The following is a 144179-nucleotide window of genomic DNA, read 5'->3' as shown; positions in this document are numbered from 1 at the left end:
GGGAAAAAACAACAGCATATAACTGACATTGATTCGTAAAATAGAAATATACATAAAATAAAAAAAAAAATCCAGGCGCAACAAGTGCGTGGTACTTAAAACGCATGCTAGAAAGACAAGAAAATACAATAAAGAAACAGAATTGAACTCGCGACAGTAAGATTCGAATATAAATTTTAAAGTTAAAATAGAAATAAGAAACGGATAAAAAGCAGTTCAATATACAGACAGCATTGAAAAGGAGAAAAAGCAAAAAGTGAAGTAAATACAATATTTTAGGCTGAAAGTGTGAGATACATGTGATAAAGTAGTATTTAGAATACAACGCTGGCGTACGTCCGACCTACAACCTTGTTGCGAAACAATCTTTTAAAAAAATTAGCAGGCACCACAGAAAGCTCTTCTGACAAGGTTACAACCCACCCCAGGTTAATGTTAACCTTCTGCTGGGTGTTAGGTGGTGCGGCATCGTCGCGAAGATTCATCTTCACGGGGTACAGATTCGTAAACCCATCCACGCCGTGGAGGAAAGCGACAGCCGTTAGTCAGGAAAACTGTCGCACAGCCGTCATTCAGTTCGACAAGACCAAGCATGATAGCCACTACTTCTCGAGCAACAGCGAAAGGTGACTGTTCGAAATACCTTCGTAGTATTGGAATTAGTCGTTCCTCACTAACACCAGCACACTGGTCCGTGGTAGCAGCATTACGTCGTCTTCGACAATACGCATAACGTTGACGCTTGGGTCTTCTGTGTCACTGTGCGATACGGCTTGCTTTCTCGAAAATCGGACTAGCGTCTCGTGTAGGTCGATCACAGCACTGTTTGCCAGCAGAAATTCGAGGCCCAGGATTAAATCTCTCGAATACTTGCGCAAGACGAATTCACCGCCGCACACGAAACCGCGAGGGCCGATTCGGTCTGTGCACATTCCGGCCGGGCTATTGAGGTGAGCTCCAACCGAGCGAATGCTAGTTGACAACCAAAGGTGTCAAAACTGTGCTCAAATCCTGGGAGTGGGTGTGGCTCATCCACGAATAATCTGCACCAGCATCAGATAAAGCGATAGCGTCAGTATCATCAATTGTCATATACAAATCAAAGGTAGCATTTCGATGCTGTCGCTACCCTGCCCTGTGATAAATCAGCATTTCAGCGTATCGCCGGCGCAAGACCTTCACCTTTCCTCACAGCAGCAGCATCCGGATACCGGTGGAATTTGTTTTCCCGATGTGGACTGGGACAACGCCGCTCAGGATAGCACGTGTCCCGGCGAGGGCTTGGGGAACAGTAACGCTGGGGAGCCGACGATCGAGGGGAATAGAAGCCGTATGTCCCAGGCCTACTGAAGGGCCGACAGTTGAGCTTCAAATTCAAATGGTCTTTTGATGTTTCGTGGGTAAGCGTCGGGCGCGAAACCACGCAGGCCCCCAATCGGCGGTATGGGCTGGTCCTATAAAGATGATCCACCTCACCTCATTCATAGCAGAGGGGCCGCCGGTGTGGTGCACGCCACACTTTACATTTCCGTGGCCGCTGATAGGCTGGCCGGGCAGGAACACAGGCAAAACTAGACTGCTGCACTGCTTGAATCGCGATATTGACGTAGTAACCAGGTGCTGGCGCCCGGCAGAGAAAAGATGCATAGGTAGGTCTGACCTCAGTCTGGCTAGGACCCGCAGGGAGTTGTTGCTGCGCTGCTAGGCACACCTCGTCCCGGACGACTTCCAACAGCGATGCAATAGAAGGCGCGCTGGAAGGAAGCAGTGGGGCTTGTTCCTCCCTGACGATCGACCTGATTAGGTCACGTAACACGGCCATATCGTTCTCTAGCGACATCGAAGAAACAGCGGACCCAAGCGTGCTCTCATATAGATTGTATTGCCGCGTTCGTTGCAGGGGCGTTATCTCCATGGTGGTCACCTGAGTGAGGAATTCGGCAACAGTACATGGTGGACTGCGCAGAAGACCGACAAAAAGCTCCTGCCGGACCCCACCCATGGGTTGGCGAAGCTTCTGCTCCGCCATAGAGAGGCGGGTACGCTTGAAGAGGCGCGTAATGTCCTGCACATACATGCGGACGCTTTCATTAGTGCGCTGGTTTCGGGAGTGAAACGCAGCTTCCGCTTTCTACCGGCGGTCTGCGTTGGGGAATGTAGATAGAAGAATTCGGCGAAATGTCTCCCAGGTGAACAGATTGTCCTCGTTGATCTCGAACCATGATCTAAGGGAGTCCTCAAGGGAAAAAAACGTTATCGAGCTTACGGTCGTCACTACAGTCATTGTAGCGGCCGCCCCGCTCAAAGGTGTCCTAGTATTCCACATATTCGTACACTTCGCCGTGAAACGATGACAGTGTTCGGGACGGGTGGTAGAAGCTGGGCGCTGGGAACCTACTATCTGTGACTATTCCCGGTGGAACCATCGGTGGTTGCGTCGTCCTCGTCGGGGTGGCAAAAGGTCCCAATTCAGGTGACTGGCCGTGGAGGAGGCAGCTTCGGCGCTGATGGACCGGTGTGAGCTCCTTGTTTTTATCTCGTAGGCGTACGCAGGTCGGGAAGCGTACCCCGCACGACTCCCCCAAATGTGTAGCAGTTGTTACACTGAAGGACTACTGTAGCCGCTGAGCCAGGGCACCGAGACAGCTGAACCAGGGAAAGAGGGCACCAGGAACGGGCCTGCACTTGAACGTCTACTTCTTCCGATTACGGTCGTCCTTCTTCTGCTTCTAATGCAAGTGGTAATATTTGCGCTTCGAGACATCATTATGAGGATCAACTGTAGTCATTTAGGGTGTAATATTCAATCTCTTCGGATTTTATCAAGTTTCAACTGTTAGTCTCTTAAGGATCATCTGCAAGGAGCAACCGTTACTTCTACAGTTTGTTCTTTGGAGACTAAGTGTTTATAGCCTTACCGTTTTACCCCAAAAAGATGAATGGTTGTGACAAGGCTCGCAGTTCCAAAACAGACTAACTTCTCTACCGCAATTTGTCCTTTTTTCCTTCGAGTGTACGCTAGCTAATTCCAAGCCGTCTTGCAAGACTAGACGATGGAAAGCAACGCAAAAACTAGCATGAAAAACAAACTACAATCTATGATCAGAAAGATAGAAGGATTCATTACTTCCACAAATTTATCACAGATCGCGAAAGAGATGACGGTTCACAAATATGCTAACATGATGAAACTCTACAATCACCGAGCCACAAGATGCGTACGGTGCTCGACGATGACTAGGATAATAATCCTGCAGCCCCAAATCTCCGTTCGGAATAACAACAATATGACGGCACAACAAGATCGGACGAACTAAAGAGAATCCCATAATGTTAATGTTACACGGTGTAATTCTGAGGCTTGATATCGAGAACTAAGAAAGCGGACCTTGCGATGCACCTGTCAGCGGAAGGGTACACTCTGGCAGTGGTGGCGGTACAGATACCGGGCGGCAGCGCTAGCCTCTTGTTATTCCTGTCAGCGCCGAAGGTGCAAAACATCTTTAACTGATCATATAGCGCTAAACTTGTCGCTAACGACGAAAGTTGAGCGAGCTCATGCATTTGATCCTAGCGGGGTAAAGCGGAACCTCTACAAAAATAACAACACGATAACGAGTTCTAGTCGTTTTGAATGTCCGGCCTCTTTCCGCGGATAAAGAATGTTTATCCGACAGTCACGTCAAGCACGTTCGAGGTTTCTTGATGAACAACAATTGGTGACCCGTTTAGCTGTGGCACGTGGCAACTACCTAGACGGGAATATGTTACGAGTTCACCTAATCAGAACTGTGTCACCGCCGCAAACCTGTGTCAATCAGTATTGTGCGCTGCTTTTCGGCTTTGTACCTTACGCCAAATACACCGAGGAAGGCTCGTGTATCCCTGTAATAACTGCTTTGGACAAGACCGCTGTATGCGTCTGTGAGCGTCTGACAGAGTCAGAAATCTTGGTGCCAGGAAAGCTCTGCTTTGTAGCAATTCTGAATTATTTTTGTTCAACAGATTGTTTTAATTGACGCTGCATATGCAACATAAGTAAGCCGCTGCTTGCCCAACATTTTTATGAAATGTTTTCACCAACACCCCCCCCCCCCCACTATAATGGAGTGACACGGTGCGCTTCTGTGAGAAAATTGTGTACGTGCTGAAACTGTATGCTTCTGTCCCTGTAACTATGTACACTGTGTTTACGTCCCTAACATTCCTTTCTGCCAGAGGATGTATTCGTGACTCTATTTCGAAAGCCAGTGTTTTCTCTATAGTGGCAACAGGAAATGTGGCGTTGCAAGACTTTTGGTTACTGCCTTGTGACGTTGTGCGGCACGGTTAGGGGCAGCAAACACAAACTAGTGTTTTGGCCGAAGGGTTTCTCGTTCCGAGCAGGGACAGCCAGCGTGAGCCCAGCGTGGAAAAGAGATATCAGGTCAGATTTAGCTAGTTGTCAGATGATACCGGAATAGTTGCATTTTCTTTTGTATTCTTAAGACGTACAAAAGTGTTTTATTTTTTGGGTGGGAGGCTTACGAAGAATGCTTGATGGCTCGCGGAAATTTCCTGCATTAACTAAATTCTTTTCTATGCACCACATCTTAGAATAGCGTCTCAATATTGTTAATACTGCTTTAAAAGAACTTAAAAGTGGTCGACGCTATGGCTTGTGCGGTATGGTTGCTTTTGTGTTCAATGTCTAGCAGGTTCATGGCTCTAGCCTCGCATATGGGTGCTGTGTTAAGAGCATCAGGCTGCTCTTGGTGCGCGTTTGTCGTTCCAGGAATGCGAATGATGAGCGACATTGTCCATGTCGGTTTCATCATTACCGCCGCGCCGCGGTGGATACAACGCAGGCGCCATCAATGAGGACGGTTTCACAGGCGTAGTTCAGTACTGTAGTCTTTAGGTGTAGACCTTCCTACCTTCTTGCCTTCAATTGCGCGGCTGAGGGGTTCATTTTGAATTTAGACAGTTAATGCGGCCCTCGGTTTTTGAAAATAAATTTTAACTTGGAGAAACCTACAAAGATATCGCAAAGCATTGAGGCGCGAGCTTGTGCATGCTGGAGTGGACGAGTTCATGGGCGCCTAAAGTTGACAGCACAATCGTACAAGGCGAGTGCTTAGAACCTTGGTTATATTAAGTAGTATTGCAGTTCGAACAGTGTTCTCGATAACAGCGCACCTGAGTTTCATTTCTATAAGCATACCGAGGTGAAGTGTGGACAGCAGGTTAGCAGCAGTCTACCAGATTTAACACTGATTATGTTTTGATTGGCACACAGTTCATAGAATATACTCTCATTTTCCAAACACAAAAACAAGGAAGAAGAACAGATAATTAAGAAAGGAATCATCAAGACTGATATGGGATTACACGCAGCATCTTGTCAGAATTTCGCATACTCTAGACCAATAATTTTTATCCGTCGCAAATGCTGTGAGTTTATCGGGCCATTTACCATGTTTGTTAGCCATTCATGTCCGAACTGGTTTCTCATGGCAACAGCAGACTATAGAAAAAAAAATCTCCGTCTGTCTTAACACTGTCGAATGCACACCATGAGGATATCATTTCATATATTCTGCCTGTATGCTTCCTGCGGCCAATCGTTAAAAGGTACGAGTATCAAGAAATCTCAGTGCACTCAAAACCTACAATGCCCTCAAAAGCAACTACAAGTACAATCCAAAAACTCCTTAATGACGGCTACAGGCAGACAACTACAGCCATATTTACGCCCTGCACACACAACCAACGATTGCATGCGGTAGCACCTGATTACACGTTAGTGATTCTATACGCCTTCCTAGGCGCCAGCGCAGAGAGGATTGCTAAGTGAAGTAATGATTTTGGTCCTAGAGAATGTTCACGCTACTTCAATTCTTGACAGCAGCCAAGCTTTTGCCTGCGAGTAATGGTGATTGAGGCATCGAGGCGGCGAAGACTCCACTCCCACTTCGTGGAGGCCATCAACCACCTCACCGGGTCGGAAAGATTCAACCGATTCGTGTCCGCTTGCTCCTCCTGCTATGGGCGGCACCTCGAAATTTGGCATGCGACAGTCTGAGATGAGCGCTATTTCCACAGCTAAAGAACTGGGTGGGAACAAATCGTGTTTAAGAGGTTGAACTGTGTCCACCAACAGCCCATTTCACTTCTCTCGGCTGTTACACCCTCCTTTATGTAAATTTTGTGCAGAAACAATTCTCCTTGCTTCTCCTTCCCAACTTTTACCTCAGTGTCTCCTCTCCTTCTGGACACTTTGCGGGGAAGCTTTGGACCACGAGCCCTCATCATATCCCTCACCAATAAAACCGTCTATTCGGAGAATGTACCTAACTTCTCATCACTCTGTCCGACGTTCACCGTGAAGAAAAAGAACTTGCCTAAGAAGATTCTAATTTTTCAACGTAATGCCCACGGCTATCTACTGAGTAATAAGCGGTCTCTTAAGTGTCAGCACGTCCCATGTCGATTTAAGCAGCCACACTCCATGATTACCAGTTTGTGGAATTGGTAATATTAAATTGCCACCGCATACGTAAGGTCATTCGGTCGTTTTTTTTAATACATGTTTAGTACACTATGTAATTTTTGCACTACCTAATAGCGAATTTACCCAATCCCTGTCTGCGCTTAAAAGCCTGCAAAACATGTGCAGAAATTCAGTTTGGATAGGTGGTGAAGTATATTGAAAAAGCAGGTGAAATCAGCTAAAAGAATTTCAGTTGATTAGGTATTTTTAACATTAAGCCACGCTGAAAGCTCTTTTAACCAAAGGAACAAACAGCGCTAAATATTAGACAGAACACACAGAAAGACCAACGGGACAGGCGTTGACTCCAACTAGTTTATTGAAAGACACATGTCTAAAAATATATAGCCCGAAGACGGCGAACGCCCGCGCATGTCCTGAAATGTGGGACGAAAAAAAAAAAGAGAATATCAGACCAACTAGCCAAGCAAGATATACTGTTGGCTGAAAGCTCTGTGCCCTCCCATGAAGGCTCACCCTATTCCTTTGAAGGGCTTATGCACCGACTCATCGAAGACGGACATTTTAGTAGCTACAGGAATAAAAATAGCAGTTGCCATGAGCCAGGCAAGCGTCACCGCGTGTCTGAGGCTCGATCGATATAGAGAGCGCTATATTTATTTTGTCACTAGTGTCAGTACCTCACATCCCAAGAGAGTCTTTCAGTATGAAACAGAAGCTGTCTTTTGCCAGGCAGACATCGCCACCTGTCTGGGACTTGATCAATATAGAGATAGTTGGATCTATTTTTTCCTTGATGATCGCTATACTCCTGAGTAAAGTGATAAGGATTGCGCATTGTCTCCAGGTACCCGAATATAGTTTCGCGCCTTTATAGGCGCTCATGGCCACAAGGTCCCCGCCTCTAACACGTACGCCTGAAGGCATTCAAAAACAAGCACGATATACTAGAAGCCATCTCGACTTGGAAAAGTCGCTGAATGTGTAAGCGTAGGCTTGCGAAATAGAGCTTGACAATACACCGCGCACTTGCCGACTTTTGCCAGTGTTCAATCACCTTCACGTCATTTTTGTTCGCATGCTTTCTCAAAGACGGAATAGAGAGGCAGGCTGAGCATCAATCATTTTGTTCCCGCAAAAGTTATCATAGGACTGTTCAGTGGCCGGCTTTCCTTAACTTCGAAACTTGTGTCTATAAGCTAGTATCTATCCCTTATATATTACTCCATTTTTGGGCCTCTCCATGACCGCCGATTCCTTAAAGGCGAGCAAGAAACAAAGGCGGTCCAATATTGCGCTCCTTTCTTTTTATCATCGGGGTATCGCGAATCATCTTGCCTGTAGTAGCATGCCTGTTTTGGCAAGCTTTATATTTCAGCGGGTCCTCACGCACAGAAGGAAAACAAGTTTTATAACGCAGGGTGTAATGTGGGCGGCTAAAGGAAGCCCACAGTCGTAATGACTCATGCCGCAATAATTCGTTTTCCCTTTTAAAATTGCACGGTTGCTATAACCTATCGAATGAAGAAAAATTTGTGGCAGCTGCAGCTCATGAAATTTTACTGATCAAAGTCAGAAATTAAAGATTTAGTCAGGAAGTAGCCTTTATGATCTGCATAATATAAAAATATCTTGCAAAGAACTAGAACGGAATATAAAAATTAGTGCTAATTCCCATAAATGCTAACCTGAACTGTTCCGCTCGCACACAGAACCCTTCTTGTTGTTATCTTGTGTTTTTTTTCTAAATAAAATCCACAATAGTCTTTTTGTTTTACATTTCGTAAGATTTCTTTCTAAGAAATGTTTTGTCCTACCCTCTTTAACGTCAGCGACCCCCCCTATTACTAAATCAGTGTCAATGCACGTCTCAGAAACAGCCCCCCTTGGCTCTACACTTTTGACGAAGGCTGTACGTGTCTCAGATTATCTAAATTTCATTTCAGGCGTCATTTCTTCATTCTGTGGAATTTATTTAGTGAAAAGATTTGGCGCGAAATGTTATTGTTATTTCTGCAGCAATATCAAGACTATGTGGTAGTTACTGGACACATTACTTATAGTTTATTATTGGTAGTTACACTATTAGTAATCAATCGATCAATCTTTATTTAAGGTGGTCAGGAACAACCATGTGGTATTCGTGCTGCAGCACGAAAGAAAACGCACATACAAGGTTTACACACACACATAGAACACGAAAGAAGTAACAAATATCGCACGAAATGAAACAGACGAAATGAGTCAAGGAGAGCAAGACCTCAATTAATAGCATATCTTGTATTCAAGGCGAGATAATTGTAGAGCACATCATGAAAAAAAAAAACAATGATAGAGAAAAAAACAAAGAACTGTCATTGTCTATTGCAATAAAGAAGTAAACATAAAATAAACAACACCTCAAAGCGTAACAAGTGTTTGGTATCTAAACCATAAACTATAAATAGAAGGAAATACATTAACGAAATAGAGTTGAACGCGGGACAGTAAGACAGGAATATAAAGTGTATAGTTAAAATATAAATAAGAAACGCATAAAAAGCAGTTCATGACACAGACAGCATTGAACAGGAGAAAAAGCTAAAAGTGAAGTAAATACAATATTTTCGGCTAGAAAGTGTGAGATATATGTGATAAAGTGGTATTTAGAATACAACTCTACGGACATCCAATATAAATGAACAGAGCGAGTTTTGGAAGATGTCAAGGGTAGGACAAAGTGACAAAGAGACATAAAGAGCCACTGCATTCTGTCCAGAGGAAAATGGGTACGAAGAGACGGAGAAATTTTAAATGCTCTTAATAATAATATTAATATTAATAATAATCACTCTTTATTCAATGTACGCAGGAGCAGCCATGTGGTCCTTGTGCTACAGTACAAATAAAAAAAATAAAAATGCACACAGAAGTTTTACACACAAATATAGAACACAAAAGAAGAAACAAATAACACACGGAATGAAACTGAGACGAAAAGCGTTATGGAAAGAAAGAAATCAATGAGTAGCATGTCTTATATACACGGTGAGAGAATTGCTGGGCACATCTCGAAAGAAAAAAACGATAGATAGAGAGAAAAAACAACAGCATATAACTGACATTGATTAGCAATATAGAAATATACAAAAAATAAACAAACATTCCAGGCGCAACAAGTGCGTGGTACTTAAAACGCAGGCTAGAAAGACAAGACAATACAATAAAGAAACAGATTTGAACTCGGGACAGTAAGATTCGAATATAAATTTTAAAGTTAAAATAGAAATAAGAAACGGATAAAAAGCAGTTCAGGATACAGACAGCATTGAACAGGGGAAAAAGCAAAAAGTGAAGTAAATACAATATTTTAGCTGAAAGTGTGAGATATATGTGATAAAGTAGTATTTAAAATACAACGCTACGGACATCCAATACAAATGAACAGAGCTAGTTTTGGAAGAGGTCAAGGTGAGGACAAAAGAGTTAAATAACCCCTGCATTCTGTCAAGAGGGGAATGGGTTTGAAGAAACGAAGAAACTTGAAATGGTCTCAATTCCCTCATGCGCTTTCGCGGAACCCTCAGAAGGATGTACTCTAAGAGCTGAGGGCACATAATGTGGCCATGAAGGAGCTTGTACAGAAAAAGTATATCTACTCTGACACGACGGCAGTTAAGAGAAGGAATATTCAGTGGGGTACTATTAGTGGAGCGAGAGGAGGAAGTTGAGCAAGAAAAGCGATTTCGAAATATCCGTAAACATTTTTGCTTTACTCTGTCAACCTTGTTCCAGTTCGATTTACAAGTGCCACTCCAAAGAACCGACGCGTACTCCAAAACCAGCAAGCATATGGACAGGTAGAATTTTAAGAACGGAAGTGGAGTACGGAACTCTCTCGAAAGTCTGCAAATGAATTCGAGTGTGCGCATATCCCGCTGAGCAATGCGTTTAGTATGAGAGGAGAAGCTGAGGGTGCGGTCAAAAAGTACTCTAAGGTCACTATTTCATCAACCCTGTCCAAAAGCACAGAATTCACAGAATAATAGTAGGAAAACCGTGCGTTTTACGAGTAAATGAGACAACCCTAGTTTTGGAAGAATTGAGGGTAAGTCACTTTTTCGCACATCAATCAGGAAAAGCAGATATGTACGATTGCAACAACAAGCAGTCTTGTAAAGAATGCATGACCTTGAATATTTTTATATTATCAGCATAAAAAAGAAACGAGGAGTTCTTGATGATGGAGGAAACGTCATTAATAAAAACGGAGAAGAAAAGCGGGCCTAATACAGAACTTTGAGGAACTCCACTTGTTGCAGCATGATCGAAGGAAGTCTATCCATTGACACTGACAAAGCAGGAGCGATCAAGGATATAGTTACGTAGAAGGGCTGCGATTGAGACTTCGACACCAGAGAGTAGAAGCTTTTCAAGTAGTAATGAGTAAAAACGTGAAAGCTTTGCTCAAATCACAGTACACAGTGTCAACGTGACCTCTCTGAAGGACTGCTGCAGAGGCATATGTCATAAATGTGACTAGGTTGGTTGAAGTAGAGGGAACCAATATGAAGCCATGTTGATTCGGTATGATGACATGTTTGAGATTGAAGGAAAGTCCAATATACACAGCTAATTCGGAAAGCTTAGGGCTTGCACATATAAGAGAAATTGGAAGATAATTAGAAACATGAGATTTGTTTCCTAACTTGAAGACAGGAAACACGCGTGCTATTTTCCACTCATCTTGCACTCTCAATACATGGTCTATCTTGCCCATTTCCTTTTTTGTTTTGGCTAGAAGGTTCATAGCTCGCCTTTCTTTCCTGACTTATTTTGTCCGCGTCCTATCCTTTACGTTGCACAAACCGTTGTTTGTTCCAAAGCTCTCTGCGTTGTTCTCAATTTATACATAGCCCTCTTCCTTAGTGAGCGACCGCTGTTACGTACTTTCCTCTATGGAGATACTAGTAAGCTGGCATTTGCGACCTGAGACTACCTCTTATTGCTCTGAACTCCTGCTGCACTCGTTATTGCCATTATTACTTCGGCTGCCTTATAGGACCGTCTAAACCTATGCAGCTGCTTTAATTGTCTTACTTATATTGGCAATTACACTGTCCACTTTGTTGCTTAAAGTATGTATCTGATTTTCCCCAATCCCTTGTTTTATTTTCACCACTTTTGGGCCACCACCGTTCTTTGGAGCACTTTGAAATCTCTCCGTATAATATGTACATACGCTGGATATTTTATTCTTAATGATTAGCTTTGATAACTCCACTGACTGTAGCGCCTCTTGCCGGTTCGGGTTTCCATTCTTTCGTATCTTTGGCTCTTTCGCTTTCCGGTGTCCTGTCTACCTAAGCTGTTATTTGCTTCTACTGCGTTCTCTTCATTATCTCGAAAATTACCTTCCACTGCTTTCTAAACAAGGTCCTATTCATGGCATAAAACCAAACACCTGTTCTGCTTATACATACTAGATTCGTGTGCTTCCTTTCTTACCGCTAATGGAATGAAAAGTTCACCTTTACCACTTTCTTAGGACAACTTTATTTAAAGACACTTTAATCATATTATACTATCGCCACTGCATTCCATGCTATCACCCCCAAATCTAAGATTAGAGCAGAAATTGAAAAGTATTCTAGTTTTTATTTCCCCTATTTGCGCTTTTCCGAGCCCACTTCTGGTTTGTTCGCCTGCTGAAGAAGGTACTTACTACTTGGAAGGTATTTCATTCTGCAAATTCTGTTAAATACTATCTCCAGCTCTTTGTAGAGCCAGTGTCATAGTCACTTCTGCCTAGTCTCTAGTTTGCGTCTTGCCAACTTTGGCATTAATTCCCATCGGTATATTACACTGCGGTTTGGCTTTCCCCATTGTGAGTCGGGGCCTATAAATACGCTTTCGACTACCTGCTCGTGCGGATAAGACGTGCGTAGGACTGAATAGAATTCAGTCTTATTAGGCTTAATTGTGGTACTTGCCACGCTCGTCAATGCCAGAGACCTGCCATACGTTGCCTAATATAGAACACGTGCCATAGTCACTCCTGCCTAGCTAGTCTCTAGTTTGCGTCTTGCCCACTTTGGCATGAATTCCCATCGGTATATTACACTGCGCTTTGGCTTTGCCCATTGTGAGTCAGGGTCTATAAATACGCTTTCGGCTACCTGCTCGTGCCGATAAGACGTGCGTAGGACTTAATAGAATTCAGTCTTATTAGGCTTAATTGTGGTACTTGCCACGCTCGTCAATGCCAGAGAGCTGCCATACTTTGCCTAATATAGAACACGTGCCATAGTCACTCCTGCCTAGCTAGTCTCTAGCTTGTGCCTTGCCAACTTTGGCATTAATTCCCATCGGTATATTACACTGCGGTTTGGCTTTCCCCATTGTGAGTCGGGGCCTATAAATACGCTTTCGACTACCTGCTCGTGCGGATAAGACGTGCGTAGGACTGAATAGAATTCAGTCTTATTAGGCTTAATTGTGGTACTTGCCACGCTCGTCAATGCCAGAGAGCTGTCATACGTTGCCTAATATAAAACACGTGCCATAGTCACTCCTGCCTAGCTAGTCTCTAGCTTGCGCCTTGCCAACTTTGGCATGAATTTCCATCGGTATATTACACTGCGCTTTGGCTTTCCCCATTGTGAGTCAGGGTCTATAAATGCGCTTTCGGCTACCTGCTCGTGCCGATAAGACGTGTGTAGGACTGAATAGAATTCTGTCTTATTAGGCTTAGTTGTGGTACTTGCCACGCTCGTCAATGCCAGAGAGCTGCCATACGTTGCCTAATATATGGTGATCTGCAAGGATTGTCACATTTACTTCACGCCTCGCCTCCAAAATTTAACTGCAACAGATGTCTCGCCAATCAGCAAGGTATGTGATTAATTCGTCGTTCTGTTGTTTTCTTTCCTTATTTATTTACCTATATCACGAATTGACGAAGCCGAAGTAAAAAGTTGCATGCAAGCAGCTTGAGGAGCCCTGGACTCCCCTGCAAACAACAGCAGGGAAAGGCAAACGCACAATTTCTAGACTTTGTTCACAGAGTACCAAAACTTAATAGATACAATACAATGAAAGGAAAACGTATATAAACACAAAGACAAAAAAATATTTGCTTCGAAAAAAAATTGTAGATATTGGTGAAACATAATGATTAGGGTGGACATTTCATGACCAATTTATATTCTGACGTGGTTAGGTTAATATGTATATATTCGTATCTATTATGAAAATTATTTTGAAGTCTAAGTAGCCGAAACTGAAGCACTTGATCGCCATAATTATACGGCACTTGGGAAATTTACAAATATCTGTATGACGACTTAGTCGCGCTGGTTCAGACATATATGTTTGCAATTTCAGTGTAATCTTGCATTGGCCCCCTAGAAGTGACACAAAATTGTTATAAAGGCCTTTGCTTGTACACTAGCTGAATTGTTGGGAGACAATTTTTCAAAGACAAGTTGGTGTGTTCGGTATATGGTAGGTTCTCAACGATACACACAATCGTTTTTTGGAATAATAAATGTTTGTAATATAGCGTTCTGTTGTCGAGGCACTTAACAAATGACAGTACCTAATATGAGAGGCAAATATTGCATTAAAAAATAAAATCTTCACTGCCGCAGGAAAGGCTTATCTATTCTTGCTAAATAGGCCTACAATGCGACAAACATTTTCAGCAACGACATTAACTTAACAGTCACTCCGTAGACGGCACGAAAAAAAAACACCAAGAATCTTGATAATAATTACATTTTCAATCAGTCTCGAGTTAAATGCTATATTAACATCTTTTGGAATGTGTGCACCTTAAGTGTGAAACATAGGTGTTTTTGTTTCCTTGATATTCACTTGAAGGATTGCAGAACTGCCTCCTCCAACTTCCAGTTCTGCAAGTACTAGGTACTCAATTCATGAAGATATAAACTTTTGTCTCCTGCACTAACTTGGCAAGGAAGGAAGCAGATATAAATATGATAGTGTCGCCAGCATACGTTATGATCTTTGCTTCTTTATGTATATAGGCTACATCATTTGCGTGAAAGTTAAAAAGCAATGGACCGAAAATGCTCCCTTGAGGGACGCCCTAATCCATTTCCTTCCCATCCCATTTAAATTCATTTATTGAATCAAATTGGCATACGTTCGTGAGGTAGAGCTTGGAAACTTTTGATTCGAGGCCCCTTACACCATCTTTTTAACAGTTTCTGCTGTGATTTATAGTTAATGTATTTTTATGTTTGCGTATTGGGAAGTGTTACCCATATTGATTGTCATTAAAAGACATCTTTTCTTTACTGTTGCCAAACACATTCGGGACCTTATGTTATGTGCTGAGCGTATTCTTTTCATACTGTGGCCCTTTGAAAAATCACCTGAACTACGCACTTACTCTAAACAACTCTGTGGTATTCTGTCTCTAAGTTCGAAACAGTGTCACAACCCTGTAACACAATACTCATGCATACTGAATGTAATACAATACAGGAGGCCAACACTCCGTTTCATAGCTAGATTTAGACAACATCTGGTTTGAATAGGATCCCTCCTGCATCAAAGATCACGAAGACACACAGAAAGCTGAGCCTGCTGGAGACCGAAGAAAATTGTATAAGAGGGAAAGTAGAGCAAGAAGCAAAGAGTATTCTTCAAAAACAAAGCCGCGTGTATAATTAAACTTCTTCAAGATGGACAAGGCAAAGGCAGCCAAAATAACATGTTACTAAGACAACAGCCGCAGTAGCAATATACCTCACAGTATGATCGTAATATGAAGCCTAGCTAATTGGCTGGGAAGCTTGCAAATGTCTGCACATCGTCATCCCCTATCCATCTGCTTCCTATATTGAAATTTGGTTTCTCTATAGGAGTAAACTTTCACCGAGATCGATAAGGAATAGAGTATAGTGATTCAGCTTTATTTTGGGCATTGCTTCCAATTACCCATCTTTTCATCCTCATTTTTTGAATCAGCTGGCGTTATAAATAGCGGTTCCAGCCTACTTAAATTTCACAAATCCTTGTTTAACAAAAAAAAAAAACCCTCAAAGACGCAAGATGTCGGTAGACTTTGGATATAAACGTTTCTGTACTAATTATAATATAAACGCCTCTCGCTCATCAAGCATTAAGGTTGCTTACCAAATTTATCTTGAGTAGCGCACTCCCAAGCAAGGACGCTAGATAAAGCAAGACAGGATGGCGGCATCTGCAACAGAAAGACACATAACGCCTGAACAATGTCGTGTGTCCTGGCTTAACACTGCCGCGATAGAAGGTTTAAGTGCAGTTGGGCCGAGTGATTGACATTTTGGAGGGTGTAAAGCAACCGCACCATTTAATTTTCTTCCACATGCGAAAATAGTGTGAGGCTTCAAACAAAACAATAAAAAGTGGCACCCAACTTCTAGGCCGGGTGTAATAAAGAACGGTCATCTGCTCTCAAGAAAGACTTTCTTCGGGAATTTAGCAAGCCGGGTATAAAATAACCACTGCTGTATTTTATGACCATAAAGTATTCCACAGGCAGCAACAGTCAAAAGTCCGAAATATTTTGATTCCATTTCATATAGTTACTCAAGAAATGTAGTCTTAAACTTGATTATTCGTCTTATTCATCTATGTTCCTCAGAATGTCGGCTAAGCGCTGAAGGAAAACCATCCCTTAGTTTTCGATTTCCCGTTCATTCTTAATCTGGAACAGACCTTTGCAGGTTTAGGCACACAATAGGAGCGGCAGAATGCTAGATTATAAATATCCGCGAACATTCGAACGAGCGTTGGTTTTCACGTGCTCCGTGCAAAGTAAGGTGGACGGGGCGAGCGCATTGTGGTATTTTCCTCTAACAAAACTCATCGAGTTTGTTTTTCATTGAAGTTTCCAAACGCAGATTTGGAAACAGTTTTATTTCCCTCCGTAACGTAAGCTCGAGGATAGCTTTTTAAAAATTTTGCGCATTGTTTCTTTTTTTCTTAGTGCGGCTGCTCTCCTTTCCTAGGCGCTTTCCGTCATCCATGTGACAATAGCATCGGACTTGGAACATGTTTGTAAATTGTGATGAAATATATCTACCGCTTGCTAAGCTAATCGTGAATGTGCATAGCGAAGTGACTGTTTGTTCACTTCCATGTCCACAGCCGTTAGACCTGTCGAATATTCGCCCAAAACATGCCTTCCTCTGCGGTAGTGGTCCCTCTGCCGGTATTTTGCAAGCCCATAGGGTAGTTCCTCCTCAGGCGGGGTTCTCATGCTTGGTCATCACTGCTATCGCTGAGGCCCTCCGACGAAAAATGAAATGAGCTATGTTCTAAAAGTCGTCTGAGGCAGGAAAGCACACCGTGAAATCAGAAGTGGTACAGTACTTGCATGGGGTAGTGCATGATGTGAAAAACGTAACGAATCGACATATAGCGTGTAGGTCGGGTTTCCGGCTCCACGAAATCTTGCAAAGCTATGCGTGCGCTTTGCGAGATATAAAAACAAGAGCTTTTGAAACAAAAACTATGGAAAGCAGTCCGTGTGCTGTGCGATGTCAGCGCACGTTAAATATCACCAGGTGGTCGAAATTACTCCGTAGCCCTCCACTACGGCTCCTCTTTCTCTCTTTCCGCTTTCATTCCCACCTTCCTCCCTTCCCTTACGGCGCGGTTCGGGTGTCCACAGAGCAAGTGTGACAGTTACTGCGCCTTTCCCTTCCTGTGAACCAATTTAATTTATTTTTAAGCAGTACGGGAAGTGCCGCACTGGTGTAGTATACGAGACACCACCGGCATGCAGAAAAACCTATGTGGGCCAAACTGGGCAGTGCTTAATGACCGTGCTGCTGAACATGCACTATCGTTAAAAAAAACTGGGAAGTGCGCATCTTTCTCAACGTTATGCAAAAGTTTCGTATGTAACCGAGCGGCAGAAAATGTGCCGTTGAATAAAACATTATTGCACTACAAGAAGTGTGATCCCCAACGTAAGGAGATACAACAGAGATACAGCAACAGGGATACAAATTTACGGGAGGTTTTGGAAGCGTGTTATACAAAAAAAGAACGAAAACAGTTGTGTGACGACACTTTAGTGCACCTTTTCAGAAACAAGATGTCATATCTTGCCTTGGCGTTTTCCTTAATTTATGCCTTGGCAGTAAATAAATCTAAATGATGAAATTAGCGCTTGTCCTGCATCAGTCGTACTTGTGTTTTTGTCAGGTTGACCCTAATATGTTGCCTTCAAGCAGTATGCTCCAACTAGCCAAAAATAAACCTTGTTTTAGTATTATTTTGCATCTATGGGAACATAATTTGTCATTACGGAAAGGTACTGGGTCTCACCTTCTGGCGCACAATAATGAATACGTAAAGAAAATAAGGCAAGCACTCGCAGATTATGACTAGCAGCTTACCGGTATCGCTCAAGGGGAAAGTATACAACAGTTGCGTCTTGCCTGTACTCACCTATGGGGCTGAAACGTGGAGGCTAACCAAGAGAGTTCTACTTAAGTTGAGAACAACCCAGAGGGCTATGGAACAAAAAATGGTAGGGGTAACGTTAAGAGATAGAAAGCGTGCAGAGTGGGTAAGAGAAATATCTCAAGTTACCGACATTCTAGTGGAAATTAAGAAGATGAAATGGGCATGGGAAGGACATGTAGTGCGAAGAGAGGATAACCGATGGTCGCTGAGAGTAACGAACTGGATTCCAAGGGAAGGAAAGCGTAGCAGGGGGCGGCAGAAAGTTAGGTGGGCGGATGAGATTAAGAAGTTCGCAGGGGCCAAGTGGATGCAGCTAGCACAGAACCGGGCTAAGTGGAGAAGTATGGGAGAGGCCTTCGCCCTGCAGTGGGTATAATCAGGCTGCTGCTGCTGCTGCTGCTGATGATGATGACGACGACGACGACGACGACGACGATGATGATGATGATGATGATGATGATGAAAGAAAATAAGAATAAAAAGGGCAACCTGCCACCAACGGTAAAAAAAATCGATTTGCAATGCTAGGCCCCGAAGGCACTATAGTCGCCTGTGCAGAGCTCTGACATGCTTGCTCGGAAGTTCATTGAGACTTATCACGTCAGGAAGTATGGAAATAATTGCGTTAGTGCGTCGTCCGGGCCAATATATAAGTAGATTTCTTTTTTTTATATTAAGAAGACAAGATGCCTCATGTGCCTTTTTGTCATGAATTCTTGCCCGTCCACGTGCCGCTAATATAATCATGTTTGCACATTTCCTCATAGAGGTCGCCTTCCTTGTTCCAAACTAATCAGTTTCAGGTTATCCCCCGCCCTGTCGTCCACTGCTGTGCCGTCTTTTTTGTTGTGCCATTAACCAACTACGAATAGTTAGCGTCGGCAGGATAGAGCCATCGACGCCGCCCTCTAGCCGCCGGTCCCACCTTAGTCTTGTTACTAGATTGCTTCCCTATTTAGCAATTTTTTCTGGAAATCTTTCGGGTGCCTTTGAACCTACTTGCACAGTGACCTTAACAGGCTGCGTCCCCATTTGCAATACATTTTACGTTTCTTAACTCCTCAAAGTACTCTGAGGTATCAGCTTTCTAAAAATATAAGACCTGCATCATTAGTATCCTCGTTATACACTTTTGTTCACTAAAGAGCGCTGAATTAGTCGGCGGCACTAACTCTTGCCATCGCAGGCAATGAGATTGCTCTGTCGTGATTTCTTTCTCTTTCTACTGTCATGCAGCGCAGATTGCCCCCAATTATAAAATCAAAATCGCCAATTAATGTAGTCGAATGGGTCATGCTAGTCGAATACTTTTGCTGCGTTCCTTTACATTATTTGCCGCTTAACAAATGTCATTCGCTAAAGAAGCCACGCATAAGGCACACGCCATAAAATTATAAGTTACATTGATGAAACTGTTTCCGCCGTAAGATGCTACCTGTGGTGTAACGCAAATGAAAGTGACAACTCCTATATTCGCGATATTTCCTATTATTCTTACTCGAGAAACAAGGAAATCTCCTGCTTTCTTTTCAAAATCAGCATGAAAGCTCATTTATTGCAAGGCCGCCATATACCTTAAGGCCACAGAATTTCATGTAATGGCCTGTGTGGTCAAATGACGAAAACCTCTTTTTTTAACGTAACTACATTTAAATACTATAGCAACTGCGCCTTGCTGGCGACACTTCATTCACATAATATGTTTGCTGTTCATGAATGTACTTTTTAAAACATCAAAAAGCTTTAGAGTGGAGTGGCTGGTATGGGTTGCATGTTTAAGTATGCGGAAGATTCAACTCGGTTGGCAGATATTCTAGCTTATCTGTAGATTCAAAACAACTACCTGGCAGAGTATTGACATGCAACATTGTAGACTGTCAGAACAGTAGCTAACAAAGCGCCATGGGTAGTATTTAGTGTGCATTAAATAAGGACGATCATCGGCACCATCGCGTTTCCGAGAGTACCGCTCATGAAGATCAAATGAAAGCACTACAGGGCAGAACAATAGCGCAGCTATTATAAAATTTGGCGGAGTGTCTAAACCTTATTAGGCGGAGTGTCTAAACCTGAGGACATCATACATTAGGGGACCTTGAATTATCATCGCGAGTCACATGAACATATATCTACTCATTAACCGCCAGTGTGCGCGTCAAAGCGAACTGTTCTCATGTGTGGACCCCGAATGTCCTTCCTGTTATCTTGGTAGCAAGCCTAATTCAATACTGAAATATCCATTTATAAATTAGACATAATTTTCATAACTGGTTGTATTCCCAAGCGGACGCCTGTTTCCTTCTTGCGTCTGCCCTCTTTACCTTCATATTTGTCACCACGCCGAAGAGCAACTGTTACAGAAACAAGTGCAAATTTCGTTTATCTGAAAAATTCAGTTATTTCACTCCAAGTCGGCAAAAAGGGCAGTGCTTTCCGTGTTCTCTTACCTTCGAAAAAGGCCCATGGTTAATAGGTTTTTGTCTAACTTGGTAGACGAGTGTGTCTGACAGAACGGAAGAGACGTCTGCATACAAAAACGTAGACTGGTAAATCTCAATCGAATGCGCTAGGCAGCTTGCCATAATAACTTATTTCAGGGTAAAAATGTGGCAGTTAATTAGGAGCATGCTGCCAGTGACTGGAACGGCCTTCCCAGAGAACTTGCTACTATCACATGCTAATCTTTATTTTTTGAAAGAATCGCGTGTTTACTTGCTTAGTGAAGTTGTTGTATTTTTATAACTTACTTACACATATATGTTACCTAGTACTTTGTTTTTCATTTCTGTGTACCCCACCCCTTATCTAATACCTTCTTTAGAGGGCCTTTAAGGTATTAAAGTGAAGTGCATCCACGTGCTGTAATTCACAGGCGCGGGGGCTCATTGTTGCATGGCAGCGGCATTTCTCTTTCGAGCCAGGACGGGTTACGAGTTGGTAGGACGATGCATTCATGAGACTATATATGACAACTTTCTCTGGGTTTTTGACGGAAGCCCGGTACGAAGTGCTGCGGACCCAGCTGTGGCGCTGGAAGCGCGCTTCACTAGCGATCCCTGCACAATTTGCGCCGTTCGTGGACAGTTACAAAAAACGATCAGCCACGTGATTTTGGACTGTGATGCCCAGCAAGCCACCGCTGCTAGTAAAAACGCCAGCTATTCGGGGTCCGGGCACCTACGAAGAGTTACGAGCTACCGCAATCGATCTAACGGCGAAATGGAGCTTCTATGTGGATGGCGACACATAAGCCAACAACCCGCACCAGTGACAGAGAGTGCTCGGCAAAAAACGTCTTCTGCAGCAATGTAACCAGTCCTGTTTAATATGTTAAGAGACATGTCTTATCATGTAATAATTATTAAACCCACAGAACGGCAAGACATTTCATCGTTCCCATTTGACCGACTACCAGCCTTACTCAACCAGGAAGCTGTAGACCCCAGCATTGCCAAACTTGAGAGCACCGACCTGGTATTCGCAGCAATACAATAACGGCAGTTCTGAAAGAATTGCAGCATGCGGTTAACATAACCAGTTATCTTCAGACGCTTTCCGACCTAAATAGGTCTCGGTTGCAGTCAGCAGCTACATGATACCGCCTAAAACACTGTACGCGTTGTGTTCAATTCCATCGAGCCCAGCAGCTCCAACAAAGATTTCATTGCTAATTTGTTTTCGCCGCATGGAACTATATACTATCTGTGTGCATCCAACACTGCCGTTATTACAATGGAAGCGACGAGCATACCGAAATGTGTTTACTATTACAACTGTCCAGTAAAGGCATGCTCATTCCAACATCACCCTGTTGTGCATGCTCATATTCCCGAAACAGGGCGCATGCAAGCGATTAGTCCGAACACCGCAGTATATGGGCGTTGTGGAACTGCACATACTGGAGACGCGGCCTGCATCTTTACATACTGAGTTAGGTGTAAAGTACAGAGCCATCTTGGTACAAGCATAATACGGCCCTCTTAGAAACCGTCAGCGGCGCCACCAGCGCAGGCCCGCTCACACAGCAAAAACCTCAGCTATGACACCTGCTCATCTGAGATAACCTGTTCTACATCGCAACCACAACTCGAATGTCTCACTCAGACACCTCGCAACGAGTCACATAACAGTCATAAAGCTAGCGCAGAATCTCCCTCGAGTAACTTGGAGAAGACATTACACCCATCAAATTTGCTGGCTGCGTCTGATTAAGACAAGGCCCTCGCCAAAGCGCCAGCGGATTTTGAACGATTGCGTTCCCTCATGTCCGACAAGCATTTAGCGTTCTACCAGCTTCACGAGACCAAACAGCTGAAAGAGAACGAGGCGAAACTTCATGCCTCCGTATGGTCTAAAAACCCCACTCTTTGGAATTGCACATCCCCGCCTTCTCAGCTTTCTTTTTCAATAGCCTGTCCACCGCCAAACACCGCAAAATCAGACAGCGCGTGCCCGCGCACCGAAAGAGAAGACCCACCAATACATCAGGCGGCACAGTATCCGCAGCACTTATCGCTCTCACGAAATGAGTTGAGGCTTATGAATCACAACAAGCCACAAAAAAAAAATTAACACAACTAGCAATTATCATGACGCTGATTACCGTCCTCGATACTATCAGCAGTCAACTCAAGCAACTCAATAAGGCTCAATCACAGCTCACAATCGAAGAACATTTCATACGCATTGATCATGCATGCTACACTCTCACAAGCCTTGACGCTCTAGAAAACGACCCTCCTCCAAAGCGTCCCAACATACCTGAGGTCGATAGACATCTGCCTTGCACCACCGGCTAACATGTTCATCACCTCAATCGAAACCGTACCTGATGTTCTTCATTGGAACTGCCGATACCTACCAACCTGTGAGCACGAATTCAACCTCTTGTTTGATTGCAAAGGCCGCCAAAATTCTCCTTTGAAAAACAAACAGAACCACCCCTGGACTACGTCCCTACAAGGTCCTTTATTCTCCAAGTATTACGCTTATTCCTCTTTACCAAATCGTCACTCTAATCCACGCTCAGGCTACTATAATTATTCACACACATAATCCCCACGCACAACTTGACACCTCCGCGTTCTGCTCACCACACCAAGGAATTGTCGCAGCGCGAGTGTGATACAACCGCAAACATCTTGTCAGCGCGTACGTTCGATCCCACGCAAGCCTCACGAAGTCAGTATTGTGGATACGGAGACTTCGCGATGCTCATCCTATAGACGAGATGCGCAATGGCGTGGACTTCGACGCGCGGGCTCAAATATGGGGTTAGAGCTGCTCCAGTCTTCTCAGAACACATCTGCACATCACATCCACAGAGGTAGCGGCACTCCAGTTTGGCGATGCCACTGATTATCCGACAGGATGAGGCATGCGTCCTGGTCAACATGACACGAAGCCTGATCTGATCTGGCACTCGAACAACATTATCCAAGATCCGCAATGTGGGCCTAAAATAATGGCAGTGAATATTACCCTATATGGATACAGCTCCAGTCTCATATCCGCCGCCGCAAATGACTACCCGCACTGTCAATTGGAAAAATTTCTGACAAGCTTTAGACTATCATGTCGCCGAGCTGCCAGTCGAATCACGCACCAGTGATCCAGCTACTGCAATCCCACATATAACAGAAGACGTTGCTGTACCTGACCCTCACCTCCTTAACATGTTGGAAAGCAGAAAACAAGATGAACACGACTACCATCTATCTATAATATAATAATTATAATAATAATTGGTTCACAGGAAGGGAAATCTGTGACACGTTTCGTATATGGACACCTGAATCGCGCCGTAAGGGAAAGGATGAAAGTGGGAGAAAAAGTGGAAAGCGAAAAAAAGGAGCCGTAGTGTAGGGTTACGAGGTCATTTTGATAACCTGGGGGTCTTCAACGTGCGCTGACATCGCAAAGCACACGGACGCCTCTTCGTTTCGAAACGCAGCCGCCGCGAACGGGATTGAACCCGGATACTCCTGCACAGTAGTCGGGTGCCTTACCACTGCATCTCTATAGAAGAGAATACAAAAAAAAATAGAATACAAAAATCTTCTAAAACACCGTCGCCTGACTGCTGAGGCGCCGCGCATTACAGCAATCGCCTCAGCAGAAGCGAATGCTTCACTTGTGTAGCACTTTATTCTTAGGACCAGTACCAGTCAGCTGTGGAGAGTATTCCAGGCCATGAACGGCAAGAGCAAATCCGCAACAGCGAAGAAACCCTACTACTCTGCACCAGTCATATTTGCTACTGAGCTAGAACAGGCGGCAGCCCGCACTTTCTTTCCACAACCCGCTTCACCACCTCCACCATATACCTATGCCCCTGTTTCATCCACAGATTCTATAGGCATTAGCGCCCCGTTTACCACATACGAATTCGAGTGTGCTCTTTCACAAGTGAAAACGAACAGCGCTCCCGGAAAAGATGGCATAACTTGCAGCATGTTCAGAAACTCCAGCACACCTACTAAGGAAAAAGTGCTTGACGTCATCGACCAGGACTGGCATGCGGGCTCCCTGCAATCACATGGGAAGCACTCAATAGTCGTCCTCGTTCCCAACCCTGGAAAACATCCCACGCAGCATATGCCAAATTGCGACTGATCTCTCTAACCTCAATCGTCTGCAAGCTAGTGGAACACGTGGTCACCAATAAACTCACACGTTACCTTGAGACCTCAAATTATTTTCGACCGTTCCAGACTGGCTTCCGCGCTCAGCTAGGAACCTAAGACTGCTTTATCTTCTCCACACCAACCTGAACAGCACGCGCCAGTGATGCAAAGCCCATCCCGACATACCCGCAGCTGTCGATTTACGCAACTCGTTCGGCACCATCAGCCATCAAGCCATTGATGACGCTCTCATCCACACTGGAGTAGGAGCCCGCTTCATCGACTTTGTGAAATCCTTCCCACATAATCGAACCTATGAAATTGAAACTGATACAAATCACATAGCGCAACATCTAGAAAACCGCACTGGTATGCCTCAAGACTCCGTCATTACCCTCCTCTTTATTTAAAATCGACATGGCAACAAACGCAGGGCAAGCAGACAAAATCGATGTTCTCTGGTTCGCAATATACGCGGACGACAACACGCTTTGGTCTCCGTGCCGTAATACGGCTCGAGAGCAAACGTAGATGCTGTACTGGCACTAGATACAGTTGATAAGAAGGTTCATTCTACAGGCATGCATCGATACACTGAAAAAAAACAAAATTTCTCGTCGTACATCCACCGCCTGGCGGCGTGGACGTCAACCTTCACTTCTGCAGTCAAAGCATCGACCAACCCAGGAAAGTCATCTGCGGATACTTGTCGTTCCCATCAATCAACATGATAGAGCTAAGGATTGGATCCAAGAGCTGAAATTTCAATGGAAGCCAACGTTCCAATGATCCCCTTACTTTTACTTGACCGCAGCAAACTACAAGACATTCGATTTACTTTATAACTCTGTCTCGAGGGTTATAACCCGTCTACCCGTACACACACGCATCACAGAGCTTTACAGATTGCCTCAGCTCCCACTAGTGGATGCACTTATTGCTACGTATCGACGCAATCATGAAATTCGCCTGCAATACACATGCAACAGGCACCGCGTCCTTACACGAATCTTTGACAAAATAAATTTTCATTTGCCATATTGAACCACCTTACAGCACCATGGACAGAGCCATTGGTGACGGATCCAAAACCCCTTCCAACTAACATCAAAAGGCCAGGAACAGATCACCGGCGATGCCAGGTAAGTGATGTACAAGGCCAGCACACCGTTCTCCGCGTTTACACCGACATCCCCTATACCTTGACGATGACACCGGCATTACGTTTGCAACCACCGCTTACTATCAGGAAGGTTCACAACTGCGCGCCGCTAGCCGCTGTGGCTGCAGGTACTCGTACGCAAATGAACTCGATTTTGTGGCCTTCGACAAGGCCATTGAACACTGCACCAAAGGAACCGAATCGTATCATCACAATCTGCACCGACAGTGAAGAGGCTTCACAAACTCTAAAAACCCGTTCTCACCAGACCTCAGTGCAACACCGCATCAAACAGCACTACCTCTACCTGGAAGAGACCTCACAAGTCTCGGTACGAATTCAATGAGAACCTGGACTTTACGCACAAGAAACCGCAACCAGAACTGCCCGCGAGGCTGCTGGAGCGCAGCTAGAGAAGGACCGTCGGTTAGCTTTAAAATGGGTCCGTCCAAATCGGAATACCCTCGCGGTTCTCCAGTCTTCATCATCATACGGGAGTCTGTCATCACATGGCTTAAGCATGAGCGGAGGGGTTTGTTGCGGGACCTTGTCCCCGACATTTTTCCTCCAATTCCTTCCGGCCTTACTCATCCCGCCCACGTTCTCACTGACAAGACGCGAGCCGGTGAAGAGGACATACCAAACATCCTGCGTCGATGGCGCTGAACAGGATCAGCTGCCCTAAATGCCTTGCTGACTCCGTTGACCTGCAGCACTTGAACTGGACCTACGCTGGCAGCGTATTTGGGTTTGCTCGGTACGGTGGCTCCGCAAGGGACAAAGCAACAGAAGAGACGAAGAAAACAGGCTGTTCCGACTAGCATCTACCGCCCCCAGGAGCCGAGCAGCCTAGCGATTAGCGGCGCATGCTTTTTCAATGGGCGTCATGTTGGACGCGGCACTAGCTTGAGAAAGCCTATAATACTATTATTATTATTACTATTATTATTATTATTATTATTATTATTATTATTATTATTATTATTATTAGTAGTAGTAGTAGTAGTAGTAGTAGTAGTAGTATAGAGGAAGACTCGTTTCACTAAGTTGGCACTGAATTGTCTGTAGGTAACGCCCAAATTAACTGGCTAAATATTATCTTCACAGTTTTAATTAATAATAATAATAATATTATTAATAATAATAATAATAATAATAATAATAATTGGTTCACAGGAAGGGAAAGGCGCAGTATCTGTCACACTTTGGCTGTGGACACCTGAACTACTCCGTAGCCCCGTGCTACGGCTCCTCTTTCTCTCTTCCTCCCTTGTGTCTGTGGACACCTTTTTCCCTTGATGTCCACAGACACGTGTGACAGATACTGCGCCTTTCCCTTCCTGCGAACCAATTAATATTATTATCATTAATAATTAAAACTGTGAAGATATTTAGCCAGTTAATTTGGCCGTTACCTACAGACAATTCAGTGCCAACTTAGTGAAACGAGTCTTCCTCTATACTACTACTACTACTACTACTACTACTACTACTACTACTACTACTACTACTAATAATAATAATAATAATAATATTAATAATAATAATAATAATAATATTAGTACTATAGGCTTTCTCAAGCTAGTGCCGCGTCCAACATGACGCCCATTGAAAAAGCATGCGCCGCTAACCGCTAGGCTGCTCGGCTCCTGGGGGCGGTAGATGCTAGTCGGAACAGCCCGCTTTCTTCGTCTCTTCAGTCATTTTGTCCCTTGCGGGGCCACCGTACCGAGCAAACCCAAATACGCGTCCTGGCACGACGAGCCTCCGCGCCTGGCACCGCCGGGGTGCCGCAGTGGTTACGGCGCTCGACTAATGTGCCCAAGGAAGAGGGATCGAATCCCGGCCTCAGCGGCTGCGTTTCGATGGAGGTGACACGGAGTGGCGTCCGTGTGCTGTGCGATGTCAGTGCACACTAAAGAACCCCGGGTGGTCGAAATTTCAGGAGTGCTCCACTACGGCGTCTCTTATAGCCTGAGTCGCTTTGGGGCATTAAACCCCACAAACCAGACCAAACCAAACATCAGCGCCCGCTACATATCTGCTCATCAAATTCAGGCCTGCGAAGAGTGGACAGTCCCCAAAACCCACGCCAAGCGCGAGCTTAATAGCCTGCTAGACTTCATGTTGGCGTCTGGCTCCCGAAATCGCACTTAACTCTCTCCCCCCCCCCCCCATTTCCCAGCTAGGCTTCAGGTCATCCTTCATTCATAAGGTTTATGAATGGACGAATTGGACTGTCCAGTGATGTTGCCTACCTCCGAGATCCGAATGTTGTCAGCTGCCTTGGGATTTGAGGAGCCTGCGGTAGTAGAGCTATCTCTAATGCACTTCAAGTACACACGCGAATCTAAAACACATTTTATTTGTTTTATGTATAGTAACTTGATGAACATGTGATTTTAAAATCCAAAGCGCGTTCTCAACCAATCAGCGGAGAAGCGCCCAAGCGAGAAAGAAACGTCATATTCGCTAACAAACTTCACCGCCGTTTGCCGTTCACGTCTGTCCCCAAACACCGGTTACTGAAACAGTTGTGTGCTGTGCGATGTCAGCGCACGTTAAAGATCCTCAGGTGGTCGAAATTACTCCGTAGCCCTCCACTACGGCTCCCCTTTCGCTCCTTCCCCTTTCAGCCCCACCTTCATCCCTTCCCTTACGGCGCGGTTCAGGTGTCCACATAGCAAGTGTGTCAGATACTGCGCCTTTCCCTTCCTGTGAACCAATTATTATTATTATTATTATTATTTAGAATATTAGGCGCTACATTTTTTTTATTTATAGGAAGGGAAGGTTGGTTGGTTGGTTTGTGGGGTTTAACGTCCCAAAGCAACTCAGGCTATGAGAGACGCCGTAGTGAAGGACTCCGGAAATTTCGACCACCTGGGGTTCTTTAACGTGCGCTGACATCGCACAGCACACGGACGCCACTTCGTTTCGCCTCCATCGAAACGCAGCCGCCGTAGTCGGGATTCGATCCCGGGAACTCCGGCACAGTAGTCGGGCGTCTTACCACTGCACCACCCCGGCGGGGCTTTATAGGAAGGGAAGGGCGCAGTAACTGTCACACTTGTTTTCTGTGGATACCTCAACCGCGCGGTAAGGTAAGGGAGAAAGATGGGAGTGAAAGTGGAAAGAGAGAAAGAGGAGCCGTAGTGGAGGGCTACGAAAAAATTTCGATCACCTGGCGTTTGTTAACGTGCGCTGACATCGCACAGCACACGGACGCCTCTTCGTTTCGCCTTCATCGAAACGCAACCGCCGAGGTCGGGTTCAAACCCAGGTACTCAGGCACAGTAGTCGGGCGTCTTACCACTGCACCATCCCGGCGGGCGCTACCATTTCGCCGACAATATGAGTGGGCATTGCGGCATCGGGAAGGTGTGAAGAACCTAGAGGCCGTCTGGAATGAGCGGTCTAGCGATGGTCACGACGCCCCTTTATTGGAAAGGAATTATGACATTCAATAACAGCATCCTAAATGACAGAACTCAAAATATAATTTAGCGTACATGAAAGCAAAGGCGATGTATCTGTCACCTCAACCGCACTATAAGGGAAGGAAAGAAGGGGGAGTGAAAGGAAACACAAAAGGGCCATTTGTTTAACCTACGTCAGCTACACCTCTGCAGCAAAACTCTATTGTAGGTATAGGAGATTTCCTACACTGGTGTAGCTGGTGTAGGTTAAACAAATGACCTTAAACAGGAGACGTAGTGGAGGGCTTCACAGGGAAACGAAACTGTGCTGGCGTAGTGTGAAAACATAGACGTAAGCGAGAGAAGGATATGAAAAGGCTCCAGCTATAGTGTTCTACCGTTCTGAGAAAAGTTGCAGCTGCGCAATGCTGACGTAACATGACGTACCTCGTTATGCAGCCCCACTTGCATGCGTAACCGTAACAGACACAGTCGATACATGACCATAGCGGCGGTAGATGGGGGAGGCACCCTCATCACGGTAGCTACCATACTAGGGAAAGAAACCGAGATAGCGGAGGAAGCTGCGATAGCGATCGCTTGCGTTGGCACCAAAGCTAGATATATTATTAGCGACAGTAAAACTGCAATCCAAAATATCAGTAGGGGGAGGGTAAACCCCCTCACCACCAAAATTTTAACACAAGGAGTGATTGATAGGACGATCAACATCATCTGGACCCCGGCGCACGAATCTGTCAGCGGTAACGAGGCGGCCCACAGTGCAGCTCGAGATCTCTACCTCCGAGCTGTACAGGATGGCTCGGCTCAGGTAGAACATAATAGAGAAGGGCGATTAATTTCGTATCAAGACATTACAGAACACTACAGGCAATGCCGGAGGCGTTTCCCCCCACCAAACACGGCGTTAAATAGAGGTCAGGCAATGGCGTGGAGACGCCTGCAGACTGGAGTATACCCAAACCCAGTACTAAATAAACATATCCGATCGGACTGCGAGGACGATAAATGTAAAAAGTGTGGGGCGAGAGGAACCCTCGACCATATAATTTGGGAGTGCGCTTACTCCCCAGGCAGGGCGCAAAACATTAGCAGTAGGGAAGCCTGGGAAACCTTATTGCGAAGCTCGGACCCTGAGCTCCAACTCACCGCCGTCCAACTGGCAGCAGAGGCCGCCGGCGAAACCAAACCGGCCAGCATCTAATGCGACCATCCCGTGCGGCTGGGCCGCTAAGTCCCCTCCCCCTTACAGGGGGGTGAGACAGAGCGGCCCAGGCGGTGTGGTCCTTCTCTGTTGGACAATAAAAGTTTTCAACAACAACAACAACAACCACACCACACCACCGTCTCCTTCATCGCGTCCGACTCGGCATTATCACTTAACTGCGCACCTGAACATATAAAGATGAGCGTGTGCTCTGCTATCATAAATTTTGATGAGCACTCCTAGAAGGAAAATGAACAGTGTGCACTTACAAATATCAGCAATATTTTGCTTACATGAAGTCACATGGGGTAATACAGTGAAATAGGGTTTCTCCGCTAGATGGCACATCAGTTGTTTTATAATTTTCAATGGCAAATTAAAATTATATAGCCTCTTTTTGGTGGCTGCGTTTTGATGGAGGCGAAACGAAGTGGCGTCCGTGTGCTGTGCGATGTCAGCTCACGTTGAAGATCCACCTATTACCCCATAGCCTTCCACTACGACTACACTTACTGTGTTTCCACTGTCACTCCCACCTTCCTCCCTTCCCTTACGACGCGGTTCAGGTGTCCACAGAGCAAGTGTGACAAATACTGCGCGTTACCCTTCCTCTGAGGGTGGTGGTGGTGGTAAGAACATTTATTTACACAAGGATGTTTGGATCGGCCCATAAGGGACCGGTCCTTACAAGCACTAGGTGGAGGTCCCTAGTTGGGGACCCCAGTGGCTGTTGCCGCCGCTCGGGCGCGTCCGACTAAGGCTTGTTGGGCCTGTAAGTCGTGGCAGCCAAGCAGGACCGCCTCCCAGCTCTCCCGGGTTGGGTTGGGGATGGGGGGAATAGCCGGGTTGGAGGGGCAGGCCCACACCATGTGATAGACGTCAGTAGACACCGCTCCACAGTGTGGGCAGCTGCCACTAAAGGAGGGGTCAAAATGTTTTAGGGCTGCCGGGCACAGCAATGTATTGGTGAAAAGGCGGAGAAGGAGCCACTCATCCACCTTTTTGAGACCTTTACATGGGCTGGGGTAAAGACGATGACAATTTTGTTAGTACGTCGTGATATCTTTGAAGGTAAAAAAATGTTCAATCATGGCGAGACACCTTAGTCAAAGGCGCTCTTCTACCTCCAATTCGGTCATCTCAACATTAATAACACAATGGAACGGTAGAGGCTTTAAGGACCGCACTAAGCGGGCCAATTTCCGCCTCTACCTTGAAACATTCGAGTCTGTACCAGCCGTGGTTGCCCTCCAGGAGCCAGGCCTGGGCGCCACACTTTCAAATTACACGACGTTCCAACAGGATCCCGCGTCTTGTCTTCTCGTACACAAAGCATGCACAGCCAACTTAATGGATCTCGATCTCCAACTAGATTATTCCTATGTAATGGTGACAATCCTACCACTCCGCCGCAGGGATCCGCCATTGCATGTACTCAACGTGTACTGCCCTCCCAAACTCAAGCGAGTGACATTCGCGGACCTCTTCAGCCGCGCGCTAAGAGTAGCGGGTCGCGATCCCTTCCTGATCGTGGGCGACTTTAACCCCAGTCAGCTGTGGAGGTATCGCAAGGAGGAGTCGCGCGGACGTAAGTTGACGGAACTTGCGTCCACGTTGGGCCTCACCCTCCACACTGACCCGGTCTGCCCAACACGATTACGAAGCTCCGTGACACGAGATACGTGTCCAGACTTACCTTCACTCGCAACATAAGACCCGCAGACTGGCTCAACACCGAGGAAACCCTCGGCAGTGACCACTGCATCCTTAACATTGCAATACACACACGCCCACTCAAACGTCCCACAACACAAGCCCGTATCCCAGATTGGACAAAATTCAAAAATCAAATTGGTTCACAGGAAGGGAAAGGCGCAGTAACTGTCACACTTGCTCTGTGGACACCCGAACCAGGCAAAATTTTGACTCACTTGATAAGTTAAATTGGTTCACAGGAAGGGAAAGGCGCAGTAACTGTCACACTTGCTCTGTGGACACCCGAACCGCGCCGTAAGGGAAGGGAGCAAGGTGGGAATGAAAGTGGAAAGAGAGAAAGAGGAGCCGTAGTGGAGGGCTGCGGATTAATTTCGACCACCTGGGGATCTGCGCTGACATCGCACAGCACACGGACGCCACTTCGTTTCGCCTCCATCGAAACGCAGCCGCCGCGGTCGGGTTCGAACCCGGGAACTCCGGCACAGTATTCGGGCGTCTTACCAGCTGCTGACACACCTTCGCTCGCATGAAACACAGATCCAGCTCTCAGAGGCGGGTACGGATGTGGATAACCACCTCCTACACCTCTGGGAAGCCCGTTGCAGCCTCGGCCGCCGTTGGCGACGCCAGAAACACAACAGAAAGCTTAAAGCTCGAATTGCCGAGCTCACCCAGAAAGCGGCTGAGTACGCGGCCCATCTCGCCGAACTTCAACTGGGTGGATAGATGCAACACGGCCGCGCGACAAATGTCTAGCCGCAACACATAGCGCCTCTTTCGAGGCCTCATCGACGCAACCCAAACACGAGCCGAAACACAGAAACATTTGCAGAGAGCCATGCATGCTTTCTCTGGCCACACGACTCAACTGGCACAGAAACTCCGGGACCAGTATCTGTGTACAGCCCAAGACCCCCGTGAATCATCATACTCTTATGCAGGCAGAGAGAACAGAGAGCTGGATCAACTTTTCCAGCTCCATGATCTGCGGGCGGCTCTTGCCAAAATGAAACGGGGCACTGCCCCGGGAAGGGATAAGGTCACCGTCAAGCTTTTGACGAACCTGCCCGACTCGGCATACCAGTCCCTCCTCGACTACATCAATGCGATTTGGCGCGGGGACACCCCCCTGCCAAGTGACTGGAAAACGGCTCTGGTAACCTTTATTCCTAAATCAGGGAAATCAATTGACACAGATAACCTCCGTCCCATCTCTCTCACCTCCTGTGTGGACAAACTAATGGAGACGATAGTGCGGGACCGGCTATCTGAATATCTTGAACAAAAACATGTATTCGCAGGCACCATGTTCCGATTCCGCCCACACAGATCCGCTCAAGATGTCCTCCTGCAACTCAATCGGGAAGTCCTTGACCCACTCGAATGCCCCCATAATGACCTGGTAGTCATAATCATCATCATCATCAGCCTGATTATACCCACTGCAGGGCGAAGGCCTCTCCCACCGGGTAGTACTCGCCTTAGATCTCAAAGGGGCATTTGATAATGTAACACACGAGTTTATACTCACCCACCTAAGCCAGACCGACTGTGGTCTCAACACATTCCAATACATCAAGCAATTTCTTACGGATCGTCAATCCTACATTCGCATCCAAGATAATGAGCATGGTCCTTACCTACTCGGCACGCGGGGAACCCCCCAAGGCGCAGTACTTTCCCCGCTGCTCTTCAGTTTGGCTATGATGCACCTGCCTGCCCAGCTCGATGGTGTCACTGGCGCGCAGCACGCCCTGTATGCCGATGACATCACCTTGTGGGCCACGCATGGCAGTATCGGGGACATTGAAACCAGCCGGCAAACAGCAGCGACGATAGTAGACTGCTACGCCCGCTGCTGTGGTCTTTAGTCTTCCCCACAAAAATCAGAATTTGTGCACCTCCGCCCCTCGCGAAAGTGCACAACTCAAATCACTCTCTCTTTAGACAGTGGTCCCATACACGAAGCTGACGAGATACGGGTACTCGGACTCTACATACACAAACACAGACGGTCAGACACTACATAGGCCAAACTCCGTAAGGTGGGGGACCAAGTGGGCTGCATGGTCCTCCGGGTTTCAAACAAGCGCGGGGGGTTGCAAAGTAAGGATGCCTTGCGGCTGGCAAACGCCTTCGTGACCAGTCGGATTCTATATTCGAAACCTTATCTCCACCTACGGAAACAAGAGGAGGATGCCCTTGAGGTTATCATTCGCAAAATTTGCAAGCGTGCCCTGGACCTCCCCATCACTACTTCAAACAGCAGTCTTATGGCCCTTGGGGTGGTAAATACTTTCCGGGAGCTCCGGGAGGCCCACATTACAAATCAGTACACGCGTTTGTCGCAAACGGAGTCGGGTCGCCACCTTCTTGCTCGACTCCATATCCAACACACCACACTCATGGAAGACAGGTTTCGCATCCCAGAATTGTGGAGACGCGCCCTCTGAGTGCGACCTCTGCCATCGAATATGTAACACGAAGATCATAATGGTCGGCGCCTGGCACGAGCGGAAGCCCTAGCCCGACATTATGGCAACAAAACAGGTGTATACTACGTGGACGCCTCCGGCCCTCACCACGGGGGATGGTACACGGCCGCTGTAGACAGCAAAACGGTTAACGGTGTCACCTTCAGAGCCCACTGTACAACACACGCAGAAGAGATGGTGATTGCTCTCGCGGTCTCTCATTCCGACTCAAAATACATAATTACAGACTCGCGAGGAGCCTGTCGGAACGTCAGACAAGGCTGGACTCCCTTACTAGCCTATAAAATTTACTTAAATTGCATACGGGATACGGACCCCGCACACCGCTACCTTATATGGGCCCCTGCTCATCAGGGTTTGGCAGGAAACGAGGCAGCAGACGCAGCCGCCCGCGCGCTCTCTCACCGGGCTGTTTTCTCCTCCCTACCCGATCAGGAACCCGATTTTAATCCTGGGAGCCAATTTATATAAATCTTTACCCTGATATTGTACAGCTCGATCTGCACTATATGAAGCAAGGTATTATCATCTACATCATCTCATGACATATTTTGGCCAGTGTTCTGTCCCTTTAATAAATACGGGGCTGGGACGGTAGGTCAACGCCGCTCGCGGCGGGGGCTAGCCAGCCACCGAATTTTTATTTGTTGTAGGCCATCATTGCACCCGCCACCGCTTTGGTGGTGGACGACGGCTGCTGTGGCGGCGTGCGTCTTTCTCTCCCTCTTCGTTTTCTTTCTTTTCTATTTTCTCTTCTGTCCGTCCGAGGCAGCGGAGGTGGCTCAGCTACAGAGCCAGTAGCAGGCCCGTGCATTTTCTTTTCCTTCTTCCTACAGCCACAACAACATAGTAATATGCGACATGTATAAGAAGCGGATGGTGAGCGCGCGTACATACCACAGCATCTTCGGATATTGCGAGAAGCTGCTCGGACGGCCTGGAAAGCATTATTTGTCGTGAGGACGCCCGGCAGCGTACAAACTGAAACACCTCACGCGCTAAGCATGCGCGTGAGGTGCCGGAAGAGCGGAAAGAACGCCTCGCCAAGCTGCAGCATCAAGACGCGGAGCGGCAATAAAACGGGTTTTTTCCTGTGTATACCCTGTCGTAGCTAAAGTAACCCAGTGCTGAATTTTCTTGCTGCACTAGGAAGGATTCATGCTCTTCACACCGACCCGCATTGCGAGCATAGCTGTCGATATGGCATCTGGCAAACTGGACAACTTGTGCTGAGGCCTCTTCAGTTGAGATGGGATGCTGTTTATATTTATATTGCTGCTGTTCTATTAACTGATGTTACATTCGACGTGAATTTGTTTAGGCGCCATCTTTATCATTTCTGGTACAGGAAATTTATGAAAGCCTGAAGGCTGCAGCCCATATTACTAAAATCGCCTTCTTCATCGATCCCAGGTCTGTTTTACGTGATTTTCAAAAATTTAATGCTTAGATTGCTGTTTCTACTTATTTCAAGACGCACCGACCGAATTATTGCAGATTTGGCAAGAAGAAGAGGAAGCACAATGACAAGGTTTGGAAAGGCCAAGAAGAAGAAGAAACATGACGTGCAAGCGGATAGAATATGATCACTTAGGTACAGAAACGTCAAGACGCTCGTAGTTGATTTCGACCCAGCAATTTGGGTGCAGCCCGTGTCTGAAGGTAGACAGCTTACTTGAGAAAGCACGTTTTTTGGGTACAGAGTGAGCTGCCGATGTTTAACGGCGCTGAAACCGGAGGCGGGAATCCCGACCTTCCTTCGATGCCCTTCCAACCTTTCATTCCTGCTTCAGTTTCAAGAACACTCAATGAACCAGGTGAGCCCATGCATCCTGATGGAGGCTCCAGGAATTCTCCTGGACTACGTACGCAGCTGGGGTACAGTTCAAGAGAACCGTCACCAAACCCTCATCTTCAAACGGCCCTGCTTCCTATGTCATCACGACTACAGATTGGACGAGACTTCAACCAAGACTTCAGAGGCCGGCTTCCCTACAGTCAAGGTAGGCAAGCTTACTTTCATCGGGCCCATGAAGACCGAGCTGAAACCTTGCCAGATCGCCGCTGCAAACCAATGAACCACAGTGCATCCTCAACAATCCTCAAACCAATTTATCAAAAGGTGAGGGAACCCAACCGCGACGGAAATCAGTCACAAGCTAAAAGAAGGAAGAGGGTCGCTCAAGTTGAGAGGAAGACCGACATTTCCGAACCGCAGCTGCTGCGCAGTCCCGCAAGGCCGTTTTTAGCTGGCACCGGAAGGCACAATAGCTTGTCTAGGTCTCCCGACCCACGCAGAGCAACGAAACGTACGCGAAGGTCATCACGTGAGTCCAAAGAGAGAGCATCAAAGTCTAGCAGAGTTTCTGGCGAAGGCCTTACCTCGCCTGAACCATTCGCGCGCTCAAGAACGCCAAAAGTGACCCAATCAAAAACAGGTGGCGCGTCAGACAGAGCAGGATTACAGAAGCCGCTTTTCTACGAGGTACAAGCTCAAGCAAACAAAGAGCCCACTGCGCCAATTAAAGTCAAGAGGAGCGCCAAATGTTCTACGCACAAGATTTCGTCGGCGGTATGCTTGCCTACCAAAGAGACTCTGAGTATTGACCAGCCTTCGAGCAAAGAAATGCAACCTGTAAGCAAGCATTTAAACACCACATCGAATGCTCAGATATCAAGGATATTGCTCGCCGGTAATCCCACAACCAGCGATATGCGCTCTCAAGTGCCGGGCCTTACCTTATTGGCTCCTAAAATATCAACAGTGAATAATCAAGAAGTGATGTTTCCTGCTAAAAACATGGAATGTTTAGACACCACCCTCTGCACTGACGAGCGCCACCAGACGGAAGTCACAGAGCGAAAGAAACCAGTAATAGCCCTTAGTCCTTATGAATCCAGTCTACGTGATGATGGTCAGCATGGTGGTACTGCGGCCTTCGCTGATTGGAACGAGCAGACGTCTTCACATACACCGACTATGTCTGATTGTGAGGACGGAAACGCTATTGAGTTGCAGAACTGGTACGAAAAAACAACTTGTTTGCCCCTCGACAATCGTGAAGGCTTTCTTGGCAACCACAGCCGTTCCTTGCAAAAGAGAGACTCAATTATATACACACCAGTGAACGCTACTCCGGGTATACAAACTTTGGACTGTGATAGCTCATCTGTAAAAGAGTTCTCGACCACCTCACCTGAAGAACAAAGGTTAAGCGAGCAGTTCGCCAGCGGATTCACCAACTCCAACATTTGCTCTCACTTGAGAGTAACTGAAATTTGGTCGCGCCAAGTAGAAGCCCTTAATAGAGAAGAACCGAGGTTCCCTATTCAGGAGAGCGGACCTGAATTGCTCCAGCAGGAAGATATTGTCTCTGAACAAGACAGCGTCGCAATCTCATTTGTCAAGTGTGAGGGGTATTCCACTGCTTCTTCTGACAGCAAGAGCAGGAATATTTGTGATATGTCTACACGTTCTAAGACCCATGAGGAAAATTATCACGAAAAGATAACTTTCCTGAGCTCGTTAAATCTACAAGCAGTGCAACCTGTCATCACCGAGTCCAATACCACTAATGATTTTTCAAAAGGGTCACTTGTGCTAAGCAGGTCCAGCCACAGAGCAAATATGGGTATTAAAAATTCGAATTTGCCTGCATTTGACATTGAATGTCCTGGTGCTGCGTCATTCACTCGTGAGGATCAAAAAGACAAAAACATCTTTGGGCAACATGAAGCGATCTTTTCACTGAGTGTTCTTCATTCCAAAATACCTGACAAATCGAAAGTCTTTTCGAATGCTGTCTACAACAGGAAACAAGAGAATATTTCCAAAAAGCCAACTTCTCTTCACAGGAATAAGAAACCCGATGCAACATTATCAGACAAGCAGCTTGATCGAAGGAGTTTGCCACCACACGTTGACTCCGGAGGCATTGTTAGAACAATGGAAGCCCACGATAGTTGCTCGTGTAAGCCTCGATCACCGGTGTGCCTTCCTATCATAGAAACCCCGAAGTATCAGAACTGTGTGAAGGAAGAGACTATATGTGAGACGATTGCTCTCTGCAGTTCTCCTATTAATCAAATATCACAGGAGTGGGTCGCTCAAGAGCACACGACAACCAACACGGGCTCTAAAACCTCAGTGGCTGATGTTACGTCCTGCAAAGTAACAATCATGAGCAGGGAAGAACCGAAGTCCCCATTTCATTGCTCGAAACTTACTGACACTGATTCTTCCACTGAGGACGGCGAGAAGGAAAACTTCACTGATGAAGAGGACGCGATTTTATTCAGTGACTGTAATTCCAGCGCATCTGGTGAAAATATTGACATTTCATCAAACTCTAGTTCTGAATATGAAAAGAGCGATCCCATGAGGTCATCTGTTCTCGAGACTGATGATGAAGACATCGTTGCGTCACCACGGGCTTCCGCGAGCACAAATTATTTTTCCCGAGAAGTCTACTTCGAGGACTTCAGTGGTATTCAAAGTGGTATCCCTTGCAAAAATAATGTTTCAGAATGGTTTTCTACCAAAGAGATGTCGAGCAACTCGGGGCTCGTTAAGGAAGGGAACTCACTTTATGTAGAATTTCCGGGGCATTCATCGAGTATACAAACATCAGATAAAGCGCTCCCAAGGATGTCCAATATCACCATGTGCTCTGAAGTGTCCGGAGTTGAAGTCAAGTCTCCAAATATATCGACAAATGACAGGGAAGAGCCAAAGTCCCCTACTCTTTGCAGAGAAATTGTCGACACCGCAGCCTTCGGCAAAGAGCATGAAAAGAAAACCAGCGTCACTGAAATATACGAAGGCGCCATTGTGCTCAGCGAGATTGATGCCAATGTGTCTGAGGATTGTAATGACACTCGTTCAAGTGTTTACTCTGACTTTGAAAAAGACACAGAATCTATTACGTCATCTTTGCCTGAGGTTTGTGATAAAAACGCCGTTCTATTGCCCTACCATTCCCCTATCCCAAGTGAGTTCTCATCACAGCACTGCATCGAGCACTTCGCTGTCAGCAAAAATAGTACCCCTCGCGAGATTCACTTACCGCAATCCTGCTCTATTACGAAAGTGTCAGACACCCAGAACTGCTTGAAGAAAGAATGGCTTCATGAGAAACTTCCCGATAAATCGACGAGTCCCCGAACATCAAAGAAACAGATGACCGACGTGTCTGATGGTGAAGTTATTCCCTGCCAAAAAGAAAGCGCGCCTTGTGAAGATGCAATGTCTCCGGTTCTTTACATGGAATATGCTGACAATGCTTGCTCCAACAAAGCATGCGAACAGAAAAATTGCGCCAGAGATCATTGTAAAGGCGTCACCTTCATCAGCTCGTTTGACACTCACGAATGCCTCAACTTTACCAACCCGTCTGATTCGAATGAAGGTGTCATTATTATCAGCTCACCTGCTTCAAACGTATCTAATGAATCTGATGACACAGGTTCAAGTGATAACTGTGACTGGGAAATAGAGACCGTTTCTATTGCAGCGTCTAATCACGACAGCGAAGATGAAGACGCCTCTGCGCTGCCACATATACCGCCTTGCGAGAACAGTTTTCAACCAAAATACTATGCCATTGAAGAGATGCCTGGTACCTATACAATTGTCATGCGCGGTGCCCCATCAGATGTATGGTTCCCAAGCAAGAAAATTGCAAAGATTGGGAATTTCCGTAATGTAGAAAATTCCCCTGGGGAAGAACTGTTCGGCATGTCGTCGAATACCCAAACTTCACCAAGCACGGATGCCGGTAGCTTCAGCACAACTTTCATTCCTGCAGTGGCTGTCCTTGATGATACGTCCTGCCAGATTTCAAGTCTGAAGGGTCAAGATTTAAAGTACCCTCTTCGTGATAAAGGATACGCGGAACTTTCCGAATCTTTGGAAGTACGCCAACTGCAAATTAACGCGACAATGCGAGAGAAAGCTCTTCCTTCATCCAAACGTTTTGACTGCAGTGCACATTTGAACTCTCCTAGCTCCATTGATGTGTGTAAACTGCAGAAAAACACAAAATCTGTTACGTCGGCTGTGCAAGAGAATGGTGAAAACGACGACGCTGCTTTCGGGCCACACAAACCAGAAGGCAGTGGTTTCCGACCTCACATTTCTTTTAAGGACTTCACTGAGAACTCTGTGCTTAGTTCAGCTGTCACAATGAGCAATACCGGGCAGGAAGAGACGCCACCGGTCACAGACGAGCTTCAGAGAACAGCCACCTCACAACATTACAGGGTAATGGAGCATGTGTTGTTCGAACTGAATGCCTACACGGCAGGGTTTCTCCTTGACAAGTGTCAAAACCTTGGAGCGAAAAACCAAGTTTTTAGGTTGATCACAAAGGGCAGGCAGACAAATACAAGAGCGGCTTGTACTTCTCAGATACGGGAGGTCCTCAAGGATGCCGTACAAAAAAGAGCGAAAAATGAAGAACCCTTGAATGGGTTAAGGGCACTTGCGAATCTTCCAGCGGCATTGCCCGTGATGGCATTTTGCACTAATGAAAAGGACACCGAGAACAACTTGTATTGTCAAGAAAACCAGTAGATGACAAATATCAAAACATGTGTCGAATGTACATGCATTACCGCATGAAGATCTAGAGTCGAAAGCTGCTACCATTTTATAGGATCTGGTTTGTGGTGTCTTCGCCATCTCGTTGTGATTGAAATAATAAAATTCATTCTGCTTGTCAAACTCTGCTGCGTAAAAGTGCATCAGTAGTTGTAGCCGTGGAGGTGACCTTTGGTACCACCTTGGCAAGCCTGGCGTTTTTGTATCGTACAGTGATATGAGAAATTTATCAGCACTGAAAATAATATAGAAGGAAAGACGCAATTAAATTTATTGAATAAATTTTCTCTTTTCACCTATTCTTCGCGACAGTAGTCCGCTACTTTCATGAATAGGGTGTTCGGTAGTCCTATAGAATGCTGAAACAATGAACCAGGTGCAGAATTATTACAAAGCCCTAAGCGGTGCATTCCTTAACCGTTATCTTCATTCACATCATTTTGTATTCGTCACAAGTAGAGAGAGAGAGAGAGAAAACTTTTAATGAGCATATAATCAGTAAAAATTCGCAGGAGCTGGGTGGTCGGTGCCCCTAGTCCAGGGCTCCGCTGGCAGCAGCTGACTTGCGGACTAGCTGGATAATCCAGGCTTGCTGGTCCAGGTAAATACAAGTAAATGTTTTAGTTCGATGGAATCGTTTGATGATTATGTCAAATTTGCTGTGGGTGAAGCAGGCCCGCGATACCGTTTTCATGACCCTTACTAATGACAAAAAAAAATGAGACTAAAGAGCTGGTTATACCGTCATTTGAATTAAGGGTATAGGCCGAGCTCTTACTAAGAAATCAGAGATATTTTCTTTAATATAGCTTGAGAATTTCAAGAAAGCACTTTCCACCTTACACGCAGCAAGGCAGAAGTATTTTTTCCATCCTGTTGTGATCCTTGGAATGCCCATAATTCCTTGAGAAATAGAAGGACACAAAGAGAGAAAACAGAGAGAGGAAGAGAGTCTTTATCGGAAGAAATAGAAAGAAAGAGACTTCCTGCCCCCCTAATCTTTCCTCCATCTCTGAAAAAAATGAGTAGAGAAGGAGAAAAAAGGATCCAGCCTGTTCCTCTGGAAAGAGTCTCTCCATCTCTAGAGATAGATAGACAGACGGATAGATGCGTTGAGAAGTGAGAGAAACGTAAAGGAGAGAGAGAGAGACCTCTCAATAAAATAGAGGTCTTCCTCTTTCTTTAGAGCAAGAGCATAGAGAGAGCAAGACTCTCGCTCTCTTTCTCATCATTGCCAATATCTATCTCTAACTGCTATCAGCAGTCGCCATATACCTAAACCCATCGATATCCCACGGAATCTCGCGCGCACATCACGCGCACATTTCCTACGCCCTTTCTGCAGACGTCACTCATGGCCTCTTAAAGGAGGTCGCCTTAATAAATGCAGTGGCAGCTAGTATACCAGCTACGAAGCCACATCGCGTTTTGATCATCGAAGAAGTTAGGTTGGTCGCGTATTAGAAAATTAGCTCCAATGCGCATAATGCAGGCTTATAAGGCAGAATTTGGCTTACCTAAACGCACTCCAACCTCTCGAATCTTAAGCGTGGAAGTTCACAGCACCTTCAGTGAGACTGCAGAAGCCCTCCGCATCGCCCAACTAGGACGGCTCTCCACTACCCCAAGTGGTTGGCACATTCTCTCCTCTCTCTAATTTAAGCCATTCGGTGCCCCTCCAGCAGCAATTTATGCAGTTCCAAAGACTGTCCGCTATCACCTTACTGTCCACTCGCTTCCTAAAAATATGCCCCCTTTTAACCTGGCCAGACGGGAGGCGAGAGCACGTGCCCTACACAGAGCACACGACGACGAACCCGACACAGTTTACGTGGGCGCCGCAGAATATCCACACCGCTCAGCCTATGTGATATGCGCGGTATCCAGTGGCTTCGAACATGTCACATCAGGTTCTCTCATTGCCCGAAAGTCTTAGAAACGTGAGAATCTGCTTTAGCCATTGCGATAGTCTCTCACTACCATCCTTATCCTCACCGATTCTAAAACTGCCATACAAAATTTTGCGCAGGACCAAGTACATACTGCCTATTACAAAATTCTAACGACAAACTTTCAACCACCCCGACCCAAAGAACTTCTTGTCTTGGTACCAGCCTATTTGGGCAACCCCGCTCTCCCCAGCACTACTTGCATTCTTCTTGTCGCGTAAGCATCAACCCGAATGGTACCTTTGGGGGCCGCGAGGGCTGCGTTCTAATATGTTTATGTCCATGTGTCCAGAAAGTCTACCACTGGTCGAATGGGCCCTCACGGGCAACGAGAGTTGGGAGATCGTGGTGTCCGTCTAAGAAGCAGCCTCACAAAGCAGGCTGTTCGACTGGGCTGAAACAGTATCCTATCCGCCAGGCATAGCCTGCCTGCCACCACCCGTGATAAGAGCTGGCCCAGCCCTTGTAACAAATAATTCACAGCTCCACCAATTGAAGTGTTTAACCACCAGTATTGTAAAAGTACCATAAAGAGAAAAATTGGAGAGTAGTTGATAGGATGCCTCGATGCGCTGTGCTCTGCTGAGAGTGAAGGCACTCGCGTCGTCTGCTATGACGACTGTCATTGCATGCCTACTTCAAGGGCGCGGAGCGTGCGCCAACATGCTTTGCGCCCTTCCCGCTGCAAAACGTTTGCTCGCCTTCGCGACAAAAGCACGCCCAACTGCAGTTCATGCTTTATAGAATGACGTATCAGCAGCGAAGGCTTGTAACGGTATACTGTCGAAATATGTTAAGATTGGTTAGGTCGTTCTCGCACACAGCGACTGGGGTGCTAGATTAGCAAGAAGTTGATAGATCAGCTCACTAGAACATTAGCTGCGGATCAAAATGAATTAATATTTACAATATGACGAGCAAGTAGATTGCATTCAGTCATTCACTAGTGCAAAAAATATCACTCGAATGTCAGAAGAGAAGCAGGCTTAATCATTTTGAAGCAGCTCATAGGAAAGTAATAAACCTATTTTAGAGCCAGCTTTAGAGAAATAAAATTAGTGTTGGAGCACCTAAATTATGTTTTAGAGCATGCTTCTGGGCTAACGCTTTTATGAGTGGCAATTGTCACATAAAGACCTCCTATTTAAAAGCTGCGATTCAAAATTCAATGCATTGGTGACTATGCGCGCACATGTACAGTTCCTTAAAGTTACAGAACTGACCTGAGCAACAATTTGGAAGAGACTACCAGTAAATGGAATGCCACATTCCTAAACTTCAAAACTGAACATCAATTTTGAATAGCGGCTCACTATTTTGACTTGACAGATTCAAAGGTGGACTCTACTACTTAGATGCACTCAAGAACTGACACTAGATCAATGAGCAGGATATTTAGGCTTTCTACTTCGTGCATATCCTCTTTTATCCTAAATCTGTCCTGATAATGTTCTGCGCAATGGTCAGTAGTGGCTTCTGGGAAGATAAACGGCACTTAACCATAGCCTTTTCCTCCTTCGGATGTTTTACTTCACGGCCTTCTGTCAGCAGCTGCTCACATTATCACTTAAGGTATGCTTGGGATTCCTTAATCTCAGTATGCTGGCTATACGCCATGTGCAGCTTACCGACACTCTTCAGAATACGTTTAGTGATTGCCACCTAAGTAACGTCCCCTTCATAATAGTTCATGTATGCTTTGATCTTAAGCATGATCTTGTATAGCCTTGATAGCCTCGATGATAAAGTACCTGGTGATTTACAAAGCAGAACCATTATTATAACTCGTGCGCTTCTTTGGATAGCCGTTTAACCAGTCGTAGTAGTTAGCAGTGTCCGCTTCACTCACTGCTATCGCTTCTTTCAGTACCAGTGATTCAAAAGGCTGGGAGAAAGTGCGATGTCGTGTACGCAGAGCATATTTTTTGTAGGTGAAGCTACACCGTGATAGGTTTTCAAGGCGTCGGCGTGGCACCGTGTTACCGTTGCACCGTGGAAGGAAAAAGAACAAAAAGAAGAAAAGTTAGAATAAAAAGGAAAGGAGGAAGAAGTAAAAGAATAAAAAGAAATAAAAGAAGAAGAAAAAAAGAAGAAAAAGCAGATGTAGAAAGGGAAGAAGAAGAAGGAGATAGGGCGATAACTCAGTAACTGGCAGAGGCGAACGACAAAAGAGAGTTGCTAGGACAGAAGGTTCGTTGGAACGTTGTGACGGTGGTGTGGCTCGGAGTTAGACGTAGAGATGATGACATAGCACTGCAAGTCTTCTACACCCGAATGAGAATGATCAACGACGAGAGGCAAGAGGTGCTCATACGTGAAGTAATTCTCCTATAAAGCTGAAACCACAGAGTGAACTACTATGCGCAAAAGCCATCTCTTTACTTTCAAGCGGAACCTCAGAGTAGCCATACAAATTGCTCTCCAGGTTTAACCACAAGCTAACCTCAGCTAATTTTTTTTGCGATCAACTCCAATCACTTGTGAGTCGTTTTAAATTTACTGCGAACCCACAATTTATTATGCTCCATGCTCATGTAGTTTACGAATATTTTATATATAATACGTTCAGCATCAGAAGTACTACACCCCTGCCACAGATGTGCTGCCCATAGTTTTTGCTATGCAGCCCTTATACCGTGTACTCGAAACATGTCGTCATCCTGCCGCTCTTCTTACAGTCATTTAATTAAATTGCATCGGGTAAGACGTTTTGAGCGCAACATCATCAATGGTAGCTAAATTTGACGAAAAAACGCTGCGGCAGCCCATTTGAAGCAGTTTTGGAGCAATATCGCATTTTGGAGCAGAATGAAGCAGGCAAAACAGTTTGGAGCCGAATGGAGTAAATGAAGCAGCACTTCTCACCCCTAGAATTTCTTTATTCACAATAATTGTCAACCGCAATAATATAAATAACATTTTCTTTAAAGAACGAGGAAGATTCATGTTCTTCACGTGTTTTCCCTAAGAAATGAAAACCATCGCATTCATGCCATGTTCATAAACCAAATATCGCAGTACCCGTACCGCGCATGCATTTATTGTGCACTGAAAACAAAACATCCGAGTATTTATCCAGGGCAAATACAGCTCGTTCGGTCGCAGTGCCATCGGCGTCGTAGTTGCACAGCGTGTAGGAAACAATCCGGGCAGCGTAAAATATCATGACTGGGCAATTTGCGGCTCCAGTCATTGACGATTGATTTATGTGTGGTAGGCAATGTCGAGCGTATAAAACCACTGTAATTAACTGTTGAAGAAAAAAATGAAGCAAAAATGGAAAAGTTCAAAGGTGCCAACCCTTTTAGAATTAAAGAGCGAATTCTTGATAATGTTAATTAAGATATGTTTGAGTGTAAGTTTTCAATTAAGTATTACAAAAATTAAACTTATACGCTCAAACATGTAAACCTACTGCGAGTAGAAATGCAATGTTTGCTTATTGAGAATATTGTTGTATAACGTATATAAAAAGAAAAGATATAGCGAGACAGTATCGTCCGTGTGTGTGAAATGTTCTTGCATCATACCTTTAACGGAGTAGCCGAAATGTCTCTGTATTTTTTAATACGTGTGTAGTCTGCCAATCCGCACCCAGTGGGAGCCCTGAATATTTGTTAAAGGAAGAGGAAGCTTAATAGTTGTTGCAAAAAACATCCGTGTGTATTCAAATGGAATCAACATACTGGCAGCTTTCATAGGTTAAACCACTGAGAGTCGAATAATTCAGCGCATACAGAAGAAAGCGTTTCTAGAAAAAGTTCTAACGAACTGCTGCACTCGGAGATTAGTTAAAATCAAGAACGAAATAATAGTGCTTGTAAGCATGAAAGTTGCTTATTTGCGATTCAAATACATTGCAGGGTATTTTGAAGGCATGTTTACAAAGACCGTATTTGTCTTCAACGTCTGGCGGCAGTGAAAAACAACCTATCTAATTTTGAGCATGTGTATCACGTAATTACTGAGATCAATTATGTTGTTACCTTCTGCCATATATTCCTTCCGTGAAGTCAGAAAAGCATTTTCATCACTAGCATATTCCAGCAGCGCATCCTTTTATTACTGGCAGCTGACAGACGGCAAAATTTATTTAAAAATAAAACTTCTTTTGGAGTGTGGATGCTGCAGACCGTTGAGGACATTTCTACAATTAAACAGAATTTCTGAGTCATTTACACCATCAACTTCAACATATATCCTTTCTTTCTTTGCCTGGGTATTTGCGGCCTTGGGTATTCGGGGTCGTAAAGATCCTCTTGGTTGTCCGTGAGGTAAACGTAAATTGGCTGACGCTGACAAGCCTTAGAGAGCATTTCACGTCATACACACTGGGCACATGTTTACACGCGTAGTGAACTATGAGGGGATGTCAGGAAGACGAGAATAAGAACGTCGAAGTGTTGCTGCGCTGATCGCACTCGCTTCTGTGCCGGGACTGGCTGTGTTCTTGTATTGTTCGCTGTGCAGCTCACGCAGGGTATATTCCTTGTTAAAGCACTCAGTAAAAACGCGCTCACTTTGTGAAGGTGCGCTTTTCCTGCCGCCCTGGATCACCGCAGCCACACACTCTCGACAACAGCTACGACCGACGCTACCACCCCTAGTCAAGCCGGCCTCTCGCTCTCTATTTTGTATGCTGGAGGTTTGCGTCAGCGAGATCCTCCTATCTTCGGCAGAACCTGCAATCATGACCTAGAAGACTGGCTGGACTCATTTCAGCGGGTCGGTACCCACAACCAATAGAACGACAGCCTCAAGTTCAATAATGGCATATTCTACCTAGCGGACGTTGCAAATCTATTGTTCCGCACCACGAGACCGATATCACATCGTGGCTTGCTTTCAGGAATAACAGTTTTCCGATATCTTCGGTAAACCTGCAGAATGCATGCTGCGCGCTAACAAATGCCTGCACGACCGTGCACAGCTTCCTGGCGAGAATTTTGTAGACCTGTGCAAGCGCGCGGACACTTCAATGCCAGAACGCGACAGGATTGACCACATTTGTAGGGAATTGACAATGACGCTTTCAAGATGTGTCTGGCGAGAAATCCAGCAAGTGTCGTCGACGTGATCATCGCTTGCCAAAACTCTGATGAGGTACGCAAGCGCCGCAACCTCACTCGTTCTTCGCTCTCAACCCCCCCCCCCCCCCCCCCCTTGCCGAGGTTTACATTGGAATCTCAAGGTCGCCAAAAGCATCGTCACGGAGAAGATAAGGCTCTGCGCGTATTTGCTGCAGGATTGCTTGCTTGACTCCGGGATCCTGGCACCCCACCAGGATTTTATTCAAAATTTGGAACCAAGTACCACGGCCCCTATCACATCCATCAAACCTCCCCTGTAAAGTACATAGCGGAGTCACTCCTTCTTCGGACATGCAGCTGTATGTAAGAACAATGGCTCTGCTGCTCGGGCTCGCTTGTGTTGTTGTGTTGTTTGCTGTGCAGTTTAGGGAGGGTTATATTCTTTGTGAAAGCGCCCAGTAAAACACCTTTCAATTTCTATATGTATGTATATATACTTTTTTCGTCGACAATTCTCATTCTCGAACGAACGCTCGACCAACCCCGTTTTTTTTTTCAGTCTAACTCGTCGAGTGAATGCGAAAGCTTTTATTTATCTTTATCTTTCCGCACAGCAATGCTCGTACTATCTGTAGTCGAATTTTCTCATAATTACTTGCCACGCAATCCCCGCGCCACCAAGTCGCTCATTTTCAGCTATCCTTAATATTAGAGTTAGCACAAGCATACATTTTCTTATTAAAACCTTTCACGTATTTTTTTAACAAAAATGAATCGCGTACCTCAACAGCACGCACATGCAAATTCCTCGGCACAGAAAGAACAAAGTTTTAGTCATACTGCGAATTCACGATGTGTTTGTCGACAGCCACTTGTCACGCTTGGTCTTTAATGTACAGAGTAGACTTCTCTTGGGGTCTCTCGGGACTTTGAACATTCTCCATCAATTTATCGCGTGGTTGGTGCACTGTATTCCCCTGATGAGGCTGGGACAAATAGGTCACCGCCGCTTGCGGCGGGGGCTGGCCTGCCACCGAATGTTTATGTGTTGTAGGCGTCATTGCACCCGCAACCGCTTCGAAGGTGGACGACGGCTGTTGTTGCGGCGCTCGCCTTTCTCTCGCTCTTCCTTTTCTTTCTTCTCTATATTCTCTTCGGTCTGCACGAGGCAGCGGAGGTGCCCCCGCCGGGGTGGTGCAGTGGTAAGACGCCCGACACTATGCCGGAGTACCCGGGTTCGAACCCGACCTCGGATGGAGGCGAAACGAAGAGGCGTCCGTGTGCTGTGCGATGTCAGCGCACGTTAAAGATCCCCAGGTGGTCGAAATTACTCTGTAGCCCTCCACTACGGCTCCTCTTTCTCTCTTTCCACTTTCACTCCCACCTTCCTCCGTTCCCTTACGGCGCGGTTGAGGTGTCTACAGAAAACAAATGAGACAGTTACCGTGCCTTTCCGTTTCTATAAATCGATCAGATTAAAGTGTTTTCCTTCCCAAAGGGTAAGGACCTCATCAACGCGTTGCACAGTTACTGGCGTGCACTCTAAAGTTTCTCCCAGCTAAATATTACGGAATACTCGAAGATCAAATTTTGCACAGAAGTGGTTTTTTGTCATTGGTATTTATTATTAGCAAAGTAGTCTTAAGGGTACTCACCTGATTCAATCAGAAGTCAGATGTTACCATCGTATGAGGCTGCGGCGATGCCAGACTAGCCGCTGCCCCAGCGATGGCACCTGTGGCGCCACTTCATGCTGCTTACAACAACTATACAACTATATAGCAGGAAGAGAGGGGGCGAACTTTCTTGTGCGGAAGATTTGAAGATAATTTCTCAACTGCTGTGTCAATATTAACAAACAGAATTTAGTTTGGCGGAAACTGCGTTAATTTCGAAGATTTTCGTATGTGTATGACAATAAAGCTTTTCGAGCTTCAAGATGTCAGCGCACGTTAAATATTCCCGGGCGGTCAAAATTACTCCGAGGCCCTAAAACTACGGCTCCTCTTTCTCTCTTTCCACTTTCAATCCCACCTTCCTCCCTTCCCTTACGGCGCGGTTTAGGTGTCCACAGAAAACAAGTGAGACAGTTACCGCGCCTTCCCTTCCTATAAATCAATCAGTTCAATCGAGCTTCAAGTGTCGCTCCTCAGACTTTATTAGAACAGCTGTTTTTTTCTTTCGTTTGTTAACCCTTTTAATTTCCTTTTACATATACCTAAATGCCCTGAGCCAATAAAAATATTATTAAAACTCACAAGAGCACTTTTAGGACTCTGTTGGAAATATTTCGGTACCCTTCTGCGGAGGCGTGATTCCGGTCTCTCAACGGTACGGTCCTCTGAGTAGCGTCACCTGGCAACAGATAGGACAACGATTACAGAATTTAATTACTTTCAACATAATCATTTCCTGCTTTTAGCGAGTGTATGTTACTTTAGGTTGCGTTCAGACGCACCTCTCGGTAAGAATCGCCGTTTAACCCGCTAAGAGGCGACCAGTGACGAGAAAGATGTTGCGACACCCTACCGTGAAACGGAATTACGCTCTGCGGAGACCATTTGGTCCTCCTCTAGTTAGAGAGAGTAGAGTCAGGAGCAGTGGCGGGGCGCAATCACTCACCAGGCAAGACTTGGGTGGCACTGAAGAGGACCGTTTATCACGATATGTGCAGCATTCAATGTGGCCTCCGCTGGCTTGAATGCACTTTTCCAAGCGCTGTTTATAGGTCCTAGAAACGTTGGCGCGAGTTTTGTCACTAATGTGTTCGAATGCGTGTTCGATGCGTTCTTCAGAACATCAGTATTATTCAGCGTACCTGTGATATAATATATGAATTTCACAAAGTTCCGTGCAAAGAAATCCCATCGGGTGAGATCAGGTGACCTCGCTTGCGAAGGCATGTTGTCTGACTCTGCGACCCATCCTTTTTCCAGGAAAGGTTGCGCCCAAAAAACGACGAACGTTTTTTGCATAGTGTAGTGGGGAACCATCATGCTGGAATTTGCAGGTATCTGTCTGCATGCGATACTCATTTAACTCAGGCAGCATTTCATTCTGCAGCAGGGAGAGGTAGGTATCGGCAGTGACATCGTTTGAAATTGTCTAATGACTCCTCTCCAAATGCTGCACCACACGGTCACATCTGGAGAGTGCAATAGCACGTGTGAAGGCAAAGGGGATTTCCACCGGACCACTGCCTTATGTTTTGCCGGTTCACTGCGCTATCAACATGGTTTATCGCTTCGTCGGTGAACAACCAAAAGTGTAAATGACCCCACTCAGCAACTATTCGCTGCTGCTCTGCACGGCAGAATGGCATGCAATCTTGGAAGTCCTGGGAGCTTATTTCGTGCAATACGCGAGCCTTGTACGGGCGCAGTCCTCTCTTTCACTTTAGCTCACCTTTGACGCGCTGGTGCTTTTTAAAATCACGCCTGCACGTCGGCACAAATGTCGCTGGTCGGATGCTAAGACATCCTCAATCGCATCACTGAGGACACTGAGGTAGCTCTAATCATCACTCCACTTTGGCCTGCCTAATGTCCAGTGCACTGAAATCTTGCGATCCACTTCAGCACAGAATTGTGATGCGGCACTTGGTGAAGAAACTTCTTCACAAACTTTTCTCACGAAATGCATAGAATTAGATGCCAAATCCAAGAGATGGCCATAGCCTTTTCTTCGTTGGTGTACGGTTTCATTCCAAGAGGAAAAGATTCCGTAGGTAATTCAGAACAGAAAAGCAAAATAAACAGTTACCATTGATAATTGGCATCGAAAATGCGATAGCAGACAACACTGGAAGATGATAAAACTTTATTGTGATACACGAACGAATGTCTTAAAAAAACGTATGTTTCTGCCAAACTAAATTCTTTTTGTTATTATTGTTACAGCAGTTAAAAAATCACCTTCAAACCTTCCGCCAAAAATGTTTCTCCTCTCTTTTCCTGCTACACAGTTGTTTTAAGCAGCATCAGGGGGCGCCACCTGTGCCATCCCTGGGACAGCGGCTCGCCTGGCATCGCCGCTGCCGCCCATCTATGTGTACGTCTTTGGCCCGAACCCTAGGGATTGGTACACAGCCGCGGTCATTCACAAGGGCAAAACAGTAGATGGCATTACATTCAAGGCCCAGTTACTTACCCATGCAGAAGAGGTTGCTATCGCCAGTGTATGTCACACTTGTTCATTGGACACCTGACCCGTGCCATAAAAGAAGGGAGGAAGGTGCAATTGAAAGCGCAGAGAAATGGGGGCCGTAATGAAGTGCTCCGGAAACTTCCGACTGCCTGGGAATCATTAACGTGCACTGACATCGCATAGCACGCAGACGCCTCTTCGTTTCGCCTGCATCAAAACGAAGCTGCCGGCGGTCGGGATCGAACGCTTGTACTCCGCCAGAGTAATCGGTCATCTTAACCAATGCACCATCGGAGCGTAGCATTAAAACATCCCTATGTGGTCGAAATTAATCTGCAGCCCTCCACCATTGCACCACTTTCTACACTTCTACCTTCTCGCCCACCTTCCTTCCTTCGCTTACGGCGCTGTTCACGTGTCCGCGAAAAGGTGTGACAGCAAGATACTGCGAATTTTTTTCTCTATAAGTCACTTTGTAATTTTCAATCACAAGGCTCTGTTCGTATTGTTACAGCATGAAATAATACAATGACATCACTTATACATGCCTGTTGTCATACCAAGAAAGCTATTGCTCGACATTCAGTACAACTGCGTTGAAAGCCTCCAGTTTTAGAGCGCAGCTCTTTGGCGCTCGTTCCTTCATTTCGCGACGTCGGCGTTGACCCTCGTAACCAGCTCCGCAGCCAAGAAAGATAGTACCATAGGCTAGAGTGTCAAGGAAAGGTGTGCATATGATTTTATCGGTGCTGTAAAAGAGGAACTAAAAGGTATATTTGAAAAAGAATGGCAACATAGGATAAGGAGTCAAGGAAAGATGTCTAAGTTGCAAAATGATTAATGTTGCTTATTAGGCTAATGATTATAGCCGACAACAATAAAACATTTTCACTGAAAAGAAAAGGCACATCGTCTGTAACATTTGTCTCAGGAAATCATTTCGACGCTCGAGTGGTGGCACTCTTGATAAGAGATCAGAGGCGGAATAAGGTTGTTTTTCTTATAGTCATATAGTGGATGGATTACTAGGCTAAAAGCCAGAGATATGGCATGGGAAAGGGCCTGGAACTATTTAGATGGCAGCTGACGCAAGCTGCCAAAACATTATGTGATGAAAACGATAGAACACGCCTGACATGACGTGATAAAAATAATATTCACAGTCTATATCTGTATGAACGCAGAAATATCCCACACAGTTACATATTTAAAAAAACAATGCAAACAACTTTAAAGCGGCAGTTTCAAATTCATGCCATAAAATGATTATAATTTCAGGACGTGATTCCAAGTTGTAATGAATTTTTGACAGGCAGTGTTTTTACATTTATTGAAAGTGGTCGGGACAATTATGGGCCAACGACTGCATCGTGTAGTTTGCGTGAAATCGTGTTATTGCGCAGATATCAATGTTTTGTGTCTGCCCATTGCTGCTGCGCTGTTCCAATCATGCAAGAGATTTAGAACGTCGGCCAATTTCAGGGGGCTAAAAAATATAATGTATGCAATAGACGAAACTGGTAAAGATGCTTAGCTCGAATGATGCCATACGACACAAATGGATCCTGTTATAGTTGACATGCATGAAATATTGGCGATATAATGTACTATTTCATTTTGCAAGACAAGAATGGTGTTTATGTTATTCTCTGTGGTAGTAGTCCACACTAGATCGCAATATGTTCATTGATAAATGAAAAGAGCAATATATATTTGCATTTTTGCTTTCGTGGGAAGAAACCACCAACACCGGAAGACCACGCCAAATATTTCATGCAAGTTTCTTGCACATGTAATGAACATGAGTGTCTAAACTTAAGAGAGAAAAGAAATGCACTCCATTTATCCATGCTCATTATTAATTTTCATCTGGTCTCATCCCAATATTAGTTTACTAGTCTTTTGCACGTCTTTATTTTTGGCTCGGAATGGGATCCCTTTATTTATGGCAGGATTTGTTTTTATGCTATTTATTCTTCTTCAAGATGACAACATCCGCAGTGCTTCATTACATTTCAATAAAAGCTGATCTATCTTTGAACCAGACTTGAATATGTGTGCTATCAGCTGCATATATATCAAAGAGAACTGATGAATCCCTTTTTACAATATCATTTATATACATATTAAAAAAGGGAGGCCTAATACACTTCTTTGATATACTTCGCATTTTGTTTGGTTGAAGTCTGACGTTTGATTATGCATACACACATGCACGTTGTCTGTCCGCAAGGTCGTACTTCAACAATACCAATGGTATTTAATGAATATCATATGACTCGCTTCCTAATGAGGATGTTATAATGAAAACAATCAAATGTTTGCGAAAATAAATAAAAAAATGTTAAAATGAGGTGACTTTTTAAAATATTTTTAAACGTTTTTTTTTATTTTGTTTAAGTTGTACCAGAGCGCATTCAGTCTATCTATTTTTTTCGCAAGCCAAGTTAGCAACCTGTTATCCATTTGTCGTTTTGAAAAAAATTGTTATGTGAAATGTATTCATTTTTCAAGTCGTTTAAAAATACCGGAAGTACTAATATATGCCAGTAGTTTGTCGACAGGGTTTTGACAATGCTTTTATAGGTTGAAGAAATCTGTGTATATTTCATCGAAAAACTTAAACACTTCAGTTTGCAAACACAGTTTAGAAATATTGGCTAGCATTGATGAGACGGCAGGTAAGGCGTATTTAAATGGCTTTGCTGGCAGATTATCAATGTCTTTAGAGTTAATGCTTTTGGAACCATATATATTCTTAGACTTCTTGATCATCTGCTGTGTTCAAAAATGTACTGCGAAGAGCTTTTGCTTGTAGCACTTCTGTTTCTGTACAATCGTTTTCAGATGTTGCAACAGTAGCAACGTGATTATTAAAGTGATTTGCCAGTTCTTTACCTGAGAGTTCCCGAGCTTTTACCGTAATCAGCGGAACCGGATTATATTCTACCTCATCCAAAAGCCTGATTGGGAGCTTTCGAGGCTGTATCAGGAAGATCTGTTGCAAAGCTATGGACAGGCTATTCATAATATGAAACCTTGGTTCTTCTTAACTATGCGTGCTAATTGATTTCTTGCCTTTTTAAAATTGCCTCATTGATTCCCCACAGCGCGTCCGCAAGAAAATATGGCTGATATGATTTTTAGCTCTTCTCATTTTCATACTATTGTAGTTTACCCGCCGCTGTCTTCTTTTTTGCTTACGTATGATTGTTTTAATTGAACGTTCTTTAAAGAAATCGACACAAGCGGTGTATTTATTACATCGCACTCATCAGTTGCAGTGTTTATTTCAATCACTGGCAACCAATTTCGTGCGATTAATTCTTCAGTAAATGACTCTAATTTGGTTACAGCAATGCTGTGGTAACTAATGGGTTCATGACGCGTACGGCTCGGCTGTGGAGCATTTCAGTATGTCATGGAAATTTAAAATGGCTAGCTATGCCAGAAGTTATAGGGCCTGCGCTGTAAATGTTGGTTTCAATATTTGAAATATTTAGATCGAGTGCGGACGATTGAGTTAGTGGCAGAAAGTTACTTCCCGCCATCCCCCACTCATCTCTCATGCTGCAATAATGGGAACTCTCCAATAGGCATGCCCACGAATCGCACCGCCGCATGCTAAGATATCAAAAGTTCTATGCTCTCAAGTTACTCGTGCTAATCTTTTTTTAGCCTTTGTACGGCCTGATGTCTGCTGCGTCTGCTGTTTGTTCCGCGATTCTTGCTCTTTTTTATTTACCTCTCTGCATCTTACGAAATATATGTTCACAAAATGTCTTTCCAGGCTAAAATGAAAGCAATAATTTTTCTACTGAGTGTAATGAGGAATAATGACCTCCCCCCTCGGTTTCCGGCGCTTGAGATTGTTTAATGCGCGGCGTCCCAAACACAGTGATGACGTCCTTAGGCGCCAAGTCAATGCAAAACTTGCGGGTCGTCCACGTCTTACAGCCCGATGAAAGCACTCAGAAATGGTATGCACCATCTCTGTCTGGAATACGACAGCTACGGAAGCACGAGCCGTCCTGAACACTGTTGCCTAGAGGAATGCAGATTGACAAGCCATTCTGTAATCTAGCGCACTGTATGCACGATTTCTTCATGCCTGTTAAAGATGGCGACAACGGGTCAGGAACGGGAGCGGCCGCTTTCGACCACCAAGGCAAGAATTCCGACCGAAAGCGGGGGACTGGTAAAGAACGTCGACAGCGAGACGATACTGGAAATGGCCATCACAAGAAAGGCCGGAAACGAACGCTAGGTTGTTAGGCTGGTCATCAGCTGCGGTCAACAAAGGGCCAGCGGGATAAGAGGATCAAAAAGGAAACAGCGGCTCCAGCATGGGTCGGTGCCCTCAAGGCGACCGCGCGGACATGTGTTCTAAGGAGTCGAACGGAGTGACAGACAGGGTCATCTCTGGCTACGCTTATCCAGTTCATCTTGCCGACGGTACGCTTTGGCCCTTTCGACGCAGGCGTGTGCCCAGATCATGAGGTGCCGGCAGACACCAAGCTCCTCTCGTACCGCTATCTACACCGCCACAACGGCATCCTCATCACCACCTAGTCTCAACTATTTCGAGGCGGTGTGTCTGTCGCAATGACAGTGTGTTCATGCGAGTGAAATTGAAGTGATAAGGAGACTCACTCCACGACGAGCCCACCTTTCACCTAGCAAACCTGGGGAACACGCACCATATAAAACTGTGTGTGTGTTCGGACATCGCTGTTCTTCTCTGCTCCTTCAAAAATATAAATACACGAAGTCTTCGTCCTTTAAGATCTAACTCCTTCCCACAGCGGCACTTCTTGGACGGAGCGGGTGTGAATGCAGCCAAGAATGCGCCCAGCGACACCCGAGTCCCCCCTCTAACAGGTTGACAGCGGTTGTATCGACCATGCGAACTGGTGCTGCTTCTGCGGATGAGTGCTAATACTTTGCTTGAGATTCTTCAGGCTTCAAATTTTGGTTTATTAATTTAATTTGAACTGCTGGGAACCAAGGGAAGTTTTAAATGAGGCTCGTGGGGTAACCTAGCGACAACAATGTGTCAGCAAAGTCAAACCTCAGAGCAGCAACGATGGACTTATGATATGGCCGGAGGCAGATTTGCTGGCCATGTGTGAGGAGATCGGTGTAAAAGTTGATGATCAGATGGAGAAATCTGATATCTGTAACGCTTTCTTAGAAATTGGGGATGAGGAGTTGTTAGGCTTTACGTTGGAACTCCTCAAATCAGATTGTAGGAAAAAGCAAGACGAGAATGAACGTCGAGTAGAAGCCGAAGAAGAGGACGTAGAGTGCAGGCTAGCAGCAAAAGAATAAGAGTGGGAAGAAAAAATTAGCAAAGAAACGAAAAGAGATGAAAAGGGTAGACGCTGAAATAGAGGAACTTGAGTTCAGGCTTGAGATGAAGCCAAGGGCAGTCTAGAATGACAGGTCTCTAATCTCGGAGGACGGAAAAGGTGAGAAATTAGAAAGCCAGAAAACAAGGGGACGAGAAGTTAGTCGTGATCTGTCAGATGAGGAGACGAATGACTACTCAATAAGGAATACTGCTCAACTGCGGCTCTCAAAACTTAAAACCAATTACCAACATGGCATGGCGCCCTTAGACGCTAGAGAGAAGCGCGATTCGACCCCTCTTCACCTGATACCTGCTCCACTTTAAAACGTCGCCGGCTTACAACCTGAAAAGCTGCGAACAAGGAAAGAGCTCCTAATCATTTCAAATGGGAAAGGAAAGCGAGAAGTTTACAAAGAGATGCGGTAGAGGCAAAAGAAACAGTTGACCAGCCGTGTGGCCGCGTTGACAGGATAGGGGCTCCCGTGTAAGGGTCCAAGCGGAAGGAAAGCTGGAAAATGAAAAGTGTGACCCAAGTCCGAAGGAACGCCGCACCCGAGACCCAGTTGGATAAGCGCGACAACTTGAGAAATATTTCATTTAGATCTTCAAGTCCGCATGCGCATACAAAAGGAGTAGAGGTGCCCAATTGTACAAGCATGGCACCCGAAGTTCAGGGCAGCCTTGGGAGGTGCACGCAGAACAGTGTTTAGCAGTGCCACCGCATGATTTATGGCACAGGGAGCTATGCTACCTGAAAGGAAATCAGAGTAATATAAGAACGGCCCAGAACAACCCTCAAAGAAGGGAGCTGCTGAGCGTGAAGGTGGGGAGCTGCGTTGCCTTCGCTGCATTGCCAGTGAGAGCATTCGTCAGCTGGGAGAACATCGTATGAAAATCCCAGAGAAGTTGTTAACGACCAGGAAGTGTGCATGTGTGACACGCAACCGCGAGAAGGAAAAGGCGCACCAGTGATCAAATTACAGAAAGAAAAGCCCTTGTCTTGATTTAACAGCGATGATAAACACTGATGTAACAGTGATGTTCTTTATATGAAGCCGAAATGAAACATCTACATTGCGTATAAGAAAAAAAGGACAATAATGGTCGTGTGACGCGAGTGGATTGTTGAGGGGCTAAGCCCACAAAGAGTGAACATAAATTGCCGTCGGAGGGCACTACGTTGGCATACTTAACTCCTAGCCAGGGTGAGACAGTCGAGGAATTAGCTAAAACGCGTGCTGAATTTGAGCCACACGGATCCTGGCATCGAGAAGCCATTAGTAGATGAGCAGCACGGGCCAGAACAACTTAGTGGGGAGAAGTCTAAAGTAGGAGTAGCGGACTGCACGGGCTAACAAATTGGTCAAGTGGGATCGTCAATGAACTATGTACAGCCAGTTGATTCAGGAGCGAATGCGCTGAGCTGCGAGAGCATAAAGGCCATTTTGAAATAGAAGAAATAGTCTTCACGCCTTGTCAGTCAAACTCCGCAGGAAGCTGATTTTGTTGGCGACACCCACAAGATACATTTTAGGCGTGAAAGGAATAGAGCCAATGCTAAACGGAGGCAGGCCAAGTGTGCAGCTCTAGCTTCGGTCACTTAGACGGCCACCTGTAGCAGCATTAGTAGGAATGCCGGAGGACCAAAGCTAAATCCTTACTGAGGGGCGTCTTGGACACTCACGACAGCAGTTCGTGATCAGGCGACGTTTGCGAGAGGTTCAAGTGCTAGCCAAAGAAACGTCAAAAGAAAAGCGCTTTTGCGAACCCACCAGGGGCGAAGTCGCTGAAGATGCGGCAGGCTTTCAAAGGATTTAAAAGGGGCCGTCCTAAAATAAAGGTAGTGAGATCGTAGTTAAAGTAGCATTGCACGTCTAGAGGGCATAGGCTGCGCAGACGTAAGAGCAGATTGGAAAGCAGTTCAAGAGAGAAAGGAACGATGACAGGTTCATTACGTGAACGAATCACCCATAGCACGTGCGGAGCTGCATTGTCGAAAGCACTAAGGAAAGAACTCTTGCAAGGGCCTGGCGCATCGGTGGAGTAAGGGACTCGCCTGACATGCGCTTCAGCGTTCAGCACTCCTTTCCAACTCCATTCACCGGGCAAACATACGCATGGTGCCGCGGACGTGCGCACTGCGCGGCGGACACAGAAGCAAAGCTACACTTTCCGGGATTTCCTCCGGCGCTCTATAAGCCGTCAACAGCTCACCGCGTGAATCGGCTAGCGCGGCGCAGATCAGTAGATGTGTCAGGGTTTCTACCGCTCCACAGGCGTCACACACGTCACTGATGGCAAGTCTGTGGCGCATCCGTCGTTCCCCAGGCCACACATCCAATGGTATCACGGAAGATCATTGGGCGCTGCAGCCGTGTCAGCGAGCAGCCGCTGACTCCGTGAATGCGCTCGCCTCTTGCGATGCGTGGGTCGGGGTATTGCGTCAGCAGGTGGTCGTCGATTACCTACTGAGTTGTCACGACTTGCTTTTAGGTATTTTATTAGTGTGTGGCTTGGTGCGGCTTGGTGGGGCTTGGCTAGGGTTTTTATTCTGTTTTTTTTTTCAATAAACTTCAGGTGCGAGTCAGCGCTCATCCTGTTTGCCTCTGCGCTCTTCATTCCCGTTTTTGTCCCTGTTTGCTTATCATGTGGGAATAAAGATAAAGGGTCATAATGGAGGGCTCCGGAGTAATTTCGAGCACCTGAGAATCTTTAACGTCCCCTGACATCGCGCAGCACACAGACGCCTTTCGTTTCGCTTCCATCGTAACGCAGCCGCCGGCGGTCGGGATTGAGACCGAGTCCTTCGGCACAGTAGTCGGGCATCTTAACCACTGAACCATCGGGACTGGGCATTTAAGCATCTCTAGATGGTCGAAATTATTCGGCAACCTATCGCCATTCCACCGCTTCCTACACATCCCCGTTTTCGTCCACCCTTTCCTCTTCGCTTACGGCGCTGTTCACTTATTGTGCATGAAAGATGTGACCGTTAAGGCGAATTTCCTTTCCTGCAAACCAATTTACAATTTACAATCATGGCTCTATTCAGAACCGTTACAGAATGAACAAAAAACGACTGAAACTATTTAAACAAGCCAGGAGTCATATGAATAGAGCTATTGCTCGACATTCACTCCAGGATCCTTAAAAGCCTCTAATGTTTAGACCGCAGCTCTTTGGCGCCCGTTCCTGCGTTTCGCGGCGTCACCCTTGTCACTCGTAACCAGCTCCGCAACCAAAAAGGAAATGTACCATAGGAGAGAGTGTCAAAGAAAGGTGTTCGCTGTGTTTGTAGGCGATGTTAAATAGGAAATGATGATATTGTTACCTGGAAACGCGGGGACCAAAGTGATGTGCTCACTGACGAGGACGACGGCCGAGGAACACGGGAACGACAAAGCGTTGAAAAAGAGGACGACGTTGACAGAGTGAACACTGCACGGCTACTGAAGTCTCAGCGTCAAGTTCAGCCCATCGCAGTGCTATTACATTAAGTACATCCCCGTGACATCTTGGTGGAGGTCGCGGGTTCGACACAATCTGACGCTGGATCTCCGCAGTGGCCGTCACCTCGGAACCGTCACGATGACAACCGACACGGCTCCATCTACCTCCGCAACTCCAACTGTCGTCGTAGCCCACCCCCGTGACCCTGACCCATTCTGCGGTACAGATGAAGTCGATGTCGAAGACTGGCTTTCGCTTTATGAGCGTGTTAGCCAGCACAACAGGTGGGACGCCACGCTGATGCTGGCCAATGTCATCTTCTACCTTACTGGCACGGCACGCGTGTGGTTCGAAACGCATGAAGCAGAAATACCCTCCTGGGATATTTACAAACAAAAACTCCGTGACCTGTTCGGAAAACCGGTTGGCCGTCAACTCCCCGCCAAGAGGGACCTCGCCAAACGTGCTCAGACATCTACCGAGCCTTATATTACGTATATACAAGACGTTCTGGCCCTCTGCCGAAAAGTTGATAAAGACATGCCAGAACCTGATAAGGTGGGGCACATCCTCAAAGGCATAGCCGACGATGCCTTCAATCTTCTACTCTGTCGGGACTGTGCTATGGTTGACTCCGTTTTGCATGTTTGTCGACATTTCGAGCAGGCCAAACACAGACGCATTGCACATCGCTTCGATCGGCTCCCGAACACTGTCCCTACCTCCACGTGCGAGGATCTGCCGACCCTACGGCAACCTTCTAACACTGAAAATGTGACACGCATCGTGCGTCGTGAGCTGGAAGCGCTCGCTCCTGCTGCATCCAACCCGCCCTCCTCGGACAGCAACCTAGCGACGATATCGCCATTCAAGCCGTCGTTCGTCAAGAGGTTGCCAACTTGGGCGTCCCCTGTAGCCACACCGTGCAACACCACAGTTCGAGCCCCGTCCCTCCCATGGTCGCCACCGCTACACCCCGCAACACCTACGCGCCACGCTACCAATACCGCAATCCTGATGAGTGGCGCACCCCTGACGACAGGCCGATCTGTTTCACGTGCTCGCGTATTGGTCACATCGCTCGCCACTGCCGCAGCCGCTGGACATCACCACCTCGACGTTTTCCTTACGTTGACCGCTACTCCAATTACGGTCGCCCCCGTTTCACGCCTCGTTATGAGCCGCCCCGCACCGATACTACTCCGCCTCCTCCTGTGTCCAGTCGGTCTCCTTCCCCGCCAGCCCGCCGTTCCCGTTCACCTCTTCCTAGCCGCAGTTCCTCGCCGTCCGCTGCCGGCCGCTTCACAGGAAACTAGCCAATGCAGCTCCCAGAGGTGACGCTGCATTGGTACCCCGACCCGGAAATCCTCTACTGCCCATTTCTTCGCCCTGTAACCTCCTCTCCCTGTTCGTGGATGGTGTTCCCGTCTCTGCCCTCACTGACACTGGTGCCCAAGTCTCGATAATGAGCTCATCGTTTTGCCGCCGCCTCAAGAAAGTACAGACCCCCGCCGCTTCGTCCACCGTTCGTGTTCCCGATGGCAGTACTGCTGCCGTCACTGGGCAGTGCACTGCCCGAATCACCCTTGCCGGTCATCACATCCGTTTTGTTCACCGCCCTCAACCAGTGCCCTCACAATGTGATCGTCGGCCTTGACTTTTTAACGGCCCACTCTGCCGTTATCGACTGCTCCAGCGGCCTTCTTAGTTTGGACCTACCTATCTGCTAAGAACATCCTCCATCTGCACCCCGCCTTTGCTCCACTGAGTTCGCTCGCCTGCCCCCTGACTCTGCTGTTTACCTACCTCTGTCACCTTTCCCGCCTGTGCCTGATGGTGACTATCTTGCTTGCCCTATCACCGAGGTCTTTCTTGACCGCAACGTCGTTCTTCCTCATCTAATCGTACGCGTTACACAGAACAGCACCTACCTTCCTATCCTGAACTTCAGCCTGTCACCCCAAATTCTTCCCGAAGGAATATCCCTTGCTACCTTGTCCCCTCTCACAGACTGCACCATTTGTGCACTCACTCCTGGCCCACATTCAAGCGTCCTTCCAACACCCGTACTCTCCACCACAATTACCGATCTATTTCCGCAGTGATTGCCTCTGACCTCAGCCCCGAACACGCTCAGGACCTGCACAACCTTTTGTTATCCTTCTCCGACATTTTTTACTTTGCTGCCGGTTCTCTGGGCCAAACATCAGTTGTGACTCACCGCATTGACACCGGCGATGCACAGCCTGTACATCGGAGGCCTTATCGTGTGTCCCTTTCTGAGCGCCAAGTCATCCAGCAGGAGGTCGACAAGATGTTGGGCCACGATATCATCGAACCTTCGAACAGCCCCTGGGCCTCTCCTGTCGTGCTCGTTAGAAAGAAAGACAACAGTTGGCGCTTTTGTGTCGACTATCGACATCTGAACAAGATTACAAGGAAAGATGTTTACCCGCTGCCGCGAATAGACGATGCTTTGGACTGTTTACATGGAGCCCGCTACTTTTCCTCCATCGACCTTCGTAGCGGCTACTGGCAGATCTCTGTTTACGAACAAGACCGCGAGAAGACAGCTTTTGTCACACCCGATGGACTTTACCAATTTAAGGTTATGCCTTTTGGACTTTGCAACGCCCCTGCTATTTTGAACGAATGATGGACTCCTTACTCCGCGGCTTCAAATGGACGATTTGTCTATGTTACTTGGATGACGTGATTGTCTTCTCGCCCTCGTTCGAAAGCCACCTTCGTCGCCTTTCTTCCATCTTGGCACTTTTCCGCCGTGCCGGACTTCAACTGAACTCAAAGAAGTGCAGTTTTGGTCGCCGCGAACTTAAAGTGCTTGGCCATTTGGTGAATGCCACCGGCGTGCAACCTGATCCCGACAAAGTTCGCGCTGTCAGTGCATTTCCATGTCCCCGTTCACCCCGTGATGTCCGCAGCTTTACAGGACTGTGTTCTTATTTTCGCCGGTTCGTCCCAAACTTTGCCGCTGTTGGTCGTCCTCTCACCAACCTGCTGAAGAAAGGCGTTCCTTTCTCATGGGGACCAGAGCAGGCTAACGCATTCTCCACCCTCATCGCCATTCTCACCAAACCTCCTGTGCTGGCCCATTTCAACCCATCTGCCCCAACGGAACTTCGCACCGAAGTCAGTGGCCAGGGGATTGGTGCCATTCTTGCACAGCGACAACGCCGCCAACATTGCGTTATTGCCCACGCCAGTCGTCTCCTGTCATCAGCAGAGCAGAACTATTCTATTACGGAACGGGAGTGCCTGGCTCTCGTTTGGGCCGTTGGAAAATTCAGACCCTAATTGTTTTGCCGACCCTTCACTGTAATTACCGATCACCACGCCTTATGTTGGCTCTCTTCCCTCAAAGATCCTGCTGGCCGCCTCGGCCGCTGGGCACTGCGCTTGCAGGAGTATAGCTTTTCCGTTATATACAAATCCGGTCGGCTTCACCAGGATGCAGACTGTCTGTCCCGTTATCCCGTCGATCCCCCTTCCTCTACTGACCATGAGTCGGACCCCTGTGTCTTCTCTATATCGGACTTTTCCCACATAGCCGACGAACAGCGGTTGGACCCAACCCTCAGTTCTCTTATCGACCGCCTCCGCACACACAGCCGTGACTCTTCCCTCGCCCTGTTCTTCCTTCATGGGAATACGCTATACCGCCGCAACATGCGACCTGATGGCGCTGAGCACTTGCTGGTCGTTCCCCAACACCTACGTTCTGCCGTTCTCGAACAAATGCACGACACCCCTACAGCTGGTCATCTTGGCCTCTCACGCACATACGCCCGCGTGCGCCGGCGTTTCTTCTGGCCTGGACTCTACCGCTCTGTCCAACGTTATGTAGCCGCTTGCGACCTTTGTCAACGCCGGAAGAAACCCCCTGTGCTACCACCTGGACACCTGCAGCCGATTGCTATCCCGACTGAGCCATTTTCTCGTGTTGGCCTTGACCTCCTAGGGCCCTTCCCCGAGTCCTTGTCAGGAAACAAATGGATCGCTGTGGCCACCGATTATGCCACGCGGTACGTGATCACTCGCGCCATTCCAACCAGCTGCGCCACAGACGTTGCTGACTTCCTTTTGTACGACGTCATACTACACCATGGTGCTCCCCGTCAACTACTTACCGACCGTGGCCGCTGTTTCCTTTCCCGACTTGTTGAAGAAATACTTCGTTCTTGCTCCGTTCGGCACAAGTTCACCACTGCGTATCACCCTCAGACGAACGGCCTTACGGAGCGTCTTAACCGCACACTCACGGACATGCTCGCAATGTACGTATCCGACAGTCATCGCGAATGGGATATTAGTCTGCCATTTGTCACCTTTGCATATAACTCTTCGCGTTATGACACTGCTGGGTACTCTCCATTCTATCTTCTCTTTGGAAGAGACCCGTTACTGCCTTTCGACACTTTGCTTCCCGCCGCTGGCCCCGTCACAACCTATGCCCGCGATACCATCGCCCGAGCCGACGCTGCTCGCCAGACTGCTCGTCACAATCTCACCATCTCTCAAGAAGCTCAAAAACGCCGCTACGACGCTCGCCACCGCGATGTGCACTATCCTCCCGGATCTCTGGCGTTGCTCTGGCTTCCATGCCGTCGTGTGGGGTTGTGTCAAAAACTTCTGCCCCACTACACAGGTCCTTACCGTGTACTACGCCCAGTGACCGACGTGACCTATGAGATTTCACCGCTCCATCCAAAGGCACCGACTGCTACACCCACTTCCGAAATCGTACATGTCGTCCGCCTAAAGCCATATTACTCCCCCTCCACATCGCACGCCTAATACGCACCGGGACGTTGCCTTTTGCCGTTACCTGGAAACGCCGGGACCAAAGTGATGTGCTCACTGACAAGGACGACGACCTAGGAACACGGGCACGACAAAGTGTTGAAAAAGAGGACGACGCTGACAGAGTGAACACTGCACGGCTACTGAAGTCTCAGCGTCAAGTTCAGCCCATCGCAGTGATATTACATTAAGTACATGCCCGTAACAATATATAAAAAAATAATAGTACCTAGATAGAGCGTCAAGCATAGGTATCCAGGTGACAAAAAGGGTGATGTGTTTCAATTATTTAATTATTTAAAGCCAACAACAATTCTTCTTTAGCATACTGACCTTTTAAGAACTGATGGTCCATAGTTAGCAACTGTTGCCTATTTTTATAGGTTCTATCCTGAGGCGATTATTAAATCTCCAGCCCAGTGAACAAATTGCATTCGTGAAGATAAACCGTTTTGAAAGACGGCTTCTGCGCAATGCCAGGGGTGGGGCAATATGTGGCCACTGCACGTAAGTAGGTGGCTGGTAAATGCTATCAATTCGGCGTTATGCGAAATAATTGTAATTGTGGTCCATGGTGACTGCAGCTTGAATTAGAATTTTACACGATAGCTTGTACAAAGCGTTCGCCCGAAAAAATTTTGGCGTTGTAATATAAGCAGTCGACACCATGTGTCTTAAAAAATCGTGCCTTGTGAATATAATTGTATCTTTGAAATTTCTAGTTCCAAAGATTAGTGATTGATTTGTTGTGATAGTCCATGATGAGGTAATGAATTCATTATAATCAATCGATCAAATACTGAACTCAAGAAACTAAAATGAATAAATGAAAAAAAAATATGTTTTTTGAGGTGTCTAACTGTTCAAATAAAGATAGAATGATTGGTGATGCTAATTAATGATAATACCGTTTGCGGATTCTAAAGTATCGGTGTGTAAAAGAAAAAATTTTCAGAAATTTTAGAATTGTATGGTCCCTGTGTGTGAAAAACTATCGCGTTATATCCTAAACAACGGAGCTTAAAGGGCAACTTCGGTGACTTCTTAAACATGTTGAGTTTTTGATTGCATTAAATTCTTCAGTGTGTCCTGATACAACCCAAAAATAAAAACGCTCTTCGAAACTTTAAGTAGAACTGTGTTTAAAATAAAAAAACAGCAAATCAAAACAGAAACTGCTTTCGTAGCAAGAAATGACGTTCCAATTGACGAAACGGTGACGTCACCTACAGTATTGGAATAACACTCGCACGCCCATTGGATGGTAAAAATAAAGTATGGATATAATCCCATAAACTGCTTTAGATAACGTAATGCAGGCCTCAGAAGTAGCAGAGCATACGGGGTTGGGTAATAACGCCAGTATAACGTTTTTGACGTTACAGATGCCGTGTTGCCCTCAGAAATCTCCTCAGCTGAAGCCACGAAATCTGCACATTTTAAAATTGTGTTGCTCGCGAATGAATTATTGAACGGCGCCCAAATTTGGCAGAATACGTCAGGCAGTTAGCAAATTCTATAGTAAAATTTTTACCACAATATTAGAATGTCGAAAAACATCTGGAGTTGCCCTTTACGTATTTCACTACTTCTTTTACTCTAATTAATAGTTTTAAACGTATGTATGCATGCTTAAAGATTATGACTCTGCTGGCGCACTTTTCAGGTTCACCAGGCCGTAATAACAATCCTGTTCTCTAAAGGAAGAGGAGGAGGAGGAGGAGGAGAAAAGGTGGGCGAAAGGCAGGGATATTCATCAGAAATAATTCCGGTTGGTTACCCTGCACTGGGGAAGGGGAATGGGGGATTAAAGGGGCAGGCTAGAAGAGGATAGGAGGTGAGAAAATCACTGTCTGTCAATCAGGCTAATCTCTCTTAAAAAGGGAAGTGCCTTGGAGGCTTTGAGCTCAGATGACTTTTGTGGTCATGGTCCTGTCCTCTGAATTCTCTTCGTGTCTTCCACTCTCAACACGTGGCGTGGGTTTAAAGTTTTTCCCGAATATGACCCTCGAACTAGGCGGTCCCTTCAGAATCCCTTGTTAGGGAAAAAATTTTTAACAAGTCAATGGACTTTTTTTTTTCAAAGAATAGGTGATAATTAGGAAACTTATAGTTATAAATATTCTCTTTTTCTTGCTTTCTTCAGAGTAGAATAAGCTAGCTATCGAAAATAAATTCGCAAATTCCTTTTTCTTCTGCTTCCCGCATCTTTGCTTTATTGCAAATTTTCATTCATATCGACCACCGTGTTTTAACTTTACATGTTATAAAATGTGTTTATTCTGTGTATGCATTTAAAGGTCCCGCCAAAATTTTCTCGTAAGATGTGTCTCCGCCTGGTGCCCATCTATTGTGATAATACTAAGCTAAACCATGAATATCTTCTTAGGCAGTGGTCGTACGAACATGGCTGTATTTAGACACGCGGATCTAAATAGGCTCTGATGCATTACATTATATTTGTTAGTTGGGCTTGAATTGCAGTCTTTTCTTACGTCTCCGATCGTGTTTGTGTGTTTTAGGGCGACCAAGACGAAGTGGCACCCCTCATTAGGTCCATGGCTGGGCCTCGGGAGCACCTAAAAGTGATCTCGCCTTTAAGTAGCCCGTCCACAAATTTCGATATTTGCATTTCAGGCATACCTTACCGTTTCGAAACAATAATACTTCAAGCGGAAAAATGACAAAGGTGGGAAAAATGTGTCTAGTTAGGCAGGGTTACGAAATAGCTTACTTACCCTAATTTTCTTTTTTACGATGACTTTGCCCACACCGCTGGGAGATTGAGTGGGGAAGGGAACGGTAAAAAGAGTGGTACTATGAAGCGCGATTGAACTGGTTCAAAATATATTTTCAGGTTGCAACAACGTGGCTATAAAAGGCAACAACCACAGCAGTGCCTTATTAGCGTCCAGACACACAAATTCCAAACAGCACTTGATGTCAAGCCTTCAACAGATGTACGCTTCATATAGCACCGCCGGACATATGCTGCTCACTATGGGCAATGGGTATTACATCCATCATTTATTTATAAGTTTTATTTATAGTCAATTTTGTTTCTCAATGTATAATTTATATGTAACCAATAACAGCTTACCTGTAATAGAAAGGCAAAATCGACAAAGCTTATGGATGCGATGAATGTGCTACGATCGATAAACTTGCGTTGCGAACCTATACCTCCTTCATGCAACACTCCATCTGGCCAATACATATCATTACCATCACCAGCCTGACTATGCCCACCGCAGGGCAAAGGCTTATCCTATATTCCTGCAATTAACCCGCCCCTGTGCCAGCTACATCCACTTGACCCCTGCGAGCTTCTTAACCTCATCCGGCTACATAACTTTGTGCCGCCTTCCGCTACGCTTCCCTAGGCGTTCAGTTTCTCACCCTAAGCGACCATTGGTTATCCTCTCTTCGCATTAAATGTTCTGCCCATGCACAACACTTCCTGATTTCCACCATAATGTCCGTAACAACAGTTATTTCTTTGACCCACTTTGCACCTTTCCTATCTCTTAATGTTGCCCCTACCATTTTTGTTAACTAGCCCTCTGCGTTGTCCTCACCTTAAGTAGAACCTTCTGCTAGCCTCCACGTTTCAGCCACGTAGGTGAGTTCACGTGATATGCAACTACTGTATGCTTTCCTTTTGAGCAATACCGGTAAAGTGCTAGTCATAACCTGCAAGTGAATGCTAAATGCGCTCCATCCCAATCTGATTCTCCTTCTTCCCTTTAATCGTCCGTATCTGCGCTTACTACTTGTCCTAAGTAGACATGTTCGCCTACTGCTCCCAGTGCTATATGTATATATATATCCAGTCGAAACAAACTACAGAACTGTGTCAAAAATACGACAAAATATAATGTAGTTCTGTCGTAACCATCAGATTTTCCTGTAGTTCTGTAGTACTTTTCTGTAGTTGTGTTGTTTTTCTGTAGTATATTTCTGTTGTGTGTAGTTCTGTAGTACTTTTGTGTTGTAACTACACAAATTTCTGATGTTACTACAGAATGTTCTGTTGTCAAAACAGGTTTCCCGTTAAAAACCGCACAGAAATTCTGTCGTAACATCAGAACCTTTTCTGTAGTTTTTTCCGACTGGGATATATATATATATACACACGTGTGTGTGTGTGTGTGTGTGTGTGTGTGTGTGTGTGTGTGTGTGTGTGTGTGTGTGTGTGTGTGTGTGTGTGTGTGTGTGTGTGTGTGTGTGTGTGTGTGTGTGTGTGTGTGTGTGTGTGTGCGTGTGCGTGTGCGTGTGCGTGTGCGTGTGCGTGTGCGTGTGTGTGTGTGTGTGTGTGTGTGTGTGTGTGTGTGTGTGTGTGTGTGTGTGTGTGTGTGTGTGTGTGTGTGTGTGTGTGCGTGCGTGCGCGCGCGCGCGCGTGTGTGTGTGTGTGCGGTGTGTGTGATTGTAAGCAATTAGAGGAAGGCCCGTAGAATAAATTATGGGACAATTCACGAAACACTAACCATGCTTCCTCAGACGGCCAACCTTCCGGGACGAAGAGACGATTTTTATTCCATGCCGAACCCAAGCAGACCGTAAACTCTTCATAGCTATTCAACACACAGCTGCGGGTTCTATGTGTATCACTAATACATCAGGATATTTCTACGCGGCTGAGATAAAATTCATTTCAAGCCTACTCCAATGAGACTTACTTCCATATTCTTGCTGCCTTGTGCACCAGCGCCCAGGTTTTGGGAGGACTGCTCAAGTCGACAACTTTCCTTCACTCGACATATGTGATTAGGTGCCCTTGTTGTTTTCATTCTTGTGCGTAGTCTTAGTATCAAATAATTATTTTACATTTATACTTCGTTTTCCTCTTTTGCCCATTAAGCACATGCATCTTTTACTCGCGTTCTTTTCCGACTCGAATCTGACAGCACGGGCACACCCGAAAATAGAAAAAGTTACGAAGTCGAAGAACCTCCCACTTACTTTGAATGGCTGTTTATGGCTGCTGGAAAAAACTGTCCGCTACAAACCCTGCGTCTCAACTCCAGACTCAGTCAGCGAGGATCTAGAGTCGTCCACGTGCCCTTCACCCTCGATGAAAATGTCCGCGCTGGCGTACCGCTGTAACAGGAGTTCCTACGGCACAACAGAAGCAGGCGCTGGTTTGACATCTAGCTCGTGCACCCTGCCTCCTAGCAGCCCTGTACCCTGGAAGTCGGGATGCACACCGCCACCAGGCTCGTTGTCGGGAAAGTGCCGCGCGGCTGGAAAGTTGTCCAGACTCGACAGCGAATGGGAGAGGCGGGGCCATTGGCAGCCATCACCGATGCTGCGATACTATATCTGGGAACAGCAGGAGGAACCCGATAGTGTAAAGTAACTACAGCGAGTATATCGTTGGCTACAAGCTCATGCGCGTCATAACGACGTCGGAGATATCCCGGAAAGTTCAACATTGTCTCCCTTGGGTGTTCAGGTGAATCTTACGAAACAATGCTATTTGGTGTCTATGTAAACACATTGTCAGTACGGCTATTCGCTCTGAGATATATTTAAGAGCGAGTCTTTCCATCTTCCTTTTCCGTTAATTGCTGTAAAGTGGCGATATTCTCTGCAATGCTAGCCTTTGGGCGACGATTTGGGGGTGGCACTCAGAGTAGGTAAGATAAATACTGCTGAATGGGCCAATTCTCTCACCACTGGAACAAAAATTTTGTTTTTTCATGCGCAGCTGCCACCACAATGCACGCTAACCAAGCTACATTGCCGTTCCGTCAAGGACTGTACTAGAACCCTGCTACTAGGTACCATCCGACAACATAAAAATGATGCCAATTTTGATACCCCGAATAATATTCTATCAGCAGTTAATGTTGCACTTTATACATCGTTTGAAATAAAGTTACTACCAACATTTTCACTGCTGTCTGTTATAGACCTTGCTCTCAGATGAGTCTTACTTTGGCAGTGTCGTCACTAGACGACTACCGTCTGTGCTGGTACACTCCTGTTGTCGATTTCGGTATTGGTTCGACGTCATCCACCCAATTTCTGTTCTGTCATTTCCGTTACAGTGCACTTTTCAGCGTATTGTTAAGTTTCGGGGTGCTTTCGGCGCCAGGCTACGGCAAAAAGGTTATTAGAGATTTACATATTGGAGGCGTACTATTGTAGACGAATACTGGCTTGCCAGATGGCTTCTGAGCAGTGGCAGACGTGGAACAACATGCGGTCATGTGGCTGTGTAGGAGACGCCCGGTATAGCGGTAGATGCCTTCGCTATGCGAAATCGTCTGATAGCAATTTGCGTGCTTTCAAAAAGAGCAAACAGTTGGAGAAAGCAAATAGGGGTTCGCATTTTGAGATGTATCAAGACTGCGAACTGTGAGATAAAAAGTACCCCCACGCTCACTTAGCACCTTTAGAACCTACAGTAAGCAAAGAATATGTAAATAAGGTAATTACAAGATTTGTGTGAGCTTGTGTGCTGTTTCCTTAACAGCGAAGGCAGAGAAAATTTGTTTAAACGAGTAGCGCTGTGGCTTCCCTATCATTTCTATGTCCATTAATTTTTTTGTTCGTTTTTTTATGGGGAATATTTTTTGAAATGATGATTTTCACAAGCTCCCGTCGCCAATTCATGTTGATGTGATGTATATATGTCTATATCGATCGTTCGTTTCTATAACTAGCGATTTAACAATGAGTAAGAACATAGAGATGTATGCTGAGGAGAAAAAAAATGGGTGTGAAGTTCAATACTCTAGCAGTCTTATAGTATGCATTTTGTCATCATGAGCGTGAAACGAGTTTAAAAAAAACGGATCCCTGATGGAGTGAAGTTACCTGATAGCGATGATCTAGCCCCTGCGTCTGAGTGGCATGAAGGGTTGTTCAGCGAGAGACCCGGGCCTGTACTTAGCTAGTTGCTATGCCAGTTAATCACACAATACATGGTAAATATATGCGAGAGGTACTTCCGTGTCACTTCTGAACATTGTTTTTAAGTAACATAATTGTAAACCATCGTTATTAAAATTAACATGATGCTCTATAGTTAGAAGCCGCATTGAGAAATACCGTGTAAGTGGTCATAAGATTCGAGCACTGGCTGGAGGGAAGTGATAGCGCTAGCTCAGAAATGAAAAATATTCCTTGGGAGGGTGTTTACTACGTCCGTGCAGCTCGCCACTTCTAGACAGCTTCAAGTAACATGAATCCTCTCTCGAAGAGATCTCTGGTCTGCTGACAGACGTGTGAGGGTCACTACCATGAAATATTGACACACAATTTGCGACTTCTATTTTATACTGTACTAAGTGCATAAATTTTATGTAGTCTATACTTGCCGTTCTCGAGCAAATTTGGAGCTTGTTCAGAAGGTAACGACGGCTGGAGCTTCTTCCGCATCACGCTGAATTAGGCAACATATTTGGCACCCAGCAGTTTAACGTCCCGTATGCTGCCTTAAGGAATGTCTGACGTAGAATATTTATCAGGAATCGCCTATTTTACTGAAGGTAAATAAATACAGTCCATTGGCAGAGGATACAACAGGCTCTATTAAGCACTTTCATCTGTGGGCCTGCATGGGAAGCGTAAGGAATCACCTCTGTTCTTCAGTTTACTCTCACTACGGTACCTGTCACATCTGGTGTTTTATATGCTGTAGACAGTTGAAGGTTTTGTCTTCATGACTAGCCACACCAGTGCCGTGCAATGTCCATTGCGAACGCAGTGACTACACACAGAGGGCTTGTGCGATAACAGCATATGGGATGCGCTTCTAGCTCGCATGGTTGCACGCCGTCAGAGATCTTTCTCCATGATTAATTCTTGTCCTTTAATCAGATGCTTTAATAATCTCTAAAAACCAGTTTGTGGCAGTTTCATCTCGTGTTGAAATTGTGTTTAAACTAGATAAAGCTAAAAGGCCTGTTCCATCGAAAGCCTGGCGTCGGCGCTGTTAGCACTGTGAGTGAGAAATTACGGGCATGGTTCTGGCAGGTAGGTAACTGCGGTGTCTTGGTCAAGGAATTACCCTACTGCCGGTAGATTGACGTAACAAGACCATCGGATATCACAAATTTGGCAGATGCTGCCAAGTCAGGGTACTCATGTTGAGCTGGAGGTCGGTATTGGAACAAACCTTCCACTTTTTCCTTTCAGTAACCGTTCCCTGACGCTATATCGTACCATCCACGAGTATGTGCGACCGGCACGAGCCCTACTCTGCTCGCATATATAGTGTGTACTGCACATGCCCACATCTAGTCACCATTAAATCGGTTTCATTTTAGTCACAAATGACTCTCATTTCACGGGCGAATATAATAGATAGAACGTCTTCCCCGAAGGAAAAAAGAATTGCTTGGAATAGATGTTCCTGTATTTTGCTTTTCTACTTTTACTAAAATCAAGAGTGAGAGAATAATCAAACTGTTAGGCCGAAAATCTACGAATATAGGCCGCCTTCATATTGTCTGTGATTTCCATAGAACTTGAAAATTTCATTTTACTGCATTGGCAGCTTGTCTTCTTGCAAACGTTACTGAATACGGCTGTATGGCCATTGCATAATCAACGTTGGGCTTTTCTTCTAGCCTGCGACCGTATACATTTCAGACACGCAACCGCATTTCTTTCGTTCGCACCTTGTCTAAAATCAGCCGCAGTCCTTTGTTTGCATGCACAGAGATACGAATTCAGATAAGAATGTTAACTTGCAAAAAAAAAACGTGCACACTGCTGTTTTATATTATGTAAAAATTCAATTTGTATAAGCGTATGTCGGAAAAGTAGTGAATGCCGATACGTTATTGCACCAAAAGACATCGACGTAGTCTGTAAGAGTATGATTCTTCTGCTGCAGCTCAAGGGAAGACCCACTGCTGATAAAAGGTATCGGAGGAGTGCCAAATATTGATGCTCTGCAATATCTGGTAGGGGAAAGTGCACCGACGTAATGTGTTTTGAATAGTAGTTCCTTAATTACCCATGAAGAGCACTACACAAGGGAGGAGGCTCAGCATGTTACACATACACACATGTTCAGGGACCCTCTTTAACCCAATCTATTTTTTCCTAAGAGCATTAATTAACACATCAGAGTTTCGTTTTTGTCTCTCAAAACATTGATGGGAGGGTAAACGTTAGTGAGAATATCAGGGAAAAGTGAATTATTAGGATCGGCTAGCGCTAAAACATGTCCTTTGTTTATTTTGCACATATTCTACATTACAATACAAATTATCCCTATTACAGAATGCAACTAGGAGACGCAGGGGAATGTGGCTAGCATGAGGGTTGGAGTTTTTTGCCGTAATCTTTGCGCATAATGCACAGTCCTTTACCAATAGTCAGCATGGCGCATTATATTGAGCATTATGCCATAAAAGTAACAATTATAGCAAATAGGTAGCAAAACGAATCCACATATAAACCCCAACGAATTCGAAGTCCTTGCTTTCATCGGCTACTGCCACACATCTAACGTCATATCATTTCTCTTGTTTGAAGAACCTGCACTTAGCAGTCTGAGGCTTGCTGCAGCTGAATGCGTCCCGGAAGCCCTTGAAGTTCCTTACTACTTCGTTGCAGTGGACAGGGAAATAAGAAATTGCCTTCGCGGTCTTCTTAGCGCAAGTTGTCCGGCAAAGAGTCATGAAGAACACCTTCTCGTCCGTCAGTTCACTCGTTAGGTTTCGCTGGGCGCTCCTTGCAAGTCGCTCGAGAAAGACTGACTGCGCAATCTCGACAGCCCCAATCATGGCACCACGAGTTTTCTTCGCTTCGTGGTCCAACTCTGAGCACTGCAGCTTCCGCTTAAGAGCCTCCGCAGACTTGTTGGACATCCAAGATCCCGACTTATCCATGCTTCTGTTCGGAAGGATATACTGGTGCCGCTCTGCGAAGACCCCCATCATTGACAAAGCGAATAAAAATCCAAAACCACCATAAACCGAACCCAGAGTGCCGCTTGTGTAGTAGAAGGGGCTCAACAAAGCAGCAACGGCGACTTCGACAGAGTCGAATACGGAATCGTAGGCAACAAGTGGAGTCAAGTTCGGAGGTAGCCCACCGGTGTATTCTCGTAGTGACCCCAGCAGCAGATCACGATGGCAACGGCGGGCACTGATCCATAAATGAGAGAAGGTAGCCCCACTTTCAGGACAGTCGGCGTAGACCTTCTCCACCTTCAAGGCGTCATCAAACAGGTCGCTTGGCCACAGGCGTATGTGTACCGACTCCAGTTTGTTTGCCAGAAAGCGCTTAGCATCTGGGTCCAACCATGCGACCCCTTTGATGCTGTCCTTTGCTTTTCGCAGCAGGGTGTTAAGTACGTAATCAACCTGCCTCTTTTTCGCGGAAGATAGTGTTATGCGAGCAAACAACGCGACTATGAAAGGCCTGTAAACAGCTTCGACTTCCCTAGCGCAAAGCATTGTTAGGTAGGAAGACGCTATCTGCTTGTCTCCCATGATGTCTTCCAAGAGCGCTTTGTCCAGCATGAGGACGTACATCTGGACGAACTGCCAGGAAACATGAACCAAGGCGTCGGAATCACTCATGGTGCTTAAAAATTGATCGATAGCAGGTATAAAATGGCTATTTGCAAAGAGGACATCGTCACCATTATAGAGCGGAACTTGATCACTCAACCGCTCCCTCAGCGCTGTTATCCAACGGCTAAACAAAGTTTCTGAGGAATGCTTCTCTGTGTTCGACAGGTTGTAAAGCACCGCCGCTGAGTGTTGTGCAGACATCGCGATTTGTGTCAGCGTGGCTACCACGGTTCCCTGCACTTCAGCGCTGCGCTTGACGATGTCACCAACATCAGCACCAGGATGGCGACCCAGGAGAAATGCGTGTATCAGTTTCCAATACCTGCGAGTAAGTTGTGCATTGATTCATTATCCATGTTATGCGCGAATAAATTTGTCGGTTCAATAGAGGGGCACAGTGCTTTTTCTCCTGAGAAGAGAAATTCTCAGGCCAGTTTAAATACAGTTATCATTTAGTTACCGCCAGCAACGGTGTAAACTCATGAATTGGCACATTGGCATCGTCGACAAAATTCAAGCGTCTAAAGGTGATGGTGCACAGTACTTCAGTTTTACGCGACTAAATAGCATTAGCGAATCACAAACATACAGTTATCATTTAGTTACCGCCAGCAACAGTGTAAAATCGTGAATTGGCACATCGCCATCGTCGCCAAATTTCAAGCGTCTAAAGGTGATGGTGCACAGTACTTCAGTTTTACATGACTAAACAGCATCAGCGAATCACAATATTCTTTTAAGAGCAGTGCTCTTTGAACCTTCCTTCCTCACGAAATAAAATGAAGTGAAATAAAGGATGCATGACGCTGAATTATAATTGATAGGAAGAAGGATATTTAACTTACGTTAATTTAATATAAGCTTGAATAAACGGCCACGAGATCCAGTGTAGTTGCAACGTTGCTGCGCATCTCTGAACCCTACTTAGAGTTGGCCAGCGATTGCGTCGTCGGCTAGGCAGCCAGCCGTTTTCGCGTTCGCCAGGTGTGTGCTGTTTGCTACGACATTATCGAACGGATGGTGGCGCCCCTTCTAGGCTGATATTGCAGTAAATATGATCTTGGGTGTCCTGCACCGTCAGCCAGGTAAACTGCAATATACGCGTAACGAGCAACTGTTTTGCTTTACTGTGATTATCAAGGCGCCGATCGAGATCAGTTGGCGCCATTCATTTATAAGGAAGTAGTGCTATAGCAAGAGGGTGGTGCCACGAGCTGTCCCAACGTTCTAATTCATGGCTTGTGCATCTTGAGAATGAACGCACCAATGTGTGTGTGTGTGTGTGTGTGTGTGTGTGTGTGTGTGTGTGTGCGTGCGTGCGTGCGTGTGTGTGTGTGTGTGTGTGCGTGCGTGTGTGTGTGTGTGTGTGTGTGTGTGTGTGTGTGTGTGTGTGTGTGTGTGTGTGTGTGTGTGTGTGTGTGTGTGTGTGTGTGTGTGTGTGTGTGTGTGTGTGTGTGTGTGTGTGTGTGTGTGTGTGTGTGTGTGTGTGTGTGTGTGTGTGTGTGTGTGTGTGTGTGTGTGTGTGTGTGTGTGTGTGTGTGTGTGTGTGTGTGTGTGTGTGTGTGTGTGTGTACGCGTGTGTGCGTGCGTGCGTGCGTGTGCGTGCGATGTATGACTGGCAGAACCAAACAAATAATGCCACTTTTGTTAATTTTGTATGGACGGCAATTAAATAAAACACACCATAAAACTTTATTGATTAACTCAAGAACAACCGCTATTCCATAAGTCGTTTCAAAAACTCGATGCTGGAGTTAGCTCACTAACGTCAATGATGCCAGCGACAAACAATGATGCGCATCCTCTCCCTCTCAGCTCAGCGCTAACCCGTGAGCAAGAACATATGCAGAAAACAGGCTGCCGGTGCGCCTCACCACGTCCAGTCTCGCACGCATCACCTGGCCCGCCTAATGTGATGCTGCCACCACAAGAACCAGTCAACTTCGACTGGAAGCGGGTGCTTACGAAGGCTCGGTAAGGGGTTCCTTAAGTTGTAGCGAGCAGTCGCCAGAAGCAAACATTGAAAATTATTTTTGAGATAGAGTGTCCACCCAGAGCTCCTAATTTGATTCGAAAACTCAGAGACCGTATCTGCGGATTGGTTGCATATGAATATTACTATTCATATTGTTTCGTGGTCGCGACGGAGGAACTGTAAATTTCCATCACTGAACTCCGCATTTGCAAAAGTACGTGCCACGGTTCCCGCAAGCTGGGAGACGAGCGATAACATTTATCGTTGTGTTTTTAGAATTCCAGTTTAAAATTTCGAGATGAAGCCAGTACCTTGAGTAGTCGCCCGCTTCCATGACGCGCTGGTGATTTGCCGCGAAAACTCGTATGTAGCTCGGCCGACCAGGCAGAAACACGATGCGGCGGCCACCGGGTTCAAGAGGGTTCTGAGTCACGCGGATGCGAATCCATAGGGGCATCTCTCCGCGGAGCGCTATACCAACGAGAACGCTCGACGTAGATGCCGTCGCTCCTCGTGGTGGCTTCTGCGGCCAGGAGAGTCCTAGTTCTTCAATGTACTCAAGGAACTTCCATTTGTCTTCTTCACTAGCTGGACCACCCCTGGTGCACGTCTGGAACAGGCTCAATGGTTTCCTAGCAGTCGATACCACAGCAACGCCCTTTGAAAGCAGGTTGTCCAGACCTTCCATCCAGGCTATGCTGAGGTCGTCGAGCGGGCTTGTCGAGAGAAAAGGATATCGAGGGTCAGGGTTCCATGTGGAGCACACATACGCCTCGAAGTCGTGGCACGGGTCGACGCTCCGGTTGAGGCTGTGCGTCAAAAGTCGTTCGTGCTGGAGGCAGTCCGCCGTCTTGCACCAGTCATCCTGCTGCTTGAACGATACGGGCCCCGGAATGATTAAAGAGAGCGTCGTGAAGATGGCAACCACGATAAGCGCCAGCGAGGACACAAACACCAGCCTCTTCCGTTCTTTGACGCTCCATGCCTTCTCTTCGGCATCGCGGACATTCTCCTCCTGCAGCGCCTGTTTCCAGAACATATATTGTCGTTATTTTGGGACACTGCCGGCAATTCATGTTATGTTTCTATATTACAGCCGACCGTATTAGGAATACACTTGCCTGTTCTGCGTCGCGTGCGTGCACTTAACCGCGCCAAGCTTATTCTTCAGCGTGATGCTTCATTCGTTTTCGCAATGCCTAAGGTTAGGTGTTCCTAACACTCAGCGAAATTAATTTAACGGACTGTTACACCGCGCGTGCCATACGGCAGAACACAAATAAAATTAAATAGGCAACTCTATACTTGCTGTCGCAAGCAGCTGCTGCGGACTGTCGCATCATAGGACGCTAACAGTCAGCAATGTGACTCCTGTGTCTATGTATTTATCGCGCAGTTAGCGCGTGTCCTTATTACTTTCGATTTCCTGAGGGAATTTAAAGAAGGCCGAACAAACTGAAACCGGAACCGAATGCCACGTTGAATGCTGTCTCCCTGTTAAGGCCGATTCACACGACGGACTCTTGGTCCGTGGAGCGCATATTACGTGCTCACTCGTCAGTAAAAAATGGTCATTGGTCCAATGCTGTCAAGAGACTCGGCGGTTTAAAAGGCAGACAACACACAGGACAAATCAAAGTTGATAGAATTCTTTTAAGCCACTGGCAACGCCGGGAAGCAAAAAAAGGGATGAGAGAAGCTTTTGTCCAGCTTACCGACCCCCTCTGTCAAATTTCCCCTGTCCACACGCCTATCCAGACAGTCTAGTTGTATGTAGCATTGCTTTCGTCAGATCATGCGCGCTGTTATAGGTAACTGCCCCTCCGGCCCGGGATTGGTGGGGGCGACAGTGGGCACAATTAATCATCGGAACGACCGGTACACCAATGCACAATTACCTGTTATAGTGCGCATGATCCTGAATCGGGCAGTATGTTCCTGGCTTTCGCGGTGCTGCAGACAGCTTGTAAAACGGAGTATAATTACACGGCACCCCAGTGCAAATATTCGTCCCCTTTTATTGTCCCACGACTGCAGTCGCAGGCTGCGCGTCTGGGGGCAAGGTATGTATATTTCTGGGAGGAATGGCTGGTTGCCACAGCTAGCGCAAAAAGCTTCGCGGCCCGTCATTAAACCCCGCTGGAAAAACGACATCTGACATTTCTCGCTTCACTGGTTTGCAGGCCGACAGCATGCCTCACATATCAGTGACGTACGAACATTTATTACGCGGTCAGAAGACCGATGACCCGTCGACAGATTTGGCCTTTTCGAATGAATTCATTTACTTTGTAAGCGCAACATAATTTAGTCTGTTGGATTTTTGAAGGAAAATCTTTATTACGCAGTGCAAATCCAAGGTCTTCGTGCAAGTCACAAGCCCCCACTGCACATGAGCCGTAACCTTGGTAACCAGCTACGCTGCTCCACAGTAGTTCTGCCGGTGCGCACGCTCAAATAAGAAGAGGAAGGTAGCGGCATCCCAGCCGATGCTTGCGTCGGATCAGAGAGGAAGAGAAGGATAGTTTCCAAACTGTACCTGCGCGAATTCGCCGAGAGCTGACCGAGTGGAGCAGGAAAGCGTCTGCCGGCACCCCATGCGGAGGGCATGAAAGTGGATTCTGCCTAGAATGTCGGCGATCTTTGAAGCGTTCAAAGAGAATGCTGGTTGTTTTCGATGCAAAACACGGTCGCCCGAAGCTAAAGCATTTTAAAAGCGAGAGCCTCACTATTCTACCTCGGGCAGCCGTCGGCGACAATGCGGTTTTTCCCTTGAGATAAGCTAGATGTCAAGTCATAAAAGAAATGGGGCATTGCGGCTGTTGGCCGAGTAGAGTCAACGCCACTTAGAAATTCTAGGTGACGCTGTTGGAGTTGGGAGTGTTGCCAAGGCTAGCGTGGTAGCATTATAGAAGGCTGCGCCCGACTAGGGTTGAGCCCTGCTGGGAGGCTAGGCGCGCTGCAGAGCCAGGGTCGCTAGCTGCTACTTCCCCTTCGCAAGCGCGCGCTAGGAATGAGGCGAAGAGGCCGTCAGCGCAGCGGCCCAATGCCGGCGGAGAGGTAAGCAGCTGCTCCTGCTGCCGCCACGCATGTCGGGTGCGTGTGCTCCTGCTCAGGGGCAGCGGGTTAAAGATGGTGCATTCTAATAAAAACTGGATAGACATGCACAACAAATGCGTTATCTTCATTGTACACTTTCAGCACATTTGCAGCGACAGGGACCGCAACATCATCGCGAAAAGACTTTCACCTCACTACCCTCTCCTTCGAGACTAAAGTTCACGGAGAGAGGCCAATAGAGCGGGTGTCGGACCGCCTCCAGCAAAATCCATGATTGCCGGCAAAAGTGCTACGCACTAACGATTTGACGTCAATATGACTTCAATGATCACATGTTTAACGCAAATATATAGAGGCAACGGAGACGCGCGGTGTACCAGGAAAGTGAAGCTTTCGGTGTCTAACAGGGCTAACTAAAGCTAATCAACAATAAATTTTTATGAACCAATTTATAGTTTATAAGAAACAATATGAAAATGTTACCTTGACCTTAATAGCAGTAGATGTCCACTATTCGTGGTGTCTACCCACTTATAAAGCGACTTCCTTGAACCAGAAATATAACTTATGAAAAGAAAAATTCTGAATAAAATAACTGATTGAAAGTGAAATGTTACAGGTGTTTTACTGCAACATTCAAAATTTTCACTCTATCAATATGTTCGAGGCATGGTTAATCTTCCCCCTCATTTCTGCTATGCACACCTAATTAGAGCATTGGAAAAACGGGTTGCCCAGAACAGACAAGGCTCGAGTCGGATGCGGCATAACCTGCAGTATCAAATGAATTCGTGCAAGCCAGAAGGCCTGGTCCACCGAGCCGTGCCGCGCCGGTCGCCACAGTTTGCCCCCGCTAAAGCATGCTCCCAACAATAGGTTTGCACACACACATACACACACACAGCCCCGCCGGGGTGGCGCAGTGGTTACGGCGCTTGACTGCTGTTCCCAAGGACGCGGGATCGAATCCCGGCCTCGGCGGCAGATTTTCGATGGAGGCGAAAAGCAAGGTGCCCGTGTGCTGTGCAATGTCAGTGCACGTTAAAGAACCCCAGGTGGTCGAAATTTCCGGAGTCCTTCACTACGGCGTCTCTCATAGCCTGAGTTGCTTTGGGACGTTAAACCCCACAAACCAAACCAAACCAAACCACACACACACACATGCACGCAAGCACGTACGCTTATTGATGTCTTAGTCATTGCAACCGCGTCTTCTGTGCAGAGGCGTTTCTGCAGTAGTGGTCGATCAGTCTTCTAAAGTTAGATTTCTAAGACCGCTTTCATGTCAAAAATAGGGGGGAGGGGAAGGCATGACTACCCAGTAATAGAGCGAAACCTATGCGGCAGCGATAGCCTCTGTAACTGCGCCTCATGAATCATCGTTGAGAAGGCTTCCTCTCTCCCTCTTTCTCTTTCTGCTCTATTAGAGCGCAGCTCGTTTCTGGGTTTCGCGTCGGCCTCGTAACCAGCGCCTCCACACTTTCATCCCCCCAGTTCGAGCCGGCGCTTGGCAACCGAAGCCTCGCAGGAAGCGCGGAGCAGCCGGAGACCGATTGATTTATAGGAAGGGAAAGGCGAGGTAACTGTCTCACTTATTTTCTGTGGACACCGCAACCGCGCCGTAAGGGAAGGAATGAAGGTGGGAGTGAAAGTGGAAAGAGAGAAAGAGGAGCAGTAGTGCAGGGCTACGGTGTAATTTCGACCACCTGGGGATCTTTAACGTGCGCTGACATCGCGCAGCACACGGACGCCTCTTCGTTTCCCCTCCATCGAAACGCAGCCGCCGAGGTCGGGTTCGAGCCCGGGTACTCCGGCACAGTAGTCGGGCATCTTACCACTGCACCACCCCGGCGGGGCACACAAGGAAAGGAAGGGGGTTTGGGGGGGAGGGGTCGCCGGAGGAAGCGCTAGCAGCGACTGTCTGATGCCGCTGCCGCCGCTAGCGAGTCAAGACAACGTGACCGCGTAGATAATAATAATAATTGGTTCACAGGAAGGGAAAGGCCCAGTATCTGTCACACGAGTTTGTGGACACCTGAGCCGTGCCGTAAGGGAAGGAAGGAAGGAAGGTGGGAGTTAAAGTGCAAAGAGAGAAAGAGGAGCCGTAGTGGAGGTCTTCGGAGTAATTTCGACCACTTGGGGATCTTTAACGTGCGCTGACATCGCAAAGCACACGGACGCCTCTTCGTTTCGCCTCCATCGAAACGCAGCCGCCGAGGCCGGGTTCGAACCCGGGTATTGCGGACAGTAGTCGGGCGTCTTACCACTGTACCACCCCTGCGGGGCATGACCGCGTAGAAAAACTGATTTATTTTTTATAGGAAGGGAAAGGCGCGGTAACTGTCTCACTTGTTTTCTGTGGACACCGCAACCAAGCCGTAAGGGAAGGGAGGAAGGCGAGAGTGAAAGTGGAAAGAGAGAAAGACGAGTCGTAGTGGAGGGCTACGGAGTAATTTCGACCACCTGGGGATCTTTAACGTGCGCTGACATCGCACAGCACACGGACGCCTCTTCGTATCCCGTTCCTCTCGCTCGTAATGCGTCCCACGGCTGTGACAACCTCGCGAGGAACTTGTATAGATCTCGTCTTTGAGAATCAAGCATTGGTGTACCAAGTCGAACATATTATCAGTATTATATTATTTCTCCGACCACAAAGCTTCCTTCATGACTGTCAAGAACTGTTAGTGGGGTCTTTGTTAAAGGAATACGTGTGAAAAATAAAAAAAAATTCTGTGATAGCGCATGCAAGTGTTGCTCGATTTCTTTGCCTCAATCTATCGAAAAGGTGAAACAGCTTATTTGCTGCGCTCAAATTTCGCATTAGGAAGTAACGTAATCGTCGGTAATTTTTTTGTTCCTGAGTTCACACGAGGCAGCACAGGCTATGCATCGTTTTTTCTTCTGCCTATAGTCGCAAAAATAAGGATCTTTGGAAGGAAAGGCGCTCAATCCGTTACACTTTTTCTGGTTTGGGGTGGTGCAGTGGTAAGACGCGTGACTACTGTGCCGAAGTTCCCGGGTTCGAACCCGACCGCGGCGGCGGCGTTTCGAAGAAGGTGAAACAAAATGGCATCCGTGTGCTGTGCGATGTCAGCGCACGTTAAAGATAATAATAATATTAATAATTGGTTCACAGGAAGGGAAAGGCGCAGTATCTGTCACACTTGTTTCTGTGGACACCTGAACCGCGCCGTAAGGGAAGAAATAGTCAAAGTGGATGGAGAGAAAAACGAGCCGTAGTGGAGGGCTTCGGAGTAATTTTGACCACCTAGGGATCTTTAACGTGCGCTGCATCGCACAGCACACGAACGCCTCTTCGTTTCGCCTCTTTCGAAACGCAGCCGCCGCGGCCAGGTGGTCGAAATTACTCCGCAGCCCTCCACTACGGCTCGTCTTTCTCTCTTTCTACTTTCATTCCCACCGTCCTTCTTTCCCTTACGGCGCGGTTCAGGTGTCCGCAGAGCAAGTGTGACAGATACTGCGCCTTTCCATTGCTGTGAACCAAATTTTATTATTATTATTATTATTATTATTATTATTATTATTATTATTATTATTATTATTATTATTATTATTATTATTATTATTATTATTATTATTATTATTATTATTATTATTATTATTATTATTATTATTATTGGGGCGTAACATCCAAAGGCAATTCAGGCTATGAAAGACGACATAGTAAAAGGCTCCGGAAGTTTTGACAGCCGGGGTTCTTTAACTTGCACCGACATCAGACAGCACACGATCGCCATGATTTCGCTTCCATCAAAATGTGGCCGCCGCGGCTGGGATTCGAATCCACATCATGGGTACAGTATTTGAACAATTTTGTACTGAGAGCTACATTACGTGCAAATCTGGCAGGTGGGACGTCCACATTTACTTCCCTTGCTTCATCCTGACAACTTTGAGCGGGTAACAAACCCCTTCTCCTGTCCTAAAGCACTATACACAGACCAGTCTTCGTAGCCTCAGTCAGCATCACATGCAGGTGGCCACACCAGACCCTTTTACGCGAAAAACCCACCTCGCCCGAAGTCAAGAAGTCTTCTTGAATAAGCTCATCGTTCATGCGGCTTATACGCTCCGTATATTGGCCTGCTGGCGTCAGTATACAGAGGAAATGAGTTCGTGCCACCACTGTGCGACTCTAACGAGCGACGGGATATCTCATCTACTCTGGGATTGTCCTGCTCTTTCTACTGGACGCTCCGAGATTGAACCCAACCGCCTGAACCACCGTTCCCTTCTAGAAACTGATGCTGAGAAAGATATTTTTCAGGCATGTCTCCCTTAAGCCTGGTGAGAGCAATAAGATTTGAGTGACGACCTATGCAAACAATGAATATTCTGCCTACTCCCCTTTAGCCCCCTCTAGGGCCACGAGCCTTCCTATTCAATAAAAGACGTTAAGTTAAAAATCAGCATTGAAAACCTACGCCCCATATCCCTCACGTCGTGCGCAGGCAAACTCATGGAAAAGGCAGTCCACGCACGTCTCTCCAACTATCTAGAGAACAACGAGCTACTGCCACACACGATGTTTGGATTCAGAGCACATCTGTCCACCCATGATGTGCTTCTGCAACTCAAACGCGAAGTCATTGATCCAGCACGCAGAAACAGTGACCGAGCACTTCTATCCCTCGACCTCAAAGGAGCGTTTGACAATGTCAAACATTCCACAATCCTCCAAAATCTCCAGACCACCAACTGTGGCCAGCGAGTCTACTCATACATCTATGATTTCCTTAAAGACAGAACAGTCAACATCAGCATCGGCACTAAACAAACAACGCAAGTGAAGATGGGCACGAGAGGCACTCCGCAAGGGGCAGTATTATCCCCACTTCTGTTCAATATTGCACTCCGCAATCTTCCACCTCTTCTAAATCAGATACAGGGCATACGACACGCCCTGTACGCTGACGATATAACCATCTGGACAACTAGGGGTAGTATGGGAATGATGGAAGAACAACTACAAACAGCGGCAACAACAGTTCAGAATTATGCACGAGCGTGTGGACTAACCTGCTCTCCCGAAAAATGTGAACTCCTAGTCTTCCGCCAGCACAAAAATCAGGCCACGATCGACATCCACGTTGACAACTCACCCATAAAGGAAGTTCAGACCGTTAAGATACTGGGTCTATGCATCAATAACAAGGGCAACAACCACCTCGCCATCCAGAAACTCCGCCTCGTGAGCGAGCAAGTCGGCAGGATGATCGCCAGAATAACGACGCGGAAATCAGGGATGCGCGAAGAAGATACTCTCCGACTGGTGCAGGCCTTCGTCGTGAGCCGCATCGTCTATGCGGCACCCTACCTTCGTCTCAAGAAGTTTGACATCAAGAACCTCGACGTCATAATCAGAACAGCCTACAAGAAGGCCCTGGGCCTCCCTCTTACGACATCGACGGACCGGCTTTTACGACTGGGCGTCCACAACACGGTAGACGAGCTGATTGAGGCACACCTCACGGCGCAGGTGGTACGACTCTCCACGACTCTGACTGGCCGACAAGTCTTGAACGATTTGAACATCAATTGCCCCGAACAGCTAGACCCTAAAAGCGACATCCCAGCCTCATGGAGAGGACAATTCAAGGGAACTCCATTACCGAGGAATATGCACCCCGACTTTCACCAGCCAAGAAGACAAGCACGAGCGGAAGCTATAAAAAGGCACTACGGCGGGCGCGAGGGCGTGTTCTATGTCGATGCTGCGGGTCCTGAACAGGGAATGGCGGCCGTTGCGGTAGTACACCAAGATAAAACAGTGGATGGACTAATATTACACAGCCATGACACACTGGCTGCGGAGGAAGTGGCAATTGCCCTAGCTGCGACACACACTACCTCAGAATACATTCTTACAGATTCACAGACAGCATATCGCAATTACCTCAGGGGCAGGATTGCACCGCTAGCAGCTAAAATCCTGCAAGATAGTTACACCCGTGGCTACCAACCCATGGATAAACACTTAGTATGGGTACCAGGTCACCAGGGCATCCCAGGGAACGAGAGCGCACACGCCTCAGCCCGAGCATTTCTCCCCCGGGCACCCAATACGGATCTCGTGGAACCTCCTATCCCATTGCTAACTTACACCGAAATACTTCAGCACTTAAGATTATCTCGCCGGGTCTACCCTCCACCGGCAAAGACACTAGACAAAGGGGAGGAGATACACCTCCGCAAGCTACAGACCAACACTTTTAACAATCCACGCAGACTACACGCAATAGATCCAGAGTCATTTGACTCACAATGCAAATTCTGCGGGGAGAAGGCGGACCTATACCATATGGTGTGGGCATGCCAGCGAAATCAGACTGTAACTATTAATAACCAGCCAACGCAGGAGGGGTGGGAGGCAGCTCTGACCAGCTCGGACGCAAGGGTTCAAAAAGAACTCATCGGAAGAGCGCGGACAGCAGCCTACGCCAATGGGGTTCCGGACTGAGGACTCCAACCGCCGCTACAACCTCCTAATCATTTTCATTAAAATATTTTTACCACCACCACAGGAAGGGAAAGGCGCAGTAACTGTCACACTTGCTCTGTGGACACCCGAACCGCGCCGTAAGGGAAGGGAGGAAGGTGGGAATGAAAGTGGAAAGAGAGAAAGAGGAGCCGTAGTGGAGGGCTACGGAGTATTTTCGACCACCTGGGGATCTTTAACGTGCGCTGACATCGCACAGCACACGACGCCTCTTCGTTTCGCCTCCATCGAAACGCAGCCGCCGTGGTCGGGTTCGAGCCCGGGAACTCCGGCACAGTAGTCGGGCGTCTTACCACTGCACCACCCCGGCGGGGCAATAAAAGACGTTCAATCAATCAATTTTGTGACAGATAATGCGCCTTTACTTGTCCTGTGAACTGATTTATTACAATATTTTATTATTATTATTATTATTATTATTATTATTATTATTATTATTATTATTATTATTATTATTATTATTATTATTATTATTATTATTATTATTAATAGTATTATTAATATTATTATTATTATTATTATTAAGCACTGCATCTTGGCGTCTCGTTTTAGCAAGGCGTTCTTCTCTTTGGTCAAGCGTCTAAGCTATTCTGCATTTTGGCGTCCGGACCGGTGGTGAGGCGAGCGTCTAGGCGTGCGCCAGCTGCACGCTGTGACGTCATTCTGCTGCGGCGGTTGCTAGGCAACAGCTCCAGGTCATTGTGCGACCACGGCGAATCTGGTGCCGCCGCTAAAATAAAAGACGTTCAATCAATCAATTTCGCCGTTTAGCGGCGGCACCAGATTCGCCGTGGTCGCACAATGACCTGGAGCTGTTGCCTAGCAACCGCCGCAGCAGAATGACGTCACAGCGTGCAGCTGGCGCACGCCTAGACGCTCGCCTCACCACCGGTCCAGACGCCAAAATGCAGAATAGCTTAGACGCTTGACCAAAGAGAAGAACGCCTTGCTAAAACGAGACGCCAAGATGCAGTGCTTAATAATATTAATCAATCAATCAATCAATCAATCAATCAATCTTTATTTAATGTGCGCAGGAACAACCATGTGGTCTTTGTGCTGCAGCACAAAAAAAAAAAAATGAAAAAGCACAAACATGTTTACACACACAGAGAGAACACAAAAAAAAGAAATAAATAATACATGAAATGAAACTGAGACGAAAAGTATCACGGAAATTAAGCAAACAATGAGTATCATCACTTATATACACAGTGAGAGAATTTTTTAGCACACCAGGAAATAAAGAAAAAAAAAAGAACGGTAGGTAGAAGAGAAAAAAAAAAAAAACAGATGACTGACATTGATTATAGTAATATAGAAATATACATAAAATAAACAACCATTCCAGGCGCAACAAGTGCATGGTACTTAAAACACAGGCTAGAAATACAGAATAATACAATAAAGAAGTAAAATTGAACAAGGGACAGTAAGATTCGAATATAAAGTTTAAAATTGAAATATAAGCAAGAAACGGATAAAAAGTAGTTCAAGATACAGACAGCATTGAACAGGAGAAAAAGCAAAAAGTGAAGTAAATACAATTTAAGGCTAGAAAGTGGGAGTTATATGTGATAAAGTACTATTTAGAATACAACGCTACGAACATCCAATGTAAATGAACAGAGCGAGTTTTGGAAGATGTCAAGGTGAGGACAAAAAGAGTTAAATAACCACTGCATCCTGTCCAGAGGGGAGTGGGAATGAAGAGGAGAAACCTGAAATGGTCTGAATTCCCTCATGCTCTTTCGCGGAACGCGCAGTAGGATGTACTCTAAGAGCTGAGGGCACATAATGTGGCCATGAAGGAGTTTGTACAGAAATATGATATCAAGTCTGATACGACGGCAGTGAAGGGAAGGAAGATTCAGTTGGGCGCTCCTGGTGGAGCGAGAGGGGGAAGTTGCGAAAGGAAAGCGATAACGAAATATCCGTAAAAATTTTTTTTGTACTCTGTCAACCTTGTCCAAGTTCGATTTGCAAGTGCCATTCCAAACAACCGACGCATACTCCAAGACCGGGAGGCATATGGACAGGTACAGTTTTAGGAACGGAAGTGGAGTATGGAACTCTCTCGAAAGTCTGCAAACGAATCCGAGTGTGCGCATAGCCCGCTGAGCAATGCGTTTAGTGTGAGAGGAGAAGCTGAGGGTGCGGTCAAAAAGTACACCAAGGTCATTAATTTCATCAACCCTATCCAACAGCACAGAATTGACAGAATAATGGTAGAGAAAGCTATGTGTTTTACGAGTAAAGGACACAACCCTAGTTTTGGAAGAATTGAGGGTAAGTCGATTCATCGCACACCAATCAGAAAAAGCAGATATGTCCGATTGCAACAACACGCAATCTTGAAAAGAATGTATTACCTTGAATATTTTTATATCATCAGCATAAAGAAGAAACGAGGAGTTCTTTATCGCCGAGGAAACATCATTAATAAAAACGGAGAAGAGAAGCGGGCCTAGTACTGAACCTTGAGGAACTCCACTCGTTGCAGGGTAAACGAAAGAAGTCTGTCCATTGACACTGACAAAGCAGAAGCGATCAAGGAGATAGTTGCGTAGGAGGGCTACGAGAGAGACTTCAACGCCAGAGAGTAGAAGTTTTTCAAGAAGTAGTGAGTGAGTAACAACGTCGAAAGCTTTGCTCATATCACAGTACACAGTGTCAACCTGACCCCTCTGAAGGACTGCTGCAGAGGCATACGTCATAAACGTGACTAGGTTGGTGGAAGTAGAGCGACCCGACATGAAGCCATGTTGATTCGGTACTATGATATGTTTGAGATGGAAGGAAAGTACGCTGTGCAAAGCTAATTCGAAAAGCTTAGAGGTTGCACATAGAAGAGAAATCGGACGATAATTGGAAACATCAGTTTTGTTTCCAGACTTGAAGACAGGAAACACGCGTGCCATTTTCCACACGCGAGGAAAGGCAGCATTTTTTAAACAGTTATTAAATATGGCAGTCAGTACTGGTACGAAGATATAACTGAAGGCTTTTATTATGGCAGCTGGAATGCCATCAGGTCCAGGAGACAAAGATGGTCTCAGACGCTTAAGACTCTCAGTTATCAACTCCTCGTCAAAGAGAATGGAATTAGATAGTGCACCAGATGGGAGGCAAACGGAATCACAATGTGGATGTTTGTAAACGGAGGAAAAATGTTGTGCAAAACTGTCGGCAACATCCCGAATTTCCGAACCCTGAGAGTCAACTAAGCTGATACTTAAATCTGATTTAATGGAACGCTTGCGAACGTAACGCCAGAACTGACTAGGACGATTTGAGGCATACCTCTCTAAAGACTCAAGATAGGAGTCGTAGTCCCGCTTGTATAAGCGTTTGCAAAGAGAACGCACACGGCGAAACTCATCTGCCCAATTGTGAAACCCAGGGCGTTTCGCTTTACGATGGGCCCGTTCCTTGAGCTTTAACGCCGTTATTAGTTCCCTTGAAAACCAGGAAGGGAACTTCCTACGCGTAGGAGTATGCAAAGGTATGTACCGACGCATACCATCAAGAACTATTTCTGTAAAGCGACTGACTTGTCCATCTGAATCATTAATGTCATTTAAAAGGGACCAGTCGACGGAAGAGAAGAAATTGAAAAGACCGACATAATCACCGCGTGCATACGCGAAACGGGGCGAATTCCCCACCCGATCTGAGTTAGTAGAAGGTGAGGCAGAGACAGCAGTAGTAACTAGAAGCGGAGGGTGAAATTTGTCACAGCGAGTCAGCGGTATGTCCGAACTCGAGACTCGAACACTTTCAAAATTCGATAGACAGATGTCAAGAATATTACCGCAACAGTTTTCAATGAAATTGTGTTGCTGCAAAGAGTTAAAGGCTATGAAATCAAGTAGAGCGTTACACTTACTTAATATGTAATGATTGTTGTGAGAAGAAATAAGTGAGTTCCAGTTGATACCAGGAGTATTAAAATCACCTAAAATAAGAAGTTTGTGTTTGCTATGACAGGTTATAACATGTTCGATTGAGAGCAGAACATCATCATAGGCTGAAGGAGGTAGATTCGGAGGAATGTAGAAAGCTGCAAGTAAAAGTTTTTCATGTCGATTTAAAGTGAGCTCGAGCCACACACATTCTTCAACAGTTTCCAGATCGGAACGTCGAACACACTTCACAAAACTGTCAATAGCAATGAGCACTCCACCTCCTCTTGATTTGGGACCTGTTTCAGGGCGGTCGCTACGAAAAACAGAGTAATTATTTGGAAAGAAATCATTGGAAGGAATATCACTTGACAGCCAGGTTTCGGTAACCACAACAGCGGTATAACAAGAGGACAAGACGCTAGAAAAAAATTCTGATCCCTTAGTCCGAAGACCTCGGGCGTTTTGATAATAGATATCCAAATTAGGGGCCACTGCAATTTTGCGTCAGTTCAGAGGGATGAAGCATATCGTTGTAAAGCTTCCCACGAAAGTCCTTGTATATGCAACCCATCGGCCACATCGAAGGCTCAACAAGCTTACTGTAGGATTCTTCATCAACTTCAATATGGAAGGACGAGTAGGAGTCGTACCTTGTTTTCAGCTGCCGGCAGGAAATGGGAGTAATATTCACTGATTTTAGATGGTTGGTAAGGTCTACCGATGTAGTATCGGGACTGAGTTTAGAGACGAAAATAGTCTTCGGACGCTTCTTTTGGTAAATGGCAACGTTCAGGACAGATGAGCTCGATGCGCCAGTAATGGCTCGACTTCGGTGCTTCTTCATCTCACTGGGTAAGTCAACCGCACGGCGAGGAGCAGAGGCAGAAGATGAACAGGGAATATCTCCAGGAGTCATCCCTCGATGAAGAGCGGCGGAGTAGTCCACAGATGGCTGCTCCTCACGGGTAGGATTGCCCACAGAGACAACGAGAGGACGCTCGACGAGAGGACGCTCACACTGCGAAGCAGCGCACCGCACAAGCTCCTGGCGTAGGCCGCGAACATCGGCACGTAAAGAGGCGATAACCTCGGCTTGTTGTACGAAAGCCCGCGAGTTCTCTACACGAAGGCGCTCGTTCTCTTCCCGTAGCTGGTCAACCTCATCGCTCAGAAAAGAGATTCCCTCAAGCGCGTCGAGGAGGAGAGCCCGTAGCGAGGCAAACTCACCGCCATGTTCGCCGGTCGCGGCTGAAGGGGGAAAACCGGTCGGGTGGCTGGGCAGGAGCGGGGCACCAGGGACTCTAGCACCACCGTCGCTAAGACTAACACCGTCAGACGACGACGACGCACACAAATTACACAAGAATGGCCGAGAGCCGGACTTCAGAAGTTGCAGCTCGTCATCCGCCCAGGTGACGCACTTCGTGTGAACACGTTTCGCACAGTCGGCACATCGTAAAAACTGCTGCTTGCCAAAAAACGGGCGGGAGCACAGCGCACATGCGTCCTTACTGGGCGCCATCTTGGAAAAAAAAAAAAAAAAAAAAAAAAAAAAAAATAATAATATTCATAATAATAATAATAATAATAATAATAAAATATTGTAATAAATCAGTTCACAGGACAAGTAAGGCGCATTATCTGTCACAAGCTCTATCGACACCTCACCTACGTTGTAATGTTGTGGTTGTAAAAAGAAGGAAAAGAAAATGCACGGGCCTGCTACTGGCTCTGTTGCTGAGCCACCTCCGCTGTCTCATGCGGACAGAAGAGAAAATAGGGAAGAAAGGAAAAAGAAGAGGGAGAGAAAGACGCGCGCAGTAACAACAGCCGTCGTCCACCACCGAAACGGTGGCGGGTGCAATGACGGCCAACAATAAATCAAAATTCTGTGGCAAGCTACCCACCTGTCCCAGCCCCATCAGGGGAGTACTTAAAAGTGCGCATTCACTGGCACAAAGCACGCGCAAAACAGTGGAAAACGCAGTAACTGAAGAGGCGACACGGCATCCGTGTGCTAGGCGATATCAGTGAAGGTAAGATCACCAGGTGATCGAAATTACTCCGTAGCTCTCCCCTACGACTCCACCTTCTCTCTTTCCACTTTCTCTCCTGCCTTCCTACCTTCCATTACAGCGTTGGAAGGCGGGAGAGAAACTGGAAAGAGAGAAGGTGGAGGCGTAGGGGAGAGCTACGGAGTAATTTCAACCACCTGGTGATCTTTAACCTGCCCTGACATCGCCTAGCACACAGATATCTCTCCGTGTCGCCTCCTTCGCAACGCAGTCGCCGGAAGAGCGTAAAACGCGGCGCTTTGCAGCTGCAAAGAGAGAATGAGCGTATGAAGGCGAATAGAATAAGGCTTAAGAATCGAGTAAAACAGCGCTAGGGGATTCTTAAGCATGTACCAACCAGTCCGTATTTGTCCTCTCCTGGAAGAGAGTAATGGCTTACGAAACTTAGATGCCAGACTGGCATAAGGGAAGAGATGTAAGAGAAAAAAGGAAGGTGTGAGTGAAAATGGAAATAGAGGAAGAGGAGCCATAGTGGAGGTCTACGGAGTAATTTTGACCTCCTCGTTATCTTTAACATGCAATGTTTACTAATATTTGGTTTATAGAAACAGAAATGCGCAGCATGTGTCACTCATTTTCTGTGGACACTGAACCGCGCCATAAGGGAACGTAGCAAGTTAGGAGTGAAAGCAAAAGAAAAAAATAGAGGGTAGCTTAGACGTCTCTTAACAGGAAGGCGAAAGCCTACCGTTCCTCTTCTATCATTTGTCTCTTATCGTTTGTTCATCGATTTTTTCTTACCATTATCGCAAATCGTCATTTGACATGGTCGTTTCCTAGTTATATGAGACATGCAGACTCGTGCCTAGTCATTGTAGTCATTGCCAGTTATAGGTAATCTTTTTTACTCATTTCCAGCCAGTAGCAGCCATCACAAGTCGTCCTTTGGCCTACTGGTCGTTCCGTAGTCATATTGACTCATGCCTAGTCGTTGTAGCCATGCGAAAAAAGCTGCGCTAACGAAGCAAGGATGAAAGAAAGGCTGGACACACGCAAACGCCGCTTTTTGCGTCCAGCCCTTCCTTTGACCTTGCCTCGTTAGCGCAGCTTTTTATTTTATCGAAGTATGGACAAACTATCCCGACCAGTTATATTATTGTAGCCATTACCACTAAGCATGTTTACTCATTTCCTGACCGTTGCAATCATTATATGTCGTCGTTTTATATACTGGTCGTTCGATAGTCAAGCTGAGTCATGTTTAGTCATTGTAGTCATTACCATTACTAGTTAAGCACGTTTACTCGTTTCCAGTCACTTGCAGCTATTAAAAGACATCGTTTGACATATTGGTCGTTCCGTAGTCGTGTAGAGTCATACTTTTCCGTTTTAGTCATAACCACTAAAAGTCAAGCATTTTTACCCATTTCCAGTCAGTATCGGTCATGGCAAATCGCCGTTTGACTATTAGTCGTTTGATAGCCTTTTAGTCATTTTATGATGATTTTGATCATGTAGCTAGACAGGCTTCCGCATTTAAATAGAGAATGAGATGCGGTATTGAAGAGCTCTGACCACCTGGGGTTCTTTAACGTGCACTCACATGGTAAAGCACATGGGCGCTTCTTCGTTTTGCCTCCATCGAAACGCAGCTGCCGGCAGTCGGAATGAAAACCGGGTACTCGGGCACAGCAGTCGGACATCTTAAACGCTGCACCTCCGCTGCGGGGATTTTTTATTACAATGTAAATACGCAGTATATGTCAGACTTTAGGGAATAGTGAAAGGTGGGAATGAAAGCGGAAATATGAGAGATATTGTAATGGTAGAAGATGTCTGCCTGGTGCTGAATCTAGTATGCTAGGCAAGAGTAAAATAGTGGCGGGCCCAGTGGCGGGCTCTGGAGTGAGTTTAGCCATAAGGGTGACTTCAACATGCACTAACATTGCACAACACATGGTTGCCTCTAGGTTTAAGTTAGGTTTTGGGTAAAGTAAGACGCAGTATACGTTTGGGTTGACATTACAGAATAGTAGACGCCCCACTTAATTAGGTTAAAGTCACTTGAAGGTCAAGTTTAGTGTCAGGCGATGACTGGCTTTACCTAGGGTAGTGAAGCTTTCACATCAATTGTAATTGGTTAATAAGAAGAGACATAGTATCTGTCAAAAGGAGGAGGGGGAGGAAACAACTTTATTCAACGCATTACTAAACATCAAGAATGTCCTGAGCCAGGATCACCAAGGCCAACTGAACATCGAGCTCGTCAGATGCTAACCAAGCCCGCCACGTTGGGAGAGGAGGGCGTGGAAAATGGGGTAATTGAATTGCGACACAGGCGTAAAACATGCAATGTTGCAAGTTTGCATAGTGTTTGGAACATTTTGAGCATGCGGGGGAATGTATGAATAAGTATAGAAATGATGTGGTAGGAGTAAGCAGTGTATTTAGTTGTATGCGTCTAATAATGCGTATTTATTTATTTATTATTTATTTTATTTACCAAATACTGCAGGCCCTAACTGGGCCCTAGCAGGAGGGGCGAAAAGAATACAATGCAATAAAATATGAATTCATCAAAACTAACATACTAAACACAAGTGACAAGCAAATTACGATAAGACATGTTGAACACTAACAAGAAAATATACACCAATATGAAACACGACTATGGTTAGTACGCCAGCAATTTATCAATAGATTCAATGGACATTGTTATATCAGAAGGCAGCTTGTTCCATTCTTCAACAGTACGAGGGAAAAAAGAATACTTAAATGCATTGATTTTGGCTTGATACGGAGTTACACATTGTGCATGATGATGTCTTGTTGGACGTGTTGTAAGGGGCGTAAGATAAGGTTCAGGGCTCATAGCAAGTTTGTTGTTTTTTAGCAAAAATAGATACTTCAGTCTCTGAATTTTTCTTCGTATTTGCAATTGTGGGATGGAGTTCTCATTCATTAAAATGGAGGGAGAGTTAGATGTGCGGTACTTTGAAAATATGAAGCGTACGGCTTTCCGCTGGATAGCCTCCAATGCCACAATATTCTTCTTGGTGTAAGGATCCCAGACTGTGCAAGCATACTCTAGTTTGGGTCTGATGAGGCTGTAGTATGCTAACTGCTTTACTTTGGCAGGGACATTTTTAAGTTTGTGGCGAAGAAGGCCAAGTTTTCTGTAGGAGGATGAGCATGTATTGGCAATATGACTGTTCCAACTTAGATTGTTAGTTATGGTAACACCAAGGTATTTATATTCTGTAACTTCTACAAGAGGATGCGATGGGAGGGTGTATGGAAATGAATGTACTAGTTTTTTGTTGGTTATTTTCATAAAAACAGATTTTGCGGCATTAAGCTGCATATCCCAACTACTGCACCATGTGTGAATTTTCTGGAGGTTAGAGTTAAGGAGAATTTGATCTTTAGGGCTATTTATTTCGTTGAACAAAATGCAATCATCAGCAAAGAGCCTGATTTGGACTGGTTCAGATATGGCAGTAACGATATCATTTATATAAATGAGAAATAGCAACGGCCCTAGTACACTTCCTTGTGGAACGCCTGAAGTAACTGGTAATGGATTTGAGTGATAACTTTCAACGTTAACAAACTGTACACGGTTGGTGAGATATGATGAAACCCACGTGACTACAAATTTAGGTAGACCAATTAGTTCAAGTTTATAGATTAGTTTTGCATGTGGTACAACATCAAAAGCTTTTTGAAAATCTAAAAAAATGGCATCGACCTGCCCTGAGCGGTTAAGGACTGTTGCAAAGCTGTGGATAACCGATATTAGTTGGGTCACAGTGGATAAACCTTTCCTAAAACCATGTTGAGCAGAAGAGAGTACACCATTGTCATCAAGAAATTTGGTTATATAATTAGCTAAAATATGCTCTGCCAATTTACAACATGTCGAAGTGAGTGAAATGGGACGATAGTTAGCAACAAATGCCATGTCACCCTTTTTAGGAACAGGCACAACGCAAGCTGCTCTCCAGTCGGGAGGTAGCCTTCCTGTGGCAAATGAGGTGCGAAATATTATTGCAAGAAATTTAGAAATAATTTCTGCATAACGACGCAGAAAGATGTTGGGGATTTTATCCGGACCAGGAGAAGATTTAGTCTTGAGATTCAACAACAGTGAAGTTAATCCTTGCAAAGATACTATGTCTGGATCAGGGAAACAAAATGCATCACTGCGCAATCTACATGGATTTGGAATTGAAAATACACTATGGAAGTGTCTGTTAAAGTGTTCAGCGATGTTAGTTTTGTCAACAAGAATTGCACCCTCATGTATAATACGGTTAATAGGCTTTTTCTTTTCTGCTAGATAATTCCAAAACTTTTGAGGGGAGTCATGAATAAATCCTGGTAGTGTGTGCTCAAAATAGTACCGTTTTGCTTTCTGAATTTCTTCAGTGAGGTTCAATTTGAGAGTTTGAATTATAGGTAAGCAGGCTCCTCTCCGTTTCAACCGTTTAATTTTCCTCGTAAGATGCACTATGTTTCGATTGATCCAAGGATTTGTTTTACGTATTTTCTTCATTTTCGTCGGAACAAAATTGTCTATGCAGTGGAAACATTTTTTTAAACTTTTCCCATAATACAACAACGTCAGATTCATCAAAAAAGTCAAGACAATATTCAAAATAATCTAGTACACTTTCATCATTTGCATGGGAAAAATCCTTGAAAGGAATTGTTATAGCGATAGGATTTTTGTTCATATCACGCACAGGAAATGAAATGTGGACCATACTGTGATCAGACAAGCCGCATTCAACTGATACTGATAAATTCTGGGTGGAACGACTCAAGAATACAAGATCAAGCACAGACGCGGAATCGCCTTGCACACGTGTTGGTTCTCTGATAACTTGTTGCAGGTCATGACAAAGCATTATGTCACATAACTTATCCGCATGTGCACCAAAGCTTGAAACAAGAGATGGGCAATCCCAGTCGATTCCTGGAAGGTTGAAGTCTCCCGCCAATATAATCCTGTCACCCTTAAATCTAGACATATGATCAGCAAGTTCGTTTAAAAATGTTACTGGTGAATCTGGAGGTCGATAAACTGCAAAAACTAGGAAAGACTGACCGCAACAGGATGCTTTTAAAGAAATACTTTCATGGCCAGCGATTTGCTTTAGATTAATAGCGCAACAGCCGTTTTTTACAAGAACCGCTACCCCACCCCCACGAGAAGGCCTGTCACAACGAAATACTTGATAACCGGGTGGAAAAACGTCTGTGTCATCAATCTCATCTCGTAGCCAAGTTTCCGTAATTACAGCTATGTGCGGATCATATTCAAGTAATATAGCCTCAAGTTTTTCTGTTTTGTTTAGAACACTGCGTGCATTAAGGTTTATTAGTCTGAATATGTGATCACTCGGAGCCGCAAGTCAAGGTGTTTGCGAGCCGCTCTGATGATCTGACCTGTCAGATTCTCGCCTGGAAGCCTGGCCTGGCAGCTTCACTCGTGCATTTTTGGTGTCATCCCATGCGTACAGCGTTCCATTCATAAGAAGCTTATCGTTACGTAGAATTACTTTTTTGCCGTTTTTCTTTTCTTGTTTGGCACTTTCCCACAAGAGCTTGCGTTTTCTCAGTGTGTTACGAGAATAATCACATTGCAGCGATATGTCTTCGCCTTTAAGTTTAGGCGCATTCTTCAAGACTCTGTTTTTCGTTATAATCCTGAAAAAAGACAATGACAGGTCTTGTTTTCCCCGGCTTACCAATCCTGTGGATCCTTCCTACAGAAGAACATGAGACTCCAAGTTTCTCGGAAAAAATATCCTGAAGTACTTTTTGCTTAAGATCGTCGTCGTTTTCATCGGATTCTTCTTTTACTCCGAACACTAGCAGATTTGATCGTCTACTTCGATCTTCTAAGTCGTCAATCTTGTTCTGAAGAGAACGCACAGTGTTTTTAAGGGTGTCTATACGTGTTATTTGTTTTTCCAATTCCAAAAATTTAGAGCACAGATTATTGACTGTTTTTTGAACATTAGCCTGCTGTTCCCTAAGGGCTGTTATCTCGGATGTTATTTTATCCTGACCTTCCACCAATTTCTCCAAAAGTTCCCGAGTGCCTTGTTTATCGGGGCCAGGATTCAACTCGACATCGCCACAGAGCAATAATTCGCACACACAATATGCATCACACGCAATTTCTAAGCACTTTTGTGGGCACGGCAAAACCAAAAGGAATAGGTGGTCGCTCTTAATGGTAGAATAATAGCCACAAACCTGCACAAGGCAGAAGATTTGCGTGGTAGCTTGACCAAATAACGTAACACCCAATCCTAACCCAAGCAGATGATCGGCTCGCGATGCCAATCATGTTCACCTTAAAGATTCCACGATCATCTACACAGATGCATCCCTAACTAACGACGGAGCGGCTGCTTACTCAATTGAGAGATGTAGCTATGTAGTGGCACATACACTCGGTCTCTACATGGATCCTCCTCCTACAGCGACTCACGAGACCCTGCCAATAGTCGCTAGTATTCACGATCTCGCACAGGCACCCCCTAACCCTTCAGGATATACCATATACACTGATTCAATACAGGCTATACGCCATTCATACGGGTCGCATTCCTGAAGAAGTGCCAGATGATTTGCATAGAGCTCTCACCAAACTACATCCCACCACTGTCACACTGAGGGGGATTCCTGGCCACGCTGAAATCCCAGGCAATGAGGTAGTGCATCGCCTTGCCCGCGAACTTCAACACCGGGCGCCTGGGATTCCCTGGCCTTATCCACCCACGTGGGACCCCCTATTCTTCACTACAAAAAAGAAATAAACATTCACTATGACAACATGAGAGCAACTCTTTGTACACTACCTCTTTCTGATAAATCACTCACTACCACGCAAATCTGTCAAGAAAACTTGAAGGTAAAACTGAGGCTTCCGTGACGCCTGCATTACCTAGCGTATGAACGTACAGAACGACCGAGATGTGACGTGGCACTCTCAGCCAAATTCATGTACAGATAGAGTTATCAAATATGTACATATCAGATAACTCGAAGCGAGTTATCAGCTATGTAAAGGGAAGAATTTTCGGAATCACACCTTATGCACCTGCTGCCTTCGAACCGAAACTCATTCGAATAGACTGCCGCAGTTCCATTGATATGGGGTGTTTTTCCACGCCATACCGTTCAGATGTCATTCGAGAAGACGTAGCAGCATGGAGACACTAAAGGTAAATAAAAGGGGCACTGCGCACAAAACGACAAAGACAAGAGGAGAAAACCACAAGAGCAGTGGTGACAATCAAGATTTTGTAGCGATAGGTTAACTCCGCAAGGTAAACCCAAGGTCACCGTGTGCGTCCGGTGATCTTCGAACAGCTTCAAGGACAAGTCGGAAATTAGACCACAACTACATTGGGTAGCTTTCTTCCCACCAAAGGTCAAGGTCAAAGGTCAGTGGACGTAGGGAGCAGATTAACGCGTGAGCAGCTGCGTGGCGAGACATATAATGGCTGACGTCAACCTCGAGTATATATAAAGGCGCACCGCGCGTCTTGATCAACGCTGTCGATTCGTACTAGGTTTATTCGAACCAAAAAACTAAAAAAACTGTCATTTTTTAGAATGACAGGTCGACCAATGGCAGGTCACCACCGCACCGCCCTGACGTTATCAGCTGTATCGGATGCGGATGTTGAAATCTGCTGCTTTCAATTTCTGCCAGTTGCTTAGGAAATGGTGTATTGATCGTGAACGCGACATTCTCCCTTGAATGCGGCGATGATGAAGACTTCAGCATGCTGGCGTTGCTTACATTACTACATATACAGAAACAACTAAAACCAATCAAACAAACCCAGCTGAAACAAAGCATTCTGGGCCTATGGTGTGAGAAAAGAATTAGGCAGTGAAATATTTACATTTTTTTTTTTTACTCCCTGCACAGGAAACAAAACGGATTGCGTACGGAGATCTTGAAAAGCGAGAGGAGTGAACCGTGCCGCTCCCTGTGTTTACAAATCTAAGGTGCTTTTAACTCGTAGCGCATGCAGTTTGAGGTGCCTTGAGACGCCATAAATAGGGTCGGAATGATACCTTTACTGCTGTTAACACGCGGACTGCGCAATATATCTGGAAGAAAAAAAGCTGATCAAAGGGCTCACCATTTCCCGCTTTTTGAATGGCTTCATGGAGCATGCACCGGGCTTCCTGAATGACACGCCGATGCAATACAGAGGTGGTAGTTAGAGACCGGCTGTCTTCAATTTCATCGGATATCACAAACGCTCAGGAAATGAAGCTAGTGGCTTATTTTATGCCCGGCGAACAGTCGGGCTGCTCGATACTGCCAGCTAAGGCTACGTTCCGAAATCTTCTTCGTCGACGTCTTGAGACCCCAATGAAATGTCACTATTAACGCTTTATTTTTTTTAAGCGATAACTAATACCGTTAGTTCGACTGGAACACCGTCGTTCTCATAGTGGCAGTTGTCGGCACCGTGTCGAAAGTATCGGGGACTGCGATAATAATTATATCAGAGTAATGTGTGGCTCTAATGATAGAGGGTTGTGTGAATACAATAGTGAGTTAATGAAATATTGTTAATAATTGACGTCTTAGACAAATAAAAGAAATTGGGACAAGGGGAGTCGAAGGCGTCAAATGCTCAGAATAAAAAGCAAATGCTTTAGGATACTGATTAGGAAAATTTAGACCGTGTCAAGGATCAATTAAGAAATTGTAATAATTAAAAAAGAATAATTTTTCAAATGGGTATCGAAAGTGTCAAAATGCTCGGAATTTAAATACTCTGCTTGATAATGTAGATGACAAAATTTAAAATGTGTCATTAATTATCAACTGAAATAGTTGAATAATAAAACTAACACTGCAAAACGTAGACCACAACGACATAAAAATGCTCACTAAGGGTAGCCATCGTTTCTTGAAGCATGCTAAGTACAGGCATATAAAAGTTTTTAAGCATAAAAAGCTAAAAACCTTTGTCGCCGTGTGTAGAAAGCTATTGTCTCTCTTATCTAATGGATTGAATAAAACTTTATTTTCCTCCAATTTAGGAGCGCCGCTCCTGGCACACAGGCATGGAGAACGGGGCTTGAAGCTCCGCAACTAAGGACTGGCGAATATACATTGCTTATTCGCTGCCCACATCCGCAAAGCGGACGGCTCTTTGCCAGTCAGTGGGTCGTTGCTTCACAGCAGAGTCTTCCAGGAATCTCTACTTTTAATGTTGTCCTTAGCGCCCGGAGATTAGGGCATTACCAAAATATATGGAAGAGGGTCTCCCTCGATTCGTAGTCTTTATATTCATCATTTTTTTCTCTCATCTATATGTGTGTGACAAAACCAGATATGATTTTGAAAGTCTCCAGCCTGTAATCGTCGCCAGGTAATGTCCTCTTTATTATATAAGCTTTAATCCGGCGGCGGCATCAGACGTCTTTGTATATAATTTCTATGATTTCTTTATAGTTTTTTCCTAAGAATGTTGATTACGTTGTACTGTTAACGGTGGTTTCCTGGCGTTACAACGAACGTGAACAGCGTTTTTCGCTGATCATGTACTGGGACGCAACAAGTTTCAATACATGGAGCCATGATCTGGCCGGCTATAAGAAAAAAATATGAAAGGTCAAAAGTTTCAAACATAATAGCGTGAAATATTCACTGGGGTTTAGCTTCGGTTCAACCTAGCGTGAAGCTATAGCTGAAGCATGGTTACACATGGTAAAGCTCTTTATTCAGTAGAAGGTTTTAATGCGAAAGCCTTTCTAGACTGATGGAATGAAATCCGGATCGCGAGATCTTTCATACTCCACAAGGTTCCGCGAAATGTGTTCTTGTCTAGCAATCCTGCCATCTCCAATCGAAAACTTGGGTCTAAAGAACGCCACGCGACGGAGCGACGGTTTACTGTCCAAACTGACGCTTGTCTAAGAAATTGTCACAGATTGAGCGCCTTTCTTCTACTGTAAAATATTTACAGTTACAGTTACCACTGCAACGAACGCCGATAACAGTTCTACAATGAGAGACAAATGATAGGAGAGGAAGGGCAGTTTTTCGCCATTCTCCTGTTAAGAGACATCTAAGAGAGCCTCTATTTTTTATTTCAGATGCAGCCATCCGGCGACAGTAGCGAGCACGGCTGCTCAGTTGCTCTTCCCCCGAGTCCATGGTGCGGCGCTCCTCTGATGTACTCGAAAGTGACGTAGGGGGGTGAGACAGAGCGGCCCAGGCGGTGTGGTTTTTCTCTGTTGGACAATAAAAGTTTTCAACAACAACAACATCACCCCGCCGCTGCTCACGCGTAATACTTCCAGGGTAATTTGCTCCAGAAGGTGTCCCTGGATCTACACCATTTTTCGCGCACAATCTCTCGCGTTACATCGGCCATAGAAAAATTAGGAGAGGATTAAACATTGGCTGCAGAGGTGACATTGGCAAGCCTTCCGAATTTAGGGGGGATTCGACGCAGCTTGAGAGCAACAAATGTGCTACAATGTTTATAACGGCTGCGGTGCTGCTTAGGCTCTCTTTTCTAATCAGGAAATTATAAACACCTTCACAAATTCCTTTAAGGAGGTGGCCGACTTTGTCATGTTCAAACATACTGCGAATCACCAGCTTGTATAGGTTTAGGTTAGCGTCAACATTTGCAGTGCAAGTTACTCCGGGTACTTGCGCCCGGGAAAGCAATGTCTGCATCACGCGCATCTTTTCTGCAGATTCGTCCCTAAATGTTGTCTTGTTTTTGCTGCTTTAAAAAGAGCCCATGTACTTAGTGAATCCTCATAATTGTCAAACCAGTGGAAGGCGGTGGCAGCAAGGAAGAACACCACGTTAGCCAGTTTTCTAGCAGCGTTCCAACGAACGTATTTGCTTACTCCTTCGTAGCGTTTCAGTGACTGGTCAACGTCCTCATGTTTTCCAAAGAATATCCCGGGCTCACGATAATGTGGTTAGCTGTTCGCCGTAGATAGTCCTGGTTGCTCGGCATTGCCGTCGTCAGTCATATCCGTAGGCATTGATGGTGAGCCAGCCATATCTCCTTCTTAGATAAATGGAACGCTCCGTGTTCGGAACACAACACCTCCACCAAAGTTGTTACGGGCTTCCTACGCACAGGGGGGCTTATTTACAGAGAGATCGGTCGAAGCATGACCGCGGCGAAGCCTAAAAACATCCTTCTTTCCTTGCTATTCTTTTTTCTCTACCGATTTATCCGACCTAATTATTCTTCCGTCGACGTTCTGCTAAAGCGCGTGACAAAATCTACCTAGGGTTCAAGTGAATGAGACGAAAAATAAAGATAAAAATGGCTAGACATATGCAATGGCGATGGAAATTTCACTTGGGCATAAAATCTCATGTACGATAAAAAATGCGGAAACCCATACATAATTTCTCAGCATGATGTTTGGGAAACTTGAGAAATGCACATGAGAAATGCACTGATTGATACTGATTGATTGAAAAAGTATGGAATATAAATTGCGAAATGCCTACTGATATGCGCATATTATGTTTAAGCGCCGAGTGTCACTGTTTAAAAAATCCGTTATATCGCAATTTCAAGTACATTAAGCACAGGTGTATGTGCACTAATATTATTTTTGGCAACTGGAGCGTAAAGGCAATTCTGAAAGGTTTTCGACATTGGCGTATTCAGGTAAAAAAATTCTTGCCCAGTCTTAATCTCCTCTCTAACACAGTCAGCAAAATTTCGTTGCTGTATGATAATTCAAAGGTGAGGAACTTGATTTTAGAAATCTGCCTTTTTCGTGGCCTCAATTGAGACGAAGTCTCAACAGTAGTTTACATTAGGTAGCGAAATACTGGAAGTAGTAGGCGAATATGTCTACTTAGGACAGGTAGTAACCGCAGATCCGGACCACGAAAAGAAATAACAAGAAGAATACGATTGGGATGGAGCGCATTTGGCAAGCACTCGCAGATTATGACTAGCAGCTTACCGGTATCGCTCAAGAGGAAAGTACACAACAGTTGCATCTTGCCTGTGCTTACCAATGGGGCTGAAACGTGGAGGCTAACCAAGAGAGTTCTACTTAAGTTGAGGACAACCCAGAGGGCTATGGAACGAAAAATGGTAGTGGTAACATTAAGAGAGAAAGCGTGCAGAGTGGGTCAGAGAGAGAGATAGAGAGAAAACTTTTAATGAGCATAATAATCAGTAAGAATTCGCAGGAGCTGGGTGGTCGGTGCCCCTAGTCCAGGGCTCCGCTGGCAGCAGCTGACTTGAGGACTAGATGGATAATCCAGGCTTGCTGTTCCAGGTTGTCGCTGGTCAGGGCCGCCTCCCACTGCTCGTGTGTCGGGCATGGCACTATTAACGTTGGGTCAGGTTTGTCCTGGCATTCCCAAGAGATGTGATAGAGTGTGGGGCTTGCACCGCACCAAGGACAGTAACTCGTGTATTTTGTTGGGCTTATCTTATTTAAAATGTGAAGATTAGGGAATGTGTTTGTTTGTATTTTTCTCCAGTCTATAGCGTCCGAGGAAGGAAGTTGTTTGTGTAGTGGTGAGAAAATTCTTCTTTCTAACCGTAGGTGTTCCAGCCTGTCGCCGTAAAGTCCTAGGAGAGGGGTGGGGTAGGGATGGGGATCCGCCCGGTTTGTGAGAGCTCGGGCTAGTTCATTCGCTACCTCATTTCCTTCTAGGCCTTCGTGTCCAGGTGTCCATGTAATTGTGTGCGTCTGGGAGATGGAACGTAATATTGCACACGCTTTTCTGTGAGGTTTTCCGGCCAGGTAGTCCCTGCAGGCTGGTTGGGAGTCCGCCACTACGTGTGATGACTTCTTTTGGTGGTCTTGTGTTTTTATGGTGACAGCTGTTGTCAGTAATTCCGCTTCCGCAGGATCCTTGGCATAGATCGAAGCCTGAAGTATTGGCCTCTTCTGGTGGTCAACTGCAGCTATTGTGAACTTGCCAGGCTCGCCGTAAGCCCCTATGTCCACGTAGACAACTTCCGCGTCTTTAGACAATTGTTTTTCCAATGATTTGACTCTGGCTTTCCTTCGACCCTACTGCAACTCATCGTGCATGTGCTTGGGTATCGGGTTCACATCGATGTTGTTTCTTGTGGATGTGGATGTCGGGTCAGAGAAATAACTCAAGTTACCGACATTCTAGTAGAAATTAAGGAGAAGAAATGGACATGGGCAGGTCATGTGGTGCGAAGAGAGGATAACCGATGGTCGCTGAGGGTAACAAACTGGATTCCAAGGGAAGGAAAGCGCAGCAGGGGGCGGCAGAAAGTTAGGTGGGCGGATGAGATTAAGAAGTTCGAAGGGTTCAGGTGGATGCAGCTAGCACAGAACCGGGTTAAGTGGAGAAATATGGGAGAGGCCTTCGCCCTGCAGTGGGTATAATCAGGCCGCTGATGATGATGTTTATGATATGGTCAACACTGAGTTGGTGGCGTCAGGAACTCTACACCACGTCACTGCTCGCGCACTCCGTGATCTATATATTTTGAGGCATCTATTAGGTTATCTCAGGCATTTTATGTACTGCGTCGTGATTTGCAGTATTTATTTATTCTACCCAACGCACCTGCTAGTTTTTCTGTAATGCTCTACGTGACGTTGCCGATTCATCAAGTAGAATGACGTTTCTCGCCGTGAAACCAGTTTTGATTTTTTTTCTTTTAGACATTGTTCTACTTGGAACGTCTGGAAACGATTTGTTGTACCGGCATCAGGACACATCAAGGAATTTAATGCAATCTATAATTCAGAATGATAAAAAGCCGTCCCGAATTGATATTTTATATGTGAAGTAGCCATCTGCATATTAGAAAAAGCTCAGAATGTGCCTGTCAATCGCCATAAATTATGGATGGGACAAACCTGAGAAATATCGCCTGACTAAACAGAACACTGCGAGTGTAATCCGGTCTTGCGTTTTCTTTTGCAATTATAGTGTATTTTATGCTAAGTTATTTTTAACGCGACAGCGTTAAGGAGCTCGTGTCGCAGAAAAGCCGGTGTCGTCGGCGTCGGCGGCGTTGGGCGTGAGCGATAAATCCCGGCATGCACTTCATAAATAAAAAGCAACTTCCAAGATGGTCTGGGTGGGAATCGAACCAGGGTCTCCGGAGTGAGAGACGGAGACGCTACCACTCAGCCACGAGTTTTTTTTTTTCTTTCTGCCAAGTTAGGCTACGGCGCCTACTGCCGGAGTTTGCTGTCTCCACCGAAGAAGTTACGGGTGGGATTTTTGGTTATTACAGGGAGGTCGTCGCTAGTGTAAGATTTCTTTCAGTGCGTTTTTCTAATGAATATTTGTCCACTGTAAAACGAAAAAAGCTGTATCGCGATTTATGTGACATTGTTTTGCCACAACCCTTGTACAGAACCTTATACAGTGGAGGTCCGGGCAGAGATGTCTTGAAGAGAGTAAAGAAAATGCAGGTGTCGCCAGGAGCTAAGACATTTTTCTTTAAATTACACACCGGAACATTATCAGTAAAGAAGATTTTGGAGGAAAGGGATTTTTTTTTACCGTGGGGGGCGCACTGTTTAATCTGCAAGCAGCCGGAAACAATAGACCATGTTTTTTTGCATTGTTGGGAAGGGGTTTATTTCTGGGATGTTTTGCAACGTACGATAAAGAAAGAATTTCCACTAGACTCCCACGGCATCCGGTATTTAAGCATTGATAATGAAGATGGCGTTCCGTATGATTTAATCATGCTCATGGGCCTCCACTCTATATGGCGCTCCAGAATGGCGGGCTATCACTGCGACAGGGATGCTCGACCCGCTAGAATATACTTTCGAGAAAGTGTGAATTGGTTTATTGCCATACAGAAAGTGGCTGCTGAACCTCCCGAATGGCTCTCAAGGGTAGAGCCTTTGCTGTCGTTGCGGGAGTTTTAATGTACTGAGACGAAGCCAGCCTGACATTGGCTGATGATGACCTTCCAATATGTACTTTGTTTTGTGTTATTCGTGTTGTGTTCTTGTGAAATGGTATGAACCAAAGCCAGGAAATAAAGAGAAAAAAAAAAAAAAACTCAGCCACGAGTTCGATGCTTGAAAGCGGTACAAAAGCGCTTCTAGCGAATGCGGTGTTGCCTTAGAAACGTGCCGTAGAACGTTATACTGCGGTGTATATCGGTAATTATGAGCATGCTACTTACAGAAGTCGCAGTTACACGAGTAGCGAAGTACGTTTCCGCTACATTTCTTCTGCGCTCTGCGACATGCAGAGCCATCTACGGCAAACACAGAAGAACCCCTCCTCGCGGCGCTGCCCCGACACGTGGTGCGCCACTCGCCCCTGACGTTTCGCCGTGCACCCTCACGGGTTGTAGAATCAAGCGTCTTTCCTTTCTTTAGATCACTATCTTCGCTCACCCGCTTCTCCCCTTCGGGCCGCGCGGGTACCGATGCGAGGATTCCCCAATACCCCTGCGTTTATTAAGTTTTCTCGTTCTCTCCCCTTCCAACATCCAGCGTGCCTCACTCTAACAGTGGTGTTTAGGCGACGCGGTTCCTCTTTCCGCTCACAGCGCGATTGCTAGGTGCAGCGTCTGATGCCGGACGCCTCTGACGTGATCGCTGCGCCGTAGCGCTTCTGCTGGGAAAGCGTCCCCTGCGATGTGTGCCGAGCTGCTTCCGAGGAATCATGATTCTGAGTGGTGCTCCCAAGCGAGATAGAGGACGATCCCATCAAGGCGTCAGCCCCATGATCGCGTCCGCGTTCATGGCGCGTCGCAGCCCGGCTTTCTCCCTCCAAGACACCGAGTTCTTTGGTTCGTTCCGCTTGCTCAGGCGCACGTTTCGTTGCCGCGCCGACCACTGCGTTGCTCGGCGCTCACCGCGTGATTTGTGAGTGCAAAGTCCGACGCGGGGCGCCTCATCAGTTATTTCTGCGCCTTAGCGCATTGTCTTACACTCCTTGGCAGGTCGACGGGTGTTGTATTGCAGGGCCTTGGGCGCTCGCTCTTGAGACGCGTGTGATGGAAGCGGCGCCGTCTACCATTGCCGGTAGCGCTGGGCGGTGCGAACGAGGTGCAATAACGCCATCGCGTTCCACTCTTGAAGGCGAAGCTTAAGCGTCCTCCAAATTTTTTTCTTCTTTTTTTTTTTGTGGTGCTGTACACTGGCATATGTGCCTTCTGTAAATTACGTGTCGTTTCAACAAAACCCTCATTGTCTATTTTACTCGAGTTATTTGCGCGGCTTGTCTCGTTCAACTGTATACTTTCTCTGCATACGTCGCGCGGCAGTTCAATAAGCAAGAGTTTGGTTACAACTAGTTTTTCAAGAAATGTTTACATAAAATCTAACTGTTGCGAAGAAACGAAGGTTAATCACTGTGCCAGTCCACATTGATGCAAACGATATCTTGAAGTACAAGATGTGACGGAAACCGCCCGGCCAGAAATATTTATGGGAGAACAGTATCATGCACCGCCAGTCATTCAAACAAATTAAATAAATATGCGCCGTAATTTCAGAACATTAGGGTGCTAAGACTTCGGCGTTATCTTCTGTTAAGAACACAGCGGAGAATAGGTTGCCAGGTTATACAGGCGAAGGTCTGTGAAGTTGGGGAGTGGTGGCCTCACTGGTAGCCAAGAATGAAATTTCGGTACCGCTTAACAGAATTTCAGATGGCAATGTCATAAATCGGCGTTGTGGATACGTTTCTGACGGGTAAAAGTGCACGAATACGGTGTAATGCAAATCCCATCACGAGAAAGTGACTGATTAAATCGCCGGCGTAGCTGGTCTGATAGATTCACAGCGGGTTTGAAACCTCCTCGCGGCCATAAGGCGTTTAATTTTTGTTTGTGTCAGGCTTAACTAATGCCTATTAGAGGGCGTGACTGTTTAACATTAGCGATATCAACGAATGAACGTTGGGCCTGTTTACAGTTACCACCTGCAAGGATCGCACAAACATCGGAGAAACGGGCGAATGCGGGCACAGTTTTTCTTCATCAGAACCTTTCTACCTCGCTGCTAGAGCCGTGATCACTATCTGGTTAGCAAGGTCACCGTAGGGTGGCCGGAACATGCTTTGATTCAGCAAATATTTGGCCCACAATGACAACTACGAAAACTATCTAGGGTAACAAATATTTTTCGCCTTGTGAAATAACCGAGAGTAGCGTTTATTGGATACCGTCAGATAAGACTAAGGTTTTGCCACTAATGATTTGAAGTGCAATCTCTTACACATCATTCATTGTTTACAGAGGAGAAAGGGAATACATCGCAAATGTCCCGTCCAATTCCCTAGTAATCGATTGTGTATATACACAAAAACAGCTCTGCTTCTTCTAAAAGCGATTTTCCTGCTAAGGAGTCGATTACTGCAAATATTTTACAAAGCAAATAAGAGATTGAATACGCGCAAAAAAGAGAAATAACTGAAACTTGATATAACACAACAGGCCTTTTCGCAGGCATTTCTGTTGTTGCCTTTGATGTTACCTGCTAATAAGCCTAGATCACATAGATAAACAGCAGACGCGCATTAATTCACTGCCAGTAATTCAGCTGCCTGCAATGTTCGGCTAGTGTCCCTTTGAAAAGTATCAGGGACTGCAGGCAATGCCTTATAAGACGACAAGCTCGTATTCCTATTTTGCTGCGTGTTTCGTCATGTCAGAAGACCAAATAGCTCAACGTTCTACTGGAACTTTCATTGCGCATATCGGGACATATATGACCACGTTCGACAAAAAGAAGTCTCAGGACACAGTAAATGCAGAAATTCGTTCAGACTTTTTCTAGATGTCTGAAAATCACTCTCCAAATTTCCCACAGAGTCTATACCAGGTGTGTCGGCAATCATATTGAATAAAGCACAAAATTGACTGCTTCGCAATAGGAAACAAGTAATTTGCTGGAAGAAACTCTCAACCTCTAAAGGCATAATATACAGCAAAATTATTCTCATAAAACAAGTAAATAAGTAGGCCTATAACTTCTTATTCAGCGAAGTCAGGTTATTAGTGCCGATGAAGAGTTCGACGTCGTGCACTAGACGTGGTCGTTTCAGTTTTTGAAACGACGAAAAAAAAAAATTTGGACCTTGCCACTCGATTAATTCCAGCACTCTTGCCACACCAAATCAAAACTAATGGACGCGCAATTATGCTTCGTCTAGACGAGACGAACTCTGATGAGACGTTGCAACGATGGTGGTACCCTATTCGAAGTGCAAGTGTCACGTAATGCACAATAGTTTTCATCGCAGCTTGCCGCAAAGAAAAAAAAAACACCCTGAAAACGACAGAACGAGCTAAACTAAATAGCATGACAATGTAGATTGCGCTATTTGAATGTGGCGGGGTCAGTGCGACACATGAGCAGCCGATGTTGCGTCAGTTCCTTGCTTTCTGCGCATCCAATGAGCTCACTTTCGGTTTCGTGCACAAAATGCGCCAGATTACACCACGCTAGGGTATTGAGAAAAAAATTTTTTACTGTCTGGTTAGAAACTGATACAGCATCGTCTCGTCCACGATTTCAACCCCTTCATTACCACTTTATTTTTGCACCTGATTGCATTCATTGAACTCAAACTTTATATTTTTAGATAACTGGTTGTGCAGTTATAAGGGTTCTGTAGGAAATTGTGCGCACTGAGGCTGAAAGGTTTTTCCAGCAGTGTTTGTTTTTATTTTGGAATCATCATTTTAGGCATTGCTTAAGCGTATCCTCAAGCACACGGTACGTAGCTGACTCAGACTGCTTGCATTAAAAGACCAGGAAAATGGATGTATCCCTAATTATGGCCAATAACTTTAAGGAATCCGCAATGAACGAAAGCAGCATCAAATGAACTGTCTTGTTAAAATTGCAACCCGACTTACACCGATTCTCGCCGGCTAGAGCCGCAACCAGTTGACCGAGAAACTGTTCCATAAAACATTTGTACTGAGAAAGTGGTAGTCATTTAGCGGATGCGAACAGATGCAGGGAATTTCGTGGACTTAGCGAAATCAAGCAGATGGAGCGGAATTTAGAGATACAGGAATTTAATGGAGAATTTAGCGGAATTGTACTCATTTATTATAATGTACTCTATTGTATTTTATCACAGACAGGAAATCACGGTGAATCTTCTGCGCAGCATTCATATATGAATCTCTAGGGATAATGCTTCTTCTCAAAGAGGCGGGATAACATTGAAGCTCAGGGGTGCTTCTCCTGAGAAGACTCTGGGCTGAGAACATAGCAATCCGTGAGCACGTTTGTAAGTATAAGCTAACACAGCGGTTTCATGTTAATTGCCAGGAGGTTAGGTCACTGCCGAATGCAAGTTAATGTTATAAGGAGGCTTAATGCTACTCTTTTTCTTGAAGCGTGCAACAATTTTGGAAACAAATTACGTTCAGTGTACCAAGAGTGCACAAGCGTGTACGTGGGAGCATGAACGCTGAAACCTTCTATCGTATATCTGAACCTATAACTCAGAAAATCAAATCAGTTGTCGGTTGATAAGGTTACCCCAGCTGTAGATCTGAGGGACGATAAGATTTTTAAGTAGAAGTGACCTTTCTCTTTCTTGCGCAAAGAACTGACTTGACAGCTGATTTCTCACTTCATTTAAATATGTGGTGGGTGTACCTATGTTCTCCCTTCCGCCAGTTCCTTGTCCCATTTCCGCTACTGCCATTAGGCCGTGCGTGATAGGACGATTCATCTTTATGGATAAAACATTGTTTGACCTTACAGCGCTTTTATGTTTACGATGTGGGAAAAGAAATCTTTATTTCCAAACTGTATTTTAAAAACGCCGCTCGTATGGAGAAGGGCAAGTACGCTCACCGTTCCCACGTAATAGGAGGATGTTCCAACCACCATTTTAGGTGTACGGTGGTGTAAGTCAAAACAATATTCAGGGTGGAAGGGATAGGGAACGCAGTTTCAGTAGCCCAGATGAAACGGCAACAATTGGTTTCCTTGTGCCATTCCAGCTACGGGGGACCACGTTGTATCCCGACTGCAGCGGCCCCCTTCCGATGAAGGCGAAGCGAAAAGCACGCGTTTACTGTGCGATTTAATTGCATTTAAAAAAAAAGCCCCACGTGGACTTATTAATCCCGAGCCCCCTACTACGACGTCTCTGATAGGCTCAGTTGCTTTATGATGTTAAACACCTTAAGCCGAACCAACCCATTTCGTCTGCTCTGCGTTGCCCTTCGCACAGCTGGGCGCACAGTGGGTGGGCTGTTTTCATAAATGAGGCCGATGTCACTTGTTAGGACTGTTAGACGACCGAGCTACGTACACTGGAGCGTAGCTTTTGCACACCCGACGCAAATTACTAAGAACAGACGGCTGCAATATGAAAGAAACAAGCTATTCGCAATCTACGAGCGGTTACTTCGTCAGTGAGAGAGAAAAACATACTTTCGTTCTTGTTCTGTGTACTTTTGGCCAGGATGATGTATGTGCATAGTCAAGTTTCAACCTTTGCATGAAAGAATTAAATTTGTACTTTCATGCAAAACGACAGTTCCCTATAATATTAAAGATTCTATTGAGGTCGCACACATCTGCGCACATCCAGCACAAGCATTGCGCAAGTTGGCTTTCTCATAAATCTATCTGCTTCAGTTTATTTGTTCGTACAGTTAGAGGGATTTCTAAAAGGGCTGTTTCTACCATGACTACGTCTCTTTTATGAGTGCACGGGGCATGAAAGCGGTGCAAACGTTTATTCTCTGAAGCAGTGAGTTGAAGCATCAGCGAGCTGCTGTTGTGGAGGAGGAGGAGGAAAGGCGGGAGGGTGCCGTTGTGAACGAATGCAGTGCCGACCGAGCTGCTGCTTCGACTGGAGGCCGCAAGCCTCCAAGCCAGTAAGCGTAATTTTGTTGTTCTCTGCTTGTCTAACAGTGATATCTGAATATTTGGGGGAGCCGCATTAGCGCAGTATCAGTTATCGAAATCTACAGGGCAGAGGTCGCCTTTTGATGGTCAAACATTCATTGTGTCTGTGCAGCAGCGAATGTGGATCTTGACGATGAGAGTGCAATCCAGAACTGTTCCACTTGTAGGCATTGGCTTGTTTTACACGTAATTTTGGTAGACGCGAAAATATTGCCATAAGAGGTTTTTTATTTCAGAGAAATTGATTAGGAAGGAGACAAAATATCCACATGCCGCAAGTGGCATCTGAACCCACGTCATCCGCATAAATGATACGATGTTCTAACTACTGAGCAAAAGTGGCGATTGCTCAATCTACAAATAGTTCTGATTTTTTATGATATGAATAGGTGCTAACGGAACAAAAAGGGATTCCTCATGATCATTCTTACGAATATCGGCCAACAGAGTATAAAACCATAAGTATGTTCGAAAGTAGAGCGTTGTATACAGCAGCTGCCATAACTTAAATATTATAACGTCGTATACAGGAGATACGAAGGTCATGGATTTGTAATATCGCGGCGACAATTTTTTTTTTTACTTTCTAATCAGTCCTTTTGAAGCATAGAAATAGTACGCTACTAAATACCCACAGACGCGAACCATGAAGGAAGAAAAGGAATTGATTTCCTCCGCGAATTTCTTTGCTTTCTGTTCTCGTTCTCTTTTTCAGTAAGAATTTCACAGACTGTCTCTCATTGTCTACCCTTGTCTGCTCAACCGTGTAAACATATTTTGCACTAAAACGTACAGCAGCCACAATGACACATATACGCCTAACATGGTTATCAGAAAAAACTTAAGGTCATGTTTAGTGGCAAACTGTAGAGCCACTATTCGCCGATTTCATCGCTTTCTGCGACCTCTATAGAAAAGCTACTCGCCGATGTCTTCGCTTCCTGCAAAACTCTAAAGAACCACTACTCGTCGATTCGTTTGTTTGTGGCAAACTTCATAGACCTCTACTCGCTCATTTTCTTCGCTTTCTGGCAAAGTCTATAGAACCCTTAGTCGTAGATGCCTTTCCTTTCGGCTGTCCACACCTTGCAGTTTGTTGTTGGCAGGCATTTAGTATAAAGTTCGTTGATTTCCCCGATGACTGTACTCTCCCCTGCTCAAATTAGGCCTAGATGAACCAGTTAGGGCCTCGAATAGGTTTTTAACCTGCAGCAGCATGAAGTTTCCTCTTCGCTCTCCACTGCGATCTATTCAGTTTTGCCTTTGAGTGCGGAGAGGGGGTGCAGGGGGACGCTCTTCAACAAAGGACTCTGAAAAGTGACACCCATATACAATTTCTTACTAAACGTACTAAAGTGAAGTCTTCAAGGTACCTTAAGTTTATTTGGCAAAAACCGTACGATTAATCGTCCTGCACAGTATTCATGTTCATCAGATCCTTTGTTCATAGGGCGGCGTGCGTTGCTGTGGGCAGTGTATGCTGCGCAATGTCGACATAATGGTTGGTTGGTTGGTTCATAGGAAGGGAAAGGCGCAGTATGTCACACTTGCTCTGTGGACACCTGAACCGCGCCGTAAGGGAAGGGATGAGGGTGGGAGTGAAAGTGGATAGAGAGAAAGGGGGCCGTAGTGGAGGGCTACGGAGTAATTTCGACCACCTGGGGATCTTTAACGTGCGCTGACATCGCACAGCACACGGACGCCACTTCGTTTCGCCTCCATCGAAAGTCGACATAATGTCTGGTTGCTTTTCTGGTACTCATGTGTCTGTCTCCCATAATTTTAACGTGTGGGCTGAGCGACAGCAGAATCCAGGTGTGACAGAAAAGATTAGGCGTTAGTTAGGATATGAACCTGAAAGAAGCAAACAACCAGCGAAGCCACGAAAAGCACGGGGAGGGGTTGTGTTTTAAATATTACTGCTCAAGAATGAAAAACAAATAAATCACTTTCCTCTGCATTCCTGAGCATAGCGAACTGTTGGCTTCGTTCAGTCATGTGTGATGAGTTTGCTGGAATCGGCCTCTCTAAGTAAGGCTAGCTCCTGCCTCATGTGTGTCCTTGCGACGCTCGTGTGTGTCCGCGCTTGCCCCTGTTCTGTCACTGTGCTATTTTTGTTTGACATGTGTTTCTCCTGCCAGCGTTCTGATTCGATGTAGAAACAAAAGAGAAAAACCACATCATCATTGTCGCTGCTGAACATTCAAAGTGTATCGCCGCCACTTTTTCGTGCTTTGCCTGCCGTTTTCATCATTATTGCCATATCGCATTGGGATGTTGGGCGGCCATAACATTTTAGTTGCTTTAGATTTATTGTAATCATTCACCGTTTTCTCAGATCTTTGCCTGAAGCTTACTTCAGTTTGAAAGTCGAGCTTCTAATCTAAATAGAAACTGGATAAAACTCGACTCCTTTGGCTTAACTCCGCTAAATCATTCATCTTTACAGAGGTCCAGCACAGAAGCTTTGTGTGATTTCGTGCATAGCGGAATAACCGGTCCAATGTTCGCATAAGGACAGCGCTTAAAAAATATTTAACGTGTGCCTGCAGTTTGCAGGTGTTAACGTGGCGGCTTTTGCGTACTCTGCATAAGGATATGGAGGCTCTTCGAAGTGGAGTTGCTCCTGCAGCAGAATAAACAGTCGGTGCGGTCCTATTTGGCAGTTTTTTCGGTGACCACCGACACGGGTGCCGTGCGCTATGCGCTATGACCTCTCTTCGATGACGAAGTTGAAGTAGCAATTCGCCAGTTTTGGATATACACGCTTAACTCTGGCCGGCCACGGCGTAATAGTACAGTATCTGCTCTGCTACCACCTGCAACTTCACGGAACATAAAACAACTAGATGACACGAAACTAAAATTGGTTTCGAGCTTTGTAACTCTGGTTTATATACTCAGCGCTTTAATATGGCACTTTACAAAAAATGTACAAACATATTTCGAGCAAACTGTTCACAACTAGAAAATTTATTTAATTTTGTGCACTTCGCAATCATTTAACAAGGTGGTCAACATTTTTTATTTTATATAATATTAATTCATGAGGCGTTTCGTATGTCGTTTGTTGGTGAAATTAGTCATCGTTTATTAATAGACCGATCCCAGCGGCCGGTTACACGACGCCACCGCTGTCGCGGTGACACGTAGTCAAACTACAGCTCCAGCAGCCCGGAGTGCCTGCGCGCCGAGTGTCCGTACACTTTTCAACTCGTGTGTATGCCAAAGTGCATTGAAAAAACATTCACCCGTTTCATTCCTGGCCGCTATAACAGCACATAGAAGGAATGACTCTAGTTTTATGTATGTAGGCGATAGATTGTACAGCTCGTTCGACCAAAAAGCTGTAATCGTTGTTTTATATCATTATGGGTAATAGTTGTCTGCCTCGCGTGTCAGAAGTAACGTGTGCAGTGTAAAAAAAAAACCCTACCATGGTGCTTTGTTCTTCTACTGACTGATAATTTTTTGGTGTGTGATAGGCCATGAGGAGGTAATAAAATAAATGTAATAAAATAAAGGAAATTGAAAAAAGGGAAAATGAGTCGCTCGCAATCAAACAATTTCATGATGATAACTAGGAAATTTAAGTCGAATTTGCCGATAATAGTTGAAATAAACGAAAAAAAAATCTAAAACTGTGTCGTATTCTCTGAATGAAAAGCCAACCTTTGTGGCGCTGTTTACAAAAATTTATAATGTGTAAATAAAATAAAGAAATAAAAGATTAGTAAGAGGGGGTGTCAAAACGGCCAAAATCCTCACAATGAACAGCCAATGCTTGATGTTGCTATATAAGAAAATTTATAGTTTGTAATATATCGAATATTTACGGGAATTAATTGAATAAAAGTGTTGTTATAAAAGGCGGTTCAAATATGAAAATCTGTTTGACGCCTCTGAAGGCATTTTTCATCCTATACAATTACAAATATTTTAAATTAATCAATTATACACGCTAAAGGTTTATTGCAATCATCAAACATTGAGTTTTCATTTTGTGTATTTGACCCCTTTTCAAGATATTTCAACCTTTCTTTTATTTTGGGTAAATAACAGGTTCGTTACACCCTCTAATTTCATTTTTTATAATATCAAGCATTGGCTCTCTATTTTATGCAATTTAACACCTTTGAACCCCGTTTCCCTATTTTTACAGTTTTAATTATTGGATGAATTACACATTTTAAATTTTCTTTATTAGATCATCTAGCAGTGGCTTTTCATTCTGAGCACTTTGACATTTTTGAACCCCCTTTTTTCAATAGTTCATTTTTTTCTTTAATTCAATATTTAATTATAACTATTTCTTTAAAAATCGCAGTCGTTTAGCCCCAACCAATCTAATACCAATCGCCAGCACCACTAATTACCCTGACACAATTTTTTTACGCAGCCCTCGATGATTTGCGATACGCGCTTCGCAACTGAACTAGGGTATTGCTGTAAAGAACATATATATGTACCTTCAGAACACTTACTTTCACCTAAGCGTCACTCTAGTTTGTGATATAATGACAACGAATTTTTTATCGGTGGAGAATTACAAGAAATGTGCGTTGCGTTGCTGTGGAGCAAAGATTGCAGTAGTGCGGTAGCATGTGCGCCAGTGTGTGCGCGCTGACCAGCCGACTACGACAAGCATGGCAGCGGTGAAACTACTGGAAAAAGGGCTATTGCGCCTATTGAGAGGTGGGATCGGTGTATTGGGAATAGACTATCCTGATAGATAGAAATTTGTGAAGTTATCCCTGTACCGGACCTTTTTTACAGCGACTTCCACCTCCTCAAAAACTCCACCATATCTACAAGTTTCGGAACGCTGTATAACACCCTCAGTTCGGATAAGTTCTTTTCTGCATGTTAGGGTAATCTGAATTATTTCCGATATAACATCACTTCAACACTAAATTTCTTGATTTATTTCTCTTGCGTTAGCTATTGCCACTGCACGTTGCTGGCTCTAGAGCACCGGAATCACTTGCAACAATAATCTTTTATTATGCCGAAGTAAACCGGGATTTCACCTGAGGCGAATCGGCCGAACGTTGACCCTCCCTTCTTAGTAGCATGCCAGAGGGCAACAACAACATTGAATAGACGGAAATAGAAGTGGCTAATCGCACAAAGCGCACTGTATTCGAGACTACATCTGCGTCTCCCGTCGCCATATTATAAAACGATATACAGCCAGTCGCTATATCATCTGCTACTGAACCACCCCACGCTGCTGCTCTGCCGCTACAACGCTCGACTGCTACACCCGAGGATTTGCGTTCTATTTCAGTCGTGGTGGCGCATTTATATATCTCTGAAAAGCAAAAGATACTGCCACTATGTGGAAGACGTTGAAGTAAAGAGCTTAGCGTTAGCTATAGGCAGAGACCTACTAGCACAGCGAGCGCCGAAAGGCGCCAACTATCGGAAAAATTACGATCACTTGATAACTGACGATAAATATCGTCAAGACAATTAGGTTGGTATTGCTCCCAGCTCGATACTTCTGCCGTTTGTCGAGTTAAACCCTCTTCTAGATACGTCCCACAACAGAATTTTCTTCGTTTCGGTGGTGAAGGTTGGCCAACAACTATCCTTTTTGTGCGATATGTTTACGTTGTAATCAGCATTTTTATGTACACAATGATTACCTTTTATGTAATCGTTGTTTTATTATTATACCACCACCAATAGCGATTTTTTTTTGTAAGCCGAATTTGGTATACAACTTTCGTTGGATACATATAGACGGAAGAATGTATGTATGTATGCAGCGGTCCCGTAATAAGACGTATTTACTGTCCCGTTTTAGTTGGGGTAAGTGGTGTGCAAGGTATTTGTACACTTGTAGCGAAGCTCTATGGGAGGCTTATAGGTTCAAAACAAGAAAGTGAACGAGCACCATAACACTCCCGAAAATTTAAAGTGTCACCTTTCTGTATGCACCCTTCCGTATTTTTGAGGCCGTCTTTTTGAAGGGTGCCTTTTGGCGCTCGCTAGCCTTTTATCGTTCTACTGGGTTCGAATCCTGCTGTTTGAGTGCAGTGGACAATCAAACCCAGGAATTAGAAGACGGCACAGGAAGGATCAAACCAGCACCTCTCATCACGGGAACGGCTCAGCATACTTAAAGGAGTATAGACACGTACATTTTCTGTTCCGGTATTTTTGCTTTAATCGATCCACAGTGGTCCAAAACAGAGGGACTGCGACCCAAAAAGCCCCAGCACAGATCAATTAATTTGTTATCAGGGCATTTATCAGGGCCAGTTTCGGTTTCGATCTCTCCGGGCACGAGCGCGCGATGACGTCAAATTTACGAGAACGCCACACGAGCGCCCCCTACTGGTAAGGTTGGTGATCGCGTAATTGTTGTTGTTGTTGTTGAAAACTTTTATTGTCCAACAGAGAAGGACCACACCGCCTGGGCCGCTCTGTCTCACCCCCCTGTAAGGGGGAGGGGACTTAGCGGCCCAGCCGCACGGGATGGTCGCATTAGATGCTGGCCGGTTTGGTTTCGCCGGCGGCCTCTGCTGCCAGTTGGACGGCGGTGAGTTGGAGCTCAGGGTCCGAGCTTCGCAATAAGGTTTCCCAGGCTTCCCTACTGCTAATGTTTTGCGCCCTGCCTGGGGAGTAAGCGCACTCCCAAATTATATGGTCGAGGGTTCCTCGCGCCCCACACTTTTTACATTTATCGTCCTCGCAGTCCGATCGGATATGTTTATTTAGTACTGGGTTTGGGTATACTCCAGTCTGCAGGCGTTTCCACGCCATTGCCTGACCTCTATTTAACGCCGTGTTTGGTGGGGGGAAACGCCTCCGGCATTGCCTGTAGTGTTCTGTAATGTCTTGATACGAAATTAATCGCCCTTCTCTATTATGTTCTACCTGAGCCGAGCCATCCTGTACAGCTCGGAGGTAGAGATCTCGAGCTGCACTGTGGGCCGCCTCGTTACCGCTGACAGATTCGTGCGCCGGGGTCCAGATGATGTTGATTGTCCTATCAATCACTCCTTGTGTTAAAATTTTGGTGGTGAGGGGGTTTACCCTCCCCCTACTGAAATTTTGGATTGCAGTTTTACTGTCGCTAATAATATATCTAGCTTTGGTGCCAACGCAAGCGATCGCTATCGCAGCTTCCTCCGCTATCTCGGTTTCTTTCCCTAGTATGGTAGCCACCGTGATGAGGGTGCCTCCCCCATCTACCGCCGCTATGGTCATGTATCGACTGTGTCTGTTTCCTGCCGCATCTACGTAGGCAACTTCATTTGGGGGTTTGCTCCGATATATTGTTTCTATCGCTTCCGCCCTTTTCTGTCGCCTTTTCCTATTAAACTCAGGGTGCATGTTTTTGGGTAGGGGAGGGATTCTTAGGTGCGCCCTGATTTTCCTGTCAATGTCAACCCTTTCCTTTTGCCCCCTGTCTGTGGCTATTCCAAGGTTACTTAGCGTAGCTCTTCCCACTCGCGTCGTGCTGAGTCTTTCAAGTTGCGAGGTTTTAACCGCTTCCGTGATTTCTGAAATCGTATTGTGCAGTCCTAGGGCCAGTAGCTGCTCCGTCGATGTACATGTTGGGAGGCCTAGGGCCTTTTTAACGCATTTTCTGATGAGCGCGCGTCTATCTTTCTCCTCTCATCTGCCTTTAGGTTCAGATATGGCGTGGCGTAGCCCACTCTGCTAATGATGAAGGCTTGTACCAATCTCAGGAGGTTTTTTTCCTTGAGGCCGCCTCCGTTACGTGAGACCCTCCTGATGAGGTTTAATGTCTGGGTCGTGTGGTTTTCTAACTTTTTAATGGTGATCGTATTCCTTCCGTGTGTTTGTAAGTGGAGTCCCAATATTCGTATTGTCCCTACTTTTGGTATCTCCCTTCCTTCCACGTACACCTGTGGGTCAGAGGGAGGTTTGTTCCTGAGTGCCTTGTCATTATACACGAAGATTTCTGATTTTTCAGGCGAACATTTAAGTCCTCTGTCCGCCGCGTACTTAGGGATGACATCTGCTGCCGCCTGCAGCGTTTCATTGATCTCTGCGTCGCTCCCTCTGTTGATCCAGAGATTGATGTCGTCCGCGTACAGGCTGTAATTTAAGTTGTAATTCCCAATTTTCCGCAATTCCTTCGGGAGCCCTCTCATGGCCATGTTGAAAAGGGTGGGTGACAGTACCGATCCCTGAGGTGTCCCCCTGTTACCTAGCCTGATCACCCCAGATTGTATTTCCTGGAAAGTTATAACCGCCGTGCGGTCCGTTAAGAAATTTCTGACATAGCGATAAGTTTTTAGCCCTATTCCTGCCTGCTGGAGCCCTTCCAAGATGGCGTCGTGCTTGACGTTGTCGAAGGCCCTTTTTAGGTCCAGTCCCATAATGACTTTCGCATCTTTGGTTCTGGAATTAATTATGTCTTGCTGCAGCCGCAGCATGACATCCTGTGTGCTCAGATGGGGCCTGAAGCCATACATCTCGTCTGGCCATTTCTCTTTTTCCTCCATATAATTTGAAATTCTGGTCTGAATTATGTGTTCCATTAACTTTCCTACACATGACGTGAGCGATATAGGCCGGAGATTTTCCAGTTTCGGTTGCTTCCCGGGTTTTGGGATCAGGATCACGGTAGCCTCTTTCCACAGCGGTGGGGTCTCCCCTTTTTCCCAGCAGTTCTGCATGTAGCTGGTAAGGGCCTCTATCGAGTTGTCATCTAAATTCCTGAGCATTTTATTCGTGACTCCATCTGGCCCTGGAGCTGACTTGGTTTTGAGTTTCGCTATCTCCGCCCTTACTTCAGCTCTCGTGATGGGCGCATCTAACTCCTCATTTAGAATTCCCTGGTAGTCGGGTAGCTCTCTAATTTTGGTGTCCCCTATGTATGTCTCGACGAGTTTCTTCATGAATATGTCATCGTCCTGCTCTTCGCATGCGTGTCTAACCTTAGCCATTTTGACTCGTGCTTGTGTTTTTGGATGTTTCAGGGTCTATTAAATGTCTTAGGATATTCCACGTCTGCGGGAGGTTCATATTCCTTTCCATGTCGCCACATTTGTTAGTCCAATTTTGTTCACATAGTTTAAAGGCGTAATCTTCTATTTCTTTGTTATGACGCGCCAGTCTTCTTCTGAGATTTTTGTTGTTTCTGCCCTGCCTTTTAAGTCGACGTTCCATGCCCTGTTTGGCCTCCCACATGTGTAGGAGTCGGGCGTCCGCTATTTCCGGAGCTTTTTCCCCTTCTAGCGTCTTAGTTGTTTTCCTGGTGTCTTTCTTTACCGCTTCGCACCAGTCCTCTATATTTCCTATCTCTGTTAGGTCTCTGTTCCCCCTAATCTCTCTAAATCGGTCCCAGTCTGTGATTTTCGTCCGGAAGCACTTTTTTCCTTTGACTTTACTCCTGATTTCAACCGTGGTTTCCACTATTGAGTGGTCGCTCCCCAGGTTGAGTTCCGTATTTAGCCATTGCGTTGTTTCTACGTTTTTAATCAGGGTCAGGTCCGGTGAGGTATCGGCGGTAACGCTGTTCCCCGCCCGCGTGGGGTGTAATGGGTCAGTGAGCAATGTTATCCCCAGGTTATGCGTGTCCTCCCACAACTGTCTCCCCTTTGCGTCTTCCTTAGTGTACCCCCACTCCGGATGATGGGCGTTAAAGTCCCCCACTATAATTAGCGGCTGGTTCCCTGCTACCTTAAGTGCCTTGTTCATTATCGCCCTGAAGCGGACCTTCCGTTGTCTCGGTGGGCTATAGATATTGAGTAGGAAAGTGTTTGATTCCTTCTTTTTTCCTGTTAGAATTTCTACAAAGACGTTTTCTATGACGTTGTCCTCTAATTCGTGTTGGCTTGTTGCTATGTTTCTCTGCACCAGTGTTGTAACTCTCGATTTGTCCCCTTTCCCACTGTGGAAGGCGCGATACCCTTGCAATTTGGCCGGGCCCCCGGTCTCCTGCAACGCTATAGCAAGGGGGGCTGATTCGCGGATCGACAGCGTGCTCTGCAATACCGGTCGCTTGCGTCGATACCCGCGACAGTTCCACTGCCAAATTTGGATGTTATTGGGCGGTCTGTCCATTATTCGACTTTGTTTTGTTCTCCTCAAGTATAGTCACTCTCGCATTTAGGTTGGCGGTTTCCCCCTTTAATTGCTGGAGCGCCTCTGTCATGAGGTAAAAGTGATTTTGCATCTGTATCTGCATATGTTGAATCTGCTTGGCTAAGTCCTCAAGTTTACTGTCTCTTTCCTTAGCGAAATTCTTAAGACTTCTGTCCAGTTTCGCATTTACTTTCTCTAGCTTTTCATCCACTGTTAGATCTGAGCTACTATCTTCCCTAACTTTGCGTTTAGATGGGGGTGGAGAGGTATCCTCGACCAGCATATTATTATCCGCTTCCTTGTTGTCGACTTGAGCTGTAAGATGTTGGCCTTCGATTTTGTTGGGCGCCCCTATTTCAGATCCGCCTGCTTTTGTTTGAGATTTAGTCGCCACTATATTGCGCTCTGTTTTTAAATTTTGTATTTCCTCCTTTAAACTAAGGATCGTTGCATTCATGCTCTTAATAATGCTTGTTAATTTTTCTATTTCCTCGTCTTTTTTGTGTCCTTCTTAATATTTCGGCCCTGGGTAACCTTGCCTGCGAAGCTCACGCCTTTGCTCTCACCATTCTCGGTTGTTGGTTCGTCTCGGTCTCGACTGGGGGTCGTGGCTCTCGAGCTTGACAGTCCCCTGGATTTGATCGCGTAAACACAAAATCTGATGACGCATTCGGGTCGCGTTTTTCGTCTGCTTGCTGTCGCACGGGCACGAAAATATCGTCGTCGAGCAGCGCTTCAGCGTAGCATATTTAGTACTGCGACGTTGTTTCGCCAAATAGCGTGGATGTTGCTAACATTGCCGGGCACTTTAATCCCGACCCGCTCGCCTGCGACTCAAGCGACGAAGCAGGAATCAGCAGCAGCCACGAAAGCTTGGTGGGTTGACGCGCAGGAAATGTCAACTGGTAGGAATGTTCAACAAAGGAACCGTAAAGATGCTGCTTTATCAGTCCGGTTGGCCAACGCTGTGAGCCAAGCTGTTCTAAAAAAATGTTTTAGTAATGACGCGATCAGCCACCGTAACCCGTAAGCTCTCCCGATGGCTCCCGTGCTCACGCCTGTTCACGCGCTGATTGGTCCCGACGCGGCAGGCCTGAGTGCCGCCGTCCAAACATGTGGCGCCTTCTGGTGCAGTCAAGGCAATCTGGGTGCGTAAAGCCGTGGCCGCTGCGATCGGCTCCCAAGTCATAGCTGCCTCAGCATCCGCTATCGGTAATCTAGCTATCGCAGATCGCTGTTCATTCGCTTGCATAGCTATTTGTACAAAGGCCTATCAGTCACGATTAAATTGCGAGGATTATTCGGCTAATACGGAGGTCCTGGTAGAAATAATTACAGTGATACAAGCGAACTTTTTTTTCCGACAGCTGCTGCCCGGTGCGACGCACCTGATGTCAGCTTGCTCCGCTGCTGAAGGCATCGCGCAAAGCAAGAAATTATTTTACGAGATGGGCTTGCCAGTAAAGCGGCGCTAAACTCCGACGTATTTTACAGCGTTAGCTGGTTCCGAAGCGCCTTTCGCTGGCGCTTCGATGTGAAACCAGCTAGGGCTAGCGACGTCTAGGATAGGCGGGAGCGGCGCAGTATGTTCCTTGCGCGCCATCGACAGGCACCGTTGCCGTAAGCCCTACACTTGTGCAGGCATTCTGTTGGGTCCTGAGTTTAGCAGGCAGTCTCCATACGTACACCGGTGAGGTAATTGTAACATGCACCAACGAAGAAGCCGTCGAGTAAAGCGAGCAGAAGCGGAGTTCTTTCTCAAGGCACGGCCGGAAGCGGCGGCGGCGCTGCTCGAGTCCGGCCATGTGTCGTCACTGCTCTTTGCTTTGCCGACTCCACGTCAGAGTTGTTTGATGACGTCATGTTGTTTACCTATGTACACGTTTTCGTCACAGAGATGTCGATGCCAATGGGTTTTGAAAAACGGAGTACTTGCCAGGCTTGTTTTTAAAATCAAATTAAAATATCTTCGCGGAAACGTGCGAGATTGGGATTGCTTGGGGAGCATCTCTGTATAACCAGGAAAGCAATCGTATTCCTTCCTACGCTTCAAAAAATGGTGTCTATACTACTTTAAACACGATGAGCTGTAAAGCGCTGGCGTAACCGCACAATTTGGACTAGAGTGCCAAACAAGAAAATAGTCATGCTTTTTTGTACCAAGCCCACAACTACAGTGATAAAGCATACCGGCAAAATGCGCAACAAAGGCAGCACTAACTTATGTAAGTTACAAATGCGTGCACGTAAGGCAGACAGCACATGCACGCGAAAGGGAGATCACGTGTGAACGTCTTGCAGGAAGCAATGTAGTGTGACACCGACGAAATAGAGTTCACGCAACTGCACGGTACTCCAAGCGCCAATTAAGCACTTCCGAAGAAAGTAAAAGCGTGTCACAGCGGCTCAACAGTGCTTGCGTCCTAGCCTCAGTTACATCCCAGTTGTGATAAATATCCGTGGGCTCCAGTCATTCTGAAGGACTCGGTAGCGGGCAGGTAAAGAAGGGTTCGAGCCATCAACCTGGCCGCAGTATGATGCATCTAGTTTTCTACGATATGAATTTTACTGGAGTGAAGCGTATTTTGATAATTCTCGTTCTGAACAATAACAGCTCTGGACGTAGGCTGTACATGCTTTCTACAACAATCGGTCCATTACAAAACTTTCTGTGTAGCTGTGCCATGTCCCCGTGCTTTACATAAAAGCAGAATCTGCAATTGTTTTTTTTTTCATCTTTTTCCGTTGCCCTCTTTTACATGGAGTATAAACCGCAAGAGAAATGGTCAGCGTGATAAAGCAAGCTCCGCCTAAAGAGACATCGAATTAGATATTAGCCAATCTATTTTTGTAGCCCGCAGAAAACTGACGTTTCTAAGTTGACTGAAGCCGCATCATTTGTGCACAGAACACTGTTTTTATTGTTTTTATTGAGCTGGTGCGCCTGGTTACGGCGGGTGAAGCTAATGCTCCTTCGAAACTGTGACGTCACCTATCTTTTCTCCCGCGCCCAACCTGCCCTCTCGTTAGTCTGCTACGGCAGCGGCGTGCGTGGTGTACACTAGTAGGAGACGCTTTAAAAGAGTGAGGTGGCTTCCTGTAGTCGCTTGTGCCGAAGCTTTTTGACCTCTGATCTGACCCACTCTACTGCTGCATCAGCAAAAGGGAAGGGGACGCAAGGTACTGTTTTATTGTAAATAAGTGTGTCGCGGGGATTGGACATATGAAGTACTTCCTTTTCGAAACTGCTCGGCACGGACGAATGTGGATGTGTGCACTGCAGCCTTAAGGCAAAGGGTCTTCCAGTCCACTTTTCGTTCGGACATATTCCTGGCATAGCAAATATCAAGCAAAGCTTGCTGCCTTGCCTATCTTTAGCAAGGGACTGGCGGTTGCTAAAATCTGCCGCTCGGTACTAGATACATCCTAGAAAGTGAAATAAGCCTGAGAGCAACGGTTTGGCAAAAATGGGATCTAAAACACATCAAGCTAGCGATAATAGGACGCCGAATAAATAGCCGTAGACATTGGAAGATTGTATAGCCCTCGACGTAGCTCGGTCGGTATAACCATCCGCGAAATACGGAGGTGAAGGGTTCGGATCCACTAGTGCATGTAGCTTTCTCCTAGTTTATAGTTACATATTTATATCAGATCTCCCATCACAAAATACTGCCTATTCTCTCAATATATCAATGTCGGGTGCACTTCGGAGTGCACGTCGAATGCGTGTAGGTAAAGGCATAAAACAGAGAAGCTGGAACGTTTGTAACGTCTGTGATTTGGTTGTGAATTACCTAATGTTTTTGCTAATTTTGAACAGCCTTTGAAAAAATTATCTCTGGTGCTCCGCTGAAAGGAGCTAAACTCTAAAACACACACTTCTTCCTTGTTCTAAGTTTGTAGCTCACAAACTAAACTGTCCACATGCAGAATATATGCATATTTATACTTGCAAAAATATATATGCGCCAGCAGATTGAAGTATTTATGTCAACGTGGATGCATAAAAAAAAAACCCTGAGTGGAGGATATCTTCATACAGGGCGTATATTTTCAATATGTAGCGTCGGCAATGCTTTATACATAGCAGCAATGACAATTTTTGGACAAGGCCCCCGTTTACAGGGAAAGTGCCTACATATCCTGCTCCTGTGAGTAGCGCACGCAATATTGAACGGATAGTTACAGTTACAGATTATGACTAGCAGCTTACCGGTATCGCTCAAGAGGAAAGTGTACAACAGTTGCATCTTGCCTGTACTCACCTATGGGGCTGAAACATGGAGGCTAACGAAGAGAGTTCTACTTAAGTTGAGGACAACCCAGAGGGCTATGGAACGAAAAATGGTAGGGGCAAAATTAAGAGACAGAAAGCGTGCAGAGTGGGTCAGAGAAATACCTCAAGTTACCGACATTCTAGTAGAAATTAAGAAGAAGAAATGGACATGGGCAGGACATGTAGTGCGAAGAGAGGATAACCGATGGTCGCTGAGGGTAACAAACTGGATTTCAAGGGAAGGAAAGCGTAGCAGGGGGCGGCAGAAAGTTAGGTGGGCGGATGAGATTAAGAAGTTCGCAGGGGTCAAGTGGATGCAGCTAGCACAGAACCAGGTTAAGTGGAGAAATATGGGAGAGGCCTTCGCCCTGCAGTGGGTATAATCAGGCTGATGATGATGATGATGATGATGATGATGATGATGATGATGATGATGATGAGTTACAGTGCTTCAGGAACAACCCCCCCCCCTTCATTTCTGCTAATGCTACTGAGGTGCCTGCTTCTAGATTTTGAGCAACTCCACTCCTATCATTGCTTACGTCAAGTAAAAAATGTCTTTATGAAATCCTGCCCCACTGGGTGCAGTGGCAGCTTTTTTGTCAGAGGATGAAAGGATGAAAGTGGGTTGTGCCGTGTAAAACAAGTAATTTTTTTCTTCATCATGGAGACTTCACTGGGCCGCATGAACTTAGAATGTGATATGCGCAGCCATTACACTGCTGGGTGCGTACGCCATACTGAAATGTCTGACTCGCAATTCATTGCTCTCTTCCTCTCTTAATGATTCAGCGAAGTCACAACCATGGATGTATAGTCCCCGATCGCCATCATATCTGAACACTCAAAACAAGTACTGCTACTTCTAAGATTTACCAGCTCATTTCTTGCACTTTCCTACGCCATGAAATTGAAACCTACTGGTGCGACAGCCGAAGTGATGCAAGCTTAGTACGGTGAGAGCGAGTCGCGCTGTGAGACGCGTGGCGTCACGCACACACACCACCCTGCTGCACGGCCGCCGTCTGGGGCAAGCGTACAAAACAGATACTATGGGCCTTCCGTGTAAAAGGGGGTGAAATGAATGCTACAGCTTTAAATAATCGCATTGTCCGCATGCAATTTCGATGACATTGCAGAAAGTCCCAATTTCTCTGCAGTGTACATTTAAGATAAATATAGATTGGACGTCGGTAGAACCTCTGCATTCGTTGAATATTGCGCTGGGAAAGAGGCTTACTAGTGCCTACTTATTTTTGTTTACTTATTTATTTATTGAATACCTGCTTGGCCCGTAGGGCATTATAGCAGGGCGCCTACAAACGGCAACTATGGCATTACATATTATTTCAATACATGGTAAAAAGCATCGTTCATCAGTATATACACAGTGCTTGATGGCAAACTGTTCCATTCTTGAACAGTTCTAACAAAATAGAGTAACGCAAGACGTAACCTCTGCAAGAAACTTTCCTGATCTTCAAATCGTGGTCCAGTCGCTTCGATATATAATTTATTGTCTTGATATACTTTTAGTTGTTGATGCCTGTTTTAAAGTAATAATTGGTATGAAAAAATTATAATCTAGCATTTCTTCTGAGAGACACAATTCTATTACTCAACAATGTTTGTCTAGCCACCGCTCTTCTGAACTCCAATTGGTGATTATACTTGGAAGTCCTCTAAATTATTCGTCATGGGCATGCAGCCAGCGGGTTCATTCTTCTAATATGAAGATTAGCATCATATTTGTTCTGCAGTTGACGAGCATGAGACGATGGCTTCAGGTAAACCAGTTCATTCGTGCGATTTTTCATGTGCGTCCGCTTCATTCCGTAAAACTTCTAAAATTATTCAAGGACCTCCTTGTTGCTGTCCATGGGTGACTGATATTCTGATATATAGGCAGGATTAATGCTCCAGACAAGAGTATTAAGCTTATTGAAGAGGCCCACTATTCTGTACTAACTGTTGTCATAGATGACTGGCATGGGGCCGATCCTTGGTTACGGCGTCCGCCTCCCAGTCCTCAGCCAGGCATGGCAGTAATTGAACTACAGTAATGACATTACTGTGATTGCTTTTATCGTTCATTTGTAATGTAATGAATTACTTTCGCGGTCTAATAATTTAGCAATGTAATAAATCATACCATGTCCGTAAATTTGCATAACAAACAGTTACTTCCTTTCTACTGATGTGCACTACTGCTCTTTTACTTAGAAGCATTGTAAAGTGCCACGAAAGCGGAACGAAATGTGGGAAGCCGGGGCCATTGTAACGGATCGGCAAAAGGAGAGAGAATTCAGTAGAACTGTGCATCTGATATCTGCGGTGTCCTGCGTAGCTGGTCGCTTACTCTTGCTGTTCTATGTGTAGTTGCAACCATTCCCGAAGAATACGATATAAGGCAACCATTGGCCGCCGTAAGGACAGGTGGCGCAAAACTTCCAATGTTGAAAACTTGTGTAGAGTGACCAGCGATACTCCCTTTTTCGTCGGCTAGGACACTGTGCTTGGTTACACACGTCATTACGAGGCGAGCGATGGGTTGGGAACACAGGCGGGAGGGTCCATGACGTGAGCATTACTGAGAGCATTTTGCGGAGTTCGATGCTTTGGGAACCGAGACGTAATAAATAAACTACCTTAGTCTGGGCCTTCAAACAGTGGGGAATGCCCCGGGGTGACAAGCCACTTGATTTGCCGCTCCTTTCTTTCATAAGTGATGAGAAGGACAATCGTTCGACTATGCTACTTTGTTGTGATTGTGTTATCTTTGTAATAGCATATGCTTTACGAAAAAGGGAGAGAATAGTCTGTGATGGTATTTCCCGGGAAGACTGGAGAGTGTGGTGTCAGCTCTGGAGAAAAGTTACATGTTTGTTTTTAAGGCCTGTTTAGTTTTGCGTTGATGAAAACTAAAATGTAATGCAAAAGTCTAGGCATTGCAAAGCAGAAGTAATTGTAAAGTTAGTTTTAGGTGGTTTTCATCAAAGTAATTAGTAATGCGATTTATTTCCTTTCTAAAGGAATTTTGCCATATATGTTCTCAGCAGGTATAATTATTCAAGCTGGCGCTTAGCCTGACTCTTGCGAGGCCGCTGGCTTGGTCAGATGTGTGGTAAAATTCGTCAGTCCGGAGCTTCAAATGAAGTTTTCAAGTCGTTCACTTAAACTCATCTCCGCAGTTTGCTGCGTCCGAAGTTTTGTTGTCGGAGAATTTAATACTCGCTCCTCGAAGACATTTTCATCCAATTCCATTGTTTCTCGCCCTAAGGAACAAATATTTGGTTATCCATTGAGGAGAGAAGAACTAGTGTCCTTGCTGAGGTGGATGCTCATCGCTTGTGTGAAAGTCTTTCCTTTCGCATAAATACTATCTTTGTATCAAGAAAATTTCTTATATGGCTGCATATACGACCTCGAACATATAAACCGAGCTTTGCCTATTGTTACAGCTGATTACATTCTGGCCAAATGCATAGGTTCTGCCTTTTACAACACAAGATGAAGCTGTCAAATAAAACAGTATCTTACCGGAGCGGACTTCGCAAGGCTAATGAACATGCGATCACCTCTCTAACGTGTCCAACAAAAACAAAAAAAAAGAAAGTGGCTCAAAAGGTCTATCGTGGTAGGCAGAGACAATGCTCTAAACATGCTATTTCAGCCTCGAGTTCAAACATTCATCAGATTTGAGGCTCTCCAGTCAGACGACGATGAACTATCTGAGACCGAGCCACCGGCAATCTCCATGCCACAGGCTTACAATGCTAAAGTGCGCGAACAACATCGTAACAAACGGGGTACAAACATGAAGAGCACGCTGGAAGCTATGTATGAAGACGTCGCGGCCGTTGACGATCAAATTTAACTTCTTTTAGCGGATGTATTTACGCTCTCCCAACACCGGGAACTGCTTGCTCGTCAAGCAGCGGAATCCCAGACCGCCAATATCAATACTGCCTCACCATTGTTTATGCCCCATACTCCTGTGTCGTTCACTGATTCCCACAAGTTTTCTGCAAAGTTTTCAGTGACACTATGACTTGTAATCAAGATGGCGACTACAATTTATCGCAGCGTTCTTCAATGGAACTGTATTGAGGGCTGATCGAATATTTAGGGGAATTCCCCAAGGTTGAGTGGGCTCTCTCCAAAAATTGGAGAGCTAAAATTCCGCTATCGTATAAATAACCTCCAGGTATGGCCCTGTTACTGCAGATAACTGACACATCGCAAGCCATTCTAGGCTTCAGTGAATACATGCATCCTTCAAATAGCGACCGACGTGTGCACACGATGCCCTTTCGGGAAAAGCGGTTGTGAATGTTCATACACGGTTTCATTAGGTCTGCCTTGCTCTGGAAAACTGGTGTACACCATGTCAGGAGGTAGGTGCAGTGGCAGTCAAATATAGTAAGGCAACTGTTGTGGCTGTGTCAGTCTATGTTAGATCAGCAGCTACTTTCCCTCCCATTTAAATTCGGCATGCTTATTCAACATTGGACACAAATAACCAGGATGTCCAGTTTTATTTGGTGGTGATATCAATGCCCCTTACCAGAAATTGCGATACTCCACTTTACTTTTTCGCGGCAGGAGATTGCGGGATGCCCCTAAGGATATATTGTTTGTTCTTCTGAGCCATCCCTATAAACCAACGAGGGCAAAGCTTCACACTCTAAGTGAAACATTTTCTTCCGACCTTACGTGATGGTTAGGACCGAGCACTACCATCATCCTATTGCCAGCGGCTTCTAATGTTGAGTGGTTCGCTGGGATAATTTTCTCACCATTCTTCAAAGCCAGTCTATGGGAGTCGACATCATTGTTTAATGAATGCGCAGTAAATCTGGCTACAAACAACGCCTGTGTGGTGATTGGTCGACCAGCAATGAATGTCCCTCTGCTCAACTTGTGGGCTGCTCGTCGACAAACGAAAGTTACTGCAACTGGAGATCCAACTTCTTCGCACGAACGTACAAGATTGAATTACACTACTGCTAGGGCGCGAAGGTATGAGCGTGAGCTCTCAAGACGTTAATGACGTCTGTGGTGCGAACCGTTCTCTACAAAGTCAACGAATGCTTACCTCTGGCAAACTTTCCATGCCATGGATCACGGTTGTCGTCATCCTGATGCACTGGCCATGCATGCTTTGCAGCAAACTTACCTTCGGATGATTTTTCAAGACACGCAGCGCGCACGGTTTTCTTGAAGAACGATGTGTGTGTTACCTGGGCCAATTACAAGGACTTAGGCATGCCAACCCTGTCGATAAGCTGCCATCTGCGGCCAACACCGAGGGAGTTGAGAGCCTATTTTCTGTGTCTGAGTTCCTTGCAGCTGTAACACGCAAACAAGTGGGAAAGAAGAAGGGCGCTTAATTGCGAATTGTGCCAGTATTCACACCGGCAACTCTTCGGATAAGGCATGCGCACTGGGTGTCTTGTGCGAATATTTTGCTGATGGTGTACACTGGCGCTTCTTCCTTTCACCGAAAAAAAAACTTTTCCGGCGTTGCGTATCGCTTCTAGGTTTTGTTTGGTAAAGAGGGTTTTGCATTTCTGCTTTTATATTTCTTACATGCTCTCTTGCGCGACGCAGTTGTCCGCTGCCAGCATCCATTATGTAGCATCGCGGCCTGTTTGACTTGCCTATCATCACTGCTGGCGCCCAGGTTTTCTGCAAAGTGTCGTAGATGAATACTGGACGCCCTGTGCGTAGGTGTGTAAGATGCCGGGCAGACTTCTTGTAGTACTTTTGTTGCCTGCTTCTAATGGCTTGTAGACAGCTTCGGACGGCTTCGGTGGGAACAGTTTTTGGCTCGAGATGGCAATCCAGTACTGACAGCCTCGTTCTGGTGTGGCGGCCCATCAGTCTTTTGGCTTAGAACTACAGAGCATCGTCTCTCGGCGAATTTCTCCTTTCTAGGAGAGCGCTGCTGCAAAATTTAAAGGTGCCAAATGAGCATTTCTAAGCGTCCTTATTGCTTCTTGAATGTCACACTCTACTGTGCTGTTGCCACGTGGATTGTAGAGGCTGAACGCGACATACTTAATGTGTAAATGAGAGGTGAACGACCTGAACTTCGCACTTGTGAACGGCGGCACGTTATCACTGCAGATTTTGGCAGGCATTTCGTATGTTGGAAACAGTTCCATGCATGCTTGGATAACCGTTTGCGCTCTTGTGTGGTGCTGCTTTCGAATCTTAAAAAAAAGAGTAAAAGTCTACTGTAATCAAGTACTCGTTACCTCCCCAGTAGAACAGGTCTACACCAACAGACCGCCAGGGTAATCTGGGCACCGGACGACTGAGCATTGGAAGCTTTGCATTTCTGTTTTTGTATTTTTGGCATGCGGGCCAAGAATTCGCTAATGCCCGGATGTCAGAATTCATGTTGGGCCAGAACATCACCTGTCGGGCCTTTGCCTCATTTTTTCTTCTCCCCCGTGTGCTGCTCGCAGTAAGTGGCGGACTTCCAGGCGCTTAGCTGGCTGGTTGACCAGCTTTTTGCTCCGAAGCAGCAGGTAGTCATCCACATGCAGTTCGTCGCGGTAGGGCCAAAATGGTCATATAGAATCCGGTGCTTGTAGCCTCGTCTCGGCCCACTCTGTGCTGGAGTAACAAAGCAAGTGCGACATAACTGCTTCTTTTCCGCTTTCTCCCGGATGTTTCGCTGCTGCTTGTCTTTAACAGGCAGAGAAGAAACGACATTAATGACAAACTGCTCAGTTTCTTTTCGCAGTTACACTTAACTCGGAAAACATGAGAGTTTTAGCTACGAGAAGTTCTTTGCCCGTCCTCCTTATATTTAACGATGATTGGGAACGTTCGAAGTACTAGCCTCATGCGTTGGAGGCGCATCGGGCATTCACATAAAGGCTTCTTGAATATTATTTCTAGTAGTCTGGTTCGATCGTTACTTCTGGCTGTCCAAATATGTAATTTTGACATTTTTTACAGTCATGGACAATTGCTAAGTCTCTTTTTTGATTTGCGCGTACCGTTGTTGGGCTGCGGTTAGCGAAGGGTATGAGTAAGCGACAGGCTGTTAATTTTGCAAATGTACGGCCCCTACATCATACTGGCAAGCAAAAACGGATAGCACAACGGGTCGGCCTTGCAGGTCGACATCGCCCCAGCAGCGACCGCGAAACATGACATCATCAATGCTTCCCTTGACGAAGCCGCTGGGCATAACGGGAGGCATCTTTCACAGCTGGACCGTCTGGAAGAGTTCGAGCGGTATGCAACAGCAATGAAGCTGAGAGAGCAACCAAATTAGGTTCAAGCTGACACTTTCCTTATGGCAATCGGCGAAGAAGCCAAGCGACTGTTTCACACTCGTGTCGTGCTTGTCGTCGTCACTCCCAAACGTGAAAGTGTAGTAAGTCGCCTGGCTTTTTCGCCGATTGCCATAGAAAAGCGGAAGCTTGAAGCTTCTTTGGTTGCTCTCTCAGCTTCGTTGCTGTGGCCTACGACTCGAACTGATTCTTCCATACGGTCCAACTGCGAAAGGCGTCTCCCATTGTGTGCAGTGGCATCGGAGGGGAAGCACCGAAGGTGCCATGTTTCGCGGTTACTGCTGGGGCGATTTCAGCCTGCAAGGATAAGCTGTCAACACGGACGACATTACACAGGCGACTCGGGCGACGCGCCCCACTTAGTTGTACAACTTTTATTTCCATCGGAAATGAGCGTCCTCTTCCCCGCACCCGGCACGCGTGCTGGGGAAGACGGGGAGTCGTGCACCCACGGATTAAAGGCTGGCATGCAGCCCTTGGCTTGTTGCGGCCTCTTCCGCCAGATGGACGGTGCGGTGCTGGATTGCAGGGTCCGCGCTTTGCAGCAGGGTATCCCAGGCTTCTCTACTTGTAATATTTGGTCCTATCCCTGGAGATTGTGGGCGCTCCCAAATTATGTGGTCGAGGGTCCCTCTCGCCCCACAGTGTTTGCACAGATCATTGTCCCTAAGATCAGGCAGCACGTGAAACGCCCAGACCGTGTTCATGGACGTATTAGTTTATAGCCGCCTTCACGCGACAGCTTCTCTATTAGTTAGGCTAGCATCTGGCGGGGGTAGCAGTTTAAGTCCCAATTTATATTGGTCGATGATTTCCCCGTAATTTTGCAGACGCTCGTCGTATGCCCAGTGTTCCAGGGGCTTGATAGCTACCCGGAAGTAGAGAGCTCGGACTAGCTCGTGAGCCGCTTCGTTACCATTGACGGCAGTGTGAGCGGGTGTCCAATTTAACTGAATTTTCCTATTCAGTATTCTTTGGGTGCGTATTTTGGCTGCCTCCGGCGATATCCTTCCTTCTCTAAACTTTTGGATGGCGGTTCTACTGCCACTAATCATGAAATTGGCTTGCGTTCCTACGCAAGCTAACGCTATCGCAACTTCTTCCGCAGTCTCTATGTTGCGGACTCTGATGGCTGCCGGGGATACCGGCGCCCCTCAGCCATCGACTACCGAAGCTACCGCTGCACCTGTTCTGCCACTTGCGGCATGAATATAGACTACATCTTTCGCTCCAAAGCTCTTAAACCGTCGCTTTAGAGCTTCGGCTAGTTTGGCGCTTCTTTCTACATTAATTCTGGTTTGGTTTGGTTTGGTTTGTGGGGTTTAACGTCCCAAAGCGACTCAGGATGCATGTTTCTAGAGAAGCGGGGGACTACCAAGACAATCCTCCTGTCCCGAATAATTGCGACTTTTTTTTGAACTGCTCTGTCTGGGTTGAGCCCTACTGTTGCAAGGATCACCCTGCCCGTCTCGGTTGTTCTCAGTCTCTCTAATTTGAAGACTCGCACTGCCTCCGCCAACTCTGCCCACGTGTTACGCACCCTGAGTTCGAGCAGTCATTCGCTCGAGGTACCCATGGGCAGTCCTAGCGCCTTCGTAACGCATCTTCAGATCAGGCAGTCTAATTTCTCGTTTTCTCCGGCCTTGATGTCAAGGTAGGGCGTGGCGTAACAGATTCTGCTTATTACGTACGCCTGGATTAGGTTTAGTAAATTTCTCTCATTGAGCCCTCATCCTTAAGTAGCGACCCTCCTCAAGAGCAGGAGGGTTTGCATCGCGCAAATTTAAAATTTCTTCAGGTCCTCTCCATTATGGACGTGGGATTGGATGACCATTCCCAGAATCCTGATATAATCTACTTTTGGCACCAGTTTGCCCTCTACCTGAATATGAAACTCCTCACTATTCTAGCAGCGGAGGTACTTTGGGTTATATACGAACAGACACCATGTAACACGCAAGCATGCGGGAAAGAAGAAAAGCGCTTTCTTGCAAAATGCTCTAGTATATATACCGGCAACTCTGTCTGACGCATGCGCACTGCGCGTCTCGTGGGCACATGTTTCTGATGGTGTACACTGCCACAGTAGCTATAGATGATGCCAACAGAAAACAGCGCATGGTCCGGATTCCATTACGTACACGGTTTTCAAGAACCTCCGTTGTGATGGACTTCCTTAACCTTTTAAGCGCCGCACTATGTAGGAGTTGTAAAAAAAACTGAATTTGGTGTTGTTAATTTGCATTGGTCTTCTAAATTAACTATGATCAAAAATACAGCCGCATTCACAAAAATTTAGTAGGTTTTCCCGCATGTTCCATTTTTGGAACATTAGCGTTTCTCATGTAAAAAACACAAAATTTATCGTGAATAACTTTTATTGACTGTTAAATGGGGTTTCTCTTATGTTAACACTTCACAAGCCATTGTATGCTGCAAAACAGTTCGTGTGCAGGCGCTTTTTGTACTGCTGATACTGGTTCGTCATGTTTTTCTTGCCCTCTGCACTCCTCCCCTGAGTTGCTGAGATATAGGGGCCATCAGTGTTCCTATCCTCGCGTTTGGAATGAACCCGAGGTCCAGGTCGCACAGTGATTCTCTCCTTGAGGTGCAGCAAAGACATGGCAACGTCCCGCCGAAAAGCTATATGCGTCATGGGCGGCATCAGTTCCTTTGTGAAGCTCGCAGTGAAGGAGCCATCCTGCTACGACAGCCATGTTCAGACCATTGCTGAAAAGGTTCCACCACCATTTTTTGCTTCGAAGTCTTGGGCGATAACTGCCGAGGAGGCGGTCGAGAATGTCTACTCCCCCTATGCCCTCCTTGTATTTTCTGATCAAATATGGTTGCGGAATGTTTATCTTTTGTTTGCGCGTCGTGAGAAGCATTTCGCAGTTCCAAGAGGCTCATGGCCGAGGTGGTTTGAAGAAACTGTGCCGACTGCATTGTCGTTCCACCTGCATGTGTAGACCACCCCGTCACACCTGTAGTGGAAAGAACCTCTTTCTTCTCTTCCGGCATCTTTGAAGCTCTTCAGTGGACAACCACCGGTTCTTGTATCTCGTACAGTCCCCGTCGCTCGAATCCCCTGATCAGTCAGTTTCGCCAGGAGACCGTGCGAAGTAAAAAAATTGTTAAAGTAGACTTCGTGCTGTTCAGGAGCGGGCAGGACATATGCCATATTTTTAACAACCCTCAGCCCAAGAGGTGCCTTCTCGTCCTTTTCATTTCTCCCACAATATATTTTCAGTGCAAAGGGTACTCATTCGAAGAGCACGTCATCCATATCTTATATCCAAATCGAATAGGTTTGCCGCGAATGAACATTTTGCATGAGTGGTGGCCATAATAGGGCACCACTGACTTGTCGATGCTGAGGCTTTTGTGGAACACTCCAAACTAGCGAAAACATTTCGAGATTTCGTCGTAAAATGGCTGAATCTTGCCCATATTGTCGCCTGCTTTCAACTGAGTGTTGTCCACTGCATGAAAAAATCTTTTCAGCTGCCGGAACCTATTGCGGGCAATCACTGTTGCAACTGAAGGCACACGAAGGTCTTCTGCGGTGCTCCAATATGAGTCCTGAGAGGGAACGGAGTGATATCCGCTCAAAAGTAAGAGACCAAAAACTGACCTATGTCCGCTCCTGTGACGTCCACCTCCTCCCTCTTTTGGAGCGCGTACCTTGCAGTCAGTTCAGCCAGTGAACCAAGATATTCTGGCGAAATACTTTTGCTGAACAGCATAAATAGACTCATGTCCGCTAGCTCAGGAAATGCCTCTAGCAACAAAGGAGGGTTCTCTCCAGGAAGTGTTTTGTCAAACGTAGCACTGTCACCCCATACTGCGCTAACGGAGCGCTTAAGCGTACTTGTTTTTCCAGCCTTGTTTGATGACTTGCGCCATTTTCCAGCAGTCGGCTGCCTCTGCGCTGGTTTTTTTCGTCGTGGCTCAGGACTCGGACATGCAGTAGGCGAATCAATGTCTTCATCACAGCACTGCATAGCTTCAACCTGTCCGCAGACATCATCGGGAACAACTTCAGAAAAGTCATTTTCGTTCACGTGCTCTTCGTCAGTAATATTGCCATCTTCATCAGGCGGCAATCGGCATACCGACGCTGCTTCGCGTTCGTCATCGGGAAGGCTAAAGAAAAGGTCAATTGCAGCCTTCAGTGTGAGGAAGCGTTGTGCCATGACCTACAACGAGAGTTATTGCGTCGAAAAGTACTTTACTACAATATAAAACTAGCCGCGAAGTTGTTTTCTACTTACATTGAGAAGGATTGATGCGGCTAAGCGCTGCAGATGAACGCTGCTCCTTCCACGTGCCAAGCAAACACGAAATGTCCAAACAATGCCAAGTAAAGATAGCGTTCACGTTTGTGCCAAACTACACCTAGAGGGCGCTATCAACATGCCGAAAAAGGCGAAAAACACAGCGAAATTCATGCGTCAGTCCACGCTGCTTTTGACAACGTAAAACGCCAATGTTCCAAAAATGGAACACTTGCATAAAACTCTCAAAACTGAATACTAGATTATCTTTATTATTTTTATTTTTTTGTCCAGTAATAAATAATCATATGTCGATATTTTTGTTCTGCTTTGCTCATTGCAATGTTACATTTTCCCTGCAAAATAATACAACAAACGCCTGGTGCTTATGGAACGCAAAATATGCCTTTTTCTGAGCATTTATACAATGGTTCTAAATACCTTGATAATAAAAATTAAAATTGCTACTTTTTCTACAAGTATCAGTGAGTACGCGAAAACAAAAAGAAAGAACTGCGATAGATGGGGAAGAAAATAAAACATCAGGTTTAGTATGTTCCACTTTTGGAACATTGGCAAGTAAAAGGTTAACTCATTGACACCATAAATAGGGTATGACTAGACAGCAATGTGCCCGAGAGCTGGAAATCTACTATTGTGATCCCTATTCCAAAGCCGGAGAAAACACTTGCAGACCTTAAAAACCTTTGATCTATATCCTTAACGCCGACAATTTTAAAGCTTACTGAGAAAATTCACGCCATGCGAATTTAGTGGCGGTTTGAACATCATGGTTTTTACCACCCGGCCCAAATTAGCTTTCGACATTATCTTGGCATCCTCAGTATTATCGTCCACCTGCTGCACAACGAACGCGCCGTCCTCGCCATGGACGTCGACAAGACTTGTTATAATAACAGTCAGGCTGTCATTTTGGACTCAATTTAAATGCTTCATTTGCAACTTAGAGTACGAAATTTTGCAAAATATTTCTTTGAAAGCATTTGAAAGCAGCGGCCACTAATATAGAACTCCAACACAATGAAAAACGGTTGCGCCAGAGCAGCTACAACATATGTCTGAGCAGTAGTGGTCTAAGGGGTTAATTCATAGGGATCTTAAAATTGCATTATTCAGGTGAATTGTTGACTGAGTAGGCAGTGCTGAAAACTAAAGCAAAGAATAAACAATAAAATTGAAAGAATACCTGTCCTATGTGCGTTTTTTGGTGTCGTTTTCTCGAATTAGCAGTACCCACAATTATTGCCCAGGCAGCACACACACATCGCACCAACCCTGGCCCAACGTCGACAAAAATTGGTACCAACATTGGCGTAACACTGTTTTTTTTTTTGAGAAATTACTACATTTTTATATATTGGTCCGGCGTATATGCCAACATTGCACCTGTCGTGGCACTGCCAACATAGGCTATCAGCTGGCCGTGCCTTTAGTGTCACGTATTGGCATGCCACTAGTATCCATTGGCACTTGAGACATTGGCAATAAACCGGCCGTGCCGCTAGTATCACATATTGATATTTATTGGCGCAACAAGTATTCATCGGCACACGTGGCACTCCACTGCCACTGTTAAGCCACCTTTAGCCATGCAGTTATTTCACCCTTGCCCTTACTGCTGCCATTTGCTTAACTGTCACTCTGACAATTGTGGTTTTCTTATGCAGTCATTTTCCAATACGACCTTGCATGCCATCTCCCTAAGGAGCCATAAAAACCATGTAATTAAATAAAGCAAGAAAAATATTTCCCGAAAACATTTTATTGAGAGCTCATATACATGTACATGCCACAAGGACATCAGAGGGCCAAAATGCAGTTAGAGGCATTGGGTACAGGGTTAATACGGGAGAGGCGAGTAGGTGTAATTGGAAACAGGGTACTAAGCAGCACATGACCAGGTAGTGCAGGTAGAGGTGATGGGGAGCAGTGTACATTGGTCATGATGGAAGGGGCTGGACATGTTGAGAAGGGTTGATGCACTATAGCCTTGTAGTGCGAGAGCGTTGCAGGAATAGGAGGCTGAGCATGGGTGCATTCCAGGGCAGTGTCCACCATGGATGGAAAATGGCAGTGGACTATGTTGAGCATGATAGTTGGCAGTGAAGGGTCAATGGATCAAGTGCTGAGGTTGAGGGGGCGAGGGAAGCGCATGGCCCAGGTAGTAAGCTGGGCACCCCGCAGGAAACAACCATTCAGGAACAGTTTGTTGAGGAGATTCGTCCGTGGGTCTTACAAATGACATCTGCACAGAAGACAAGCATATATCATCATAAGATCTAAACTCACCTTCTCAACACTTATCCAAACACATATTTGAAGTCTGGATGCTCTATACGATTGAGTACAATAAACAGAACCCCGCTATAGTAAAACCTCTGATATGGTAAAGTGAAACTGAAGTCCCAGTTCATCTTCCGTAGGCAACTGTACATTTTCCCCCTTTATAGTAAAGATGTTTTTGGTAAAAATTGGTTAAAGTGCTTCTGGCCATGGCAACGACTCCCGCGCACTACCTAGAGCCGCGAGGCCAAGACTTTTTGCATTTGAAAACAGAATAACCCCGAGTGTTCGTTTAGGTGGCTTTACTACTAGCCGCAGCAGCAGTCAGAAGAAGCCTACTTTACAAAAGCCTTGGAGCCGTGAGGGAAAGCGCGCAGCGGGAAGAAAAAAGCAAACCTGTCTACAAACATAGCAAGGAGGCGGCGTGTTCCATTCAGAAAGTAAAGGAGTAAAAGTGCAGCAAGAAATAGGGAAGGGAAAGAAATGGGTCAACATTCACTGCAATGTGCATTACAAATCATGAGGCAGTAGTGGCAGAAAGTGGAGGTGCAGCGAGTAAGGTCTTACAGCACTTGAGTGCCATGCGAATTTATCATTTATCGCCTTTTAAAAGACAGAAAGAGCAAAAAGAGACACCATTTTCATGCAAGGCCTTAGTTTTTACATGAAATCGAACTTAGTTGTATTCGTAATCACGTCTTCATGCTTCAGAGGTACTTCCACAAGATGTAGAGTAATTTTATAATGAAAAAATCACACAAAGAGATGATAAAAGCGAGATGAAAGGTATTTAGGTTTTTTTTTCATTAAGCAACAAGACGTGTTCAGTAAGCGCCTATTTAACTAAACTACTAGACAGCACTTTCAGGACCATGTCATCACAGACCACTGATACAGTAAAGACCATGGTATAGTAAATATTTTCGCTGGCCTCAGTGGCTTTACTATAAAGGGGTTCTACTGTATATATTGAAGGCCTATTGCCATAGATTCTTCTTTTAGAGCACTTTGCGACAGGTTTCTG

At 45.7% G+C, this 144179-nt stretch overlaps 1 protein-coding gene across 1 annotated transcript; it reads right to left on the bottom strand.

The window, feature by feature from the left end:
* Nucleotides 1-75440: 75440 nt before the first annotated feature.
* On the bottom strand, nucleotides 75441-134398 carry LOC146208966 (endothelin-converting enzyme 1-like). The gene is made up of 4 exons (XM_084579619.1): nucleotides 134357-134398; nucleotides 81408-81632; nucleotides 78792-79504; nucleotides 75441-76827 (listed from the first exon to the last, which is right to left on the bottom strand). Exons 1-4 carry the CDS (start codon nucleotides 134396-134398, stop codon nucleotides 75441-75443), a joined length of 2367 nt encoding a protein of 788 aa, XP_084435745.1.
* Nucleotides 134399-144179: the final 9781 nt, after the last annotated feature.

The sequence above is a fragment of the Amblyomma maculatum genome, chromosome 1 (assembly GCF_055883805.1).
Source record: "Amblyomma maculatum isolate TAMU_Amacu chromosome 1, ASM5588380v1, whole genome shotgun sequence".
NCBI classification, from domain to species: Eukaryota; Metazoa; Arthropoda; class Arachnida; order Ixodida; family Ixodidae; genus Amblyomma; species Amblyomma maculatum.
The sequence above is the reverse complement of the archived record's forward strand: the minus strand, read 5'-3'. Positions and strand labels throughout refer to the sequence as shown.

What these genes read in the sequence shown, in the direction of transcription:
- LOC146208966 (XM_084579619.1), bottom strand. Translation starts at nt 134,398, where the DNA reads ATGACGACAACCGTGATCCATGGCATGGAAAGTTTGCCAGAG. An exon ending in CCCAGCAGGGCTCAACCCTA is followed by an intron (nt 79,505 to 81,407) that starts GTCGGGCGCAGC and finishes TTCTGGAAACAG; the next exon opens with GCGCTGCAGGAGGAGAATGT. An exon ending in GAAGCGGGCGACTACTCAAG is followed by an intron (nt 76,828 to 78,791) that starts GTACTGGCTTCA and finishes ACTTACTCGCAG; the next exon opens with GTATTGGAAACTGATACACG.